This window comes from Lissotriton vulgaris, chromosome 6 (assembly GCF_964263255.1).
Source record: "Lissotriton vulgaris chromosome 6, aLisVul1.2, whole genome shotgun sequence".
NCBI lineage: Eukaryota > Metazoa > Chordata > Amphibia > Caudata > Salamandridae > Lissotriton > Lissotriton vulgaris.
In genome coordinates, this window is record NC_141694.1 from 1,861,445,536 (window position 1) to 1,861,589,714 (window position 144,179).

Below are 144,179 nucleotides of genomic sequence, written 5' to 3' on the forward strand. Positions count from 1 at the left end.
CTATGTGGGCTTGTGCTGTATTCACCTTATTTTATTATCTTACTTTACTTTACTTTACTTCAACACAAATTGATCCATGTATGTATCATTGTAGGTATCTTTTATGTATTTTTGTACCATGTATGTATCAATTGTATACATCATTGTTTGTACTTACTTTCTTTTCCTTTTCTTGCTCAATAAAAACGATTTGAACACACAAAAAAAAATATCAAATCTATTGCTTGTTGGAAACAGACTAGGTGTTGGAGCTGCCTCTAATGCATAGTTTCTAGGATCATGGATTCCAGAGTAAACAGGTGGTTGATAAAATACCCCAGTGGTAAGACATTGACACTATCATGATGGATCCTGACAGATCCTGCCTGCTTCAAAATGTGTCCCACTAACTCTGGGGAACTGAAACTCACTACCACACAATCTCCCTCCAATCTTTTCCTAGATCTTCCCACCCAAGTAACCCTTCTAACCATCTTAAATTTGCTGTATAACTGCTCACCTAACACTATTTTATTATTTAGATAATGGAGAGCCTTGTTCTTTAATGCTGACCAATGCTCCTCCTCAGTCTCTGGTATTTTGGGAACATTAGCCAGTTTGATGGAGAATGGGCATGCCTCGGGGGGAGATGGAGGGAGATATTCCTGGGAGAGTAATTGCCTGTCATCTGAAGCCTTCCAATAGGGCCCTTTGGGCCAGATCTTGCACCTAGGGTAGTATTGACAGGTGGGACCATCTGTTTGGGTGCTTGACTGTTATGGCCAGCAGAACAACCTCCCGTGTCCGAGGGCACTTGTACTATGACACTAGGAGGACATGCACTAATTGGTTGAGATTCTATGTTGTTAGTTGTATGTTGAATAGTAGTAAGCTTTTCTAAATTACCCACTCTTCGGTCTGGGGATTCTAATGTGTCCATTACTGGGAATATAAATGCTTTAAACATATCCTCAATATGCCCCAATATCTCTGGTCTGACAGCCACACTATAAGGATCAATATTAGGTGTCGGGGACTTACTACTTCCTAAGTTAGATGGACAACTACTCAGGGTATTTACAGTCTCTGTTTGGTTACCCAGCCCAGATGTGACATTTTTACGCCTTGACATTTTTGCTGGTTGACGACTCCTTTTGGGGCGCATTTTGCTTTCCTTTTTCCTATGGGGTCTTTAGATTTAGTCACAGTTGATGGAACACGGGAGTGGCTATGGCGTGGCACCCGTGATGAGGGGGGAAGAATCAGTTCAGGGGAATTAATTGAACCAGTCGTATCACCCACTGACCCCGGGCTATCCATTGCAGGCGGGACAGCTACCAGCGATGAATCAAATAAAGACGGGGACGCTAACGTAGGTGAGTCATGAACTAAAGCATGGACCGTCAAGTCCCTAGGTGGTTCCAGCGATAGCCTTTTCTCTGCGCGGTCAACCTGTTTAGGCAATTCAGATTCAGCCCGTTTCAGGTAGTCTTCCATTGTCTTTACTCCCCCCCTGGCTGCACCCCCTCTGCGAGTAAGCTTACTCATGATTATAAGTCAACAGTAATATACTAGCGATAGATTGACAAAACCGTGAATAATTATGAAGAGGGTGAATTTTATATACGATGGAAACCCGGTTACAGAGGAGCAGGGAGGCCGTATCAGCCAGTCAAGAAAAATATCTCCAAACAAGTCACCCTGCGAGTACCCCACCGTAGAGTGAACAGAATAGATGAATAAATCGCTTCTTTTCTGAGATTCCAATTGAAAAAAGGAGTCCAAAAAAGCCCCAACAGAGAACAACTATTATATCAAATATCGGTGGCTCCTCTGTACCAATATAAAGGGGAAAGGCAACCATAATAAGGTCTTGCTTCATTTTAATGGATGCTTACCATAATGAGACACTACTGTAAAAGAGGGTCTTGCCAACAATGAAGTCTTCAATCTGAAGATTTTGATGTAACCTTAGTCAAAAACGTCCTGAAGAAGGTGAAACCATTGTAACAACCACCGAAACGCCGCGTCGACTCTTGTCTTTTGACTTTTCATGACTATGTACACTGTATCATTTGTAAATCACAAAAGCATCGTTTTTATTGTTTTTAAAGTTTTTAATTTTAGAATGTAACCCTGTTGAAGGGAGGTACCTAATAAATTGCACTATATTTTCATATATATTTTAGTTTTATTTGTTTCTTCCTGTGCTACCCACTACCATGAAGGTTTAAATACTGCATAGAAACCCTAGCTTCCCTGAGAGTTCACCCCGAAATCTCAATACCATACTGCCCATATACATTAAATTCATTGGTCAAATTATATTGACCATTTAACATACAGGGTCTCCCCATATTTTCTTTGAATTTTATATACGCACAGTAGTAAGATTTGGTTATGTCTATGGGGTGATGTTAGTCAGCGATGTTGGGGGGGTGGCCCAGCCCAGCCTCCTCTGGCCTCGGATGGCCACAGGTGGCCCTGCCATTGTCCCAGGCTTCTCCTGGCGACGCCCGCGCGCGTCCTGTGACGCGGGAGTACTCGCGGTCTTTTGTGCGCCACTGGGCGCGTGGTGAAGTGGGCGTGTACCTCTGGGCTGATCGGCGGCCGCTCGCAAGGTCCAACAGCGGCGGCGGCGGGGGGAACCTAGCAGCAGACCATGGTGACCAGCAGGGTTTTAGGGAGAGTCCAGGTGAGTCTTTGCCTCAGGAAACAACAGCCAAAAAGGAGCCCGCTCCGCCGCAGTACTCGTGGTCTTTTGTGCGCCACTGGGCGCGTGGTGAAGTGGGCGTGTACCTCTGGGCTGATGGGAAATGTAGTTTCCCCCGCTCGGCGGCCGCTCACAAGGTCCAACAGCGGCGGGGGGAAACCTAGAAGCAGACCATGGTGACCAGCAGGGTTTTAGGGAGAGTCCCGGTGAGTCTTTGCCTCAGGAAACAACAGCCAAAAAGAAGCCCGCTCTGCCGCAGTACTCGCGGTCTTTTGTGCGCCACTGGGCGCGTGGTGAAGTGGGTGTGTACCTCTGGGCTGATGGGAAATGTAGTTTCCCCCGCTCGGCGGCCGCTCGCAAGGTCCAACAGCGGTGGCGGCGGGGGGAAACCTAGCTGCAGACCGTGGTGACCTGCAGGGTTTTAGGGAGAGTCCATGTGAGTCTTTGCCTCAGGAAACAATAGCCACTATATTTAGTGAGACACTATACATTGTTAAAGTCCTCCATCCAAATATTAATTTTTATATATCCACTCATACTTCAATGCAAATTGCAAATTGCTATATATATATAATGCATATTTAAATAACAAAGCAAACCACATTCACTGAATGATGTCATCAGTGATATCATCATTGATGTCATTTGAGATGTCATCAGTGATGTCACTGACCATGTCATGAATGATGTAATATGTGACATAATCAGCAGTGGATTGTGGATGCGCGAAATATAGTTAGTACAACTAACTATAGAGGAGCAATTTCAATGGTTTTGTATGAGTGAAATGTCCAGCTAACTATAACACCCCTAAAACGTATAGTTTTTTGAGTAAATTTCAAAGGTTTTTTTAAAGCTAATTCCTAATTATATAAGGCCTGAAACCTATGGTTTTTTCAGTGAATATATATATATTCACTGAAAAAACCATAGGTTATAGACCATATATAGTTAGGAATTAGCATTTACAAAACCTTAAAAATTCACTGAAAAAACCATAGGTTATAGACCATATATAGTTAGGGATTAGCATTTACAAAACCTTATTTTACTCACACAAAACCATTGAAATTCGCATATATAGTTAGTTGCACTAACTATATATCGCGCACCCGCAATCCACTGCTGATGATGTCACATATTACATCATTCATGACATGGTCAGTGACATCACTGATGACATCACTGATGACATCACCCAGTGACTGTATGTTGCTGTAAAGTTAAAATATGTTTTACATATTGAATAATGAGTGGATGTATAAGTGTCTGGATGAAGGATTTAGTAGGTGCATGACTGACTGTATGAGAGAGTGATTAAATGTGTCTCACTGAGTGCATGGGTTAGTGACTAAACTGTCTTAATTTGTGCATCATTATATATGTTGTTCTGTAAACTGCTGCATGTGTTGATCAGTAGCTATATGAGTAACTATATGGGTTATTGATTGGTTGCCCAAGTATTTGTATGGGAGAGTGAGTGTGTGTGTGGGTGGCTGGGAGATGTGTGACTCTGTGCATAGATGTGTGAACAGTTGATTCACTAGATGTATGGGTTCAAAACTGCATATGGAAACAGTTGTATGGGTGGTTGACTGTGTGCATGAGTGTATTGGTGAGTGAATGGATATCTCAGTGCTACATGTCAAAGTAAGTACATATGTAAAACACAGTACATGTGAGAGTTGACATATATAAATTACTGTGTATAAGAGCCAGTGAATGTGTGAGTGGCTGCATGGATCATTGAAAACTTGTATCAGTGATTGTATAAGAGAGTAAATATGTGTTAGAATATGTTTGAATAAGTAAGGTGTGTATAACTGTATAGTTGAGGAAATGGAGTTGTGATTGATTCTTTGCATGACTGACTAAGTGTATGAGTAACTCCATGGATAAGTGACAGTCTGTGAGTATCTGTTTACACTGAGTGTATCTAAGGTTATATTAGAGTCTGAAGAGGTTCATCGTATTATCACATGAATTATGTCATCAGTGATGTTGTCAGTGATGTCATTTGAGTTGTCATCAGTGATGTCATCAGTGATGTCACTGACCATGTCATGAATGATGTAATATGTGACATCATCAGCAGTGGATTGCGGGTGCGCGATATATAGTTAGTGCAACTAACTATATATGCGAATTTCAATGGTTTTGTGTGAGTAAAATAAGGTTTTGTAAATGCTAATCCCTAACTATATATGGTCTATAACCTATGTTTTTTTCAGTGAATTTTTAAGGTTTTGTAAATGCTAATTCCTAACTATATATGGTCTATAACCTATGGTTTATTCAGTGAATTTCAATGGTTTTTTAATAGCAAATATCAAAAGCTGTAAAATGTATTCTTATTTTAATGGAAAAATATATTTTATATGTTTTTAATATAATTTTTTTATGTATATATTTTATTTAATTATTTTTTTTGTTTCGCTACCGGTCGGCGCACCGGGTAGCTTCCCGTTAGCTCAATTTGGTTCCGCGACCCGGTCTGCGAACCGGAAAACGTTCCGTTAGCGCAACTGCCGCGTTAGAAAACAACATCGTGACGCGTCGCGTAAGCGCGACGTATCGCGTTGCTGCGTAATGCGTCTTATGACGCGTCGCGTTAGCGCACCCGGAAGCGTTCTGGAACGCGAACCGAGGCGCGAAGCGCAGCACCCCGGAAGCGCTCCGGGTGCGTAGCGGGACACGTAACGTAAGCGTAACAGGTCATGTGACTTGAAAATAACACTTTTTATTGGTTCATTTCACTTTTGGTTTCCTAATGATGTAAGGCTAGGTCATGTGACCTAAAAATAACACTTTTCATTGGTTTAGAACATTTTCTTTTCCCAAATGATGAAAGCCCCCTCCTTTTTTTCCCACTCTGACTTTCAACTTTGTGAGAGGAAGACCTATTTTGATTATTGAAAGATGGCTTCAATAGTAGCTGCAGCTGGTGGAAACCCACCACCACCACCACCTCCTAGGAAGGAAGGACCACCTCCCCAGTTCATTCCCAACCCTGAAGAAGAGGAGGAAGAAGAGGAGCGGGATGTACATGACAGAGCATTTTTGCCTGAACAGCCCCGGAAATCACACCGCAAGGACAATTTCATTAGGCAGTTTTTTACATTTCCTCAAGGCCAAAAAAAGGTGAATGCCCATCATGTTACATGCCTGATATGTAAAGAAGTTCTGTCCTGAGGCACAGATAAAAAGTATAGCTTTGGGAATTATACTATGCATCGCCACATGCAAAGGTGGCATCCAATAAATTACAGTGTGGCGGAGGTGCGTAACCTACGTGAAAACCCACCAACTCCTGTGGCCACTACCTCAACGCAGGAAAGTCTTTTGGGACCAGAGGCGAGGGAGATGGTCCCCACTATCCAAACTAATTTTGCACACATCAAGCTGGTGTGTATTTATTGTGGGGGATTGCTTTGTTACGGCGAGATGAGAGTAAACTTATGAACAGAGCATTTGAAAATCACAAGTGCTCAAAACGCCCCAAAAAGTGATTTTTCTTTTGCTTCTGTTGAGCTGTTTCTAATGCCTTTTTTTCGTTCTTCCCCCTGAAAAAAACCAAAAAAAATTGTTCAAAAAATAAAAATAAAATAAAAAATGTTCAGAAAAATAATTAAAAAAAAAAAACAACAAAAACAATAAAAAAAAGATCTTTTCAGAACTACCTCCCATTTATAAAAAATTGCTAAAATGTTTAGCACTCTTGCATTCTCTTTTTTTTTATTCGCTTCCTGGTTCGCGCCCCGGTACTCGAACCGGAAGCGAAACCAAAAAAAAAAATGAAAAAAAAATAGTGTATATAAGGGAAGGAGACAGAGAGAATAATGTTAAAAGAAAGACAGCTAGAGGGAGTATCACAGAAATACTGTATAATAGATATTTATACAAAGAAAAGTTGTAAGCGGGAAAAATTGAGAACAAGAAAATAGAAAAGGAAGTGAAAGAAAAAAAGAGTGTAGAAGAATAATACACAAGAATTACTTGGAGAATGTGAATGAATCTTCAAATTAAAAAGAAACAGAGTAAAGGATGTGGAATAAGAAGTAGGGATAGAACCGGACTAAAACAACAACCCTGAGGGAAGGTGTTAAAAAAAAGAGAGTGTTAGTAAATAGGATTAAAACAAGGTGTATCATAGTGAATAAGATAAAAAAATGAGGAATGACAGAGAGAAAAAACAGAAATAAGAAAAGAAGAAGTGATAGAAAAAGAATAATTGAAACAGCAAAGAAATGAAAATAAGGTACTGTTCATGAACTACAGAGAGAAAGCATAAAGAACAATTTGTAAAAGAGTGAAGAGACAGTGACAGTTTGTGTTAGAGAAACGGACTGAGTGAAAAGGAGTGAGGAACTGTGAGAACAGAGGGACTGAGAAAAGGAGTGGAAGGAGTAGAATAAGTAAGTAATAGAAAAGGAATGAGGGAAGTAGCAAAGGCAGGAAACTGAGGGTTAAAGAAATGAAGCAGTGGAACTAATAAAAGTTAAATGTGATAGAGATGTAACGGAATGAGTACTGAACACTTACCTTATAATTGTCGTTAACTTAGTCACTTGTTATTTTTATACTTTCAATCTGTGAAAGAAAGAACAAAAATTTAAAAATTGATAGAAGGTAGTAAAAGATGAGTGAGCATGAGACAAGATGAGTACATATTAACAATCACAATTCAAAGTACAGAATTAATTATACATATTAAATGGTTTATCTTTGCTGTTCTCAGAATATATCAAATTTCACTAAAAACAGTGAGTTGAAGGTATTCATCATATAACAGCGGGGAAAAAAAAACACAATCAAAATGATTGTGTTTAAAAAATCCCATATAATATAACTAATCAGAAATCAGAACTCCTCAAAAGTAACTTACTTTCCATGACGTCAAAGGATGTCCTATGAACTGCTTATACTCTGTTGTGCTGTTATTATTTTCTGCCCGCCACTTTCTGAAAGATAAGCTCCATCGTTTTAACAAAAATGTGACATACAAAGCAATTTAAAACAGCGCACTAAAATATATCAACACCTAGAATCATTATAGTCCAGTTACCTACCCTAAATTCTCACGTCTGAAAACAAGTCAAAAGGCAACATTGCTTCATAGTCAAATGGTAATCATTGCCGAAAGACCAGCCTTTTTTACATTTCAAATAAGCTGTGTGATACCCTGATGTTGTCAAAGGACCATCATATTATATAATAGCTGCAGTTACAAATGTCCTTCCTGAAATCGACGACTGTGTAGCCAAAACATTTTAAATTAAACTTGACAACTTATTTACATTCGGTTTATGTAGTTGGAATTGTAAAATGACATTTCACCCATAAGTTTCTATAAATAATGTGGACAGCATTGCAGACTTACATTATCTCTACTCCTTGTTTTCATCTGCTGCTTGAATTAGCTTATTAAAACAAACAGTTTTCGCTCTGTACTACACTTATCCACAAGGCTATATAGTGTAGGAGCCATTAGACCCTCTTGAAATTCCTCAGAACAAATCCCGAGATTCCTTCGCTAAAATTTTGGTTGTAAGAACCCAGGTAAGAATTTTTAAGGTGAAAAGACAGAATCATTGCAGAATGACCAGCCGTTTCCAGACTTCAAATAAGTTGTGTAATGTCCTGATGTTGTTGAAGGACCCTCATGATATATAATCGCTGCAGTTAGAAAAGTCCTTCCTGATATTGACAACTGAGAAGCCAGCACATTTTTAATTAAAGTTGTCAATTTTGTTCCATCAGGCCTACATCGTTGGAACATTAAAATGACATACTGGCCATATCTTCGTATAAATAATGTGGACAGCATTGCAGACTTACATTGGCTACACTCCATGTTTTGATCGGCTGCTTTTACTAGCTTATTAAAGGATACTGATTTACTGTCTGGCAAAGTTAAATATATAAATCTTTCTGAGTCTACACTAGTAGTATTTGATAGCGTACAATTCTCACAGTCATGCTGCCATTGATAAGAAAGGCCAAACAGATGATCTACATTTACACCTTCATCTTGCAATACATTAAGCATATACATTAAAAACTCCTGACAATCTTGCTGAATATTTTGAGAGAATTGTGTTTGACCTGAACATTTGTCTAACAGATTTCGAATTTCAGACACACTTTCTACTCTTGTTCTATCAGTGATACATTTCTCTAACACAGAATTCAACAAACAGCAAAAACCTTTGAATTGATCACAATCTGTTCTTTTAAAGTTTCTAGAGAAAAGACAACATTAACCACTACATTAGCATAGCAGTTGACACCAGAACTATTTTCAAATTGAAAACCAACAACATCTTCAACAGAATTCATTTTCTTTCTGCTTACAATTTTGGGTTCATCGACTTTTGGTCTTTTTGCTACAACCTCCCTACTATTAATGATATTTCTTCGTTTCCGGCCTACCACACGTTTCTGAAACAAAGGATATTGAGGGAAATGTGGCGCATACTCTCTTCTTAACCTATTGTATTCCTTAACACAATCTAGATCTGCACAAATGTTTGTGACATCACACTCAATCAAGTACAAACCCGATAAAGTTCTGACTCGTGACAAAGCTACATAAGCCATACCCTCTTTGAACACAGAACTGCCAATATTCACCAAAGCACTGTCTACATTTAAACCTTGTGATTTATGGATTGTCACCGCATATGCCAAGCAAACAGGAAATTGCTTACCAGGAACATTAAAGTCTTTTACAAGCAAAAACCTAGCTGTGCAACGACCAATTAGCTGTATTTCCTCAATGCCATCAAATTAAATTTTTTTAAATTCAATTCCATCTCTATTTCTGTATTTCTCAATATCAACAACATTACCCATTGATCCATTTACCAGACCTCTTTCAACATGTAAATTCCTTCTCAAAATGATACGGCAATTTAAGCACACATTCAGAGTCTTTTCAAAACCAGCAGTTTTAGATATAGTCTTCTCTAATGAATCCAATTTAGATTTCAAATTCTCAGACAAAATAATTGTTTCTCCCATATGCTCTATTCTGTCAATGGCTTCCAGTTTCACAATCTCTTTGTTTTCTAAATTCAACATTTTGTTGTTGAAAATGGAACATTCTGCAAGAGTTGGCATCAAACATATTCCAGATTTCTTCTCAGTAATTTTCTGAAAAATATTCTCTGGCCGAACGTCTTCTTCTGGATACAAATTTGACAGTAATCATGCATGTAAAGCTTCTTTCCCACGCTCAGTCACTTTCCCGATTCTAACATCTTGTAGAATATTCTTGTAATCTTCATCCTTCGCCTGACGCATATTTTCACGCAGCTCAGCATAATTGAAGTTTAACCATATGTTAACGTTGTCAATGCACCCTAGGCACTTCCTGGTATCTTCATGCGTAAGCAGTTTAAACACTGGTTGTCCTTTCACTGGTGTCAGCTGCAGAAGATCACCGAAAACAATGATGTGTTTGCCACCAAATAACACATCATACTCTGTTTTAAGAACTTCCTGCATTCTCAAATGCACAAAGGCAAGCATGACATTGGAAATCATGCTTACTTCGTCAATGATAAAAAGTTTCATCTTCTTCAGGACTCTAGATACTTCACAACAAGCATCTCCCGATAACTTGTGGTATTATAATTTGTTATCATGCTCCACTGGCAGCATCAGTAGCCGATGCAAAGTAATACCTTTAATGTTATGTGCTGCCAGTCCAGTTGGAGCGGTGACAACACAAGACAGCGATGACTTAGTCCTTTTCTGCAGATAACATGAAATTGCTTTAATGAGGAAACTTTTTCCAGTTCCTGCTTCTCCACTCACGTACAGTCAGACAGGCTTCAATGACGTACATGAGAACTCTTTCTTCTCATGACTTAATCCATGATCAATTTGGCTGGTAACTTCATCATATATTTTCCTCTGCTCAACGTTGAGTTGTCTTTCCAAATCTTCTAAGTTAACCGCATCCTCCTGAGCATGTGCCATGGCTCTTTCCACGTCAATCATGGCAGTGGCAGCTTCATTTTCGATAACTAGTCCTCCTAGTGGATCCTGACTCAATGAAACAGAACTCTGACTGTAATGAGAACTATCTCTAGCAATCTCAGCTGCAATTGTTGCTTCCTGCTCGATTTCTGCATTCAACATTTCTATATATTTTGGAAAAACAGGACATTCCATGGACTCCTTGGCTGCATTGAAAGAGTCTTCGTAACAGAGGAAATCTCCAAGCAGTTCCTCTTCTGCACGCCAAGGCTTGAAAAGTTGCAAAAGAGCTAAATAGAAAAACTCTTTTCTTTCTGGAGATTCGCAAACCAATTTGATGATTTACCAATAGACATTTTCTTTGCTTGACCAGACATCCTTCACTTCCAATTACAGCATACACTCCTTTATCAATATCTTCTTTGATGTTCCTCTTGAAAATGTAATTTCGTAGAACCTCATACAGACAAACATTCTCCAAGTGACTGCTTCTATTTGGATAATATGTATCCAACATGTTGGTCTTCAAAATATCTGTACTGCTTGGCTCCTTCTCCTCCAAATACTCAATTTCCTGTACAGGTTTCAGAACTTGATTACGCGTTGCAGCAAGACCAAGACTTGCCCAAATGATACTCCTAGATTTGGCATAGAGACTTGCTGAAGATAACCGGTCAGAACATTCATAAGCTCCGATTTCTCTCTGCGACAACATCTTCAGACTGAAACTGTACAACTTCTTACTGAGGCTCTTTTCATGGGAAATGTCCTCCCACATATCCTTGAGTTCTGTCTTTTCTTTTTTTGTGATGTAAGACGTCACATACCAAGCCACAGCCATACAGTTGTCAGCCACAAACTGTATATGCATGTTAGCATTCCACATGGACAAAATCACTGGGTTGTAGTGGTTGATGTTCTTGGACTCTTCGTTTCTTCTCAAATTGTATGTATTTTTGGGTGATTTCCTCGTCACATTATGTCGCAGTGAAGACATCAAATTGTTCACTCTTCCTTTAGATATCACCGATCGTGGAAATCCAAAACGACATTTTGTATAGTACTTGTTCTTGTTTCTGAATTTACGACGACAGTACTTTCCACAACGATGGCTTTGAAACCGTAAAACTTGTTCTCTTAGACTTTTGTCTTCCTTTGTCTTTGGAACAGCACATGTAGAATACTGTTCTATGAAATTCATCACTAAGTCATCCGGATCTGTTCCAAATGTGGGTGCATCTTTGATCCATAGCAGCATATGTATATGAGGATCACCTCTTGCTTGATACTCCTTTCTCCAGAAGAAATCCAACACCTCTCCAAGAGGTGGATTTTTCTTGTTCGTGATGAAAGACATCATAGCTTCAAATCTATGATTGAAGTACCTGCATACATTCACTGGATCCAAAGAGCACAGTTCTCCGGGTGTCTTGAATTCAATATTTTCAATGTTTCCATTTGCCTCTCGTAGAAATTCAAGTAAGTCTTCCCAGCCATACTCAGCACAGCTGAGAGTGAGGAACCATGTGGGAGTTCCTAAGTTCCTCAGCATACATTTTAAGTCACCATGACGACAGTACCAATACTGATTAGTACCACGCTGACATGCCATCAGATTAATCAGGTGAGAATCCAAAATACTGTCTTGCACATTGACTTTATCCATAAAGTCCCTTGCTGAGATATTTCGCAGTTGTACACCACTTTTCAGGATGTGGTTCACTGCATAAGACAGTCCAGACAGATCACTTTCAAACAGTAGATGAAACAAATAGGGAATGCATTGACGAAACCTAGGATCTTCTCCATACAATCGCAAAGTCCGGTATTCAGAAGCAGGAATTTGATCAGGTTGCTCATCATATCGTCCTTCTCGACCTGTGGGAAATAACTGTGGAAAACACCGAGCTTCCAAACTTTCCTCCCAAACACTAATGGGACTCCCTTTGGTTTGTTTCATTTGAAACAACTCAATAGCATTCCCCATGACTTCCTTGGAATGCAAAGGATGAACACTATAATGTTCATATATTTCTTCATTTTTAGAGACTTCTACTTTCTCAATTTGTCCAGCATGCAATTCGCGGTCTTCTTCTTCACTTACTTCCTCTTCTGCAACCCATACATTTTTGTAGTACTCATTGTTTTTTATCAAATACAATGTTGCCTTTTTGACTTTCCTAACATCCACTAAATCTTGCTAGATTTTCTTACTCATTGTCGGAACCCCATTAACTAGGATAACCAGAGGTTCCTCTTCCACTTTCTCTACTCCAATTGTATTAATGTTTTTCTTCAAATCTAAAGGCAAATAAACAACTCTTCCCTTTAATCCTCTCTGTAAATCTGATGGAGGCAATTTCCCTGTCTTTGGCTCCATTCGTACAATAGCCTGAAAGGGATGCACACTTTGAATCAAAATAGATTCACAAGTATTTAAATCCTTCAATTCAGAAGGAAGGTTAACCAATTCCAGAATATTATAAACCGCTCTAGCAGGCATCCGGTTTTGGTTTAATTTGTTAACATACATTGGTCCGATCCCAAATCAAAACAATTTTCTACCATCAAGTATGTGGCAAAATCCTTCCATTCACTATTGTTTTCCATTTCACTTTTTGCATATAAATCCACTAACTTAGTCTGATTCTTATAATAAGTCTGTCGACAACACACACAAGTGAAATTAGGCCTCCCACTTGATTTCACCTGAAATATGGAAATTTCCTTGTGAAACTTATCTATATTAGAAATCTGTACACTCTCTTCCGCATTACCTTCTTCTACTGGGTCAATTTCAACATTGTTCTCTTTACTAGCAAAGTAACAGAACTCAATTTCTTCACAAATATTCTTCACATGTAGTTCTGAACCATGCAAAAGAGCACTGCTCAATTGTTTAAGCATAATTGCTGGACTCTTAGCATAATACAACATTCTCACTAATTTCCTCACTTTATTATGATGCACTGCTAGCATCCTGAAATGATGAAAAACACTCTGGCATACTCTTCTGGAAAGACAAGCCAGTGAATGCCCATGCAAACCTGTTACTTCTCTCACTCTGCAAGGATCTAATTCTGGCAACAACTTCATTTTCTGTTTTAAACTTTTCTTATTAAATGTACGAACAAAATCACAAAGCAAATTGATGGAATCCTGTCGCACACTACAAATACTACTACACTTCCAGGTGTACACTGGACCCTTAGGACGTCTTCCTGAAACCTCATCACCTAACACCTCTTCTGCATCTGCAGACACAAGTTTTTCTTTTTCAACTGGACAACCATCTTTCACCTCATATGCTCGACCACTGGTGTCAACTGAATGCACCAAATCATTGTCCTGGAAGTAACTCTCCTCATTGAAAAATGCCTCACAACTTGAACTATGCATCCATTCTCCTGAGAAAACTTCACAAAAATTACTACGATTAATTACTCTCTTCCATCTACTATTTGATTTGAAATCATAAATTACCTTGTTTAGTTTCCTAATTCTATTGATTACCAAAATAAATAACTTTCGCTTAATTTCGAAAGCCTGATCAATAATTTTCTCTACATTTTTCTTTTTCTTATAAAATGCCACTTTCTGTTGGCCTTTCTTAATATTTTTTATCAAATTGACAATGATCCTGTTGCGGAACATTCGCCTACGAATGTCCCTGAACTGATTTTCCCTTCTACTGCCATGCACAGAGCTATCTCCTGCTCTAGCAGAAACTTTTTTGACGGGCCTTTCCTTTTCCTTTAAATTGTCTCTCTTCTTCTGCACTAAAACATGTTCTATAGTGGTATTTTTTGGCCGCAAATTCTTTTAAAAAATGATTTCATTTTCTTACCCGGAGCTTTTTTGGCGACTTGAAAAGATTTTATAGTAGAGGACTGCTGCAAATCTTTACCAAGGTGGAGTGTAAGTCGCTTTGCTTCTTTTTGTTTCCTCTGCCTTGAGGGCATTTTTAAATTTTTCAAAAGATCTTCAGTTAAATCTGTGGAATTTTTTAAAAAAAATTGTTATTAACCACTATAACCAAACAGTAAACTAATAACAGTAGGCAAACAATTAACACACTAGTTGTCAATTCTACCTACAGTAATTTAACAACATAGACAAATTTAAAAATCTCAAATAGTAGCACTGGAATGGAATGCTTCTACATATGACCTGTGCTCTGTTATATGTTAATATCACTAATTTTGAGACTCTATTTCACAGTTATATTAAAAACATTTAACACAGGGTGTTTTTGAAAACTTTTATATAATTTTAAATCAACATCTACAGATTGTTCCTCATCTAGAGATTGTTCCACATCTAGAGATTGTTCCTCATCTAGACATTGTTCCTCATATAGAAATTGTTCCACATCTAGAGATTGCTCCACATCAGACATTGTTGATGTTATTGTTATTAACTTAAAATTGCCAAGCACACATGAACGCATATTTACAAGGCCCTTGCACCAAGGGGAAGTGACTTAAAATTGCCCAGCACACATGGGGACGTATTTACAAGGCCCTTGCAACAGGGGGAAGTGACTTAAAATTGCCAAGCACACATGGGGGCATATTTACAAGGCCCTTGCACCAGGGGAAAGTGACTTAAAATTGCCAAGCAGACATGAGGGCGTATTTACAAGGCCCTTGCACCAGGGGGAAGTGACTTAAAATTGCCAAGCACACATGGGGGCGTATTTACAAGGCCCTTGCACCAAGGGAAAGTGACTTAAAATTGCCAAGCAGACATGAGGGCGTATTTACAACGCCCTTGCACCAGGGGGAAGTGAGTTAAAATTGCCAAGCACACATGAGGGCGTATTTACAAGGCCCTTGCACCAGGAGGAAGTGACTTGAAATGGCCAAGCACACATGAGGGCGTATTTACAAGGCCCTTGCACCAGGGGTAAGTGACTTAAAATTACCAAGCATACCTGAGGGCGTATTTACAAGGCCCTTGCACCAGCATAAGGTGTGGCCTATCCAGAGGTATGCTGGATTGTCTGGCAGCCATGGTAAAATCAAGAAATATCCAGGAGCAAAAAGGCACGTCTTGCAGTCACAAAAGTTTGTTTGAGGTGAGGCCTACTCAGGGTTGCAGATGAAATTTAGGCTTGTTGAAGAGTACAGAGGAGATAATACATGTGCAGGCCTACAGATGAAGTGAGTCATGTCCACTGCACTCTTGAACAAAGGACAGACCTCCTCTGTCTCCCCGGACAGGCCTAAACCTCATCTGCACAATGTGATTAGTAATGTTAGGAAACACAGGTGATGTAATTGAAAAACGTGCAAATATTTTTGCTCATTTCACAATCACATCACCTGTGTTTCCTCAGCTTAGGTATCTCATTGAGCAGATATAGTCTAGCATATCCAAGAGTACGCAGAAGGTGAGGACTGTATGCAGCAGTGCAATGAACATAATTCTCCTCCTTTGACAATTACAGAAGCCTCAGCATATCCATGCCCCCTAAACAGTCCTGAATGTATATCATTATTATCATAGTGGAAAGGGGCGACCAACTCGGTCCCCCCGAACTTATGGCAGAGTGCCTCGATCCCCCGGGAAGCCATTTTTGGGCGGGGGGCGCGTCTCGGCTGGTATGCCCGAAGCGGCGTAGCTGGGGCGCGCCCGTTCCCGCCCTAGAGTGGGCTGGCCTAGACACTGACGCAGCCAGCCACGCCCTCGGGGCAGGCAGGGGCGGGTATACGCCCTCCCTGAAGACGGATAAAGAGGGACGCAAGACCAGAAGACATCCTCTTGTTCTTGTGCCCTGAAGCTGCACCTCCTCGCTGCACGTGAGCTCGGGACAGAACGAAGAGCCAATTTTGAGCGTTTTAATCCTTCTTTTGTCTTCTAGATACTTCGTTTGAAAGATGCCCAAGAAAGGCGCGAAGAGAATGGCGACTGACCAGATGGTTCGGGTCCTCATGAAGGAGATGTCCGAAATAAAGAAGCGGTTGGCGGAGCGAGACGGGGAGGAGGGATCGGGGCGTCCACCGGCTGGAGGGAAGCCAAAGAGGCCGAGAAGGGGGCCAGCCGGGGGAGACGTCCCGGTCCCCAGTTCCCCGCTCGAGGCGCCAGCCCCGGTACCGGCCCCGGTACCGAAGGAAGGGAATCCGATTCCCGTCGTAGTGACCCCGACATCCACTGAGGATATGCCTCCTGAATTGGCGGCACAGTTAGCAGCGTGGTTGGGGGACAGTAGCGAGGGCGCCACGGCTGCCGAAGCGCAAGCACTGATGAAACAGTTGCGCGAGAAACGTGATACAGCCAAGGTACCCGCGCAGGCTGCGGTGATAGACAAGCCACGAGTGGCGGAAGCAGCTTTCGGTGCAGGTAAGCGGCCATTGCCGATTGCGAGGGATGAGTCAGCACCCTCTCGTAGAGAAAAATTGGGGCAACATGTTCCTTTGGCAATAAAGGAGAAGATTTGGGCGGGGGAATATGTAAACATTTTCTCCTTGCTTGTTGATCATTATGAGGTTGAAACTGTTAAGAGTCAAAAGGATCTGATGCATCCAAGTGTTTGGCGCGCAAAAATGGCCGCCTTTAAAGTAAATGAGAATATTGGTAACTGGGGCAATGCATGGGGAATTTTTACATCAATTTTGGGGGAACGTAGGCCTGAATTGCTCCCTGAGTTTCCAGTATATCAGTCACGAATTATGGGGTACTCGACATCGCACCAAGGTAACCAATGGTTCTGTTATGACAACCTTTTCAGGAAAGCGATGGAGCATAACAAAAGTTTAACCTGGGACTGTTATGATTCTTTGACATGGGATAAAATGAAAGAGTCAGGGATGTTGAAAATGCCGTTGGTGGGGAGTACTGTTGGTGAATCCTCCCGCCAATATGGGGGGACGCCCTTTCGGTCGGGTACGGGTACCGACGATTATCCGAGACCCGCCGGCAATGCAGGGAAGAAGGGTTTCTGTTTCAATTTCAACAAAGGTAAATGTACTAGGCCCCCGGGATCGTGTAAGTTCAAGCACGAATGTAGTAGTTGCGGAGCACCCCATCCTGAGTCATCGTGCAGAGCCAGAACGGGTGAGAATGGGGGTAGAGGAGGCGCCAAACAGGTCTAATGTAGTCCGAGGGGCGCCTTTACCAACCCCGATTGATACCTTGGCGATGATTCCCTGGCTCAGCGAATACCCAGATCGTACTTCTGCTGGGGTGCTGCGGAACGGTTTTTCATATGGTTTCCGCATCCCGGTGGGGGACTTTCAGGGTGTCGGGACGTGCAAAAATCAACTTTCCGTCTTGCAGCATACGGCTGTAGTGCAGGATAAGATCCGGAAAGAGGTTATCCGAGGTCGGGTTGCCGGCCCATTTAGTGTTCCCCCGGTACAAAATTTTGTCTGTTCTCCTTTAGGGGTGGTCCCCAAGAAGGGCCCAGGTGAGTTTAGATTGATCCACAATTTATCAGCTCCTCATGGCCTTTCTGTGAACGATGCAATTGATCCAGAGGTATGTTCGGTGCGGTACGCATCATTCGATGAGGCCGTAGCCATTTTAAATCGCTTGGGGCCCGGGACGCTGATGGCAAAATCAGATATCGAGTCAGCGTTCCGTTTGCTCCCGGTACACCCGGACGACCAACGTCTTCTGGGATTCACGTTTCAAGGTTCGTATTACATGGATAGGTGTATGCCGATGGGGTGCTCTATATCTTGTGCATATTTCGAGAAATTCAGTAGTTTTCTACAATGGGTTTACGCGAAGGAAACGGGTTTTCGAAATGTGATGCATTACCTTGATGACTTTCTGTTCCTTGGGGCCGCTGGGGATGACGAATGTGCTCGGGCCTTGACTGAATTTTGTGTATTAAGGGATCGATTTGGCGTGCCATTGGCACCAGGTAAAACTGTGGGTCCCTCGACTTGCCTCGAGTTTCTGGGGATCGAGTTGGACTCTAGGGAGGGTTGTTTTCGTTTACCAGCTGCCAAAGTGTCGAAATTCAGGGCAGCCCTGCAAATGTGTATAAATGCATCTAAAGTTACGCTGCATCAATTGCAGCAATTAGTGGGGAGGTTGAATTTTGCCCTGAGGGTGATCCCAATGGCCCGCCCCTTTTCCCGTTCAATTGCCCAGGCGATGGTCGGCCTAAACGAGGGTCATCATCGCACGAGACTATCGGCTGAGGTCCGCCAAGACATGCGTATTTGGTTAGCATTTTTGGCGGATTTCAATGGTCGAGTCGTCTGGAACAAACCAGCCTTGTCCTCTGAAGAGCTTGGTCTATGGACGGATTCAGCAGGAAGCATTGGCTTTGGCGCCATCTTCGGCACAAAATGGTCGGCACAAAGGTGGCCAACATGGTGGCATGAAGAGGGGCTGACGAGTAATATTGCTTTCCTTGAACTGTTTCCCATTTTGGTGGCCCTCAGAACCTGGCCCGATGGTTTCAAAAATCGCTCTGTCATATTTTGGTCTGACAATATGACCGTTGTAGAATGCATTAATAGTCAGGCAGCACGTTGTAAAATGATTTTAAGGCTGCTTAAAGAAATTGTCTTACTGTGTATGCAACTGAACGTGGTATTCAGAGCGAAGCACGTCCCAGGGGTGATGAATCAGGCAGCTGATGCACTGTCTCGTTTTCAAATGCAGGCTTTCTCGGGTTTCCTTCCCTCAGCGGACCCAGTGCCGGCACCCTTTCCCGAAGCTCTCTGGTCTCTCGGTGCCCCGAACTTCGTTACCTCGTGGGAGAGAGTTTAGCACCAAGGACGAGGAAGGCATACGAAGGGGCGTTTCGGGCCTATTTAGCCTTTTTGGGGACTGAGAGAGGGGGGCTTTGGGGGCATGAGGATTGGGTAGTGCATTTTCTGATGTCCTTGCGTAGGGCTGGGAAGTCGGTGGCTACAGCCCAGAGGCATCGTGCTGCCATTTCCTTTGTTGCCAGGGCTCATAATATCCAGGACCCGACAGCGTCGTTTGTGGTACAGAAAGCGCTGCGTGGGTGGCAACGCCTTGAGGGTCGCAGAGTAGATGAGAGGCGCCCGATAGGTCTGGATAGGTTGTCCCAGTTGCTGGCCACACTCCCCGCCACATGCTCGTCTCAGTTCGAGGCCTGTTTGTTCCGAGCTGCTTTTACGCTTGCATTTCACGGGGCGATGAGGATAAGTGAGCTGGTGGCAAGGAATAAACGGGATGTGGTGGGGGGTTTGTGCCAGGAACATGTTCAGATCCGGGGTGAGACGATGACTGTATCCTTTGTCAAGTCCAAAACCGATCAAGGTGGGGTAGGGGACTGCATAGTCATTCGCAGGATTCCAGGGTCCTCCATGTGTCCGGTAAAGTGTTTAGAAGACTACCTAGCACGAAGGGTGGCATCGGGGGGAGGGACATTGTTGAGACACGCGGACGCCACCCCACTGACGAAATTTCAGTTTCAGCGGGTGCTCGCGATGTCAATTACCGCAGCGGGCTTGGACCCGGGCGAGTTTGGGACCCATTCCTTTCGGATAGGGGCTGCCACTGAAGCTACAGCCAGGGGTCTCAATGTGGAGCAAGTGAAACGTGTGGGGCGCTGGTCCTCCAATTGTTATAAGAGGTATGTACGGTTGCACATGTTGTGAAGCTATGATAATGTACTCACGCTTCTTGTCTTTTGTTTGGTTTTCAGTTACGCAAGCCTTCGAGGCGGGGCGGACTATGCAGTCGACCCAACACCAGGCCAGCGGTCAGACATCACCGGCTGTGAGGAAAGAGGTGTGGGTCGTGGGCCACTCATACGTGAGGCGTGCCGCTGACGTATTCAAAGCAGGTGACATGATTCACGTAGCTGGGGAATACGGGTACAGGGTGTCCTTCTACGGAAGGGGCGGTCTCTGTATTGACCAGTTTCAGGCATTCTTTGAGGGTTTGTTAGGGCGGACGAGGTCACCGCCGTCTATAGTCATAGTACATTTAGGGGGCAATGATTTGGTCACCACCGGTAGATGACTTCTCCTAGAGGCAATGCTTTCCACTGTAAGTTGGTTGGCGAGGAAAGTTCCGGGGTGCATAATTGCGTGGTCTCATATGATCCCACGGAAAGTGTGGCGGGGGGCTGTTTCGATTCCTGCTTTGAACCGTTCTGTTAGAAAACTTAATAACAAAGTGAGTAGGTTGTTCCGTTCCAGGACATTGCATTCTATCTCGCATGGTTGTATTAATGATGACAGTATGTATCTAGGGGATGGTGTGCATTTGTCTCGGGTGGGGAATGAGTTACTCATAGGAGACTTCTTAGCATGGTTAAAAAACGTTGAAACATGACCTTTAGGTAGGAGTTTTTGTGGGGGTCCGGATAGCCGGTCAACTATCCGGCCTGTGGCGGTAAGGTCATGATCGGTGAGCACTAATTGGTAGATCCCTATGAGTGGGCGTCACCCAACACGGATGGGAGCGCTCGGGAGAGGTGGCCATTGGCCCCTCAATGGGGAGGCGGTCCCTTCTAAGGATGGGTCGCCGGAAGTAAAGGAAAAGGCGGTCAAGGCCCCTTCCTTTGTAGGAGGGGTTACAGCCCCCTCCTGGGGAATTTCCCGGGGCCAGTGACATCTGCGACGGCAGATGCGGTAAGTTGTGTGGGGTTGGGATAAGGTCTACGATACCTTCTAGATACCTCTCACGAGTATTCGAACGACCTTTAACTGGCGTCGAGTCTTTAGGTGCCCCCGTCAAGTCAAGGGAAATTGGTAGTAGTTGCACTTGAGGTACGCCTCCGTGCTGTCGCCCCTCCCAAGTGGGAGGGGTAAGTCGGGTTAGGGATCTTGACACCGGTTATGACCTTGCCGTTGGCCCTTAAACGTTAGGATGTACAATTTCAATATGTCAAGAAAATGTTTGTAGGATGCTAGTTCGGCTAGGAGAACCTCTGTATTAGAGAATCTGTTAAGGATAGCCAAACATCGTAATGTGGTAATGAAATTGTACATAACATGAAACGTTTAATGTTTTAATTTTGTTTTAATAAATACGGCCGGGATGGTCACTCCATCCCACTTCCAAAAACTTCAAGAACTGTTTCCGGTTTCCCTCCTTTTGGGGATTGTGTTGAGAGGGGGTGGCGGGTATCTCGGCCATATGACTATGAAACTCTAGCAGTACATATTGTGAAACCTAAATGACTTCAAGAAACGAGTTTTTAAACCGACAAACAAGCAGATTATTCTCCCATATTCATGTTGGGAAGTGAAATATTTATTTAAAAAAGCAGACCCCATGTTGTTCTTCTCATAAATGTGAAAAGTAGTTCTTTTTTTAAAAAAACGATTTTCTGGTCATAATTTGAAAACACAGCACAGCTCCTATGTACAAGCACACCCTAGCTGTCTTCCTTATTTTCTCCAAAAAGCATACTAATCTCTTTCTAAATTAAATGAATCTTTTCTCACCTTAGCACGATTTTTAAACACATCATGTAAGCAAATTAGTCTCCCAGATTCATGGGAGAAGTACCTTAAAATTGTCTAGCACACATAGGGGCGTATTTACAAGCCACATGCACCAGGGGAAAATGACTTAAATTTGCAAAGCACTCATGACGGTGTATTTACAAGGACCTTGCACCACCTTTAAAGTCACTTTTAAAATGGGGAAAATGACGTGAATGTGGCTCATAAGCCTTGTAAATATGCCCCCATGTTGACTATGTAACTCTTGCAGAACATATTGTAAAACCTAAATGACTTCAAGAAACAAGTTTTTAAACCAACAAACAAGCAAATTATTCTCCCATATTCATGTTGGGAAGTGAAATATTTATTTAAAAACCCCATGTTGTCCTTCTTATAAATGTGAAAAGCATTTCTTTTTTAAAAAAAAACGATTTTCTGGTCATAATTTGAAAACACAGCACAGCTCCTATGTACAAGCACACCCTGTCAGTACTAATACTTCACATTATCTATAATTATAATTTGTCAAATAAGCAAAATCTTTTTGGAAAAAATAATGAAAACACTTGACACAAAACAACATTTTAAATGCACAGCTGGCTTCCTTATTTTCTCCATTAACTATACTAGTCTCTATCTAAATTAAATGAATTTTTTCTCACCTTAGCAAATGCTTTTTGAATTTCAAAACAGTCTCAGACACACACCAATTTTTCTTTAGCAGAGCAAAGGGTATGCACTCCAGAGGCTGCAACCAACAAAGGCACAGACATGCTGTATTTCATCACACATATCTCTCATGTCACCCAATCAAAACTCTTCCCTCACTTTTTTCAAATCAACAGCCTTCCCCCCTCTGCCCTTTCTTGCCTTTTTCCATAGCAACTACCTCCTGAAAGACCTCTCATGTTTACAAGTTCACACAACAATGTTTCAAATGAACTCTGAACTCTCAGTACACCTGCTAATCCACTGCAATGTTTCTTAAAATCATTTTTTCTTAACCATTCAAATGACATCTTTCAAAGAACACATCCATGCACCCTAACTTTCTGTTTTCAGAAATGGAAATCCACCAATCACTGCTAGTGAATCATAAGCACTGAAACTCCACAGTTTTTTTCTTTACAAAATCCTACTGTTTCAACTGCCATTTCATTCCCACACTTCATCTGACTGCAGCAGAACCTCCTCTCACCATGTTTTCTGTCTGGATTCTTGGACATAGCTACATCCACTGGGCTCACAGGTATGCTGATAACAGAAATTTACACAACCTCAATTTACAAAATGTGGAAATCAAATGGATTGGCCAAAGAGGATTGAGATGTCACCAATTGATACCATTGGTGAAAACCTTTTTACATTTGCCAAACCCTGACCTCATAATAGTGCACTGTGGAGGAAATGATTTGGGCACTTTGACTGGGGTAGGTCTGGAAATGCTTTTAAAGGACACCTTTGAGCAATTGATGACACTTTTTCCTCAAACTGCCTTGGTATATTCCAATATATGCCAAAAACAGAAATGGAGGTGGTCCAATCAATTTTGTCCACAAATTGAGAAAGCGAGGAAGCATGTAAATAAGTCTGTTTCAGCTTATATGAGAGACCATGGAATGGGCTCCATCTACAACAATAACTTGCGTTACTACATGCAAGATATCTACAGAGGAGATGGTGTGCACTTCTCAGATGAGGGAAACAGAGTTTTCATACAAAATTTAAGACTGTGTATTGGTACCTCCTTATAAGTACCTAGAACTTACACATAACCCAAAAGCTCTTTTCAGAGCTACCTTAACTATAATTACTCTTTTAAAATTTCGAATGTACCTTTTTCACTAATTTTCACTTATGTTCGCTTCCCGGTTCGCTACCCGGTTCGCGTACCGGCACCTAACCGCGCGAAAAATTCAATGTTTTTTTTTTTTACATATATGAGCCTCCTCAGCCACCCTCAGAAAACCTACGGGGTCAGGATACGTCTCCCGTGCCCGCTTATACCCATTTCCCACATTGTTTTTCCTGCATCTTGGGATTAAATTCGACCGAAACACAAAATGGCGAACTCCCGTCATGCTACCGGTGAGCTACCAAGTTCGCGTACCGGGTAGCGCTTCTACCGCGAAAAATCAAATTTTTTATTTTTTTTATTTTTTGACCCACGGGACCCTTTAATAGCCCCCACATCATTCCTAGGGGGTCAGGAGGGGTCTACCTAGCCCCCTTTCATTAATTTCCCCCTTCGTTTTTCTCCACCTCTTGTCTCTCGATCCTACCGAGAGACAAGATTGCGGCCGTTCTGGACTGTTTAGAATGTTGACAGACACCGGAGAGCCAATCAGCTTCACTTCGCGAAGTTCCGTGATGCGTCAGGTACGCGAACCGGGGCGCTAACCGGAGCGCTGTCACAGATATATCTGTTTTTTAAAACATTAATTTCTCAAAATCCACTGGAGCACATATATTAAGACATAGCAAAGGCACGTCGGGCAAACCATATCTACAATTTTGCCAAGTTTCGTGTAAATCCATTCAGCCATTCGAGCTAAAAGTGATTCCAACCACCCTATAGAAAAATGAATGGGAAAACGCGTTTTGGGACCCCCCTTTTTTCTCAGCCCCCCCTTGACGAAACCCCTCCAAATTTTTAGGGGCTGCTCAGAAACAAAATGTGCCATTTTCCTGAAAGTTTCAGCCAATTCCGTCCACAAACGCCAAAGTTATTCGACATAGAATTTTCAGAAATCCCATAGGAAAAAAATCCTAACTATATATACCTACTGGCGACTGCCAGTAGGTAATATATATATATATATATATATATATATATATATATATATATATATACATACATATATATATATGTGTGTGTGTGTTTTCAGCATCTACATATCCCTAATCTAAGTGAAGAATACAGGAAACCCTATTGCTACAAAGCAGTAAATGATGTCAGCATCCCAATATCAGTAGAAGTACCTTAAGTAAAAGATCATGTATAGCCTCAACCCACACAATCAAAAGTCAGGAGAGATCCGCACCCCTCACAGTCTATAGGCATCTGTCTAGCTTCAAAATAAGTTCACTAATAGGAAACACACAGAAATTTTGAGACACAAGACCTCACATCATTATTTCCAATTCCCATGGAGATTCAAGGCACCTGGTATTATAATTTTATTTTCCAGTCTCCACTTCTGAGCTGTGCTTGAATTCCTCCCTTCAACAGTTATCGCCAAATGGTAGCACTTCCTTGTTCTCCTATTAAATTTCATTGACCTTGCAAGTTCTTCCTTGCCTCATTATCCTAAAACACTATGGGGGTCATTAGGATGGGGGACGGACCTGTGTCCGTCCCCCACCCCCGAGGCAGAGGGACTGTCCGCATGGGCAGCGGCGGTCCCTCCATGCAAATTAGGATGTGGCTGCCACCCTGGCGGTCACATCCCGTATCTTTAACCTTGCGGGGGGTGCTGCTTGAAGCAGCACCCGCCGCAAGGTTAAAAATGCATGTATTGCATTTACATGCATAAAGCGGCAGGCACCGCACGGTGCCTGCCGCTTTGTTCATGTAAATGCAGGGGGGTACCATAGGTCCCCCCATGTGCACCCCCCACCCCCTGACACCCTGGGGGCCCGCAAGGGGCCCCCAAACTGAAAAGACCACATGCTTTTCCACGGCGTAAAATCCACCGCTATCCTAATCGGCCCCAATGTTCCTTCACTAGCTAAGTATGTTTTGATCTGCACCTGCGAAAGAAGAAAATCATACAGAAAACAGCTTCCGCGTTCAATGTTACATGTCTCAACTATAAGCTTAAGTCCCGCAGTCACTTTAACTCAGTAGGTTTTTTCCGAATGACTGTAAATTGCATAGCAACCATATAATCCTGTAAATACATCAATAACATGCAAGGTTATTCATGTATATTGCACTTTTAATGGAAAGGGGCGACCACTCGGTCCCCCCGAACGTATGGCGGAGTGCCTCGATCCTCCCGGGAAGCCATTTTTTGGCGGGAGGCGCGTCTCGGCTGGTATGCCCGAAGCGGCGTAGCCGGGGCGCGCTTTTTCCCGCTCTAGAGTGGGCTGGCCTAGACACCGACGTAACCAGCCCCGCCCACGGGACGGGCAGGGGCGGGTTTACGCCCGCCCTGAAGACGGATAAAAAGAGACGCAAGACCAGAAGACGTCCTCTTGTTCTTGTGCTCCGAAGCTGCACCTTCTCGCTACACGTGAGCTCGGGACAGAACGAAGAGCCAATTTTGAGCGTTTTGATCTTTTTCTTTGTCTTCCAGATACTTCCTCGGAGAGATGCCGAAGAAGGTCCTGAAGAAAATGTCGACCGACCAGATGGTGCGGAACCTTTGCAAGGAAGTGTCCGAGATAAAGAAACGGTTGGCGGAGCGAGACGGGGAGGAGGGTTCGGGCCCGGCGCCGGCTGGGGGTAGACCTAAGAGACCGAAAAGGGTTCCAGCCGGTGGAGACGCCCCGGTTCCCTCCGCACCGCTCGAGGCGCCGACCCCAGTTCCAATGGAGGGAATTCCAATCCCCGTTGTCGTCACCCCGTCACCCAAGGATGACATGCCCCCCGAGCTGGCGGCACAGCTAGCGGCTTGGTTGGGGGATAGTAGTGATGGCGCCACGACTACCGAGGCACAGGCGCTGATAAAAGGGCTTCGTGAGAAGAGAGAGGCAGCTAGAGTGGCTGCGCCATTGGCGGGGATAGACAAGCCGCAAGCGGCAGAAGCTGCGTCCAGTTCAGGTAAGCGGCCATTGCCGATTGCAAGGGACGAGTCAGCACCCTCTCGTAGAGAGAGATTGGGACAACATGTGCCTTTAGCCATAAAGGAAAAGATCTGGGCAGGGGAATACGTGAATATTTTTTCATTGCTTGTTGACCATTATGATGTGGAGCATGTGAAAAGTCAGAAGGACTTAATGCATCCGAGTGTTTGGCGCGCAAAGATGGCCGCCTTTAAGGTAAATGAGAACATTGGCAATTGGGGCAATGCATGGGGTATTTTTACATCGATTTTGGGAGAACGTAAGCCCGAATTGCTCCCTGAGTTTCCCGTTTACCAATCACGGATTATGGGTTACTCGACAACGTATCAGGGTAACCATTGGTTTTGTTACGACAATCTGTTCAGGAAAGAAAAGGAACATAACAAGAGTTTGACTTGGGATTGTTACGATTCTATAACATGGGATAAGATGAAGGAGTCGGGGATGTTAAGAATGCCATTGGTCGGGAGCAATGTTGTTGACTACTCCCGCCAAAATGTGGGGACACCCTTTCGACCAAGTACGAGCACCGACGACCAGTCGAGGCCCGCGGGCAATACAGGGAGAAAGGGTTTCTGTTTTAATTTCAACAAAGGGAAGTGTACCAGGCCTCCGGGGTCGTGTAAATTCAAACACGAATGTAGTACGTGTGGATCATCCCATCCTGAGTCATCGTGCAGAGCCAGATCGAGTGAGAATGGGGGTAAAGGAGGCGCCAAACAGGTCTAAGCTGGGCCGAGGGGCGCCTTTACCAACCCCGATTGATACCCTGGCAATGATTCCCTGGCTCAGCAACTACCCGGATCGGACTTCTGCCGGGGTGCTGCGGAACGGTTTTACACATGGTTTCCGCATCCCGGTGGGGGACTTTCAGGGTGTAGGGATGTGCAAAAATCAACTTTCCGTTTTCCAACATACATCTGTAGTGCAGGAAAAAATCCAGAAAGAGGTTAGCCGGGGTCGGGTCGCCGGCCCGTTTAGTGTACCCCCGGTACCAGATTTCGTTTGTTCTCCGTTAGGGGTGGTCCCCAAGAAGGACCCAGGTGAGTTCCGTTTGATCCATAATCTGTCTGCTCCCCATGGGCTTTCGGTGAACGAAGCAATTGATCCAGAAGTTTGTTCGGTGCGATACGCATCGTTTGATGAGGCAGTAGCCATCTTGAATCGCCTGGGGCCCGGGACGCTGATGGCGAAATCAGACATCGAGTCAGCGTTCCGGTTGCTTCCGGTACACCCAGACGATCAGCGTCTACTAGGATTCGGGTTCCAGGGGTCATTCTACATGGATAGGTGTATGCCAATGGGATGCTCTATATCATGTGCTTACTTTGAGCAATTCAGTACTTTCCTGCAATGGGTGTTCACTACGAAAACGGGTTACCGAAATGTAATGCATTACCTTGACGACTTTTTGTTCCTTGGCCCCGCCGGAAATCCCGCATGTGCCCAGGCCTTAGCTGAATTCTGTGTGTTGATGGGTCAGTTTGGCGTACCATTGGCACCGGGTAAAACCATGGGTCCCACGACTTGCCTCGAGTTTTTGGGGATCGAGTTGGACTCAAGGGAGGGGTGTTTTCGTTTACCGGCTAGCAAAATCTTGAAATTCAGGGCAGCCCTCCAAGTATGTTTACATGTATCCAAGGTTACGCTACATCAGTTGCAACAACTAGTGGGAAAGTTGAACTTTGCCCTGAGGGTGATCCCAATGGCTCGCCCCTTTTCCCGCTCAATTGCTCAAGCGATGGTTGGCCTAAAAGAGGGTCATCATCGCACGAGGTTATCGGCCGAGGTTCGCCAGGACATGCGGATTTGGTTAGCATTTCTGGCGGACTTCAATGGCCGAGTCGTCTGGAACAAGCCAGCCGTGTCCTCCGAAGAGCTTGGGCTATGGACAGATTCGGCAGGAAGCATAGGCTTTGGCGCCATTTTCGGCACAAAATGGTCGGCACAAAGGTGGCCCCTATGGTGGCACGAAAAAGGGCTGACGAGTAATATTGCCTTCCTGGAACTTTTTCCCATTCTGGTGGCCCTGAGAACCTGGCCGGAAGGGTTCAGAGATCATTCTGTTGTGTTCTGGTCCGACAATATGACCGTGGTAGAATGCATCAATAGTCAGGCAGCCCGTTGTAAATTGATTTTGAGGCTGCTTAAGGAAATTGTCCTACTCTGTATGCAACTGAACGTGATATTCAGAGCTAAACATGTCCCAGGGGTGTTGAATCAGGCTGCTGATGCACTGTCTCGTTTTCACATGCAGGCTTTCTCGGGTTTCCTTCCTTCAGCGGACCCAGAGCCGGCACCCTTCCCCGAAGCTCTCTGGTCTCTCGGTGCCCCGAACTTCGTCACCTCGTGGGAGAGAGTCTAGCACCCAGGACAAGGAAGGCATATGAAGGGGCGTTTCAGGCCTATTTAGCCTTTTTAGGGGCAGAGAGAGGGGGACTGTGGGTTCAGGAAGAGTGGGTAGTACTTTTTCTGCTGTCCTTACGTAAGGCTGGGAAATCGGTGGCTACGGCCCAAAGGCATCGTGCCGCCATTTCCTTTGTTGCCAGGGCCCATGGCATCCTGGACCCCACAGCGTCTTTTACAGTACAGAAAGCGCTGCGTGGGTGGCAACGTCTTGAGGGTCGCAGAGTGGACATAAGACGACCGATAGGTTTTGATAGATTGTCCCAGTTACTGGCCACACTCCCTAGCACATGCTCGTCCCCTTTCGAGGCCTGTTTGTTCCGGACTGCATTTACGCTGGCATTTCACGGGGCTATGAGAGTTAGTGAGCTAGTTGCAAGGAACAAACAGGAGGTGTCGGGGGGCTTGTGCAGGGAACATGTTCAGATCAGGGGTGATGCGATGGTTGTCTCCTTTCTCAGGTCCAAGTCTGACCAAGATGGGAGGGGGGACTGCACGATCATTCGCAGGATTCCCGAGTCATCCATGTGTCCGGTACAGTGCTTAGAAGATTACCTAGCACGAAGGGTGGCATCATGGGGGGGGGACATTGTTGAGGCATATAGACGCCACCCCGCTGACGAGGTTTCAGTTTCAGCGGGTGCTTGCCATTCCTTTCGTATAGGGGCTGCCACTGAAGCTACAGCCAGGGGTCTTAATGTAGAACAAGTGAAACGTGTGGGGCGTTGGTCCTCCAATTGTTATAAGAGGTACGTGCGATTGCACATGTTGTGAAGCTGTAATCATGTACTCACGCTTCTTGTCTTTTGTTTGTTTTCAGTTGCGCAAGCCTGTGTGGCAGGGCGGACTGTGCAGTTGACCCAACACCAGACCAGCGGTCACACATCACCGGCTGAGAGAAAGGAGGTGTGGGTCGTAGGCCACTCATACGTGAGACGGGCCGCAGACGTATTCAAAGCAGGTGATATGATTCACGTACCTGGTGAATACGGGTACAGAGTGTCCTTCCACGGAAGGGGCGGTCTCTGTATTGACCAGTTTCAAGCATTCTTTGAGGGTTTGTTAGAGCGGATGAGGTCACCGCCGTCCATAGTCATAGTACATTTGGGGGGCAATGAATTAGTCACCACCGGTAGACGACTTCTCCTGGAAGCTATGCTTTCCACGGGGAGTTGGTTAGCAAGGAGAGTTCCGGGGTGTGTAATCGCGTGGTCTCATATGATCCCACGAAAAGTGTGGCGGGGAGCTATCTCGATCCCTGCTTTGAATCATTCCGTTAAAAAATTGAATAACAAAGTGAGTAGGTTGTTCCGTTCCAAGACATTGCATTCGATCTCACATAGTTGTATGAATGATGACAGTATGTATTTGAGGGATGGTGTGCATTTGTCAAGGGTGGGCAATGAGTTACTCATAGGAGACTTCCTAGCTTGGTTAAAATCGTTAAAACATGACCTTTAGGTAGGAGTTTTGTGGGGGGTCCGGATAGCCGGTCAACTATCCGGACCTGTGGCGGTAAGGTCATGATCGGTGAGCACTAATTGGTAGATCCCTATGAGTGGGCGTCACCCAACACGGATGGGAGCGCTCGGGGGAGGTGGCCATTGGCCCCTCAATGGGGAGGCGGTCCCGTCTAAGGGCGGGTCGCCGGAAGTCAAGGAAAGGCGGTCAAGGCCCCTTCCGGTGTAGGAGGGGTTACAGCCCCCTCCTGAGGAATTTCCCGGGGCCAGTGTCATCTGCGACGGCAGATGCGGTAAGTTGTGTGGGGTGGGGGGAGGTCCACGATACCTTCTAGATACCACACACAAGTATTCGAACGACCTTTAAATGGCGTCGAGTCTTAAGTGCCCCCGACAAGTCAAGGGAAATTGTTAGTAGCTGCACTTGAGGTAAGCCTCTGTGCTGTCGCCCTTCCCAAGTGGGAGGGGTAAGTCTGGTTAGGGATCTTGACACCGGTTATGACCTTGCCGTTGGCCCTTAAACGTTAGGATGTACAATTTCAATGTTTATAGAGAATGTTTTTGTAGGATGCTAGTTCGGCTAGGAGAACCTCTGTATTAGAGAATATGTTAAGATTAGCCAAACATCGCAATGTGATAATGAAATTGTACATAACATGAAACGTTTAATGTTTAATTTTTTGTTTTAATAAATACGGCCGCGGGAGGGTCACTCCCTCCCACATCCAAAAACTTGAAGAACTGTTTCCGGTTTCCCTCCTTTTGGGATCGTGTTGAGAGGGGGTGGCGGGTATCTCAGCCATATGGAAAGGGGCGACCACTCGGTCCCCCCGAACGTATGGCGGAGTGCCTCGATCCTCCCGGGAAGCCATTTTTTGGCGGGAGGCGCGTCTCGGCTGGTATGCCCGAAGCGGCGTAGCCGGGGCGCGCTTTTTCCCGCTCTAGAGTGGGCTGGCCTAGACACCGACGTAACCAGCCCCGCCCACGGGACGGGCAGGGGCGGGTTTACGCCCGCCCTGAAGACGGATAAAAAGAGACGCAAGACCAGAAGACGTCCTCTTGTTCTTGTGCTCCGAAGCTGCACCTTCTCGCTACACGTGAGCTCGGGACAGAACGAAGAGCCAATTTTGACCCACCCACCAGCCCCTGAGGACAGCAAGTTGTTGTGCAATAAAGTGAATTTTCTAAGTATGTTTTTGCTGTTTTCGTTTACAGGTTGTGAAAGTTTCAGTTTTTTTTTGTTTATCTTAATAAAGTATGGTGAATATCGTTTAGGTTGTTACGATTAAAATGACTTGATGTAGTGTTGCATTTTAAGCATACTCTTTTCGCTCGTAGCGACCAATGTTGTCATGGGTTCGAGTAAGAATCGTCGTATTTATGTTTTGGTAGGCGGTAAGGTCATGATCGGTGAGCACTAACTGGTAGATCCCTATGAGTGGGCGTCACCCAACACGGATGGGAGCGCTCGGGGGAGGTGGCCATTGGCCCCTCAATGGGGAGGCGGTCCCGTCTAAGGGCGGGTCGCCGGAAGTCAAGGAAAGGCGGTCAAGGCCCCTTCCGGTGTAGGAGGGGTTACAGCCCCCTCCTGAGGAATTTCCCGGGGCCAGTGTCATCTGCGACGGCAGATGCGGTAAGTTGTGTGGGGTGGGGGGAGGTCCACGATACCTTCTAGATACCACACACAAGTATTCGAACGACCTTTAAATGGCGTCGAGTCTTAAGTGCCCCCGACAAGTCAAGGGAAATTGTTAGTAGTTGCACTTGAGGTAAGCCTCTGTGCTGTCGCCCTTCCCAAGTGGGAGGGGTAAGTCTGGTTAGGGATCTTGACACCGGTTATGACCTTGCCGTTGGCCCTTAAACGTTAGGATGTACAATTTCAATGTTTATAGAGAATGTTTTTGTAGGATGCTAGTTCGGCTAGGAGAACCTCTGTATTAGAGAATATGTTAAGATTAGCCAAACATCGCAATGTGATAATGAAATTGTACATAACATGAAACGTTTAATGTTTAATTTTTTGTTTTAATAAATACGGCCGCGGGAGGGTCACTCCCTCCCACATCCAAAAACTTGAAGAACTGTTTCCGGTTTCCCTCCTTTTGGGATCGTGTTGAGAGGGGGTGGCGGGTATCTCAGCCATAATGTGGATACACTTTTAGTAATTGAAACAATAACTGGCCACATTGTAGGCATAACACCTACACACAAAAGTCATGCTTTTCAAACTCTTGTCAAATGCATTGCATTAATATGCATTTTAGCGCACACCGTGCAATCTTAGCCTGTAGATGAGAATTATTGACAATCCAGTTGACCCTAAAAGGAAAAAGGTTAAAAAAAACACAATCAAATTTTAAAACATGACATTACTGCACTTTCTGTACTAGTAGACTTATCACACACATTCATGAGGCCAAAGGTACACCCACACCCTCAATTGAGCTGCAGCCTGGTAAAATTTTTGAAGGCTGTGGGGGACAAAATGCCAGGTCCAGAATATTGAATTGACTTGGTTCCAACTTGTCTTGTAACACAAATCATACTTAATATCAAATACTGAGAGATAACTGAATGGCTGATATGATTTTAAAATTACTAGGAAAAGAACATAAATGTTCATACAATGATGGTTTTAAACATATGTGATTTTACATTGTGCTTCAATTTTTATGTTTTGTATTGCATTGCATTGGTTTTAATTAACTGTGCAAATAAATTACTTACAAATTACTTACACATATATGTGGCCTTATCAATACAAAATGGTGGAGCAAAATGATGCTACTACAATGCAAAGCAGCACTGCAACTTTGTTGCAGTGTTGTCTTAAGTCAAAGAAAAGAACACCTGGCCGCAATCAAACACAATCTTGTTAACTATCTGCCACTTGACCTCCTTTCAGTTTTTCCCACACACATATTCTACACACAGTAAAATGTTCTCACACATACACTCTCTCTCAAACACGCTCTCATCCACAATCATGCATACAATCATTTGTTAAACCATTTTTTCTTTCCCCAGTTGCCACCATAGGTCTCAAGTGTGCTGTATTTTTATTATACTATGTTATTCCCTATTAGTATAATGAAAACAGGCAGATAGCAAGGAATGCAGAACCCACAAGTTTTTTTGTCACTGATTTTGCTGACCTGGAGGCCAGGAGTTGCAAGGGGTAAGCTAGGAGTTGCAGATGTGGCCTCTGGCGACCCCTAAATGACACCTGTGTTCTGCCGGAGTGCATGGTGTGCACACTCTATGATGCATGGGTATTGTACTAGAAGAGTCCATTCCAGTACAAAAACATATGATTTAAAGTGTTTCCCCCTTAGTATGTGTGCAGTACAATACAGCACACATGCAAAGCGGGAAAGGTTAGAAGAAATACAAAGAAATACTATTTTGAGGCGGCATTACATTTTCATGAAAATTATTCTCTACCAGTATTTGTAAATAGGGATTGAAGTCAAACCCCATAGGTGCCATGGGTCACAGATGGCAAAGGAACAGGTTGAAGCAATCCTGTGCTGCCTTGATCACAATTTCAACCTTGCTGACTGCCTCAGTAAAGTGTCCTACAGATATAACTCCAATGGGGGACTCTTGGCAACATATGGATGTTATTTTAAGTAGCATTAGTTTCATCAGCAATCTTATCTATTGTTTGGGTAATCCCTGGCAAATTTCACAATCAAATCACTTGAGGCAGTTCTAAAAGTATGTCCTGTAGTCAAACATCTATTCTGTCTCTAATAACATGAGGAAAGAAAAATGAAAACTGGTTTGTCAAGGTGGTGATTTTTTAACGGTGTAGCCTGTGATAGGGGTGGGTTTAAAATATCATTGGCTGGTGTCCAGTCTGTCCTTGCCAGCGTCACCCTTCCCTCGTCTCAGCCCATGTTGTCCTATAAATCCTTGTGCCAGGAGCAGCAGGGGATCAGAGATTGCTGTCCACGTCATGATGAAGACTGCAGCCGCCATCTTGCTCCTGGCCGCCCTCCTTGGGCTCTGCATGTTGCCTGCGGTGGAGAGTGAGGACTATCCTTTAGGTGAGTGCACAGTGATTGGGCCTTCAAGTTTCTCAGGATCTAAATTCGAAATTCACCTGAAGGGTTAAGGTTATGTCTTTTTCTGGAAAATCACTGCAGAAATAAGTACATAGCATTGTATTGTGTAAGAGACACAGCAACAGTAAATCCTGTATTAAGTTGATCTTGGTAATGTGCTTTTTCATGTTTAGAGGGGGATGAGTTGGGAGAGCGAGTGTAAACTGTATACATTAATGTGCTCTGCATCAAGGGTGTAAAGTAGACCCCTGAGGTCGCTCTGAGAAAGGGGTGGAGGAGGTTCTCACCCTAAGGCCTTTTTATGTTGGTGGGGTGACAGATGCCAGATTCCAGGTGGGTGCTCATCACATTTTGTAGTGTTGTAAGGGAAGCCACTTCACTCTTTTATTCCACAGCAATGGTAGAGCAATGTATGAAATGTGACTTTGTCAGGGCAATGTAGTATTCAAGACCTCAGATCACAGATGCATGCAATGCCATAGTCTGTACTGCAACATACCAGCCAAGATTCCCAGGTCCTTTGTGACTAGCTAATCCACTCAGGGGTTTCTTTTGAAGAATCACCACACGTAGACAGATGAAGTATTTGTAGATTTATTGAATAGGGACCCCTAGGACACAGTTTCTCTTTCTTTCAAGAGCTAGTAACTGCCTCTCCGACAGAATCCTGAGGTAACCCAGCAATCACAAGGTTCCACATGTTTCATAACAAAACATATATACATATATGATGAATCAAGATACAACACATCTCCCTTCCCAAAATACAAGAATTGTTAAAGAAATGCATCTATGAACACACATAATAATTACATTTTTTTGGCATCACATGCAAACGTTCTGAACATCTTCTAATTGGCGAACTGGAAGCTTTGCTAGTCTGACCAAACCCTGTTACAACTTTGTCAGAACTTGATCCCTTATGAAACCCAGCAGACACCATAAGCTCAGTGTCAGAACATGGTGAAATCTTTCGGGTGTTCCACCAATTTCCATCTTCCAACTTCACACTATTACCCTTCACAAAAAACACCTTTTTTGGAGAAGACCACTTTGAACAACCCTTCCTGGATTTATCACCTACAAACACTCTCACAAACATTCCTTGAGTAAACACCGGTTTAGATTTGACAATATTTTTTTATGAGGATAACAATAGTCCTTTTGATACCTTTCAACTCTCTCGTGCAATTTTATCAAGATTCACTTCATGTTTACCAGCCCTATTCATCCAAGCTGGCACCCTTAAGAAGAGAAAAAGGTGTTTCTTTTGTTACTGAATGAGGAGTTGTGCGATATGACCACAACATGTCTCTGATATGTTGCCTCCACGACTCACCATTCATAAATGCTAACTGGACGCACTCTACTAACACTCTATTGAAGCGTTCTACAAGGCCATTACCCCTTGGGTGAAAAGGTGGAGTGGTACTGTGTTTTATGGCCCATTTGTCCAGGAAAGACTTACATTCTTGAGAAATAAATTGTGGCCCATTATCCGTGATAATTTCAGCTGGACACCCTTCTCTTCTAAGGATATCTTTACAAAAAGAAATCACGTTACTAGATTTGATCTCCTTCAGATAAGCAACTTCTGGCCAATTGGAAAAATAGTCGATCATGACTATGGCAAATTTCTCTAATCCACCCAATATATCAAAAGGTCCACAAATGTCTATAGCCAACCTCTCCCAGGGACCTTTGGGTAATGAAGATGAAACAATTTCTGTTTCCCTAGAGCCAAGAGTTTTATCACTACAAGCACATGCAATGCAATCATGAACAAAACGTTCAATTAGAATATCCATGCCTGGCCACCAGAAACTGTCTCTACACTTCCTTTTCAATGCTGACATGCCTCCATGTCCCTCATGCATGATTGATATTCAACAACCTTTCTCTTAAACTCACTGGTACAACCAATCTATTTCCTCTTCTAAGCAGATCATCCATAACATTCAATTCTGACCATATTAGTTTGAATGGCAACAGATCCTTGTGTGATTTCCATCCTTGTTCATCACACAATACATCTCCAACTTTACCTAAAACGTCATCCTCATCAAGAGCTTTTTTCCATTCCACTTGGCTAATGGCACTGCACACATCCTCCACTTCAGCAACCATCCAATCATTCTCCTTAAAATCCTGACCATCATCCAAAGGTAGTCTCGAAACACAATCTGCATTTACATTCTTGGCACCTGGAATATATTTTATATCAAAAGTATATTCCTGAAGGCAATACAACCATTTATCTTTTCTTGGAGTAGCTTTGCTAGCTCCTTTTGTGGAAAAAAGATCTAACAAGGGTTTATGATCAGTATGCAATTGAAAATGACTACCCCACACAAACATTTGAAAATATTGCACGCCCCACCAACAGGCTTCCTTTTTGATTGTAGACAATGTATGTTCTTGCCCCTTTAATGTGCGAGAAGCAAAAGCTACTACCCTTTCTATACCTTCATGTACCTGACTAAGCACAGCACCTAAACCATAGTTGCTGGCATCTGTGGAGACAATGATCTGGTTGGCAGGATCAAAAGGTTTCAATGTGACAGTATTGGCAATACATTTCTTAATAGAATCAAAGTTGTGTTCGCAAGCCTCTGCCCATTCAAATTTAACCTCTTTCTTCATTAGTTTCCTTAATTCATGTACTTTGTCAGAGAAATCGCGTACAAACTTAGAATAATACTCGGCAAGGCCAAGAAATGACCTTAACTGGTCCTTATCCTTTGGAGCAGGTGACTTTTTAATCGCCTCCACTAGATTTCGTTTAGGTTTGACACCATCACTGGACAAGGTGTGACCCAGATATTCTACCTCACGCATGCCAAATTTAAATTTTTCCATAGCTACAGTTAGACCGGCATCAGCTAGTTTCTTGAGAACCTTTTCTAAATTGTCGTCATGGTCAGATTCATTTTTTCCCTATACCAAAACATCATCTTGAAATACCACAACTTTATCTAAACCAGCTAGAATCGACTGCATCACTCTTTGGAATACAGCCGAGACTGACGCCAATCCGAAAGGCATGCGTATAAATTGAAAAGCCCCCTCAGGAGTAATGAAAGATGTAATGTGTTTAGAATCTTCATGCAATACGATTTTGTGGTATTCATTTGATAGATCCAAGGTAGTAAAATGTGTACCACCTTTCACAGTAGCCAACAGCTCACTAATCCGAGGAAGAGGATGACGATCTATCCAAATTTTATCATTCACATCTCTTAGATCGATGCACATCCTAATTTTGACATTGGGTTTTTTAGCCAAAACAATCGGACTTCACCAATCCGATGCTTCGATGGCTTCAATTACCCCTTCATTGCAGAGTCTGTGTAGCTCTTCTTTTAATTTGTCTCTTAGTACGAAGGGCACATTTCTAACTTTGTGCACTTTGGGAGCAGCATCCTCTTTAAGAATTATTTTTTGCTGAACAACTCGGGAAATTTAGTGCGCCATTTGGAGGTATTGCTAAGAGACATTGTTAGTACCTGTTGAGGATGATTTAGATTTAAAATTATATCAAGAGCTCTTTGATCCTTCCAGCTCAACAGAGACCTGCCTTTGTGGACTACATACAATTTTGCCATAGTTTTCCTATTACAAAAGAGCAATTCTGTTTTAATAAATCCAATAACAGGTAGTTTTACCCCACAATAGCCTTCTGGAATCACATCTGCAGATTGTAATTCCTCTAACTTACCTCCTAAACTTTCCCACGTGAACTTATCTATGATGGTAAATGGAGAGCAAGAGTCTGCCCAAACTTGAACATCTCTGTCCCTAATTTTGATATTACACTTTGGAGGACGATAACCCTCTTGTTTACTCACATCGCATTTGAGTACCTGTTCATATTCAATTATCATAACCTCAATGTCATCATCATCAATAGCTTCATTATTATATTCTATATCCTCTCCACGAGTAGAATTATTGTGATCAATCAGATTGACCGCACTTGGAGATGAAACTGAACCAAGTGTTTTGCACCATCTTGCAAAATGTCCTAGTTTATTTACATTTGTGACACCTTGTTTTGAGTGCTGGACAAAAATTTGCGTCAGCGGTGTGTTTTGGGCTCCCACACTTGAAACAATACTTGGATTTGGTCCAGAAAAATTCTTGTTTGTTATTAGTTGAGGATTTTTCAAATCCCTTCATGCACAGATTCATCATCTTTTTTAGGAACAGCATTACGTTCTTTTACATATCTTGAAGTATTTTACATTTTTTTTTCTTGCAACTGATAAAGTTTTATCCAAATTAGGATCTTTTAAATCAAGAAGTTTCTCTTGAATTTTAAGATTTGCCATCCTGTTAATTAATTGATCTCGAATTAGATAATCCCTCATGTTTTCAAAGTTACACGTTACAGCTAACATTCTTAAAATAGACACATATTGTTCAATGCTCTCCCCCGAGTTTTGAGCTCGTGAAAAGAACTTGTGTCTATGTATTGCTTTGCCCACTTGCGTAATCTGAACTTACGCACACCACATACTCACAGAGAAACTCCAACACTCCACTGGAGGTAAAAATGAGCTTTATTAATATTGTAGGCAAAGGCAATAAGTCACTGCAACTAAGAAAGTCTTAGGCACCGAGTGAAAGGCAATAAACAATGAATACACCACACTATATACATAAATATGAAACTGTGAATACAGGTATATAAACAGTTAATGTACAAAGCACCTCACCAGATTCATTTGCAGCACCGGAGACTTCAACATCCCTAGGCCAAGCACTGAACACCAGGTCGGGAACCCGCAGACCAGCAAGCTCAGGGAGTAATCTCTTCGGGCACCAAAGTTGTCCCGTGAGTGCGTCCACTCCAAGACTGAGTTCCTGAGCTCCACCCCACAGACCCCGCTTTTTATAGCTTAAATCAACCTGTTCGAGAAGCCTCTAGAAGGCGCTCTCGCCCATCTTTTCACAAGTGCTGGCCCTCATCTCTGCATCAGACCCACCCAGACAGACCTGGCCAGATTCTGTTTAGGCGGTGTCGAGGCAAAAGACATTCCTTTCCCACTCTCCGGCCTTGGAGACTGGCACGGCCATCCTCCCTCTGTTCTAGCGATAAGTATGGAATGCATGAAAACACTCTGAAGGTACAACATAACCTCACGAGGCATCCTCACGAGATGCCTTGCACCTGCTTGTACTGGTTTACGTTACGTGAATAACATGTTTATGTTACAGCTAAAGTGTAACTCCAGGTCAAGGCAGCTCAAGATGGAAGTGCGATGCAACCAAATGGAAGATCAGAGCATTGCATGGAATCGAGGTCAACATATGATTTAGCACGTTTAAAATGGCAAATGCAACAACATATGATTTAGCACATGTAAAAATGGCAAATGCAACACATTCCACCCCTTGACCTTCGATTCACACATCATACCCGATTGGTCTAAATACCATGGATCTGGGACGAAAAAGGGAGAGCACCCCTTGACCCTTGAACATCACCATTCACATATATCAAAAATAAAATCACTGAACTAAAGGCACAGCTATGACCGCATCTTTTAACTGCAAAATTGGAATTATTTCAAAGTAACTAGCAACTGAATATCATGATTGAAAAACAAAACTATCATTGGGGCACTGTATCTGGTAACTGTAAAAGCAGTATCAATGCATAATAACCAGCAACTAAATAAAATCTAACTGGAGATCTGATTGTCATTAAAACATTGCATGCCTCATTTAAAGGCAAAACCTTAAAAACGAAATTGTCAGAGTGAAGGATACAAGACTGTAGGCAATATTTGAAAGAGTAAAAACTGCATTACAGAATAAAAAACATAATCAATAACTCTCGTGTTAAAGTGACTACTCAAAAACATTGAATTCAAAGCAGATCATGAACTGGTTTTCTCTTTTTGTTCTTTTTAAACTTACTGCATTACTTAAAACAAAAACTCAGGTGAAATATCTCAAAATAATTCAGCTTGTGTCATTTGAACCTCTAATAATGAAACTGCAAATTCTACTGCCAAGGCAGCCAACTGTAGCTCAGAAAATATCTACTCCAATTGCAGCAAAGTGTCTTTACTGAAAAAAAAGTGTTCTTTTCTGTGAAAAAAGCAAAACAAAAAACACCATTGTCTCTTGTCAGGGTACACAAGCAGTTCTCCTGTGTGAAAGACACACAGCTCTCATGCTTTCAAAGTCAGCCTCACTTGAAGGGGACAGTTCCAATTGTAGCACACTCTGCTGATCCCTTCTTCGCTTAGAAAGAAGCAGTCCATCTATGTAGATGACAGCTCTCTGGCATCCATCTTCATCAGTATCCCCTCGACAAGGAAGAACCCCATCTGATCTGGTTCTCTATAGATCATCAGCTCCCGTCTGCCATCAGCCCCAGAACATCACCACCGTCCAGTCTGGCTCCAGGCTTGGGTGAGTTTGGGGGTCCACTCTCCAAAAAATAACAAGCTAAAATAATAAAAGGGGGGGGGTGAGGGCCCATGCATACAGGGAGGGCATCACTTGCACCCCGGTACCGCAATCTGAAACGATAAACAAGTATCACATGTCTTGCGAAAAACTTCAATTCAAAAACACATAATGTTCTTTTTACATCTCTCAAGGTCCCCTATTTTATTTCTGTCTGCAAAGCTCTCCTCTAGATCTGGGGAATAGTTCAAGAATACTACCTGCATTATATCCTCTAAATTTATTTGGGCAAAATCTGATTTTTTCTGTCACAGTCAGAGGGGCTGGGGAAATCCCTTCACACCCTTCTCACTCCTAGCTAGCAGACCCCCTCCCTTCGGAGATGTCCGCGTCCCAGGGCTGGCTCAATTTCAACCCTAACAGAGCCTGCTCTCTGCCTCGCAACCCTCCCTTCGAGGAGCTCACATTCCAAGAGCGAAGCGCCTGCCAATTTCTTTCTGCCCTGCCTACCTCCTCATAGGGAGGGGGCATGATGGTGATGAAGCCTGCACCTTTGCAAGCCACCCTCTCTTTCCCATTAAAGGAAGCTTCACAATCTGAAGAGTGGAATCCCCCCTCCTTTACACTGAGCTCTTCCGCGGACACAATTTGGGTGCTCGCCAAACATAACAAGCAGGGAAGACTCTGCTCCTGTACTCGCTTTTGAGCCCCGCCTTCACAAAATGCTCAGAGGCAGGCTGTGCTATCTTTTTCTTCACGATCAAAGCCTGTCAGTAGCCGGCCGTTCACAACCTAAAAGCTGTGGAATTTTCCCTTCTTAAATGGAACAGCAGGATGTTAAAAAACCCTTTCTTTCGTCTAAGACAAAAAACAGACTCAACCTGTTTTGACCTCCATCAACACCCTGCGTTCTCTTTTTAAAGCTTCACACTTCTAACTAATTCAAGCAAATTCTAAACTGTCATTTATCTATGAGACTATTGGTGAGTCAAATGCAAAGCATTGGCAACAGTAAAAGGTCACATACAAAGTCTCATGGTACTTCTGTAACATTATCTGGGGCAGCATCAGTTTATTGTCATAATCTAGGAATTCTCACATTTACGAAAACATTTTATTCTTGTGATTGATGTTACCAAATCTGTTTCTGTTTAATTCTGTTCTGCACAGACAACCTTCCCTGTCTAAATGGGCCATTTTATAACCAATGCAATCTCCCATAGGCAAATCACATTTTCTCTCATACTGTTCTGTCCAGTATCTTTTAGTGTGCACAAGCACAGATTCATGGGCATTTGTTCTGCATCTAAATTGAAAAGTCCCTTCACTTAACTGTAGCTAAAATGGGCACATTGCTTTTGGGTAATATCACAAAATACATTTTTAAACCTTTTAATTAACCAGTCATACACACTCTGCTGTTGTACACTTTCAAAAACATATGGGTACATTTCTCCTTTAAAGCACAGTTCATCATACACTGTTGGGTCTGATTTATTTCCACCACTGGTGATCATTAATTCTAAAACACGGGTCTTCTTATCTTTCCTTTCTGACTGAAAACCCTCTTCGGAAGAATTAATTAAAACAGCCTGTGCAATTGGCAACCTGACTAGATTTTCTGTAACATTTTTCACATGTAAATCATGCACGTTTAAGTCTGTTGTCAAAGGAATATTTTCACACTGGGCATCAATTAACATTTCCTTCAGCTCTTTTGGCAAATGCTCAAATTGTGGCTGCACGTTAAACAACACATTAAAAATACCCCCACTATCTCTATCTGAAATGTCATCCCACCTTTCAGGATTATATTCTGAGATGTTACATTCGCGTTGCAGCTGCGCACATTTTAAATGCATCTTTTACTGAACACTTTTAAAGGGATCCAGCCCTTTCTGCCTAACGTAAAAAAGCTATTCACAAGCCCTTTATACAAAACACATTTAAACACACAGCAATTCTCGTTCAACCAAACACAATTAGCTCACTCATGAGCCAGAACACCATATGGGCTACCCCCATGCAAATAAATCAACTGATATCTGAGAGTCTGCTTTCAATTACTAAAAAAACAATATTTTCCCCTTTTAAATCAACGTTCATATCCTGCCGACTACGCCAAAATGTATTGCTTTGTCCACTTGCGTAATCTGAACTTACGCACACCACTTACTCACAGAGAAACTCCAACACTCCACTGGAGGTAAAAATGAGCTTTATTAATATTGTAGGCAAAGGCAATAAGTCACTGCAACTAAGAAAGTCTTAGGCACCGAGTGAAAGGCAATAAACAATGAATACACCACACTATATACATAAATATGAAACTGTGAATACAGGTATATAAACAGTTAATGTACAAAGCACCTCACCAGATTCATTTGCAGCACCGGAGACTTCAACATCCCTAGGCCAAGCACTGAACACCAGGTCGGGAACCCGCAGACCGGCAAGCTCAGGGAGTAATCTCTTCGGGCACCAAAGTTGTCCCGTGAGTGCGTCCACTCCAAGACTGAGTTCCTGAGCTCCACCCCACAGACCCCGCTTTTTATAGCTTAAATCAACCTGTTCGAGAAGCCTCTAGAAGGCGCTCTCGCCCATCTTTTCACAAGTGCTGGCCCTCATCTCTGCATCAGACCCACCCAGACAGACCTGGCCAGATTCTGTTTAGGCGGTGTCGAGGCAAAAGACATTCCTTTCCCACTCTCCGGCCTTGGAGACTGGCACGGCCATCCTCCCTCTGTTCTAGCGATAAGTATGGAATGCATGAAAACACTCTGAAGGTACAACATAACCTCACGAGGCATCCTCACGAGATGCCTTGCACCTGCTTGTACTGGTTTACGTGAATAACATGTTTATGCTACTGCTAAAGTGTAACTCCAGGTCAAGGCAGCTCAAGATGGAAGTGCGATGCAACCAAATGGAAGATCAGAGCATTGCATGGAATCGAGGTCAACATATGATTTAGCACGTTTAAAATGGCAAATGCAACAACATATGATTTAGCACATGTAAAAATGGCAAATGCAACACAGTCTTTCAACTATGACACTCACTTTCTTGCCAAAATTTTCCTCCAACGCTTTTAAAGCAACTTCATACACATCAACATTAGTATCCCCTGTGTACTTACTGTCTACATTTGTATGAATTACAATGCTTTCCATCAAAGGTAAAGTTTTCAAAACATCTCTTCCTTCTAAGCCCAAAAATTGTTTTAGAATAGCTCATTTCCTTTTCGAGACATAGTCATCACCTCCAATAGCTTCAAGATAAGTTTCGAAAGTCTCTTTCCAATGTTCCCATAACATACACGGTTGACCGGGGTTCTGCAAGAAAAATGGTGGCGCTGGGATAACTTGAGAAGACATGCTCATTATAAAACAGATGTAAAATACTGTAATGTAATTTTCCTATGCAGAAATGATACAATTTTATTTTTAAAGTCACTCAAAAGGAGAGATGAAGTGTGCATCAAAATGTAACCTAATATTAGCCAGGTGTGCCTGCCACAGATGAACAGAAATACTTGAGTAGTGTAAACAGGTTTACACCCTATTCCCAAAAGACTTAACAGCTCTTTCGAGAAAATGGACATACAGTGAGCATGCCAAAAGTAAACTAGTACAGATTGAAAACCACCAGCTAAGCACACGTGGTTGGTAAAATAAAAAGAAAGCCAGTCTAAGAATAAATGTGGAAAATGACCCACTAGATGGCAGTATAATACCAAAGATCAAATTGCATATACCACACGAACTGCATGACAATTATGAAAGCATCAGAAATACATTTGACCAGCCGGGGTGAAAAGGGTGGGTGCTAAGTTGTGAAAAAATAAAAACTGTAATTTCAAAGGGAAAGTCAGTCAGCTGTGAAATTGTACCAAAAAGGGAAACCTTCTGAAGAAATGAAGCTCATTTGAAGTCTCGATCGATTTCCTTCTCCGAACCGTTCAAATGCAGCTCAGCTGAACCAAGTAATAATTTACTTGTCAGAGCACTCAGCTGTGAAGAGAAATTGACATGTTTTTTCCGTTAAGATAAGCTTTAGGCACGTTCATACGCAGCGTAGACAAGCGTTCAGTAGAATTCTATGGCAGGACAGGAGGCTTCAGATTATGCTTTCTCTATTTCTTTACTACCAACAGCAGCCAATAGGAATATAGTAAAGAAAAACAATAAACTACAACTCCCATGAGCCCCTAGGCAACCATAGAGAGTACATGCTATATAAGTCACCATAGAGGACAACACTTCCTCTTTCTTTGCTGCTTCGCAGCCAGTTAAGTGCTTTATTACGTTTCTTGTGTGACTTGCATGTGAATTTGCCTGTTACCTTGCTGTCCTGTTACAGTTGCTGTGCGCCGCTTGTCGCTTTGTACTTTCATTGCCGCTGCCGCTTTGTGCATGCGTGTTGTGCTACCGCTGGCGTTTTTTTCGGTGGTTTCAGGACGTTGTCTTGTTTTCCTGCGAGAGTGCGTGTTCGCCTCTCTGGACTTTCGGGCGCCTTGTGCCCGTGTCTGTGTTTTCGTGGAGTGGGACCGGAGCTCGGGGAGTCACGCGCGCGTGTCACGCGTCGCTCCTCTTCCGGGTCGCAGACACGCCACCGCGCATGCGCTATGGCGATTATTGACGCTCCGTGTTGACAGGAGCCCGGACACGCTACGAGGCGGCGTTTCTTCTTGCCTCTGCCCACTTGTCTGCCGGAGAGCTCCATTTGACGCCCTCTACCTCACGGAAGGTTTTGGGCTGTATAATCTTTAGAGGCGGTGCCTAGGGTGTCTGTTGTACGCAAGCTGGTCCCTCCACATTCTATTGTTGTTGTTTGGTCGAGTTCTTGCTCTACCTTTCTAGCTTGCGTGGGGCTGTCACCCCCCCTGACAGGGTCGCTTGGTGGTGACCTGACCTTTACCTTTTTGGGTCTTTTGTGGGCATATAGATACATTTCTATATATATATATTTTTTTTTTGCTTGTTTCCTCAGTGGTGTGCATTGTTTTTTTCAAGACCATGGCAGAATATGTCGACGCTGAGGAATACTGTTATGAGGAGGAACAGGAGGAATCGTTTGAGTACGATTTAGTTGATGCCCTTGACCAGGGCATTCAGCATTCTGTCAATACTGCGCTGGTTCGAGCCATTGGGCCGCTGAAGCGTCATTTGACCGACTATGCCCAGCAGCAGGGCTGGATTCCATCGTCTGTTTCCAAGCATTCCTCTAAGTCGCCCAGTAATCCTCACAGGTCAGACTTTGTGAAATTGGCCAAGTCTTTGTCTGCCCCTTCTAAAGTTTGTCACTCTCATCTTCCACCTCCTGACACGGAGGATACATCTTCTTCGTCATCTTCAGGTCCCTCTGGTCCCCCTCCTGCTAAGAAGTCCCGAAAGGAGCATTTTGTTGACGCCTCTTCCCATCCACCGGTCTTGACCTTTGAGCCTACGGATATCATACATCCTAATTCCAAAGTTTGGTGCCCTGCTCCAGAGGTCGCAGACTATATCCAAGCCCATATCCGTGATTCTTTCGATCAGGAGGTGCGTTCTCGGTTACGTTCCGAGTGCCCTCGTCCGGAGTTGGCGGATAAATTGGCAGACACTCCGGAGGTCGACCCCACGATTTTGACCTATCTTAGGAAATTTAATAAAGATCCAAAGAAGGGGATTGACCGTTCTTGGCGCCAGTGCCAAGACAAGTTGCTGGATCTTCTTGGTCCCCTGACGAAAATCCTGGATCTGGGGTATCAAGCCCAAGGGGAGGCATCTGGCATTGACCCCGATGTCCTTATTGGCTGGGCCCAACGGGCTATCTGTCTTCTGGGGAACGCAAACTGTGCACTTTCACCGGAGCGTAGGCGTTCCATCTTGCTGAAAATGGATCCGCGCTTGTCTGAGCTTGCTACATCTGAATCCGGTGCTCTGGCTCAAGGTCTACTATTTGGTCAGCCTTTTTTGAAGGAACTGACAAAATTTGTGGCAACCTTTAGTGGCCTGGACAAGGCGCAATCTTCCTTGCGCAGGGCGCTCCGCCCGGTTTTTGCCAAGGCCGGACGATCTGGGGGACGTTCGTTCGGCCGTGGTTCTGGTCAGCAACATGGCCAACAGTCCCACCAGGGTGGAGGCGGGCAGCGTCAGCAGCAACAACAGTCCTATTCCGGGTCTAAAACCACCTTCTACCCCTCCCGAAAAGGTCAAAGTCAAGGCAACAAGGGAGGCTACGGTGGAAGCCAAGGAGGACGACAGGATTACTCCTCTACAGGTGAGCCTGATTCCTTACGACAGTGTTGTTTTGGGGGGCAGGATTCAGTGTTTTCTAAAGAATTGGTGCTCGATCTCCAGCGATGCTTGGATATTGCAAACAGTTCTGGGGTACCACATCGAGTTCTACCACCCACCCCTTCAGGGTCCCGTCCCTTCTCCCCTTGTTTTTTCCCAACAAGATCGCGAGGTGATATCCAAGGAAATCGATTCTCTTCTTCTCAAAGGGGCCATTGTGCGAACGACCCTCCATCCACAGGGGTTCGTCAGCAATGTGTTTCTGGTGGAGAAGAAAGGGGGAGGGTCTCGCCTTGTACTCAACCTCAAAGAATTCAACAACGGGGTGGTCTATCGCCACTTCAAGATGGAGGGCATCCATCTTCTCAGGGATCTTCTTCGCAAGGGGGACTGGATGGTTCGCCTAGATTTGAAGGACGCTTACTTGTCCATTCCCATCTTTCCGCCTCATCGCCGTTTTCTGCAGTTCCAGTGGCTGGGGGACTGGTTCGAGTACACGGTTCTCCCGTTCGGTCTCTCGTCCGCCCCATGGTGCTTCACGAAGCTCCTGCGACCAGTCATGGAATCGCTGCGGGCGAGGGGGTGCGACTGATAGTGTATCTGGACGACATTCTTTTAATGGCTCAGTGCCCGCTGCAACTATGTTCCCATTTATCTTGGACAGTCGATCTTCTTCAGTCTCTCGGATTTCTAGTGAATCCGCAGAAGTCTCATTTACAACCCACTCAATCGATAGAGTTTCTGGGTTTCCTTGTGGACTCCGTCTCTTGCCAACTTCTTTTACCTGCCCAGAAAATCAGGTCTATCAAGAGGGAGTTGAAGTCACTGTTGTCTGCACCGAACGTATCGTTGCGGTCGATCGCTTGGGTTGTCGGGCTATTGGCCTCTTCCATTCAGGCGATCTTTCCGGATCCCCTGCATTATCGGGCCCTACAACGTCTCAAAATCCGACATTTGCAGAAGGGTCTTCGGTATTCCGATCTTGTTCCTCTGTCCCAGGATGCGAAATCAGAAATGATGTGGTGGCTCCATCACATGGACGCCTGGAATGGGAAAGCCCTGTTCGGTTCAACTCCGGACTTGGTTTTGGAATCGGATGCGAGTCTATGGGGCTGGGGAGCCCGTTGCGGGGACTTGACGACGGGCGGCCGTTGGTCTCAGGATGAATTAGCCCTTCATATCAACTGCCTGGAACTTCTGGCGGGATCGTTTGCGATCCGCAGCCTTGCTCCACAAGCCACCAGCTGTTGCATTTTGCTCCGCATGGACAATATCTCAGCGGTGCGATATGTGAACAAACTGGGGGGGACTCGGTCGAGGTTGTTAGTGGAAATTGCGAAGGATTTCTGGCATTTCTGCCTTCAGAGGAAGATCATTCTTATTGCAGAATATCTCCCGGGTTGCCAGAATCAAGTGGCAGACTGGAATTCTCGCCATCTGCTGGACTTCAGCGACTGGCGTCTTCACCCTCGGGTCTTTCGGTCCCTGTCTCGCCTTTGGGGTCGCCCTTGGATCGATCTCTTCGCCTCTCGCCTCAATGCTCAACTGCCCAGGTTTTACAGCTGGCGTCCGGATCCAGAGGCCCTGGCCACGGATGCCTTTCTACTGACTGGGCCTCCTCGGCTTTGCTATGCTTTTCCCCCGTTCGCGATGATTCCGCGAGTCTTGGCCCGGACGAAACAGTTTATGTCAGAGATCATTCTGATCACTCCTCTTTGGAGAGCTCAAGCGTGGTTTCCGGACCTTCTGGAGATGAGTTGCTCGACTCCATTCCTGCTTCCAACGAAGTGGAACTTTCTGTTGGATCCTCTGCTCCATCCACATCCTCTAATTCTGTCGGGCCAGCTCCGTCTGGTGGCGTGGCGTCTTTCGGGGAACGCTGGAAATTCTCTGGCTTATCTGGAGACGCTGAGAGATTTATCAATGAAGCTTGGGCCCCCAACACGTGCAAGCGTTATGCGTCAGCTTGGCGTCGGTGGTGTGATTGGTGTTCTGAACGGAATTTGGATCCCGCTTCAGCAGATGTCTCTCTAGTGGTTAATTTTCTTGCTTCCATCGCTTCGGCTGGTTCTGCTTACAGGACTGTCAATTCTTTTCGCTCCGCTCTCTCTGCGGGCCATGATTTGGTCGACGGGAAGCCTGTTGGGGAGCATCCTCTCATCTCTGCATTGCTGCGTGGTGTTCGGATGGCTAAACCGCCATGTCCGAAATATGTCGCTCTATGGGATGTCTCCGTTGTGTTACGTTTTCTGGAAGCTTGGCCTCCCAACGCTTCTCTGTCTCGTAAGCAGTTGTCTGCAAAATTGACAATGCTTTTATGCTTAATATCTTGTAAACGTGTTTCGGACGTCCGCGCGTTGGATCTCGCGGGTCGTTCTTTTTCCCCAAATGGAGTTACTTTTACGGTTTCTAGACGTAGCAAAACTAATCTGTCGACTGTCACTTACCCAGCGTTTCCTCACAATCCGCAATTGTGTGTGGTTCGCTGCTTAAAGGATTATGAGGTGAGTACTGCTCCTTTTCGTCAGGATATGTCTGGACAGTTATTGATTGCTTTGCAAAAGCCTTTTAAGCCTGTGGCGCCAGCTACTCTGGCTTGTTGGATGCGCTGGTTTATGTCTGAGGCAGGAATTGATGTCTCCATCTTTGGCGCTCATTCTGCGAGGGGTGCCATGGCCTCTCAGGCTTTTCATGTTGGTGTGAGTTTGCATGACATTGTGAAGACAGCTGATTGGTCTTCTGACACTGTGTTTAAGACCTTTTATTTCAAACCCATTGTGGATATTGCTTCTGTTGTGGTGGACCAGCTTTGAACAAGCATAATCTGAAGCCTCCTGTCCTGCCATAGAATTAAAAATTTGCAAACATTCGTGACAAGAATTTTCAAATCTATTAAGGACACGGAGGCGAGGATTATCCCACCCATTTGTATTCTACTGCATTGTTTATATTGCATATTTGATTTACTATGATCTGCATTGTTTTGCATTGATTTTTTCCCCACCCTATGTGATGCTACCTTCCAAGGTTTTGGGGATATGTGTTACGGCTCTGTTTTTCTTTCAGGTTCGGACCAGAAGTGATCTTTCATCTTGGTCTTTCCTGTACCGTTTCCCGCACCTTGGAGGCTGGATCTGCTGTGTTTCCTGATGCACCTTTGGCGCTTTTGAGGATTGCCTGTTCTCCTGTTGGACTTCTTTGCTGTTCTGCCTTCGGACTTTCCTTCTGGATGGTCGGCGGTACTTTCTTCAATTGACTTTTGACTGTTTATGGTTCCTGGACAAAGAAAGAGGAAGTGTTGTCCTCTATGGTGACTTATATAGCATGTACTCTCTATGGTTGCCTAGGGGCTCATGGGAGTTGTAGTTTATTGTTTTTCTTTACTATATTCCTATTGTCTGCTGTTGGTAGTAAAGAAATAAAGAAAGCATAATCCTCGCCTCCGTGTCCTTAATAGAATTGAAAATTCTTGTCACGAATGTTTGCAAATTTTTAATTCCAGAACAGCTCAGATGACTGGTGACGCAGATCTTTCACCGAATCCCTGTGCAGGATTCTACTGCGTCATCAGATACAGCAGGCAGCTCAAGGGTGAAGAGCCCCGGTTCCAACAGACTTTCACCGAGCGTTTCATGTGCTCAGCTGATCCCAATTAAACAGCCCTCTGAGATACAATTCCAAGCAACAACGTGGCACAAACAATAAACAGACACAAGCCCCTCCCTAAACCTCCTCACCAGATAGACCAAAGAATAACCAAAAGCCCAATCAGCCGTTGGAGAAGTGAAAATACTTCTCTTCCATAAACTCAGCCACTGGAGGAGGTAGTAGGGCATACAGTTAGACTTTTGCTGACGTTTTTCTTCCGTTTGTCAGACGATAGCAGTCTTTATTTCTGTGATAATCTTCTGACTTCTTGCGTCACAATAAATACCTTATCCAGGGGTCACTTGCTGTCAAACGATTTTCAATCTCTTGAAGTTTTATGTAAAACAGCAGGAAAATAAAGAGTTGTAGGTGTTCTTCGTAAAAATCCCATCCTCCGTCGCCAATTTTGAAGAATCACCACACGTAGACAGATGAAGTATTTGTAGATTTATTGAATCAAGGAAGGGACCACTAGGACACAGCTTCTCTTTCTTTCAAGAGCTAATAACTGCCTCTCCCACACAATCCTGAGGTAACCCAGCAACCACAAGGTTCCATATGTTTCATAACAAAACATATATACATATATGATGAATCAAGATACAACAGTTTCCTTTGTTTTCTGGGAGTTATAGTGTTGGTACCAGCGATCCAAAAAATCCCAGACTGAAATAGGGGAGATTGTAACCGAGACATGTATGCCCTTGTAGCGTTTTCAGCCGGCTGGAGACCTTCCATTTTTTTCTGGGGTTACCATTTCAGACTGGAGTCTAATTCAGACAGGGATCATCTGTTAATGTATAGAGTTCTTATTATGTTCTCTGCTATATTACCATGTTTTTTTTGTCACGCTATGTGTGCATCCTATTGCTGTTTTAGGCTTGCATACCTTTTGTGTTGGCAGATGTGTGTGGTGTTTATTGGGGCACGTGGTGTTCCCTGTGGTGCATTTTGCTGGATACAGTAGTAACTGGATACATCCAATGTACCAAATGCTGTTGCATGTACTATCATGATGAGAAAAGATATTCTGAACATGATGATAGCATGTATGCAAGGTGTTCTGGCTAATATGTCCTGTGGAAAGTCTTTCAAGTGAAACAAGTTCTGCCAGAATATGACTCACACAGAGATTGGACACTGTTCAGTAGCACCATTATATTAGCCATGAAAAAACACCAAAGTGGTTCATGTTTAGTCAGTGAGTGTCACCCTGTAGTTATTGTTGCATGTCCATTCACTGTCTCCTCTGACGCACTGCTAGGTGTGGAGGAAGGGGCTCTCTCTGGCTGTGACCCTGTAGTTATTGTTCCATGCTCATTGACTGTCACCTGTGACACACTGCTAGGTGTGGAGAAAGGTGCTATCTCCATGTGTGACCCTGTAGTTATTGTTGCATGCTAATTTACTGTCTCCTCTGATGCACTGCTAGGTGTGGAGGAAGGTGCTAAGTCTGAGCGTGACCCTGTGGTTATTGCTGCATGCCCAGTCACTCTCTCCTCTGACACACTGCTCGGTGTGGAGGAAGGTTCTATGTCTGAGTGTAACCCTGTGGTTATTGCTCTATGTCCATTCACTGTCTCCTCTGACACACTGCTAGGGATGGAGGAAGGGGCTATCTCTGACTGTGACCCTGTAGTTATTGTTCCATGTCCATTCACTGTCTCCTCTGACGCACTGCTAGGTGTGGAGGAAGGGGCTATCTCTGAGTGTGACCCTGTAGTTATTGTTCCATGTCCATTCACTGTCTCCTCTGACGCACTGCTAGGGATGGAGGAAGGGGCTATCTCTGAGTGTGACCCTGTAGTTATTGTTCCATGTCCATTCACTGTCTCCTCTGACGCAGTGCTAGGGATGGAGGAAGGTGCTATCTCTGAGTGTGACCCAGTAGGTATTGTTCCATGTCCATTCACTGTCTCCTCTGATGCACTGCTAGGGATGGAGGAAGGTGCTGTCTCTGAGTGTGACCCTGTAGTTATTGTTCCATGTCCATTCACTGTCTCCTCTGACGCACTGCTAGGTGTGGAGGAAGGTGCTGTCTCTGAGTGTGACCCTGTAGTTATTGTTGCAAGCCCACTCACTGTCTCCTCTGACACACTGCTAGGGATGGAGGAAGGGGCTATCTCTGAGTGTGACCCTGTAGTTATTGTTGCATGTCTATTCACTGTCTCCTCTGACACACTGCTAGGGATGGAGGAAGGGGCTATCTCTGAGTGTGACCCAGTAGTTATTGTTCCATGTCCATTCACTGTCTCCTCTGACACACTGCTAGGGATGGAGGAAGGGGCTATCTCTGAGTGTGACCCTGTAGTAAGCATGGGCGGAAAATCCGTTTCGCTCGCGGATTTTGCGGATTTTCGGTAAATTCGCAATCCGCGAGATTTGCGAATCTCCCGCAAAATCCGCAAATCCGCGAGCAGCGGATTTTGCTCGCACTGTTCGCACTGTTCGCGTGAGTTCGCGCCCCGCGAATAAGTGCAAAATTGCAGAAATACGATCTTAGCAAAACTGAAACTACTTACCAGGTTCAAAAGTTCAGGCTCATCATTAGTAGCCATTTCCTGTAGTGCTTCCTGAGGGGCCCCTCCAGAGTTCAGTTGCCAGTTGAAACTATTATGTGACCCTGCTCTGAACCTCAGAATAGTTACACATATGCCACAAAGGTCCCGAATTACAGCTAAGGGAGACAAGCAGGAGCCAGGCTGGAAGTTCAAATCCATTAATCAGCCCCTAATTCATTATTGTCAGTTGGGGCAGGGCAGGTGTTGTAACTAATTTTGCAACAATGAAAGCACTTAGCAAGTGCAAAAGATCACTAATCAGGAAGCACTAAGGAAGCAGGTGCCAGCTAAAAAAATATTCTGTGACACATTAATCAGCCCCAAATTAATTCAGGTCACTTGAGGCAGGGAAGGTGTGCTTGCGTTGCCACAATAATGTACACTGACTGGACAACCAGAGGGTGCTGTGATGAAACAGAGGGTGGCATGGGTGGGCCAGAGGGTGGCATGAGTAGTCAGAGAGTGGCAGTGGTGACAGAGAGTGGCAGTGATGAAGAACAGTGTCCCAAACAGGCTGGACACGTAGAAACAAGTTCGCGAAACTTGCGACCCGACAGGTAAGTTCGCAATTTGCGACATTGTACAAAACCCTTGCGAACTGGCAGAAACCCGCGCAAACACAAAAAAAAAAAAATCCGCAAATTCGCGAGAATTCGCGGATTTTGCGGATTGCGAGTTCGCAAATCCGCAAAATTCGCGAACGCGAGATTCGCAAAATTCGCCCATGCTTACCCTGTAGTTATTGATCCATGTCCATTCACTGTCTCCTCTGACGCACTGCTAGGTGTGGAGGAAGGTGCTATCTCTGAGTGTGACCCTGTAGTTATTGCTGCATGCCCAGTCACAGTCTCCTCTGACGCACTGCTAGGTGTGGAGGAAGGTGCTATCTCTGAGTGTGACCCTGTAGTTATTGTTGCATGCCCAGTCACAGTCTCCTCTGACACACTGCTAGGGATGGAGGAAGGGGCTATCTCTGAGTGTGACCCTGTAGTTATTGTTGCATGTCTATTCACTGTCTCCTCTGACACACTGCTAGGGATGGAGGAAGGGGCTATCTCTGAGTGTGACCCAGTAGTTATTGTTCCATGTCCATTCACTGTCTCCTCTGACACACTGCTAGGGATGGAGGAAGGGGCTATCTCTGAGTGTGACCCAGTAGTTATTGTTCCATGTCCATTCACTGTCTCCTCTGACACTCTGCTAGGGATGGAGGAAGGGGCTATCTCTGAGTGTGACCCAGTAGTTATTGATCCATGTCCATTCACTGTCTCCTCTGACGCACTGCTAGGTGTGGAGGAAGGTGCTATCTCTGAGTGTGACCCTGTAGTTATTGTTGCATGCCCAGTCACAGTCTCCTCTGACGCACTGCTAGGTGTGGTGGAAGGTGCTATCCCCGAGTGTGACCCTGTAGTTATTGCTCTATGTCCATTCACTGTCTCCTCTGACACACTGCTAGGGATGGAGGAAGGGGCTATCTCTGAGTGTGACCCAGTAGTTATTTTTCCATGTCCATTCACTGTCTCCTCTGACACACTGCTAGGGATGGAGGAAGGGGCTATCTCTGAGTGTGACCCAGTAGTTATTGTTCCATGTCCATTCACTGTCTCCTCTGACACACTGCTAGGGATGGAGGAAGGGGCTATCTCTGAGTGTGACCCAGTAGTTATTGATCCATGTCCATTCACTGTCTCCTCTGACACACTGCTAGGGATGGAGGATGGGGCTATCTCTGAGTGTGACCCAGTAGTTATTGTTTCATGTCCATTCACTGTCTCCTCTGACACACTGCTAGGGATGGAGGAAGGGGCTATCTCTGACTGTGACCCTGTAGTTATTGATCCATGTCCATTCACTGTCTCCTCTGACACACTGCTAGGGATGGAGGAAGGTGCTATCTCTGAGTGTGACCCAGTAGTTATTGATCCATGTCCATTCACTGTCTCCTCTGACACACTGCTAGGGATGGAGGAAGGGGCTATGTCTGTGTGTGACCCAGTAGTTATTGATCCATGTCCATTCACTGTCTCCTCTGACGCACTGCTAGGTGTGGAGGAAGGTGCTATCTCTGTGTGTGACCCTGTAGTTATTGTTGCATGCCCAGTCACAGTCTCCTCTGACACACTGCTAGGGATGGAGGAAGGGGCTATCTCTGAGTGTGACCCAGTAGTTATTTTTCCATGTCCATTCACTGTCTCCTCTGACACACTGCTAGGGATGGAGGAAGGGGCTATCTCTGAGTTTGACCCAGTAGTTATTGATCCATGTCCATTCACTGTCTCCTCTGACACACTGCTAGGGATGGAGGAAGGTGCTATCTCTGAGTGTGACCCAGTAGTTATTGATCCATGTCCATTCACTGTCTCCTCTGACACACTGCTAGGGATGGAGGAAGGTGCTATCTCTGAGTGTGACCCAGTAGTTATTGATCCATGTCCATTCACTGTCTCCTCTGACACACTGCTAGGGATGGAGGAAGGGGCTATCTCTGAGTGTGACCCAGTAGTTATTGATCCATGTCCATTCACTGTCTCCTCTGACACACTGCTAGGGATGGAGGAAGGTGCTATCTCTGAGTGTGACCCAGTAGTTATTGATCCATGTCCATTCACTGTCTCCTCTGACACTCTGCTAGGGATGGAGGAAGGTGCTATCTCTGAGTGTGACCCAGTAGTTATTGATCCATGTCCATTCACTGTCTCCTCTGACACACTGCTAGGGATGGAGGAAGGGGCTATCTCTGAGTGTGACCCAGTAGTTATTGATCCATGTCCATTCACTGTCTCCTCTGACACACTGCTAGGGATGGAGGAAGGTGCTATCTCTGAGTGTGACCCAGTAGTTATTGATCCATTTCCATTCACTGTCTCCTCTGACACACTGCTAGGGATGGAGGAAGGGGCTATGTCTGAGTGTGACCCAGTAGTTATTGATCCATGTCCATTCACTGTCTCCTCTGACACACTGCTAGGGATGGAGGAAGGGGCTATCTCTGAGTGTGACCCAGTAGTTATTGATCCATGTCCATTCACTGTCTCCTCTGACGTACTGCTAGGTGTAGAGGAAGGTGCTGGATTACTCAGTGTATCTTACGCCTCATGTTTGATTTCTATGTAGGAAACCCCTCTGACCTAAGGCGTTGTTAGGGTACTGAAGACCCTCCCTGCTCTTCTGAGGCAGCACATGCAGAGCCTAATGTAGGAGTGGTTTTACTTTCCTGAGCAGGCTAGAAACCTCCAAAATGTGAAGGGGTGCATTTGTTGTGGGTGTAGGGATCTGTAAAGGCAAAAGAGAATGTCTCATATTCTGCAAGGAATGTGGTCTGAAAATAGAAACAAAATGGAGGTTAATCCTATTCAGTTTTCGGAAATTCGATTGGACTAATTTAAGTCATTGAAATCCTGTGGTGCTAAAACAAGAAACTAGTTGAAGGATCCCTAAACAAAAGGCAATGTGTACAATACCTGTGCTGGATAAAAAGTATTGTGGTCTATTATGCAATTTAAAACTTATGTGAAACATGAAAGACTATTATCGAGGATGGAATTGAGAATAAAGCAGATACATTATAGCATTATCTCCCAATTTCAAGAAAACAACTTGTACTTTACATGAAGTATCACATCAAAATATTTTGTAAAAGGTACAGCACTATGGTGCAAGGGTGCCTCCGCCGGTGCATGGCAGCTGTTTGTGCGCCAGCGCAGGGGGAAGCAGAGAGATGCGACATGTAGTAAATATTTTGCATCCCTGTGCTTTAAAACTAACGCAACACAGCACAGCAAAATGACTTGCGGCACCCCGCTGCGTTAGTTTCTTATCGGTCTGTCCCTTAGTATTCTATTTCATCTCTAAATGAAACCAATATTGTCCATGAATAAAATGTTTGCATTATATCTGCAGAACTGTAACCCCCCTCACTCCATAGAGGACAGGTTGAGTCTGATCGTTTTCCCCAGCAATGAAGCTTCTGGGGAGTATTGTAAAGATTAAACAGTGAACTATAGAATGCTTCTCTATGGGCATTATTCCAAGTGTGCAAAAAAATGTGTCTTGCTGCCACTGTGTAACAGTATAACAAAGAGTGGTCCCAGTATTTATGTTATGTTATGTTAGCAATTTGTTGAGCGCAACAGCTGCCCCAGCAACGAGGCGTCCCGGCGCTAAGAACCAAAGCATAACCAACTGAGGAAAAGGGGGGAGGGGAAGGGGATTACAGAGGAGAAAAGAGGTGCGTTTTTACTGCGTTTTAGGTGCGTTTTAACATCAATAGTGTAAGTGGTCAAGACAAATTGTGAAACCGATACTTAAAACAAATCAAAACAGATTTTCAAAGTACAGTGTTATTTAATCAAACTAACATTGGTCACAGGTTATTCAAACAGAGAAAGGCATCAAGAACATTAGATACACAATTGGCGACATTTCAGTGCACAGGGGGTTAGGGGTGGGGAGGGCTGTGATTCAGGTGAGGTAGTGGGATGGAAGAGAGTGCAAATCACATTTAATGCAGGCACATATTGATGGTGTGCCAGAGGATTTTAATCAAAACCAACATAAGAGTAGAAGTACATAAGATATGTACTGTTATGCCATGTAGCATATAACTGCTCAGTAACTTGAGTACTGTAGGTGTAGACTGGCATTGGACAGACACTGTGTAACAAGTATTGGCAAAGTCAATAAAGTTCTGGCTTTGGCAGCTTGTCCAATGGTTTGTTATTTGAAACTACCTGCATATGCCAGAAAAACAAACACCATTTAGGCCCCGATTACGATGTCGGGAGGACCGGCGTCTGCCCGACACCATTGCAAATTGGAACTGCCCTACCATAGGTCGGCGGTTCCGAATGCACAATTTGGATGCCACAACCCTATGGATGGAAGGAAATATACATTTTTCAATGCCAGCTTGTGTGGTGGGCAGGAACTGCCCACAGCATTAGATGCCATTGAAAAGTTGATGTCGTTAAACATCCCTGCGCTGTGTGGCAAACACCATGCGGTGCCTGCCACATGGTGCAGGGACATTTAGGAAGACACCATAGGTGTCCCGCAGGGCACACACCGGAGGACCATGGGAAGTAACTTTCTGACAGCCTTTCCATGTCAGAAAAGTCAACAGGGAAAGGTAGTCAAAAAGCAACATCACAATCTGACGGCGGAGCTAAAGCTGGCTCTGCTGTCATTATGGAATTGTGAGTCTTTCTGATGCTCTGATGGGCTCAAGGAGCCTGTTGGAACAGCAGGGGATGATCCCTCCACACAATGCCTCACAACGTCGCATTGTAATGCAGCGGGTGGACCGCAGGGACAGATGTTGGGCGGACCAATAGAAGGACTAGGGTGAAGGAGATCAGGTGTAAGATGGTCAACTAGAATCTGGAAGACCAATAATAAAGTTTTATACATAGCAGGACCGGGGTGGAGAAGATCAAATGTAAGACGGCCAACCAGAATCTGGAAGACCAAGGGGGCCGTAAAGCTGTGGCTAGGAGGATCAGGAGCATAGTTTTCAGGCTCAGGTGACCTGAACAAGGAGATCCTGGACTAAGAGGGCAAGAGTCAATGGCTGCAGTATTGGTAAAACTAAGAGGACAAAGAATAAATCCATAAGGACCAGGTCAACCCAAACCACAAGTACAAAGACTAAGAGACCCTGCACACAAGAAGCCAGATAGACCCAAATGTGCAGTAGCAGGACTAGGATGCTCATAGTGAAGAGAACCAGGTCATGGTGACCAGGGCCTACAGGGCTGGAAAAGGAGCAGAGCCAGATGGCCCAAGACTGGGAGAACCATGAATGGCCAGGAAGGCTAAAAGCCAAAGTTTATGATAACGAGCAAATTAGGCCAAGAAGGATCAGGATGATCAGGACTGAGGTGCCCAAGACTAGGATGGTGGATGGAACAGATTAGTTGGAACTAAGCCCAGGAAAAATCTACCTACAAGGACCACGTCTAAGAGGATCAGGGGCAATGAGAACATAATCCTGAGCTCAAGAAGGGCTATGAAAAACAAAATGTTGAAGAACAATAGCCAGGAATACCAGGGAAGTAAGGCTAAGCATTTCAGGAAACAAAGGACTACAGGGAAACAAGAAGATCAAGCAAAGAGGATCATAACCTTGTGGACCAGGATCAGTAGGACCAGGGTGAGGAGCATTAGGACGAGGGACATCAGCACTGTGATGACCACACCCTAGGCATTCAAGATGCAGGAATAGGAACAAGATGACCAGGAAGAGGTGGAAAAGAATGGCCAGACCAAGGACAACCAGAGCCAGGAGAATCATGATCAGATGGTGCAGAAGCTAGGGGTGCGTAATAGAAAAACTCTGAGATTCCATTGAATTCCGGCAATAGGTCGAAAATATGCAGCTCACACTGCAATTTAGGACCTGTGGTGCGAGCAGCACTGAAAGTCAGAAAGAACAGCACCATGCGTTATTCAGCCCTTGAAGACTGGTTGCACTCTGGTAATCAGCCCTTGGAGACCAGTTGTACTCAGAAACATCGGAATCCAAGGAAAAGCACTGGAATGGATCACCTCGTTCCTCACCGGAAGAACCCAGAAAGTCCGCCTCCCACCATTCAAGTCAGAGGCCACTGAAGTCATCTGCGGCGTACCACAAGGATCTTCTCTCAGCCCCACCCTTTTCAACGTATACATGAGCCCACTCGCGGCCATCGCCCGCCAACACAACCTAAACATCATCTCCTACGCGGATGACACTCAACTGATCCTATCACTCACCAATGACCCTAGCACCGCCAAAACCAACCTACATGAAGGAATGAAAGAAGTAGCCGAATGGATGAAACACAGCCGTCTGAAACTGAACTCTGATAAAACAGAAGTCCTCATCTTAGGTTCCTCCCCCTCCGCATGGGATGACTCTTGGTGGCCAGAAGCCCTTGGAAAAGCACCCATCCCGACAGACCACGCACGGAACCTGGGCGTCATCCTGGATTCCTCACTTTCAATGAACAGACAAGTCAACGCCGTCTCCTCATCCTGCTTCAACATTCTTCGCATGCTCAAAAAAACATTTAGTTGGATCCCCACCGAAACTAGGAAAACGGTCACCCACGCACTGGTCACGAGCCGCCTGGACTACGGAAACACCCTATACGCCGGGACTACCGCTAAACTCCAGAAAAAACTCCAACGAATCCAAAACGCCTCTGCCAGGCTCATATTAGACATCCCGCGTAAAGAACATATCTCTGGTCACCTGAAAAACCTCCACTGGCTTCCCGTCAATAAGAGGATCACTTTCCGGCTCCTAACCCACGCACACAAAGCACTCTACGAAATCGGACCAGAATACCTCAACACTCGACTGTCCTTCTACACCCCCTCCCGCCAGCTTCGATCTTCCAACCAAGCCCTTGCCACTGTACCTCGCATCAACAAGACCACCATGGGAGGTAGATCCTTCTCCTACCTGGCAGCTAAAACCTGGAACTCTCTTCCCACTCACCTTTGCCTTACCCAGAACCACCTAACATTCAGAAAGCAACTCAAAACTTGGATATTTGACAAGTAACTCCCCACCCCTTCTCAAGCGCCTTGAGACCCTCCGGGTATGTAGTGCGCTATATAAATCCTTTGACTTGACTTGACTTGGTATTCTGCCCTTGAAGACTGATTGTACTCTGGCTTTCAGCCCTTGGAGACTGGTTGCATTCTAGGATTCAGCCATTGGAGTATAATCAACGTTGTAGTCTGATATTCAGCCTTGGAGACTGGCCTTCCAGTAATATTCAGAAGTTAGAAACTGGTTGTATTCTTGCATTCAGCCCTTGGAGACTGATTGTTGTTTGGTATTCACTATTCAATCCTTAGAGATGTGATGACATATGATATTCAACCCTTGGAGTATGACCAGTATTGTAGTTTGGTATTTAGCCCTAGGAGGCTGGTCGTACTTTGATATTCATTTCCTGGAGACTGGATTCACTCTGGAAATCAGCCCTTGGAGAGTGTATTTACTTTGATATTCAGTCATTAGAGACTGGCTGTACTTTGGTAATCAGCCCTTGGAGACTGACTGTACTCTGGTATTTAGGCCTTGGAGGCTGGTGGTTTTCTAGTATTCAGCCCTCGAGGTCTAGTTGTACTTTGGTATTCAGCTCTTTGAGACTGGATCTCAGCTGTTGGAGACTGTTCGTACTCAGGTATTCAGTCCTTTGAGTATGGTTGGTATTGTAGTCTGCTATTCAGACTTTGGAGACTGGTTGTACTGTGGTATTCATCACACAGCAACTGTTTGTACTCTGATATTCATCCCTTGGAGTATTGCCAGTATTGTAGTCTGGTATTTAGCCATAGGAGACTGGTTGTAGCCAGTTCTTGGAGACTGTACTGGATATTCAGTACTTGGAGACTGGTTGTAGCCTGGTATTCATCTCTTGGAGACTGGTTGTAGCCTGGTATTCAGCACTTGGAAACTGTTCATAGTCAAGTAATCAACCCTTGAAAACTGGTTGTACTCTGATATTCAGCCCATGGAGACTGTTTGTAGTCTGGTAATCAACCCATCAGGACTAGTTGTAGACTGGTACTCACCACTTGGAGACTGGCTGTACTCTGGTATTCAGTCCACAAAACAGTTTTTAGTGTGGTATTCATAACTTGGATACTGGTTTGGCTCTGGTATTCAGCCCTTGCAAACTGGTTGTACTCTGGTATTCAGCACTTGGAATCTTGCCTTCTTTTCTACTCTCTTGCTCTCATTATCTCTTCCCATCGTCTTCTGCTCACTCCCTCACGTTGTCTTCCATAGTCCCTCTACTCTGTGTCTCTCTCCTTTCACTCTCTAATCTCTCCACCTCCTTTCTATCACCTTCTTCTCCCCCTTGTACTGTCTCTATTTCTAATAAGTGCATTTCCTTAATGCAGCATCCAACCTAAGAGCATAAAAGGATATTTTAATGACTTTGCCACTCAAGACAGTTCAGTCCATGGAGTGTGCTTTCCAAATGATATATTTGTCAACTCACTGCATTCATAGGTTTCACCCGCTTTTTACTTTTATTCACCTGTTTTCTAAATAAATCTCTTCCATGGACTTTAATGGGGCCACCCATTCTTCACACCTATATCACCTTCCTAAACAGTGTTCTATTTCCAATTCCCTAAATGGGATCCCCCTCTTAAAGGCCTGACTTGACCTACATTTTTGAGAGGTTGACGGGTGTGAAAATAATTAGCTTAGCAAGGGTCAGAATCAGTGTGCAGGGACAGTTGCAGGAGAAGGTCTGCATTGATCCTTTGTGTTAGCAACAAGACTGTTTTCATACTACAACAATGGACTCTAAGGGATTGAAAGTGATAATGACTGTCTCTTTCCTTCAATTTTCAATCATGCTAAGACTATTTATTTTTAATATTTTCATTTTTTTTAATCTTTTCTCTGAAATTGTAACTTCTGCATATTGACTTCTCTTCCTCTATCGGAGAGTCTGGTGTTATGTGTCCTTATTCTCTGTGGAACTTCATGATGTATAATGAAATATTCTGATTTGTTTTTAAAAAAAAATCTGTGAAAATAAAAAAAAATAAAAAAAATGTTTTCATACAATTGGCCAACTATTACTGCACAGGTGGACCATTTGTTTGCGGTGAAATCTGGTGTTAGATTTGCAATTGGATCCTGTCACCCCTGATACAAACATTAGTCTCCCGATCAGATTTTTTTTCTCCTCCAATTAGCCAATTAACAAGTCGATCCGCAAAGTTGATCTGCAAAAATGAATTATACTAATTCTCTTCCAAGTCAAATAATTTTCTTTTTGGTAACTGTGAAGGATTGCAATTGCCCTTGTACCGAAAGGCAGAATATGTGTGATATTCAGTTTTGGGAAAGAACACTGCCTTCGTTGACTCCTCTAATTGGATAAATGTGTTCTTGTTACTCTTGCACTGGTACAGATCTTCATCCTTACCCAGGAATTTGTGGTTAGAATGTGGAAGGTAGAGAATGAGGTTGCTGGAATGCATCATGCGGATAATTTCCTCCAGAGGATCTATTAAATGTGACTCTAAAACCCAAGTATCAGGCAAGAAATTAGGTTCTCTGGTTGTTAGTTTTTTGCACCTTAAAGATGATTGCCATAATGTTGTCTAAACTATGGGATACCTTTGTAAAACCTGTTTGATATAGCATAAAAACGTCTGCTAAGGATCCGTTCTTCTAATAATAAACCATACCATACATCAGATGATCGCAAATGGCAATTCATCCACAAGGCAACCATTCCTGAAAGAGGAGGAGACATATTGCCGACCCGACAAAGACTGGAATGCTGATGGATAGAACATATCAACTCTATCATTCATGGGCTGAATACAGTTGAAAAATGGCTGTGTAGTTTTGTTGCCACTCTATCTAAGTGATTAGACAATCTGTCCTTGAGCTGTACCTCCATGAATTATACAATGAGATGTCATCCCCCTGAGTTGTCAACACACAATGATGCCTTTTTTGGATTGTCTTGATTATAATTACTGCACTGTTATTGCAATATTTACTTTATATGTATTATCGTATATATAATTTTAAACAGACATGGTCCCATCATTCTATCCTCCATACATCTATGTCGGCGGCCACACAGTGTGATTTGTAATTTTTTTTTCTTTTTTTGCTTGTTTATTATTATCATTATTGCTCCACAAGCAATCCCGTCACCAAATCACATACTGTCTGCTTGGGTCTTTACTTTATTGTCAACAATCCAAGGAGATAGAAAACATCCCCACGGGGTACTCATGAGTGTACTCCTCCACAAGTGATCTGAGAGCGGTACGGTACACGTGCGATCTTCCTATATCTCCAGTAATGCCTGCCACGCCCCATGACAAGAGGCCATGGGGTTGCGGCTCCAAGCTATAATTAGATACCGCAGCCGCGTGTTGCTCTCTGTGATTCTACGGAAGGAGGCTGACTTCGGCGGTCCTCCCGGAACAGATTCTATGACTCTATGACTTCCGATTATTAATAGGGCTTGCTACAGGTGTCGTGATTTGACGGTGATCGGGTTAGCGTTAAGCTTTGCTACACGTTCTTTTCCCTTATCTTGACTATAGTTGTTGGACGCCATTTTGTATGTATCGGCGGCCATTTTAGAGAATGCGTTGCCTCGTGGTCAGCATGCCCTTTTGTCCTTCCTCTGTACCACTGACCACTCGAGTTTGCCCAGCAACATGCTATTTTTAGTAATGGTCAAGCTCACACATGCGCAGTTCAGATTGACCAGTCATCCCTTAGGAATGTTCCGCCAAACTGACCAGTGGTGTTATAGCTCCTCCCATGAGTTGGCTGTGTTCCAAAAATGACCATATATGTACCTAAAACTCTGTAAATGTGTACCGCCTACCTTTTTATTACTGTAAAACTGTATAAAAGAAGGATTTGCACCGATGTTCGGTGTGATACTTCTTGCATTACCGAAGGGTGCTGTAGGAATGTACCACCACCCCATGGGGTCTTAATAAATTTGTCTTTTACATTTTCTAGTTTCCGTGCCAACAGTTCTTATGGTGTAGTGGGTATTCTGCGGAGTATGTAGGCCTGGAGAACCCAATACCACAAATTAGAGACCACGAAGGGACTCATCGGCGACTCGGATGCCCGAAGGAGAGGTCGTGACGAAGGATTGGAAACTTACCATGGACGCGTACGCTGCCTCTGAGTGACCCGAGTCTTGGCACCCACGGTGTTTTCTTCCTTTCCTTCTGATCTGACCTTCCAGGTGGCGCCGGTCCTCGACTGAGATCCTACTCGTTCGAGTTGTCGTACAGTGCCGATTTGGCTGATTCGATTATAGACCTTGGCAGTTGGAACCTGGATATCTGAGATTTTGGTAAGCTTGTGATTGGTAAGGTAGTCTGCGGACGCTTACTGTGGTTCTATGAATATGTTTTGAGTTAGCTAACATTTGATCCTATGATTTGAACTATATGTGTAGTGCACTTCACATAGGCAGGCATGTAGAGATATTTCTCTAACTTTGTTTGTGTTTGAGCGGCACATTTGTGTGAAGTATAGTAAGTGCCATTTTTGTGGTATCGCGTTTCCGTGATACTTTTTGAACATGCCTGTTTTAAGCACACTCCGAGGAATGTGCTGTCTTGGAAATGGTACCACTTATCGATTAAATGAATCCCAGCCGGCTCCCCCAGAGGGGACTCCCAATAGAGAGATGTATATAAAATTCGGCCTTCCCCCGATATTGTACAGTAAATTATGGAATAAATACACTAAATCTGATCCCGAGTTGCAATGGCCACTACATGGGTCGTTTGATTTACGAAAGGTTCAGTTTGTGGAGCAATGTTTGTTTCAGCGCAGGTCTAGACAAAATATGTTTGATTGTGTACGAATGTGGGAGAAAGCAGTACGTGAACGAATGAAACGTGAGATTGCCTTGGTGGAAAAAGAACAGCGCAAGGCTGCTCGAGATAAGGCTTTACAGCTGGAGGAGAAGGAGTTACAGGAGAAGAAAGAGAGGGAGGCTCGGGAACGTAATTTGCAAACGAGTGGTCAATTTCCTATTTGGCGTCCGCTTTATCCTGTCCTTACTAATGAAATTGATGATTTTTCATTATTAGATCGGTGCCAGCCTTCGTATGTTTCGCCTACGGCTCCGGACGTGGACTCAGACGATGGTGATTGAGGGAGTAAGAGTAAAATGTTAACTGCTAGTGAAGCTGCGGAGTTGCGCAGTTTTGCTCGCAAGCTTAATTTGAATAAACTAACTATGTCAGAGATTAACATTGAAAGAAATAAGTGGTCAGAGCGAGAGCAGTTGTATTTTTTAAGTGCTTTCGGAGATGAAGTGGTAGAACGATTTAGGAAATATTCAGATGATCTAGAGCCTAAGGATATATCAGTTCATCGTGAGAATAGGAGTAAAGGTTTTTTTGTTATTGCAGATGCGGATGGTTTTTTCCAACGGTTGGTCCAGCTACGGGATGAGGCGTCCAGATTGCGGGAAGCACAAAAAGCAGCAGAGGTGCCTGCGCCGGGGTCGACGGAGTCATCCAAACAGTGTTCTATGTTTGGAACAGATAAGAGTTCTAAAGTTCATGTTATGCCTATGCGTGAAGCCGCACCTTTGTATGTTCCCCCCAAAGGGCAAGGTACCAGTGATGATAAATTGTCCGGGGATGCAAAAGGGTATTTTATATATAATTGGGTGTACACGCCTTGGAATAGAGCAGATGTTATGGCATTGAAAAACGCTTTACCTGACCCACGTAAAAATCCAGCCGCATTTTATGAAGGAGTGGAGGGGGCTATTTCTTCCTGTGTTATGACACTAGTGGATATCGATCTTTTTTTTGGGTTAATACTGCCCCCTGATATGTGGAGAGCAATTCGTAAGTTTGATGACCAAACGATTTTAGGAGCGGATTGGAAAGCAATAGCTCAAGCTGATTTAGACAGGGAGCCTGCATGTAAGCCTTGCCAGTTAATACTAGATCTCCCAACAGCTATTTTGAATAAATTAAAAACGCTTGTTCCCCCTAAAAAGATTGATTGGACTATGTTAGCTTCTTGCAAACAGAAACAGGATGAGTCAGTATCTGACTTCTTTTCACGTTTCGAGGAAGCGTTTCATGATTACAGTGGGCAATTATTAACGGATGATACGGGTAGGCATTTGTTTGTCGATAAGTATGTGGCTAATCTCCTGCCAGAGATTGCAAAGCGGTTGAAAACTAGTGAAAGTTCCTGGACCACGGCGACCCCTGCGTCTTTGTTAACTATGGCTCAGTATTATGAGCGGCAGGAATTAGAGGCTAAAGAAGGTATCGATAAGAAAGCGAAAGAGTTGAAGACGAAGGTGATGTTGGCTCAGGTTCGTGCTACGCAGCCAAGAGGGAATGATAGAGGCAGGCGAGGAGGGTATGGTACGTCTTATGGTCGTACTGACATTGCTGAGGACCAATGTGCATATTGCAAAGAGTTTGGGCATTGGGCTGAAGATTGTCCGGTGCTTCATGAGCAACGTAGCCAGCGTGGTCGGGGAGGTGGAAGGATACGGAATAGTTATTCGGGAGCGAGAGGTGGAGCTAGTGATCGTGGTAGGTTTGAGGTGAGAGGTCGTGGTCAGGATGATGGTAATACTTTTGATCGACGGAATCAGTACCAGATATCGGAGGGTGAGAACGTGGAGTCTCAGGATTATGTACACGCATAGGATTGCGTAGGATGGGGTGTGGAATCGGTTGAAGTGCCAGTAGATCAAAGAGGTCCATATGTATCAGCGGGCGTTTTGGGTTCTACTGATCAGTTTTTGGTTGATACAGGAGCTACTCGCAGTGCTCTGTCTAAAAACTTGGTTCCAAGGGCTCCCCTGTCTGGCGAAACGATTACATGTATAGGGTTCGATGGCACACCCTCTCCAAGCCCACTGTCACAACCTCTTACATTTTGCATTGACAGATTCTTTGGTCTGTGCCCATTCTTATTGTCGCCTCATACCCCAGACAATATTATGGGCATAGATTTGCTTAAATATTTTCGAGCAACAATACGCTGCGCTCCTGAAGGAGTGCGGGTTATTTTGAATGACAATTATCCAGATGTAGAAAGACTATGTACCATGCAGGAAATTGAAGCACTAGCCTCTCTCCCACACACGTTATGGGCTACATCAGACACGGATGTGGGACAGATGCACATTCCGCCTATTAGAATAACTGTTAAGGAGGGAGTGTCTTTGCCACGTGTACCCCAGTACAAGATATCTAGAGAAGGTGAAATTGCCCTGACGCACATTGTTCAGGATTTGATTATTGCAGGAGTAGTGGAGGAAGTTTCCTAAAATGTTTGTAATAGCCCGATTCTTCCGATCCTAAAGAAAGACACTGACGACAAAGTCTATCGATTTATTATTGATTTGAGAGAAATAAACAAAATTGTAGTGCCCCAGTACCCGGTGGTGTCTGATATCACCACCTTACTTACATTGGTCCCCCCCTACTGCCACCACGTTTTCTGTAATTGACCTTAAAAATGCCTTCTTTTCCATTCCCATTCATCCCGATAGCAGATATCTATTTGGCTTTACGTTAAATAATAAATCGTATAGATTTTGTCGTGTTCCTCAAGGCTATACAGAAAGTCCTAGCATCTATAGCCAGGCCTTAAAAAGACAGCTTGATTCCTTTGATTTGCAGTCCGGAGTAGCTCTTATCCAGTATGTTGATGATATCTTACTGGCTGCAGACACATATGCACAGTGTGAGGAGAGCACTCTTGCTTTGCTCTCTTTTCTTGCTCAAAACAACCATAAAGTTTCTAGGAAAAAGTTACAATATTGTAGACCAAAGGTGACCTACCTCGGTCATCTTTTGTCTAAGGAGGGACGTGCACTGACATCTGATCGAATTCTAGATACACCAGTCCCCCGTACTCAGAGAGATGTGCGTGCCTTTATAGGCTTAACGTCCTTCTGTAGACAGTGGATAATGGGGTTTTCACACATTATAAAACCTTTGTTAGCGTTATTGTCCAAAACTACACCAATGCCTCTTGAATGGACAGATGAATGTCAGACTGCTTTTGAACAATTGAGACAAGCCCTTTGTTCTGCACCAGTGTTAGGTACACCAGATTACACAAAGATTTTCACGTTGTATGTGCACGAGAAAGATGGGTGCGCATTGTCGGTGTTAGTGCAGACACACGGGGATGAGCAGAGGCCCTGTGCATACTTTTCAGCAATACTTGATCCTGTGGCACAAGGTTTACCCGGGTGTTTCCGAGCAGTTGCAGCAACAGCAGTAGCTATACGGCAGAGTGAGGGAATAGTTTTGTCACACAAACTGTTGGTGTTAGTTCCTCATGCGGTAGATGCTTTGCTAAATCAGACGAAAACCCAGTATCTCACAAGTGCACGTTTAACAGGATATGAGCTTACACTGTTGGCACCACACATCACACTGAAGAGATGTGCTACCCTGAACCCTGCCACTTTATTGCCGTATCCGGTTGCTGAGGGCCAGGAGGAAGAACACCATGATTGTGTTTTCCTGACTGAAGAACAAACAAAGGGTCGTGTCGACTTACAGGATACGCCACTTCCAGATGTGGATGGGGAACTGTGGGTTGATGGATCGTGTTTAAGGCTGCCAGATGGCACAACTTCTGCAGCATATGCGATCACGACACTTAAGACAGTGGTAGAAACAGCGCGAATACCACAGAAATCGGCCCAAGCAGCAGAGTTAACAGCTTTGACAAGAGCCTGTGAATTGAGTGCTGGCCTATGTGTGAACATCTACACAGACAGCCGGTACGCCTTCGGAGTAGCGCATGACTTTGGCCTACTCTGGAGAGAGCGTGGGTTTTTGACTTCACATGGAGTACACATCATGCACGGAGAACTAGTGTGTGATCTTTTGAATGCGTTACTTTGTCCAAAGAAAGTGGCGATAATCAAATGCAGTGCACATAAAAAGGTCACTGATAAAGTGAGACAAGGTAACACTTTTGCAGACAGTATAGCAAGACAAACGGCTATGTTACGAAATGACTCGCCAATGTATGTGGTGAAATCACAGGCTGAGCGATGGCATGATGCTAGAGAGGAGATATTAGACATTCAGAAGTCAGCGTCTGAAGCTGAACTTGCAACCTGGGCAGCTGAGGGAGTGCTGGATGATGAGGGTTGTTGGCGAAGTAAAGATATGGAAAGATGGAAATTGCCTGCAGCGTACTTGCAGGCGATGGTCCAAATGACACATGGTTTGGCACATGTTTGAGTTCTTGCAATTACTCGATTGCTAATGCGAGTCTGGGAGCATCCTGAGATTGCCAATACGGCCAAGAGAGTAGTGCAGACCTGTCTGATATGTTTACAGCACAATCCTGCAAAAGGGACGCATACTCCAAAAGGAGGATTTGTTCCACCTACTGCACCGTTTGAAGTACTGCAAATGGATTACATCCAGCTTGAGCGTTGTAATAACCTGAAGTATGTCTTAGTGGTCGTGTGTGCTTTCAGTAAATGGATTGAGGCCTTCCCTACGAAAGATAATACAGCGTTGACAACAGCTAAGGTTTTGCTCAAGGAGTACTTCCCTCGATACGGCGTTTGTAAATTTTCGTGGAGCGATAATGGTCCTCATTTTGTTGGGAAAATTGTGGAATACGTGATGAAGGGATTGGGAATCCAGCAGAAATTTCATGCTGTGTTCCATCCTCAGTCAGCAGGTCTTGTTGAACGATATAATGCTACTCTGAAATTAAAGCTAGCAAAGATTGTGGCATCCACATCTTTGAAATGGCCAGATGCCCTCCCATTGGCATTACTATCTATCAGATCAGTGCCCCATTCCCGAACTGGCCTCACACCTTATGAAGTGGTGTTTGGAAGGCCAATGAATATATGGGGAGTTCCTAAGCCTCGATTGTTACATGATGTGCCTTGTATAATGATGAATGATTATTTGGCACGATTAACAAATTATTTACTTTCCATTCACCAACAGGTTCGAGAAGCACTCCCCGACAATTCCATTGGAGAGGCTCACAATCTTCGTCCTGGGGATCATGTCATGATCCGTTCTTTCGAGAGAACAAGCAGCCTGGAACCGAGGTGGCGTGGCCCCGAGCAGGTATTGCTCGCAACTCGAACGGCTGTGCGAGTTATCAACAGGAAGCGGTGGGTGCACTCTACTCACTGCCGCCGTGTCTCTCCGGATCTGGTGAGCCCAACTGTGCTGTATGATTATCGAGACATCCTGGACGAGGAGAAGAGCCCAGCTGTAACGTCGGCCGAATCGGAGGGAGCCTTCCTGGACCACACTGTTTCTGGAAGAGAAAGATACAACTTACGGCCACGATAAGCAGTTTTTTGTGCGAGACTGGTTGAGTTACCGCTCTGGGGTTTGTGAAACGGAAGCCGGGAATATCAAGGGGAGGGGGGGGATCTGTTCTGCCAAGTGTAGCGACACCCGTCTTGAATTTAGGAGAAGAAACCAACGGCTACCTCAGAGCTCAGCACTCATGTTTTTAGTTGTATTTTTGAGACATTTTGAACTTTGAACTATGGCATCTTCTGCAGTGCGAGACAAGAGAATTCTCTGTGCAGTACTATTTGTTTTGACAATTGTTGTGATAGCTGTCATAGCCTGGGTAGTAGAACTTGTGGTACCAGCACGGGAACATTTGTTACCAACTACCCCAATTCCATCTGAACATTTTCATTTTACTCTGCCTTATCATGAAGAGTGACACCGACAAACTTATTTGAACAATAGTTTTATTCAGATTCTGCATCACACCCACAATATGACTAACACTTCGAACTGTTGGGTATGTGGGATGTTGCCTGGACATCAAAAGAAAGGAGGCACACCGCTTATCCCACTCCCGTTTTCCCATAATGGCTCTTGTCATGCCTGGTATACACTCCTATTCACTTTGAGATGGCCAATGAAAGGGGGGCTGCTCTTTCGACTCAATAAGATATGTTACAATGATCGAGATGGCTATCCGCGAGCTGAAGGAACTAAGTTTGAATGGGAGGAGTATCGCCCCGACAACGTGTCGGCACCACGAGTTTATAACAACCAACGGAGTGTCAATATGTCTAGCTCACATGTAATTACTGTTATCGATACTAAAGCTGATCTCTGTGTTCGTAATAAAGGTACAATCCCAGTTGGCAGAAGTGAATGTAACACCACTCTTACCTTTGACACTCCAAATAGCATTTCATTTGTGGCCTCTCGAAATACGTATTTTATATGTGGAAATAAAGGCTATCATCGTCTCCCTATAGGATGGTTAGGAACATGGTATATATCTTTTGTATTACCCCCTGTGTTTATTGCCCCACCTATGTATCATAACAACTACATACTTTACCATGATTTTATATTGAATTGGGTAAAGAGAACATTAGTTCTTGAAGATATAGACCAAACGGACACTGCGTTGCAACAATATGTCGATTTTAATTTAGGTCTGTTTTCTTTTGTTGGAGCTGCTCTGAATAGTCGAAAAATATGATGGTTAACTCATGTTGTAGAAGCTGTTGCCAATGATACTGTCTTTGCGTTAGGAAATTTAACTGAGGAGCTTCAGATAACTAGAATTGTGACGCTCCAGAGCAGGATGGTGTTAGATGTAGTATTAGCTGACCGTGGAGGAGCATGCCGTATTATCGGAAGTAGTTGTTGCGTATATGTGCCAGATAACTCACCTTCTGTTTATGATGCTATATCTAAATTACATAAAATTGCTGCTGAGATACATCCTGATAATGGTACATGGACGTTTTCGGGGTGGTTTTGGTCAATACTTAGTACCTGGGGTTGGAAATTGCTGACGATTCTATGTGTAATAATTGGGATATTATTCTTTTTATGTCTTTGTATCCAGTGTGGCCCTGTATTATGCTCCATGTGCCTTTCTGCTTGTATTCCATCCAGACGAGCCTTTGCTAAACATGAACAAATGATTCATAAAGAAGTAGCACAAATTATGTCTATTGATATTGAAGATGAGTACCCCGACTATGTCCACTGTGAGGTAGCTTCAGCTAAACGCTAAAAGGGCCGTCTGTCGTAATTTGACGGTGATCGGGTTAGCGTTAAGCTTTGCTACACGTTCTTTTCCCTTATCTTGACTATAGTTGTTGGACGCCATTTTGTATGTATCGGCGGCCATTTTAGAGAATGTGATGTAAATAAATAATTTACTCTCTTAATTTCTATGCAGGTAGGTACTTAATCAATAATAACTCAGATCGGGTGAAAAAAGACAGAGTCCGTGGTGTTAGAGTTCTAAGGGTTTTATTCCTTAAAAAGGAATGGTCATGGCCAAGATATCATGTTCTGACCACCACACAGGGTGTCAGAAGGGATAGAGCGCGCTAACATTTTATTAACAGTACATAGCTTATATACTTATTGTACACCATTGAAAATAGTATAGAAGGCGTAACAGCTGAGAGAAGACAAGATAACAATATACACGTAGTACATGTGCGTAATCAAGAGGCGTGAACTAGAGGTGTGTTCTGGAAACGTCACTGATAGGTGTCACAAAGGGGTGGCACTAACAGAAAATGTGGCAATGTCAGCAGAAATCGGAAGCTTGGATGCGCGCGCAGCTGCATGACGTGTAATTGGAGGGGTGCAGGGGACTTGACATTTACACTGACGGAAAGAGACAGAAGTCTGGCATGTCAGATCAACTTGTGCTTCTATCATATCTGATATCTGATGTTTAGGAACTAAGCTATCTGGGCAGAAAGGTCTCTAGAGCAGAAGCTATTCTATACTTGCTGTGAGTGCGTGTATAAGCGCCTGGGTGTCTGTATGAGAAGCGTGGGGGCATGGGGCCTTCCATGGAAGCATGGCAACGAAGCTATGAATTACTTGCACAGAGACAGGTCGGCCCTTTAGCCCTGTAGCTGAGGAAGGATGTTTACTGAAGCTAGCAGGCAGGAATGTATTTTCGGGGAGGGAAACAGATAACTCGAAGGTTATAGTCAATCTTGGCAGGCAGCAGGCTGAGCCGAGCGCGAGGGGCCGCGCTGAAAGTAAGTCAGAGTTCACGAGTACAGGGGCTGCCTGGGCAGAGATTTCTCGGAGTCAGAAGCCAGAAAAGAGGCTCGGTGGCAGAGATTCAGGGCCTACTTCAGCCAGGGCTGGAAAACGTAGGAGTACACTACAAAAAGACGTTGGCATAGCATACTTAGGAACGGACCATTCGACCCATTCATGGTGGGTCTGAAAGAGGACATGTTAACGTTGGACGCAAATGTATTTGCGTCTTCATAGCTGGTACAGGAGGGAAGTTACATGCACTTTAACCTCGTACATGGAGTCGGTGGGGTACGCGCTAGGGAACATAACTTGACCATAAAATTTAGATTACCTCATTCCCTCCTTGTTCCCTACGGACCCTTCATGATATATCGATCCTCATGAATCGATCAGTCTGTTCTTGTAACATTATTCGTTCATCTTTCTTTCTTTGACGATTTGAGAGACAACTGGAATGTTCAATGCAGGAAGTGGCACACAGTCCACATATTGCCGGTCCACATTGTAGACACAGGCAGCAACTGAATACTATAACAAGGCCAATGCCTAGGAATGATAAGATCTTCCATCCCCAAGCTGTTAACGTTGTCCAGAACCAACCGGACCAAGTCCAGGTGCCTGGATTCTGATGTATCTGATTCGCAATTTTATGCAGACGGGTAATAGCTTGATAGACAGATGGTGCATTTTGTGGGATGAAAACGCAGCAACTTGACCCGATGACCTTACAGGCTCCACCTCTATCTGCCAAGATGACGTCAATAACAAGGCGATTTTGAAGGACAACAACCCGCATAGCAGATTGCTCCTCTGTTAAGTTACCTAAGGCAGAGGCAGTTTCATGTACTACTGCTTCAAGTGTTCTAGTTAATCTACGTATTAATTTACTGTTTTGGACAGGTCCTAGAAAGAAAAAGAATCCTTTATTGAAATCAGTGTACTGTTCCCATGCCGTTTCTGTGTAGTCGACAAGTGGAATATCTCTTTTGGGTCTATTCGGTACTAGATTCGTATTTCTATGGTAATCTGGGGGAGCTAGAAAAACAGGTGGCAGAAGGAATGCAATGTAACAGGTACCATCCCAATCTGGAGGCAAACGTATGTATGCGGTATGACCACAAACAAAATAGGAGTGACTGATAGCTTTGAAAGACGATTTACCATGATCACTGAATTCGACCACAGTAGTGCATTTACTATGACCTACGTGTACTGAACCTTTCTTGCTAACACATAATTCACCTGTGACTGGTAATACTAACATATGGGGCAGAACTGGAGCAGCCTCGGATTCAACAGTAAGGATCATAAGGCTAATTGTGTAATTACCTAATCCATATACTTCATTTTCTAGATCAGTTCCTATTCGAGTGGGAAGTCCCTCTTTATCAGGATAACAGACGTCGAGCAGGACTAAGTTCAAGTTTCCCCAAACCCAGCCCCCATCGAAAACAGCAATATCAGGATCTAAGGAATTAATTATTTTAAACCATGCCCCACAGGAGCCATTGTGAGTGAATGGGTACGGAAAGAGGGGCAGAGCTCCCTTGTAATTCTGGTAGGGAGGGAGTCGGCCACATATCCAGCAGTCGGTAGCATTGTTTGTCTGATGGGAGTGGTGTAACATACTAATGAATGTATTGTTGCGCAGCGCAAGTCTGTAAGAGAGTTCGTGTGCAGGAAGTTCACTAAAAGTGTGTTCAGCAGAGACATTGTAAACAGATTGTTCACGCCTGAAAATAGGCCAATATATAGGTAGCAGAATGCTGGCAATAATAATTAGAATACTTAGAAAAAACATTATTAACAACGTCACTATACAGTGACTACGCAGTGATTTACAGTATGTATTTCTTTTGACTTGTCTCTCTCTCTCTCTATCTCGATCTAGGGGATACATGTCAGAAACTATTTAACCGATTCACCTAGGGGAGGACTTAAACAATTAAACTGTCTGACTTGCTAGATCGGAGTTTCATACGATATTGTTCTTGGGGAGTCTTTTCTCGTTCAGACACTGTAAAGTCTTTTCTTTCAACACAGTCTTTGGTGGGGGTGGACGAGTCAGAGTCCTGTTTTAGTCCGTTTTTTAGTTCATTGCAAAGTTTGATGTGACTCGTGTGGACCCACCCCTTTCTCCCCTCTATCTTTACGGCGGTCCTCGTGGTGAGAAGAACGGTCTTCGGGGACTTCCAGCGGGGCTCCAGCGGACTTTTCCGGTCGAAATTCCGGACGAGTACCAGATCCCCAGGACGGACCTCGTGCTGCTTTACATCAGTGTTGTCAGGAAAAGCTGCGGCAACCTGTGAACGACATGATTGGAGTGCAGACATCAAGGAGGCAAGGTAATCTGTCAACATATTGCAATCAACATCAGTGATTTTCTTCGGAATGGGCGTCCCCCACATATTCGGTGGTCTGCCAAAGACCACTTCGTACGGGGATAGCCCTGATCTTGAATGGGCGACCATTCTCATGTAGAATAGTGCCACGGGCAGGGCGATTATCCAGTCGACCCCCTTTTCCTGACAGATCTTTGCAAGGCGAATTTTTAGTGTCTGATTATGCCTTTCTACAAGGCCTGCTGCTTCGGGATGTCGGACACAGTGGAACCTCCACTGATATCCTAGCAAAAGGGAAACCTGTTTCATCAACTCGGACGAGAATGGCTGTCCGTTATCTGAATACACGACACGGGGCAAACCGTACCGTGGGAAGAATTCACGAACCAACTGTCGGGCAGTGGTCGGAGCAGTGTAGTCTGGAACTGGGTATGCTTCGGTCCAACGGGACAGAGCACAGACAACTACGAGAACATATTTAAAACCTCGACAACTGTTCATCTGGATATAATCCATCTGGAGGACTTCAAAAGGGTGATCGGGAGGATGAAATCCACCTTGCTCTACAGGGACGCTTTTACCTGGATTGAACTGACAACAGATCATGCAAGTACGCACTTTCTGTTTTGCTGCTGCTCGTAAGTGTTTGTTGTGCCAGAGATTCTGTAAACTGTCTAACATCGCTTTCTCTCCTAGATGTGCCGGGCTATGTGCTGTATTTATCATGACTTGAACCATTGAGTCAGGGAGAAACCATATACATTTTTCCTTCGTTATCCAACCTTGATCTGTCTGAATCCCTCCTAGTTCAGTCCATTTCTTTATTTCATCTGGAGTAGCATGTGTCTGGATATCAATTACGTCTAGGGCGGGATCTCTAACTGTCATACACTTTGTCGGTACTATTGTCTTTGTCACATCATTAATCTGAGTGTGAGTCAGTGCTGTATGTTTTGCTGTCTGGTCTGCCAGGTCGTTACCCCGGGAAACAGAATCTGTAACCTTAGTATGTGCTTTACACTTCATGACTGATATGCCCGAGGGCAAATGTATTGCTTCTAACAGTGCTTGGATGAGGGGACCGTGTTGAATCTTGGCCCCATGAGAGGTCAGGAAACCTCGTTCTTGCCAGAGGACTCCGAAGTCGTGTACAACTCCGAAGGCATAACGGGAATCAGTGTATATGTTAACATTTCTGTTCTTGGCTAGAATACAAGCTCGGGTCAGAGCGATGAGCTCTGCTGCTTGAGCAGACAGTGTGTCAATACGATGTGCTTCTTTAACTTCAGTTTCAGTGGTCACGGCATACGCGGCCACTAATTCTCCTGTACTTGTTCTCATGCATGAACCGTCCACATAAAGTGTCAGGTCTGGATTTGTCAATGGAACATCTGTTAAATCTCGTCTAGGCTTTGTTACTGCATTAATGATTTCTATACAATCATGTGGGGCTGGATCTGTCATAACTGTTGGTAACAGTGTTGCGGGGTTCAGGATACTGCAGCGTCTGATTTCTATGTGTGGCTGGAATAGTGTTAATTCATAACCTGTCAGTCGTGCTATAGTCAAGTGTTGAGTCTGGGTTCTGTTTAACAAAACCTCTACAGAATGTGGTACTTGAACTGTTAACTGATGACCTAAAACAATTGAATCACTCTGTCGGATTGCTAATGCTGTTGCTGCTACTGACTTCAAGCACGCAGGGAGTGCCTGGGCTACTGAATCCAATGTACTTGAAAAGTAAGCGCAAGGCTTATGTGAACCTGCTTGATCTTGGGTGAGGACAGACAACGCTGTACCATCACGTTCTGTAACAAAAAGTGTAAACGGTTTGCTGTAACATGGTGTTGCTAAAACTGGTGCTTGACATAAGGCTTTCTTTAATTCTTCAAAAGCTTGTGTGTGTTCCTGAGTCCAAGGGAGGGCAGTCGAAGTCGCTGCCTCCTGTGTCGTTAACTGGATGAGTGGCTTGGCTAGAAATGCATACTGGGGAATCCATTGTCTGCAGTACGAGGTGAGGCCTATGAAGGCCCGCACTTCCTTTTGTGTCTGGGGTTGTGGCATATTTGCAATTAACTGAATGCGATCGGGAGTGAGCTGTCTCCCCACTTTGGACAGCAAGTGACCCAAGTACACAACTTGCTGAACACAGAATTGTAGCTTCGAAGGGGACACCTTGTGTCCCTTGTCGGCCAGAAAGTGTAAAACTGTCAGTGATGCTTTTTCACATTCGGGCTCACTTCGTGCGGTGATCAGCAGATCATCGACGTATTGCAGTAAAGCGGTGTTAACTGGCATTTGAATACAATCTAGTTGTCTTTTCAGTGCTTGACTATAGATGCTGGGGCTTTCTGTGAATCCTTGAGGTGCGCGTGAAAATTTGAAGCTGCGTCCATTTAAACTGAATCCGAAGAGATATTGGCTCTCTGGATCAATAGGCACGCTGAAGAAGGCGTTCTTGAGATCAATTACAGTAAAGAACGTTGCTTCTGAATCAATAGCAGTCAATAGAGAGGAGATATCGGGGACCACAGGATACTGTGGAATAATGCATTTATTCAATTCTCGAAGATCAATCACCAGCCGATATACTGGCGGTGCATTGGGATCAGTACGTTTAAGAATCGGAATGATGGGTGAATTACAGATATTGGAGTCGGTCTCGACGACCACTCCTTGGGCAATGAGCTCTTCAATGATTTTCAGTAAAGCCACTACAGCATCGGGTGGTAACTTGTATTGTCTGATTCTGGGTAATACAACACCTGCCTTGAGTGTAACGCGGTATGGTGTAATGTGCATACAGCCTACATCAGTTGGGCCTTTTGCCCACAAGTAATCTGGTACATTTTTCAATCTGACATCAAATTCACGCAGAACATAATGACCCTTGAAATCCCGCAGAAAGAGTCTAACTCCCTCCGGGGAACAGCATATTATAGCTCCTAGAGCCTTCAATGTTTTAATTCCTAACAGATTTTCTGGACATGATTTCGTGAGTAACAGGTCTGTAACACGTGATAATGGACCCACAGCCAGGGGAACTGGTTCTGATACCTCATTTACAATAGGCTGTCCTGAAAAACCAAGGGAAACATTTTGTGAGCCTGAGAGGGGTGCCCCTGGAACTTCATCATGGCTGATTGTAGTGCGACTTGCCCCTGTGTCAATTAAAAACTTTCTGTCTTTTCCCAATACTTGACTGTGTACATAAGGACCTTCTTGATCTACAGGAATCTCAATAAGAGGCAAGCCACCTTCCCTCTCTGGGCAGTTTCATGTATATCGGGAATATTCGGGGTAAGCGGACTGGGCATACTGGTACATCTGCTGTGAAACTTGCTGAGTTGCGGCAATGGGCTGTGGCTGTGGTACTGCTACGGTCTGTGCTGGAGTCGAAGAAGCATGCATAGGCTGTGTACTCTGTGTATTCTGTGAAGACTGATGCTGGTTATGGTCTTGTCTAGGCGGATGCGGTCTTTCTTTAGTTTTACCTGTCGCTATGTTATGTTTCAGGACTGGGCATTCGTGTACGTAGTGACCTGGCTGCTTGCAATAGTTACATGTCCCTTTAACGGGAGCTGCAGTGTGACTGGTCTGGGTCGTACCTTTTCTGTGACCGTCGGATGGGACCGTCTGAGCTACTAACATTTTCATTTTCGTGTCTTTCATACGTTTCTGTTCCTGATCTTGTTCTTCTCTAATTCTGTTCTGATGATATTGTAACATCTGTAACATCTGGGATGGCGTATTTGCTTGCCATGTACTCTCGACCTTGTACACACGGTTTTTAACTAACGGTAAGGAATTCTCGACTAACTTTGATACAAAAAGATGCGGGTATGACTCGCTACTTGGCTGGAGGCCACTATTGATAATAAAACATTTCTCGAATCTTGAATAGAAGTCACTAGTATCTTCATCATGTTTCTGTTTACAGGACGAGATGGCGTCCCAATCCTCCTTTCTAGTTGTCAATAATCTGGGCAGAACCTGTACTATCAAACCTGGTAATGCTTTAGTTTTGTCCCCAAGGCCTAACCCTGGAACCCGTTTTTTCTCTTCATCTTCTATTTCTGCCCAGGCAATCTTTGTGTCTCCCACCTCCCATTCCTTTTCCTTTAATTTCTCGAAGATACCCGTAGGCAATAATACCTTCAGCATTTTCATGATATCATCATATGTGTAGTCTCCCATTAGTAACATGTCTTTAAGCTCTCTATGGAAACCTGCAGGGTCTTTATCATGGCATGGTACTAGTTTCTTCATTTCTAACAGTTCTAATTTAGTCAGAGGCGTGTGTACATACACGCGTTTCAAAGTTTTATCCTCACCCATAACAGGGTGCACTTCTCGTAAGGGGTTCTGACTTTCAATACCACCCTCGCATTGCATGTGGTACATTTTCCTTTCTGGAGGTGGGGCGGGAACATATTCAGAGCTTACAAAGGTATCATATCTATGTCGCTGTTCTAGAATTATTTGAATTAATTTGGTGCTTAAACCTCTCCATCTATCCATAAGTAGTGCTTCTAGTGTTTCATGTAAGGGACCTGGATCAGAATAGTGCTTTCTGTATTTGATAAGAAGGTGCTGAATCATGTATACACCTGCTAACTTCTGTTCGTCGGGGGAGAGGTTCAGAAATGTCTGTGCTACTGTGTCATCATTATATATGTCTGTATTTTCGGCCCATGATACAGCTGATCGGGCTAGTTCTTGTTCATCCATAGAATTTAGTACATGGTACCCGACTCGATCTCGAAGCCTTTTATCAGTTTCCTGGAACTGATGCTCAGCAGAATTCGGATTTGTCAAGGCAGAGAAGAAAACTCTCTTGCTCTCTGGACGGATACCCTTCCTAAGGTAAGTTCCCTTACCTACATATGCTATGGTGCCTACATTTCTTTCGGATTCTTCCTGTTCTTCTTCCTCCTCGGAGGAAACCTTTTCTTTCTCTTTCTGGTGTGCTGCTATCACTGCTTTCCTGATCTTCTTGTACATAGAGGCTATGCAATTCTGTCTGTCATGTTTTCCTTCAGCTATATTTTGACCCCACTTGTTCAATGCATCTAATTCACTCTGATCTGTTCCGGGCCTGTCTCGTTCTCTTATTAGACAATTTATGAAAAATCGTAGTATCAGCGCTTGCATGTCAACTTTCTGTTTCTCCATGGCATCCTTAATACTGTCAGGGTCTTTCCCTGTCTGAACAAACTCATATATTCTGTCTAGACGCTCCTTCATTCCTACATAGCATAACAAGTTATCAGTAGCAGATCTTAACCGTAATGATGCCAATATCATTAAATCGTCCTTTCCGGGTACTGGATCATATCTGCAAACTGACATGTTTTCTTTTAATGCGTCAAGGCGGGATGAATTAGAGGAGTGGGGAGACCTGTACGTGAGAGGACTCTGCATACCTCTGAGATTGAATCTGTGAGTCGGTGGCGGGGTCTGAGGACCCGCGGTCGCACCTCCTGAAGCGGAAGCTTGTGCATTACCTCCCTGTGGAGTCTGTATCTGAACTTGAATTTGTCGTTTAGGTGGATCAGGCAAACGTGGTTTCGGTAGGTCAGTTTTGAGTACGGGAAGTGGTGGGGCTGGCGGAACAGGGGAGGTCTGTTGCGGTACCGGCGGAACGTGACCTGGGGGTGGAGTGCCACCCCCGTCCCTGTCAGTAGGCAGGGCACGAACAGGCAGATTGGTGTAAGCTGGTGCTACATCCTCTAAGTATGAATTTAGGAATATGTCTTTAGTAGTCTTGTGCATTACTTTAGTTGGAACTAATGGTGACGGCAAATTTTTCGGTATTTCTGAAATGGCGTCAGATGTACCCTCGGCCAAAAGATACATGTTGTTCACTTGGCTATTTCGGATGCGATCTATTTGTTCTGATTTTACTCGAATTCCTTCAATAACTAATTCGTTTTCTTGGGCCTTTTCTGATTCTTTAAGTCTGTCTTCTCTACGAAGTGCTCTTTCAGCACGTTTATGTGATTCCTTACGCCAAAATTCTATGGCGTCTTTCTGAGATTGTCTGGCTTTCTTTTTCCGTAATGCTTCTTCTACCTTTATGATGCACTCGGCATCCCATGTTCCGTTAACTGGCCATCGGTATCTTTCCTCTAGGTGCTTTGTATAATCGGTCCATAACTCTAGATACAATATGGCGTCTATGCCATGTTTGTTATACATGAAATTACCTGGAGTGTCCCTAGGGGGGATCGGAATTTCTTCCTCTAACATCCCTTTCCTAGTTCCTATCTGCTTTAACTTGTTGAAAAACGGCATTGTGCCTACTTGATACTGAAATGCTCGATCCTTGATACTTAATTCTGAATGTAACTAGTTATACAAGAAAACACAATAATGCACAAGAAAAACAGTCACATTCATACCACGACATTAATCACAAAAAACGTTTAAAACATAGATGACTACCCCACTATACTGGATGTACTGCTCAACAGTACAGATACACTGGTGTAACAGTGCAGAATTTCAGAATACTAGATATACTGCTAAACAGTACAGATACACTGCCTAAAAACAGTGCAGACCGGACTTGTGTACCCAAACCCGTCTAGATACGACCCAGCAACGGTACTCACCGGGAAGCACGGAAACAGAAGGCCTCGGAAAACTCGACTGGACTCGACTCGATACTTCGGAAAACTTCGGAAAACTTCGGAAAACTTCGGAAAACCTGGTGGGCCTCTTGACACCTCGGACCTTGCTTCTTTCGGCTAGGCTCTGGTCGGGATCCTCCGCACTCCTCACCGCCTCGTCTGGGCACTGATCGCAGTCTTCGTCACCTCCGTGGGTCAGAGGGAGATGCAGGAAATCCTGCCGGTACGCGTATGTTCCATCTAACTGATGGCAGGGGACAGAGCTTGCAATGCGCCAACCGGCGCGTGAGGTGGGGGAGGGGTCCCTATTCGGGCGCCAAAATGATGTAAATAAAAAATTTACTCTCTTAATTTCTATGCAGGTAGGTACTTAATCAATAATAACTCAGATCGGGTGAAAAAAGACAGAGTCCGTGGTGTTAGAGTTCTAAGGGTTTTATTCCTTAAAAAGGAATGGTCATGGCCAAGATATCATGTTCTGACCACCACACAGGGTGTCAGAAGGGATAGAGCGCGCTAACATTTTATTAACAGTACATAGCTTATATACTTATTGTACACCATTGAAAATAGTATAGAAGGCGTAACAGCTGAGAGAAGACAAGATAACAATATACACGTAGTACATGTGCGTAATCAAGAGGCGTGAACTAGAGGTGTGTTCTGGAAACGTCACTGATAGGTGTCACAAAGGGGTGGCACTAACAGAAAATGTGGCAATGTCAGCAGAAATCGGAAGCTTGGATGCGCGCGCAGCTGCATGACGTGTAATTGGAGGGGTGCAGGGGACTTGACATTTACACTGACGGAAAGAGACAGAAGTCTGGCATGTCAGATCAACTTGTGCTTCTATCATATCTGATATCTGATGTTTAGGAACTAAGCTATCTGGGCAGAAAGGTCTCTAGAGCAGAAGCTATTCTATACTTGCTGTGAGTGCGTGTATAAGCGCCTGGGTGTCTGTATGAGAAGCGTGGGGGCATGGAGCCTTCCATGGAAGCATGGCAACGAAGCTATGAATTACTTGCACAGAGACAGGTCGGCCCTTTAGCCCTGTAGCTGAGGAAGGATGTTTACTGAAGCTAGCAGGCAGGAATGTATTTTCGGGGAGGGAAACAGATAACTCGAAGGTTATAGTCAATCTTGGCAGGCAGCAGGCTGAGCCGAGCGCGAGGGGCCGCGCTGAAAGTAAGTCAGAGTTCACGAGTACAGGGGCTGCCTGGGCAGAGATTTCTCGGAGTCAGAAGCCAGAAAAGAGGCTCGGTGGCAGAGATTCAGGGCCTACTTCAGCCAGGGCTGGAAAACGTAGGAGTACACTACAAAAAGACGTTGGCATAGCATACTTAGGAACGGACCATTCGACCCATTCATGGTGGGTCTGAAAGAGGACATGTTAACGTTGGACGCAAATGTATTTGCGTCTTCATAGCTGGTACAGGAGGGAAGTTACATGCACTTTAACCTCGTACATGGAGTCGGTGGGGTACGCGCTAGGGAACATAACTTGACCATAAAATTTAGATTACCTCAAATCCGTTGCCTCGTGGTCAGCATGCCCTTTTGTCCTTCCTCTGTACCACTGACCACTCGAGTTTGCCCGGCAACAGGCTATTTTTAGTAATGGTCAAGCTCACACATGCTCAGTTCAGATTGACCAGTCATCCCTTAGGAATGTTCCGCCAAACTGACCAGTGGTGTTATAGCTCCTCCCATGAGTTGGCTGTGTTCCAAAAATGACCATATATGTACCTAAAACTCTGTAAATGTGTACCGCCTACCTTATTATTACTGTAAAACTGTATAAAAGAAGGATTTGCACCGATGTACGGTGTGATACTTCTTACATTACCGAAGGGTGCTGTAGGAATGTACCACCACCCCATGGGGTCTTAATAAATTTGTCTTTTACATTTTCTAGTTTCCGTGCCAACAGTTCTTATGGTGTAGTGGGTATTCTGCGGAGTATGTAAGCCTGGAGAACCCAATACCACACAGCGGCCTAAGCTACTGTATTTGCATGACAATTTCTCTGTTTCTCTGCTAATTTGGGTAAGCCCCTGGGACCTATTCTCTCTTGTTTCCTCGACAAAGCTGACAAAAAACTGGTAACAGGCGTCAATATGCCCTGCTTTTATAGGAAAGATTGGTGGTAGTGTTTCTCTAATGAAAGAGAAAACGTCTGCACATAATGTTAGTACATATCTCAACAAAGAATATTCTACGTGAAGTATAGTATACACAGTTATATCAGTGTCATCAAACGAGGTGCTCGTATGGCCTGGTATACACCCACCATCTGGGATGCCCCCTTCTAAAATCGTTGTTCAGGCCATATACAGAAGGTTATGTGCGGCAGATTCTCTTTACATTGCACATATAATGTTGTTGCAATGTAATTTTTAACATTTGAAAGTATCATATGTATTTTAAGATGGTAAATTTTGTTTTGCCTCATCATATCGGAAATCCAATTGTGAAAATTTTTGTGACTACCAGAATCAATTCACCTACCATAGAGAAACACGGGTTGTTTGACCAGAACACCTGAGATCGTGTCCCCACAAGAAATACTATTGGTAGGGCCTATTAAACAACAGGGTAAGAATATGTGGTGAAGTTGGTGTCTTGGGTTATATCCCAATCTTTTTCTAGCAGAGGATAAAGTATTTAATGACGATTAGTTGGTATCGTGGTTCGTGGATATAGAAATATATTTTATTGCAATGTAATTCTCCATCTGTTCATCCTATCTATATAGTATATGTTGGATATAATGTTTTGCCTCACTTTATAGGGAAACTGCCTAAAGGGTTCATGTAACCACCAGAACCATCCTTTTGTTACCGTTGGGAGACACGATTCGTCTGACCTTTTACCTTAGATCGCTTCTCCAGATATAATATTCTTGGTAGGTCTATTCTAACCTTTCGTTATGATATATGATGAATTTGGTGTTCTATACTCAATTTCTAAGCTGCTAGCTCAATTTGATGATAGCAGAAACATTGGTATTATCATCTATAGTATGAGTAAGAACTGTAGAATAATATCAGCTACTGTGGGCATAAATGTGTTATCGCAGAAATATTGGATTCAAGTGATGATTACTAGACATTGTCCAATGTGATTAATTATATCTGTCCATGTGATATTCTATGATATATTGTGATGCCTTTTATTGTGATTTTTAATTGTTTATAGATTTGAGATGTAAATATTTAGAATATACTTTATAATATTGATTATAGTTTTATTTTATGCTTCCAGCCTTGAAAAAGTCTCTATGAGACGAAACCCGTGTCGACGGTGTGAGCTGGAAATTTTTATATGACTATGAAAATAAAGAATTGGAAGTACAAAATTTGGTCTTTATCCTTAATTTGGAGTTTGCTGCTAACAAATTGAACTTTTTATAACAATGAGTGGGAACTAATCCAGAATATATGTTTTGGCTTCTTTGATTGATTGATCCACGATACTAGTTCAGGACATTCTATACTAATAGACTCAACATAATAAACTTTGAGAGTGCTGTATTTACCTGTTTCTCTTTTCGTCAATATGCCCTGCGACCTTTTCTCATTCTCGCCCAATTTCTTTTAATAGATATACATCTGTAACATGGATTGTCATGTTCTCGTCATATAACAGAAGTCTATTTCCACACTAACTTCGCAAGGACTGTCATCCCATTCCCCTCACAGGGGTTAGTCAAAGACCATTAAGGTCCTTTTCTTTTGCTCCTTCCTGCATCATAATAAGGCTCACATGTCATTTGTATCTCCTTCTCTCGACTAGTGCCCGGCTGGGCCCCTTGTGAGTAGCTTTCTCAGAATTCAATTCCTTGTGGTGTGCACTTTACACTCTGACAGTTAGTTCACATTTATTCAAGTACAACCATTAGTCAATTGACTACCATCTGTTTCCTTTAGGTATTTTTCTCCATTTTTAGCCCACTTAATTATCCCTTGATTATTTTTTTTGCAGGTGTCCTTCAATGCTAGGTCCTGAAGAGACCCCCTATTGATGGTAGGGTCGAAACACCATTGAAACATTTTGAAAACAAACCATTTCCCAGCCCCTACTGTTGTACTAGAAGGCTGTTACTAACCACTGAATATTTATGCTATGGTCGTATTTGTATTCTTGAAACCTATTTTATGTCACAAACTGTCACCCTTGATATGTAGGTTCTATATTCACTTGGGACACCAAGCATTTTCCTTAATTAACTTGATTATGTATTTACATAACTAGAAAATATTTGTGATTGTCTTGGTGTGTATAGTTTCTTTTTCTCTCTCTGACATCTCTCTACCCATAAATGTTGCCATTGAGCTAACTACTACCATATATTACACACATTGTCCGGAGGAACCACTGTTCCTTGTTATATAATAGATACCCAGGTTCCATGTGTGCAGGGTGTCCCTTGTTTTTCTGTACACGACATTACAAACTAAAGCCTTGTCATAGTAAAACACTATAAGAGAAACGCATAAATAGTCCTAAATTGATAGCGTTTGGTGGCAGTGATCAAGACTGACATTAATTTGATTAAATCATTATAGAAAAAACGCAAGCGTCAGAATACGATTATAGGTATACATTTAACATTTTGAAATATGGACATTTAAGCTATTTATACGTTTTTCTACTAGAGTGTGCAACCAAGCATAATTTCCTCTTTATTGAAAAACTCATGAGCTAAATGGAATGGCCATGATGGGGCCATCTGCTAGTGTATGGACAGCCCTGAGAGAGATGTTACTTGACTGCCCTGATGCAGGAGGGTTAATGGCAGAGACTATGAAACAAGGGTAGGGTATAAACGATTTTCTGGATAGAATGAGGGAATGATGGGGACAGGAGACAGGATATCCATGGACTGATACTGGCCCACAAGTCTCTTTCTAATACAATATTCTCAAAAAACGGGCTGCCCAACGAGATACAAAGCGGATTGTACAACATTGTTGGGTTAAAGACCAAACGCTGGTTGGAGATGCAAGCCCATATATTGCATTACCACAAATAGAAGCAAGAGAAGGATAGAGAAAAGCAGGAGCAAGCCAGCGAGACACTGCTAAATTGGTCGAACACATATTGCAAACTACCACCCTTGAGGGGGCTGCGATGGCTGGCAAGCATGCAAATAGAACCAGTCTTAAAGGGAGCTCCACCGCTAAACCCCAGAGGGTATAGCGGTAAAGGTCAAGGAGGTTGTCAGCCACCAGACTCTAGGGAATGTTACCATTGCCACAGATTGGGCCACCTAGCAGACAGGCGCCGGCTAAAAGCATACCATGAACAAAGATCGATGGGCCAGGCGCAGGCACCACAGCATCCTCTTCCATTAAACTAAGTCCAGGGAAACCTGAATGCAACTTACATTCAGCTGCAGGGAGGCTAGTCAGCCAACACACCACTGCAATAGGGAGCATATAGTTGGAAAAACATATGGCAAAAGCAACCCCAGATAGAGAGCTCGGCTCAAAAGGGAACAGTCCATATCCTGGGAATAGAGGGATAACTGTCAGTTGGGGTAATGGCTTCACACAAACACTGGGACCAAATGTAAAGTAAGATAAGCCCTTAGAGTAAATACCACACATTTATGTACATCCCAAATATTAACGGTACCAAAACCAAAAGAGGGACTATTGAGACAATGTAGGGGATACAAACTTTTACCCCTATCTGGGGATTCAAGGCTGCTGTATGTTTTCTGTTGGTCGGGTATCCTCACTAAAAATCTCCATTAAGGGTGTGTGCCGGAGCCAAGGCCCCGCTCTGTAACTGATTCCCCAGGGCAGGTTTGGCTGGGCAAATTCTGGGATGAGGGCAACCTGATGAGGGGGCAGGGCAGCTCCCAGACACAAACTTAAAATCAGGCATCCAGGTCCGCACATCCAAAAGCAATGGAGATGGGTTCCGAGTCAAAAAGTCAAAAAGTCCCCATTCTCAGGCATCCGTCCTGGGACCAAAGTTCCTTCATGGTGTGAAGCCCCTTACAGTGCATCCAAAAAACTAGAAACCTCTGACCAAATGTAGCCCCCCTTTCAATTCTAAAAAAAACTGTCCTCAAGTGTTGGAATCCAGGTTTCCCTGATTCTTGAGATAATGACATTTTCAAAACCTCTGCAGCACACGCACAAGAACCAAAAGGTTGTGAGGCGCCCGTATGGCGCAGAGTCAGTCAGGAGTTTTGCCAGACTGACCAGATGTCCCAGAATCACAAGGCAAGTTTTTTGAAGACAAAATTGAGGGGATATATAAGAAAATCATGCAAGTCGCAGGCTCACCAAAGAATGAAGTCTCTAAAACCCCCCTTACTACGACTCCTGGGAATACTCTCAATGTAATTCCAGAAATAACCTTGCAGCAACTGGAAACACTCATTAACAAGATGAAGACCGGTTCCCCTAACGACTTGATCCCTGCTAAATTGATCCCTTCCTTGACAGAATCTTTAGGCCCATCCATCCATAAGATAATAAATCTTCCCTTTGCCGAAGGAAAACTCCCACAACAATGGAAAGAAGCGGTTGTGAACCCTATTCGTAAAAACACCACTCTACCCTGGTCAGAGCTCTCCAACCTTCGCCCCATTTCCCTCCTCCCTTTCATTAGCAAACTGGCTGAGAAACACGCTAACACCATCATTTCCAGCTTTATCGAGGCGACAGGGGGCCTGGACCAATCACAATCTGGGTTCAGGCCCAACCACAGCACTGAATCAGCCCTCCTCTCGGTGACTGATAAGATCAAAATGTCACAGTACAGAGGGGGTTCCATGATTCTAGTGCTGTTGGACCTGTCTGCGGCCTTCGATACCGTGTCCCATAACATCCTTCTCAGCCGTCTGCAGGGAGTGGGGATAGGAGGCCGAGCACTATCCTGGCTGGAGAGTTTCCTTTCCGGGAGGTCTCAATCTATCAGCCTTGGCCCCTATAGTTCCATCTCGACGGTGCTCACGAAAGGAGTGCCACAGGGCTCTTGCCTTAGCCCCACATTGTTTAATGTTTATGTGGCCCCCCTTGCTGAGATTGTACGAAAATATGGGTTCACACCTGTCTCCTACGCTGACGACACCCAGCTCCTCTACCCTTTCAGCTCACTTGGCCATAAAGTCAAGGAAAACTTTGCTGAGGGTATGAGGGCAGTGTCACATTGGATGGCTGCAAACTGCCTCCAATGCAATGTCACAAAAACAGAGATTATGCTCTTCGGCAAAGCAAATCTTCTGTGGTCTCCCGACTGGTGGCCGCTGGACCTAGGTCCAGTTCCAACGTCAAAGCCACATGTCAAAAACTTAGGGGTAAAAATTGATCAAAACCTAACCCTTAAGGAGCACACTAACCATATCGTAGGATTGTGCTTCCACACCATCGGCCTCTTAAGACGAGTCTTCCCGTACCTCCCTGATACCTACAGGAAGACCCTCGTACAAGCCCTGGTTACTAGCCGCCTGGACTACTGCAACGCCCTGCTGACACTTGCTAATGCAGATGCAGTGGGACGTTTGCAGGTAGTCCAGAACACGGCGGCTAGACTGGTCATGAGTGCACCACCCAGGACTCCATCCAAGCCCCTGTTGGAAGAGCTGCATTGGCTTCCCGTGCGGCAGCGAATCAGTTTTAAAATATGTTGCACGGTTCACAAAATCCTATATGGAGATAGTCCCAAATATCTCTCCCAATCACTGGAGCTATATAAACCCTGTCGGTCACTTCGCTCCTGCAACCAAGCTCTCTTGAAACCACCTGTCACAAAAAAATCTAGACAGGGAGATCGAGCATTTTCCTCAATCGGCCCCGCTCTATGGAACAAACTCCCCACTGATCTGAGACTGACCACTAACCATCTGTCCTTCAGAAAATCCTTAAAAACTCTACTATTCCGAGAAGCATTCCCACCGCAATAATCACCCACACCGCATCTGCAAATGTAATGCTTAGCCTTGGAAGAGCAAAGCGCGGAGATACCCTTACAGGATTGATTCCTGCGCGATATAAGAAATTAAAATAAAAAAAAAATAATAATAAATAAACAAGAGCTGGTCCAGACATCTTCTCTAGGTAAAGTTTGTGGAGGGTTCTGGGTCTCAGCACCAGGCTTCCCACTTTCTATGATCCCAACAGTGTTTTCTTTTCATTCCTTCAGGTTTTCCAAATCTCCAAAGTTTGGATGCAGTGCCATATCTCCCTGAAACAGCAACAGGAGCATGTTCACTTGTTAGAAGCCTTAGCCACAAGTCAGGAACTGCAGATCTGAGGGGATCCGAGGTAGAGGGATGTGCTTGGGACGCAAATACACGATCCAGGGAAAGCTGTAAGCCCCAACCTCGAACACTACAACACAACAAGATCAGTAGTCCATGGGAGCCACAGAACAACTTTTGGACCCCTTCCGCCTCATGATAAGTAAGATAGCTCATCGCACGAGATCTAGGGAAGTACCCAAACAATAACAAAAGGGGCCCAAAGTTAGCCTAAAAAAAGTCTCTAGAGAACGGGTGGAGTCAAGACATCAGGTACATCAGAGAATGGAGAGAATTACACACATGTGATCTTGGAGCATGTTGCAGCCACCATCAACACCTATATACCAGCACACCCCTCCTTGCACAGTCCCATGCACATGTAGGTTGAAAGCATCCCACATCAATGGCACCTCGTTGACACAACAGTAGAGACAGGGTCTCAGAAAACTGGCGGCGCCCATAAAACCCTAAGATAAAACTGATAGAATCCATTCCTATGATCACAGGTCTACAAGACCACTCAACATCACTTCACACTAATCCAAGCACCTAGTTAGGAGCGGAGGAAAAGGGGAGAGGGGCTCTATGACTCATACAGTCATGGTATGTGGCTTCCTGATGGTACCAAGAAAGAGCGGGGATGGACACCTATGATACGCCTATTTACAGAGGTGTTTGAGGAATAGATGTGCCTGTGGTGCAGGCTCACCACAGGCACATCTGTGGTGCCTGTGGTGCCTGTGGAGGGGAGGTGCGCATGGAGGTTTCAGTCTACAGTCTGAAAGGAATGATAACCCTCAAAAGGAAAGTTGCATAGAATGAGAACAGAGCACATCAAATATGTAACTGACAGGTTACCCAACCAGAATTATAAATTCAACCAATTAAGTGAAACAATTGGTGCACTGCAAAGCTGCAAAATCAAACAGATCCAGTGTCAGGGGCTGAACAGATATGTATCAATCGAGGACAAAGCACATCAAATATGGGGGCGACTTAGTGACAAACCTGAATTAAAAAATCTCTCTAATTACGGAAATAACACAGTTTAGAAATCAGGGCGCTGCACTGGCAACGCACCCCTATATTATGGGCAGAGCACACATTCAAATAAAGCCCATGTGCACATAGTACTGAAGGTGATCTATTGCTAAAAGGACTTACCCAGAGATGTAATGTAACTAATCACAGTGTCAGACTGCAACCATTTATATGGAGGAACAAAGTTTAGAAAGCTGGCCCTCTATGACAGTTGCCTGAAAACGTGATACAATGCTCACAGTAAAGTAAGTCAAAATCATGACTGTCCATGTCCATGGACTCGACAATTCTCGCTCCGGTGCCTACTCGTTTCACGGGTTCACACTCTGCGACTCTGGGCAGTAGCTTGCTTAATCTCCACTACGGCCCCTCGCGGCGGGATGCCTGGCTTTCACCTTGCGGATACCTTGCCGGGGTTATCTCACAGGGGAATACCAGGACGGGTTCCCTAAGCAAGCGCTTAGAAACCGCTCGGTGATTTGCGCTATATAAATTCCTGTACATTTACATTTACATTTACATTTACATGACTCGTACCCAAGGTCAATGTGGATGCTGACCAGTTTGAGCTGGGTCTGCCCAATACAGGCAATATCATCCAGGAGCGCGCATGCGGCACGGCTTGTTAAAAAGCTCCTGGAGGGATTAAAAAATGAATACTTCCCAATAAGAATGGTTTCAATTGCACATCTATCTGGTAGTTTCGGAAATATAATGTAATAAATCAAAACAATGTAGGTTGTAGCCCCTTAAGCTTGGGTCTACAAAGGAAATAGAAAAAAGTATTCTCTGGTAAAAAGAATTGTAAGAATCAGATGTGGACTCTGGCATTGGGGGAGACACTGGTGTGGCACCTAGGCCCAATGTAGAAACCACATGATCAATGTAAAACCCTTTACGCTAATGGATCGCAGTCCAGCTGAATCTGGCGGCTCAGTGGACTGATGCGTCCATTGCAGCGGCCTGTGTTTGACAGTGGTCACAGGTTCAAACCTCAGTAGGTCCACTCAACCTTTCATCTATCCGAGGTCGATTAAATGAGTACCATTGAGTTGGGCAACAATAAACATCTTTTATTCAGCACCAAGATACCTGCACTTTATAGATACACTTGTTATGTTTGTTGAATAGGAAACAATGGGAGGATTTTACATTTAAAGGATCCTTAAAGGGTGGGTAGAAATTGGCCGTATAAATATATTCAGTACGATGTGAGGCAAAAATAACTCCGTTGTATACCTTTTCCCTGCAGTTTGTACAAAAAATATCCTACATTCACTCATCATGAAAATGTTTTTTTTACAGATATGAAACAATGAAGATAGTAAGTTCAATGCAAGGCCGCTTGTCTCCAGTCTTCAGCGCCCATGGGCCATATAGTTCACTTTCTCCACTTGATTTCTACAATTATGTGCTGTATTTGTGTAAAATATTCCTCAAGAGGCACTCCGGCAATCCACATTTGGTCCTGCTCCGGTGCTGTAAGATATTGAGAAATAATCTATATATGTAAAAACGAAAGTATGTCTGTCTGTCTGTTTGTCCTTTATGCATTACTACACCATTCATCCGATCTCCTTGAAACTTTAGGAAGTTGTTGAGTACACTCCTGCGAAGGTTTCTGTCAAAAGATTTTTTTAAATCGGCCCCCAAGGGCGCTCATAATCTTTTGAATACTGAAATAGACAGCGAATTTGCGAGCATTGTTGACATTTATGACCCCCAAATGGAAATCGATTGGTCAATCTACATCAGAAGCACCAAAGAAAAAGGGATTACGAGCTTCAGAAACAGACGAGAAACGGAAAGCAAGATTAGAAGCTGTTCGAATACAAACTGCTCAAGCCCATAATTCTCAAACGAACAAGCAACGAGAATCAAGATTGGAAGCCAATCGAGTACGCACTGCTCAAGCCCATTCTTCTCAAACGAACAAGCAACAAGAATCAAGATTGGAAACAGATCGATTACACACTGCTCAAGCCTGCTCGAATGAAACAGGAGAACAACGAGAATCAAGATTGGAAGCCAATCGAGGACGCACTGCTAAAGCCACACTTAGAAATGTTTTCAAAAATAAAATGAATAGGTTTCAATAACAATGACGCAATGTAAATTTAATGTTATCATAACGAGTTTCCTTGAATTTCCTTTCTTCTGAGATCGCAGCAAAGCGCGACGGGTAAGCTAGTATTAAAAAATGTACAAAACAAATGCAAAATTGCACCTGGCAATACTGCCTAAATTAGCCAGGCCCAATACGCTGAGACACTGCCATATTAAAGTTATCAGAGGTAAATAAAACTATGAACTCCGCGTTTAACTTGGTCTTCACCTTTTAAACAGACTTCTTTTCCCAAATGAATGGGTGTTTTGAAAAATGCTCTTCTTCTCTACACAAATGTTATGAATTCTAAGAAAGATCGCTGTCAGATTATGAATACATTTGTAAATTAGAAGGTAAGGGATGAACTTTCACAAATGGGAATGTAGACCTGAATGGGAGGATGAATTAGGAGAACTTACACAAGATAAGAAATTGTTACAGTCTTAGAAGTTGCTCTTTGAATTATATCCTGTTCCTATGAAAAGACGAGTAGTGAATGCATTCCCATGGGTGCATCTGAAGCTGATAGTTCGACAGAAGAACCTACATGAAGTTGAAACAATATTTGTGTCTGTCTATAGTAGTATATGTTCCTGAAGTAAGTCACCATCTCACTCTCATTCCCCCATCCATTCTCATCTCACTTCACGCTGCTCTGAGACTTTCCCAAGTTTCTTTGACCTCTCTTCATGAGAAGTTCCTTACTTATTGAGCTAACTTTTGATAAAGAAGCTTCATGCTTTATGATCTCTCTGGATGCCAGAACTCTTTTTGGGTCTCTGGTCTAACACCTTTTTTCGCTTCTCATTATTCTAATAGGGATATTTCCTTTATGGAATGTGCTTAATGCATGGTATTATGATTTATTGATTACCTATTTTTTGTTATGGATTTCTGACAATATTGGTGAATGAGATTAATACTATTTGAATTGTTACTTCAATAAAGATGATGTGATAAAAATTAAACCCTTTAACTCATACTAAACTCTCTTTATTGAGTGATATAGTTTAGAAATTGTGATAATTTAAATGTGATGTACAGCTCCTTATTATTCTCTAAAACAACGACAAAGATCCATCGACCTAAGACAAAATGAGGCAGCAGGATTAACCCTGATGATGGTAAGCCGAACCTCTGATTTAGGCAATCGCTGCTCCAGCTGTAGTGTATACCTACAATCAGGAGTGGGAAACCTGAGCCGCCATGGAACTGGGAGCTGACGGCTTTTGTAGAAGGATGAGATAGGGATGATGTGGCATCAGTCAAGACGAGGCCTCTACAATGTTGATGAGGTCCTTAAAATCCCACCTGCCAATGAGCACGGAGGAGGAAGAGGGTGTGCTTCCTGGAAGCCCATCCCAGCGATCAACATATGTTGATCCAACACTCACAGCTATAGCGCTGTCCAGTGATGGTGAACTCAGAAGAAATGAGATACATATAGGATTTATCCTATAAAATGCATCTGGCACATCAGAGCTAAATCCAGGGGTAGTCTCTGTGATTAAATCAGCCTCACAGCGTGGGACAATGATGCTTCCTCCAGATGGTTACACTTACATCACAGTGTTGAATGCCAGATACCTGATGCTCCCCCTTTGGCCTTCAGGGTACCTTAATCCACTGCTTCAGACCATATTTGGGGTCTCTTGTTACTTCCTGGCTAGAATGGCAAGACTGATTTTCATATAGCTTGGTCCAAACTAAGACGGCATTGTGTGTAAAATAATGATGGACTATGTGGCCACAAGTAATTACCATCGGCTGAGAATAATCCATTACTTTTTGTATACTTCAGTTTGCCAGCATGTTTAAGGTATGTAAGCGTGCCCTCTGCTCACAAGCTTTGCTGTTGTTCAGGTCCACACACAGACAGCGTATGCGTTGAGGCCAGAGGGACTTTGCATGAAGTTCATCAAGCATTCTGATGTATTTACATATTCTACGCACTCCTGATTACATTTGAAAATTAAAATTAAGTATTCCAGGCAAGTCAGAAGTCTCTAACATATTTTGTATAGTAAGGGAAATGGCCCGATATTCCAGTAAAGTTATGATAGTTCCTGTAACATAGGAAAGTAGGGATGTAGGCCTCACAGAATACTAGCTGATTAGTTGCTCAGAATCTCTGATGGGCACTGGCCAGTCAAGATAGAGCCTGGCAGGGAGGACACTGGGACATGGTTTGGTTACACAAATATACTCTACCAAGTAGATTGTATGGTGGTCAAATACCCAGAACATTACTCGAGGTATGGGACTCGATAGCGACTAATGGGGAAATGACCATGTTCCCATCTCCACTGACCCTGTTCCATGACAATCTGGATTGCGTCCTGGCACACAACAAGCCCAGAATTAAAGCATGGAGAGGAGGTGAAAGTAGGGTTATAGCAGTCCTACTGGAAAAAAAATATCTCACACATCCTTTGAGGAAAGTAAACAAATGTATGGTATGGAGGAACAAGGGCGGATATTACCAGATTAGACACTGGATACAACACACTCTGAGCAAAGCAGTAATGATACAACTGGGTTTGATAAATTAATCACCATCTTCTTGGGCAGCAAAGGATGGATGTTTTATACATACAAGCTGGTCAGCAGCCCACAAGGCCATCAGAAGTGGAGATACAAGAAAGAATGATGCATATGCTAGGGATAGAAATGTGCTATGAGATATTGCAACAACAGTGGAGGGAAGCAACAACATGCAATGAATCAGTGGCACACAGTATCTATGACAAAAATTATGACACCATATAAAATAAACAGGATGTTGCCAGGAAGTGTGGAGAACCGGGCCTTATGGGCCTGGCGACGCAGGGCATGCCTTAAATCCCTGAGTTCACCTGCCTTGTCGAACAGAGATACGAGACACTCTGTTGAGCATAGAAAGCCAGGTTTATTAGCTGCAGCCAAGCACAGTTATCCCAGAAGTTACATACAAGGTAGGTTCTTAGGAGACTGCCACTTTAATCCGTGGCGCACAATGTTTTATAGCAAACATATTTACAAAGTGTACTCCCTACACATACAAAACAAGCCAATAAGAAAAGTTGGAAAACAAGCTATCAGGTGTCTCAAATACTCTCTTAATTTCTATGCAGGTAAGTACTTAATCAATAATAACTCAATCGAAATGAAGGAAAACAGAGTCCGTGGTGTAAGAGTTTCTAAGGGTTTTATTCCTCATAAAGGAATCAGGATATCATGTTCTGACCACCACACAGGGTGTCAGAAGGGATAGATGAGCGCGCTGTCGTTTATTGACAATACATAGCTTATATACTTGATTTACATCATAATGTTCAATGTAAGAGGCGTAACAGCTGAGAGAAGACAAGATAACAGTATACACGTGGTGCTAGTACATCATCAAGAGGCGTAAACTAGGCGTGAACTAGGGCGTGTGCTAGAAAACGTCACTGATAGGTGACGCAAGTGGGTGGCACCAAGGGGTGGTGCTAACAGAATGTTGCAATGTCAGCAGAAATCGGAAGCTTGGATGCGCGCGCAGCTGCATGACGTGTGATAGACGGGGTGCAGGGGACTTGACATTTACACTGACGGAAAGAGACAGAAGTCTGGCATGTCAGATCAACTTGTGCTTTTATCATATCTGATATCTGATGTTTTAGGAACTAAGCTATCTGGGCAGAAAGGTCTCTGGAGCAGAAGCTATTCTATACTTGCTGTGAGTGCGTGTATAAGCGCCTGAGTGTCTGTATGAGAAACGTGGGGGCATGGGGCCTTCCATGGAAGCATGGCAACAGAGGCTATGAATTACTTGCATAAAGACAGGTCGGCCCTTTAGCCCTGTAGCTGAGGAAGGATGTTTACTGAAGCTAGCAGGCTGGAATGTATCTTCGGGGAGGAAAACAGATAACTCGAAGGTTATAGTCAATCTTGGCAGGCAGCAGGCTGAGCTGAGCACGGAGGGCCGCGCTAGAAGTAAGTCAGAGTTCACGGGTACGGGGGCTGCTTGGGCAGAGGCCCTCGCAGTCAGAAGCCAGAGAAGAGGCTCGGTGGCAGAGATTCAGGGCCTACTTTCAGCCAGGCTGAAAAACGTAGGAGTACACTTCAAAAAGACGTTGGCATAGCATACTTAGGAACGGACCATCAAACCCATTCATGGTGGGTCCGAAAGAGGACAAGTTAACGTTGGACGCAAATGTATTTGCGTCTTCATAGCTGGTACAGGAGGGAAGTTACATGCACTTTTAACTCGTACATGGAGTCGGTGGGGTACTCGCTAGGGAACACAACATGACCATAAAATTTATATTACCTCATTCCCTCCTTGTTCCCTACGGACCCTTCATGATATATCGATCCTCATAAATCGATCGGTTTGTTCTTGTAACATTATATGTTCGTCTTTCTTTCTTTGACTGTTTGAGAGGCAACTGGAATGCTCATTGCAGGATGTGGCACACAGTCCACATATCGCTGGCCCACACTGCAGGCACAGGCAACAACTGAATACTATAACAAGGCCAATGCCTAGGAAGGATAAGATCTTCCATCCCCAAGCTGTTAACGTAGTCCAGAACCAACCGGACCAAGTCCAGGTGCCTGGATTCTGATGTATCTGATTTGCAATTTTATGTAAACGGGTGATAGCTTGATAGACAGATGGTGCGTTTTGTGGAATGAAAACACAGCAACTTGACCCGATGACCTTACAGGCTCCACCTCTATCTGCCAAGATGACGTCAATCACAAGACGATTTTGAAGGACAACAGTCCGTATAGCAGACTGCTCCTCTGTTAAGTTACCTAGAGCGGAGGCAGTTTCGTTCACTACTGCTTCAAGTGTTCTCGTTAATCTGCGTATTAATTTACTGTTTTGGACAGGCCCTAGGAAGAAAAAGAATCCTTTATTGAAATCAGTGTACTGTTCCCATGCCGTTTCTGTGTAGTCGACAAGGGGAATATCTCTTCTGGGTCTATTCGGTGCTAGATTCGTGTTTCTATGGTAATCAGGGGGAGCTAGAAAAACAGGTGGCAGAAGGAAGGCAATGTAACAGGTACCATCCCAATCTGGAGGCAAACGTATGTATGCGGTATGACCACAAACAAAATAGGAATGACTGGTAGCTTTAAAAGACGATTTACCATGGTCACTGAACTCGACCACAGTAGTGCATTTACTATGACCTACGTGTACTGAACCTTTCTTGCTAACACATAATTCACCCGTGACTGGTAGTACTAACATATGGGGCAGAACTGGAGCAGTTTCAGATTCAACAGTGAGGATCATAAGGCTGATTGTGTAATTACCTAATCCATATACTTCATTTTCTAGATCAGTTCCTATTCGAGTGGGAAGTCCTTCTTTATCAGGATAACAGACATTGAGCAGGACTAAGTTCAAGTTTCCCCAAACCCAGCCCCCATCGAAAACAGCAATATCAGGATCTAAAGAATTAATTATTTTAAACCATGCTCCACAGGAGCCATTGTGAGTGAATGGGTACGGAAAGAGAGGCAGAGCTCCCTTGTAATTCTGGTAGGGAGGGAGTCGGCCACATATCCAACAGTCTGTAGCATTATTTGTCTGATGGGAATGGTGTAACATACTAATGAATGTATTGTTGCGCAGCGCAAGTCTGTAAGATAGTTCATGTGCGGGAAGTTCACTAAAAGTGTGTTCAGCAGAGACATTGTAAGCAGATTGTTCACGCCTGGAAATAGGCCAGTACATAGGAAGCAGAATGCTGGCAATAATAATTAGAATACTCAGAATAAACATGATTATTAGTGTCACTATGCAGTGACTACGAAGTGATTTGCAATATGTTCTTCTCTTTTCCTCTCTCTCTCTAACTCGATCTAGGGGATACATGTCAGAAACTATTTAACCGATTCACCTAGGGGAGGACTTAAACAATTAAACTGTCTGACTTGCTAGATCGAAGCTTCATACGGTAAAGTTCTTGAGGAGTCTTTTCTCTCTTAGGCACAGTAACGTCTTGTGCTTCGACACAGTCTTTGGTGGGGGTGGACGAGTCAGAGTCCTGGTTCAGTCCGTTTTTTAGTTCATTGCATAGTTTGATGTGACTCGTGTGGACCCACCCCTTTCTCCCCTCGATTTTCACGGCGGTCCTGGTGGTAAGCAGAACGGTCTTTGGAGACTTCCAGCGGGGCTCCAGCGGACTTTTCCGGTCGAAATTCCGGACGACTACCAGGTCACCTGGACGGACCTCATGCGCCTTTACATCGGTGTTGTCAGGGAAGGCTGCGGCAACCTGTGAACGACATGATTGGAGTGCAGACATCAAGGAGGCAAGGTAATCTGTCAACATGTTACAATCAATATCAGTGATCTTTTTCGGAACGGGCGTCCCCCACATATTCGGCGGTCTGCCAAAGACCACTTCGTACGGGGATAGCCCTGATCTTGAGTGGGCGACCATTCTCATGTAGAATAGTGCCACGGGCAGGGCGACTATCCAGTCGACCCCTTTTTCCTGACAGATCTTGGCAAGACGGATTTTTAGTGTCTGATTATGCCTTTCTACAAGGCCAGCTGCTTCGGGATGTCGGACACAGTGGAACCTCCACTGATATCCTAGCAAGAGGGAAACTTGTTTCATCAGCTCGGATGAGAACGGCTGTCCGTTATCTGAGTACACGACACGGGGCAAACCGTACCGTGGGAAGAATTCACGAACCAACTGTCTGGCAGTGGTCGGAGCAGTGTAGTCTGGGACTGGGTATGCTTCGGTCCAGCGGGACAGAGCACAAACAATTACAAGGACATACTTAAATCCTCTACAGCTATTCATCTGGATATAATCCATCTGGAGGACTTCAAAAGGGTGATCGGGAGGATGGAATCCACCTTGCTCAACAGGGACACTTTTACCTGGATTGAACTGACAACAGATCATGCAAGTACGCACTTTCTGTTTTGCTGCTGCTCGTAAGTGTTTGTTGTACCAGAGATTCTGTAAACTGTCTAACATGGCTTTCTCTCCAAGATGGGCAGGACTATGTGCTGTATTTATCATGACCTGAACCATTGAGTCGGGGAGAAACCATATAGATTTTCCCTTCGTCACCCAACCTTGATCTGTCTGAATCCCTCCTAGTTCAGTCCATTTCTTTATCTCCTCTGGAGTAGCATGTGTCTGGATATCAATTACATCTAGGGTGGGATCTCTAACTGCCATACACTGGGTCTGGACTATTGTCTTTGTCACATCAGTAGTCTGGGTGTGAGTCAGTGCTGTATGTTTTGCTGTCTGGTCTGCCAGGTCGTTACCCTGGGAAACAGAATCTGTGACTTTAGTATGTGCCTTACACTTCATGACTGATATGCCCGAGGGCAAATGTATTGCTTCTAACAGTGCTTGAATGAGGGGGCCATGTTGGATCTTGGCCCCATGGGAAGTCAGAAAACCTCGTTCTTGCCAGAGGACTCCGAAGTCGTGCACAACTCCGAAGGCATAGCGGGAATCTGTGTATATGTTAACATTTCTGTTCTTGGCTAGAATACAGGCTCGAGTCAGAGCGATGAGCTCTGCTGCTTGAGCAGACAGTGTGTCAATACGATGTGTTTCTTTAATTTCAGTTTCAGTGGTCACGGCGTACGCGGCCACTAATTCTCCTGTACTTGTTCTCATGCATGAACCATCCACATAAAGTGTCAGGTCTGGATTTGTCAATGGGACATCTGTTAAGTCTCGTCTAGGCTTAGTTACTGCATTAATTATTTCTATACAATCATGCGGAGCTGGATCTGTCATAACTGTAGGTAACAGTGTTGCTGGGTTCAGGATGCTGCAACGTCTGATTTCTATGTGTGGCTGGAATAGTGTTAATTCATAACCTGTCAGTCGTGCTATAGTTAAGTGTTGAGTCTGGGTTCTGTTTAACAAAACCTCTACAGAATGTGGTACTTGAACTGTTAACTGATGACCTAAAACAATTGAATCACTCTGTCTTATTGCTAACGCTGTTGCTGCTACTGACTTTAAGCACGCAGGGAGTGCTTGAGCTACTGAATCCAATGTACTAGAAAAATAAGCACAAGGCTTATGTGAACCTGCTTGGTCTTGAGTGAGGACAGACAACGCTGTGCCATCACGTTCTGTAACAAAAAGTGTAAACGGTTTGCTGTAACATGGTGTCGCTAAAACTGGTGCTTGGCATAAAACTTTCTTTAATTCTTCAAAAGCTTGTGTGTGTTCCTGAGTCCAAGGGAGGACAGTCGAAGTCGCTGCCTCCTGTGTCGTTAACTGGATGAGTGGTTTAGCTAGAAATGCATACTGGGGAATCCATTGTCTGCAGTACGAGGTGAGGCCTATGAAGGCCCGTACTTCCTTTTGTGTCTTGGGTTGCGGCATGTTCACAATTAACTGAATGCGATCGGGAGTGAGCTGTCTCCCCACTTTGGACAGTAAGTGACCCAAGTACACAACTTGCTGAGCGCAGAATTGTAGCTTCGAAGGAGACACCTTGTGTCCCTTGTCAGCCAGGAAATGTAAAACTGTCAGTGATGCTTTTTCACATTCGGGCTCACTTCGTGCGGTGATCAGCAGATCATCGACGTATTGTAGTAAAGCGGTGTTAACTGGCATTTGAATACAATCTAGTTGTCTTTTCAGTGCTTGACTATAGATGCTGGGGCTTTCTGTAAATCCTTGAGGTGCGCGCGAAAATTTGAAACTGCGTCCATTTAAACAGAATCCGAAGAGATATTGGCTCTCGGGATCAATAGGCACGCTGAAGAAGGCGTTCTTGAGATCAATTACAGTAAAGAACGTTGCTTCTGAATCAATAGCAGTCAATAGAGATGATATATCGGGGACCACAGGATACTGTGGGATAATGCATTTATTCAATTCTCGAAGATCAATCACCAGCCGATATACTGGCGGTGCATTGGGATCAGTACGTTTAAGAATCGGGATGATGGGTGAATTACAAATATTGGAGTCGGTTTCGACGACCACTCCTTGGGCAATGAGCTCTTCAATGATTTTCAGTAAAGCCGTTACAGCATCGGGTGGTAACTTGTATTGTCTGATTCTGGGTAATACAACACCTGCCTTGAGGGTAACGCGGTATGGTGTAATGTGCATACATCCTACATCAGTTGGGCCTTTTGCCCACAAGTAATCAGGTACATTTTTCAATCTGACATCAAACTCACGAAGGACGTAATGACCCTTGAAATCCCGCAGAAAGAGTCTAACTCCCTCCGGGGAGCAGCATATTATAGCTCCTAGAGCCTTCAGTGTTTTAATTCCTAACAGATTTTCCGGACATGATTTTGTTAATAACAGGTCTGTAACGCGTGATAATGGACCCACAGCCAGGGGGACTGGTTCTGATACTTCATTTACAATAGGCTGTCCTGAAAATCCAAGGGAAACATTTTGTGAGCCTGAGAGGGGTGCCCCTGGAACTTCGTCATGACTTATTGTAGTGCGACTTGCCCCTGTGTCAATTAAAAACTTTCTATCTTTCCCCAATACTTGACTGTGTACATAAGGACCTTCTTGATCTACAGGAATCTCGATAAGAGGCAAGCCACCTTCCCTCTCTAGGCTGTTTCATGTATATCGGGAATATTCGGGGTAAGCAGACTGGGCATACTGGTACATCTGTTGTGAGACTTGCTGAGTTGCAGCAATGGGCTGTGGCTGCGGTACTGCTACGGTCTGTGCTGTCTGTGCAGATGCATGCATGGGCTGTGTATTCTGTGTAGACTGATGCTGGTTATGGTCTTGTCTAGGCGGATGCGGTCTTTCTTTAGTTTTACCTGTCGCTATGTTATGTTTCAGAACTGCACATTCGTGTACGTAGTGACCTGGCTGCTTGCAATAATTGCATGTCCCTTTAACAGGAGCTGCAGCGTGACTTGTCTGGGTCGTACCTTTCCTGTGACTGTCGGATGGAACCGTCTGGGCTACTAACATTTTCATTTTCGTGTCTTTCATGCGCTTCTGTTCCTGATCTTGTTCTTCCCTAATTCTATTCTGGTGATATTGTAACATTTGTAACATCTGGGATGGCGTATTTGCTTGCCATGTACTCTCGACTTTATACACTCTATTTTTAACTAACGGTAGGGAATTCTCGACTAACTTTGATACGAAAAGATGTGGGTACGACTCGCTACTTGGCTGGAGGCCACTATTGATAATAAAACATTTCTCGAACCTTGAATAAAAGTCGCTAGTATCTTCATCATGTTTCTGTTTACAGGACGAGATTGCATCCCAATCCTCCTTTCTAGTTGTCAATAATCTGGGCAGGACCTGTACTATTAAACCTGGTAATGCTTTAGTTTTGTCCCCAAGGCCTAACCCTGGAACCCGTTTCTTTTCTTCATCTTCTATTTCTGCCCAGGCAATCTTTGTGTCTCCCACCTCCCATTCCTTTTCCTTTAATTTCTCGAATATTCCCGTAGGCAATAATACTTTCAACATTTTCATGATATCATCATATGTGTAGTCCCCCATTAATAACATGTCTTTAAGCTCTCTATGGAAACCTGCAGGGTCTTTATCATGGCATGGTACTAATTTCTTCATTTCTAACAGTTCTAATTTAGTCAGAGGCGTGTGTACATACACGCGTTTCAAAATTTTATCCTCACCCATAACAGGGTGCACTTCCCGTAAGGGGTTCTGACTTTCAATACCACTCCCGCACTGCATATGGTACATTTTCCTTTCTGGAGGTGGGGCGGGGACATATTCAGGACTTACAAAGGTATCATATCTGCGTCGTTGTTCTAGAATTATTTGAACTAATTTAGTGCTTAGGCCTCTCCATCTATCCATCAGTAGTGCTTCTAGTGTCTCATGTAAGGGACCTGGATCGGAATAGTGTTTTCTGTACTTAATGAGAAGGTGCTGAATCATATATACCCCTGCTAATTTCTGTTCGTCGGGGGAGAGGTTCAGAAATGTCTGTGCTACGGTGTCATCATTATATATGTCTGCATTTTCGGCCCATGATACCGCTGATCGGGCTAATTCTTGTTCATCCATAGAATTGAGTACATGGTACCCCACTCGATCTCGAAGCCGTTTATCAGTTTCCTGGAACTGATGCTCAGCAGAATTCGGATTCGTTAAGGCAGAGAAGAAAACTCTCTTGCTTTCCGGACGGACACCTTTCCTAAGGTAGTTTCCCCTACCTACATATGCTATAGTACTTGTAGTTGGTTCTGGTTCTTCAGATTCTTCTTCCTCCTCGGAGGGAGCCTTTTCTTTCTCTTTCTCGTGTACTGCTATCACTGCTTTCTTAATCTTTTTATACATGGCCTCTATGCAATTTTGTCTGTCATGTTTTCCATCGGCTATATTTTGACCCCACTTGTTCAATGCATCTAATTCACTCTGCTCTGTTCCGGGCCTGTCTCGTTCTCTTATTAGACAATTTATGAAAAATCGTAGTATCAGTGCTTGCATGTTAACTTTCTGTTTCTCCAGGGCATCCTTAATACTGTCGGGGTCCTTTCCCGTTTGAACAAACTCATATATTCTATCTAGGCGCTCCTTCATTCCTGCATAACATAACAAACTATCAGTAGCAGATCTTAACCGTAAAGACGCTAATACCATTAAGTCGTCCTGTCCAGGTTCTGGATCATATCTACAAACTGACATATTTTCTTTTAGTGCATCAAGACGGGATGAATTAGAAGAACGGGGGGATCTGTGCGTAAGAGGACTCTGCAGACCTCTGAGGTTTAATCTGTGAGTCGGTGGCGGGGTCTGGAGACCCGCGGTCGCACCTCCCGAAACGGAAGCTTGGGCATTATCTCTGTGTGTAGTCAGTATCTGAATTTGTCTTTTAGTAGGATCTGATTGAAGTGGTTTCGGTAAATCAGTTTTAGGTGAGGGAAGTGGCGGAGCTGGCGGAACGGAACTAGTCTTTTTCGGTGTCGGCTGAGAGTGATCTTGGGGGGCAGTACCACCATCCCTGTCAGTAGGCAGGGCACGAACAGGCAGATTGGTGTAAGCTGGCGCTACATCTTCGAGATATGAATTTAGGAATATGTCTTTAGTAGTCTTATGCATTACTTTAGTTGGAACTAATGGTGACGGCAAATTTTCCGGTATTTCTGAAATGGCGTCAGGGGTACCATCGGCCAAAAGATACATGTTGTTCACTTTGCCATTTTGGATACGATCTATTTGTTCTACTTTTACTCGAATTCCCTCAGTAACTAATTCGTTTTCTTGGGCCTTTTCTGATTCTTTAAGCCTGTCTTCTCTACGGAGTGCTCTATCAGCACGCTTACGTGATTCCTTACGCCAAAATTCTATGGCGTCTTTCTGAGATTGTCTAGCTTTCTTTTTCCGTAATATTTCTTCTACCTTTATGATGCACTCGGCATCCCATGTTCCGTTAACTGGCCATCGGTATCTTTCCTCTAAGTGCTTGGTATAATCGGTCCATAACTCTAGATACAGGATGGCGTCTATGCCATGTTTATTGTACATAAAATTGCCTGGAGTGTCCCTAGGGGGGATTGGAATCTCTTCCTCTAACATCCCTTTCCTAGTTCCTATCTGCTTTAATTTGTTGAAAAACGGCATTGTGCCTACTTGATACTGCAATTCTTGATCCTTGATACTTAATGTCAACTGTAACTATTTATACAAAAAGACACAATAATGCACAAAAACAATCACATTCATACCACGACATTAATTACATGAAACATTTAAAGACATAGCTAACTTCCCCTTACTCTGAATGTACCGCTCAACGATACAGATACACTGCTGTAACAGTGCAGAAATTCGGAATACTTTATATACTGCTAAACAGTACAGATACACTGCCTAAAAACAGTGCAGACCGGACTTGCGTACCCAAACCCGTCTAGATACGACCCAGCAATGGTACTCACCGGGAAGCACGGAAAACAGAAGGCCTCGGAAAACTCGACTGGACTCGACTCGGAACTTCGGAAAACTTCGGAAGACTTCGGAAAACTTCGGAAAACTGGTGGGCCTCTTCACACCTCGGACCTTGCTTCCTTCGGCTGGGCTCTGGTCGGGATCCTCCGCACTCCTCACCGCCTCGTCTGGGCACTGATCGCAGTCTTCGTCACCTCCGTGTGTCAGAGGGGGATGCAGGAAATCCTGCCAGTACACGTGTTGTCCGTCTAACTGATGGCAGGGGACACGGATTGCAACGCACCTTCCGGCGCGTGAGGTGGGGGAGGGGTCCCTGTTCGGGCGCCAAAATGATGTAAATAATTAATTTACTCTCTTAATTTCTATGCAGGTAAGTACTTAATCAATAATAACTCAATCGAAATGAAGGAAAACAGAGTCCGTGGTGTAAGAGTTTCTAAGGGTTTTATTCCTCATAAAGGAATCAGGATATCATGTTCTGACCACCACACAGGGTGTCAGAAGGGATAGATGAGCGCGCTGTCGTTTATTGACAATACATAGCTTATATACTTGATTTACATCATAATGTTCAATGTAAGAGGCGTAACAGCTGAGAGAAGACAAGATAACAGTATACACGTGGTGCTAGTACATCATCAAGAGGCGTAAACTAGGCGTGAACTAGGGCGTGTGCTAGAAAACGTCACTGATAGGTGACGCAAGTGGGTGGCACCAAGGGGTGGTGCTAACAGAATGTTGCAATGTCAGCAGAAATCGGAAGCTTGGATGCGCGCGCAGCTGCATGACGTGTGATAGACGGGGTGCAGGGGACTTGACATTTACACTGACGGAAAGAGACAGAAGTCTGGCATGTCAGATCAACTTGTGCTTTTATCATATCTGATATCTGATGTTTTAGGAACTAAGCTATCTGGGCAGAAAGGTCTCTAGAGCAGAAGCTATTCTATACTTGCTGTGAGTGCGTGTATAAGCGCCTGAGTGTCTGTATGAGAAACGTGGGGGCATGGGGCCTTCCATGGAAGCATGGCAACAGAGGCTATGAATTACTTGCATAAAGACAGGTCGGCCCTTTAGCCCTGTAGCTGAGGAAGGATGTTTACTGAAGCTAGCAGGCTGGAATGTATCTTCGGGGAGGAAAACAGATAACTCGAAGGTTATAGTCAATCTTGGCAGGCAGCAGGCTGAGCTGAGCACGGAGGGCCGCGCTAGAAGTAAGTCAGAGTTCACGGGTACGGGGGCTGCTTGGGCAGAGGCCCTCGCAGTCAGAAGCCAGAGAAGAGGCTCGGTGGCAGAGATTCAGGGCCTACTTTCAGCCAGGCTGAAAAACGTAGGAGTACACTTCAAAAAGACGTTGGCATAGCATACTTAGGAACGGACCATCAAACCCATTCATGGTGGGTCCGAAAGAGGACAAGTTAACGTTGGACGCAAATGTATTTGCGTCTTCATAGCTGGTACAGGAGGGAAGTTACATGCACTTTTAACTCGTACATGGAGTCGGTGGGGTACTCGCTAGGGAACACAACATGACCATAAAATTTATATTACCTCACCCTCTCTCAGACCCCGTGTGTTACCCCTCCCAACAAATTAATCAGTGGTAGTACCAACAATCCAATTTGCAGGTAGCAGGACGTATTTGTGTGCCTCAAAGGATAGTTGTGTAACAAGAGAATACAAGGAGAGAATAGCGAAGGCCAGTCGGATAAGATAATGTAAGGAAAGAATAGGAGAAGGCAAACAGTCAGTCGAGACAGGGATCAATCAACCCAGACATGGATTAGCAAACTCGGCCAGACCCTGACATCGGTTTCGTAAACAAAGGCAGGGGGTTACTCTTTAACAGAAGAGACACGTAGCAGCTGAGAAAAGCAAAAACACTCCGTTCGCCGTGCTGCCTGAGTGAGGGCAACACAAAATGGCGACGAGACACAAAATGGCGGCTAAATACGGGACGAAGTCAGAAACCGAAGGACCTCAAGTGCATGTTGGAGGGGATGCAACGCTGAGGGAGGGCAGAAACACCATTGATGCAATTGACCTAAGATACAAATATACAGGAAATTAGTCCTGGAAACCATTAAACTTGTGATCAGGTTCTCAATTTCAAGAGACCATGCTGCTAGTATTAGGAATGAGGAAAAAGACGGGGAAGGGAGGAGTTGGAAACTGCTGTCCAAATTATGGGAAACAATGTTCGAGGAGAGGCTATCCACACACATAATAAAAGAGAGAGACGTTTGTTCCAGGGTGGCAACCAATTCTAGATTCAGTGGGTTGAGACTGCAAAGAAGAAAAATGCCCAACTAGGCTTTAGACATTACACCTGTCTGAATAACTACTTACAGACAGACAACTACAGCATGCACAAAGATAAAAGCGAAAGGATCCTATGTTGATCAAAATAACTATGATCGCCAAAAAGGGAGTGCAGGGAAGAATTAGAGGTGTTGGAAGAATATTTAATAATTAATTCAAAAGTGAAAATATTTGCACAGGACATCTGGTATCATTCGAGATAATGTACAAGTGAGGAGTGGGGACTACTCTTGCAGCTGAAAGGAATAAGTTGCAAATGTAATGTTGAGTCGACCGTGTACATGATATTGACAACCAAAAGTATAGACAAAAACGTGCTGGTGGGTGAGACCTTCCATGCATATAATATTTTAAGGTTATGTTGTAACGTATGAGAGGAGTGTGTCTAATTGAGACTGTGATGAGTGGCTGTTGTGATATCCACATCTCTTTACTTGCTACATTGTCATTTCAGCAGGGTAGGTATAATTGCTTCTCTTGGCCTAAGGAATTCTGTCTGCTTTAACTACTGAACATCTATGTAGGAGGACATCATGAAGTTCTCATGTGTCATTCACAGATATTGTTTCTGCTGGTGATCAAGTTGCATCATTAACTCATTTGATTTTCTGCATATTTTGTTTTCTAGACAAGGCTGGTTTCTGCCCTACACTAATATACACTTGCAAGGTCCAGCCTCCCCTCGTACCTTGCAACAGTGACAGAGACTGTGGTGGGGCCCTGAAGTGCTGCCGGAGGCTAAGTGGCTTCAGGTGTGCTGAACCTAACAAAGGTACACTACGAGTGCATGCCTGCCTAGGAACAGTGCATGGAATCACTGCTCAGACACTATTATGGCTTGTTGATAATGTAATGTTTTGATGTGCACCCCATAGAGATCTGTTTTCAGCTGTAGATCATGTTTGAAATCCTCGCCCTTGGGCAGAACTTTCCTTGGAATCCTGCTTCTAGTGTGTTGTCTCAGCTGGCAGGGAAATGTTTCTCCCAAGGAAGGGCAGTATTCATTCTACACTGCATGGAGAAGGCCGTGGGGCAGTCTAATCTGTGCCTCCATCAAACTTCCTAATCCTCCCAAAGACTTGGTTTGTTTGTGGGCATTTTCATTGACTTTTTACACAGAAGTGGATTAAGGTGCTAGAGTCTTAAATTCAAAGTTGAGATAAGCTGCTACTGTGCATTGCTGGTGATAAGCTACCCAGGGAAGCATCCCATCTTGTGCAGTGCAGTGTTACATGGTAGATTTATGAGGTGAACAACAAATACTTCCAAGAAACCATGATGAAACTACTGCATAGGTTTCAAGGTCAGAAACCCATGGACTATTCCAGATGACAGCCAAGCTGAAGTGGTTGTAACTCTTTGGGACTAGATTAGGCCTGGGTGGTAAATTCTGTTCCGTTCGCGGAATTTGGGTAATTTCACGTTCCGCGGAGAACGCAAAATTGTGCAAAATTCTGTGAGATATTTCCCCCCGAGCACGCAAACAGCGATTGCAAACAGTAAAAAAGCATTGCGAACAAGCAATTCCACGTGTTCGCGGAATTTCTGCGTGTTCGCAGAGATTTTTAACCGTTTCGTGGAGATTTGCGTAACGCGATTCCGCAAATTCCGCCCACCCCTAGACTAGATCTTCACTTTGAGTGCTATTAGATTTGTCTTTGCACAGGGCACTATTCATAACTTCCAGTATCTCCATGCGCACTGCACATACCTATGATCCTCGTTATTGAGGAACAATGCAATCAGTTGTCACCATCTACTGTGGGCGGGAGTACACTTAGAGGGGCATGTTCATACACTGAATTTTGTATCACATTTAGTAGTGCCACAATAGTACTACCAAAGAACTACAAAAACCTTAAAAGTGTAAATCTCCACCTCTGATATGTTTTCTATGTGGAGAACCTTACATATGTAAGTTTACTACTTAGGGGCTGATTATGATCTCGCTAGGAAGGCCTCCAGAAGGGTTCCGGAACGAGCAAATCCGATTCAGAGCCTGTGTTTCCAACCGAATCTTCCCCCATTCCGAATGACGAAGTACGATGTTAAGATCTCGTCCACGGCGACTGATTCATTTCCGAAACCGATCCTGTCAGTCCGACTTGTTCGCTGCCGAATCGTGCAGCGCAATTCAGCTGGCTTCCGAAAGTGCAAGTATGATGCATGATTCGGACAGCTTTATCAACTCGGTCTCAACAAGACAAAACAGCTGAGGGAATCGGACTTTGGGGGGCTGCAGCAGGTCCCCTTTCCCCCGGGACCCTCTGAATCAGTCCAGTGAGAGTACCCATGGGTCCTCCCCTTCCATGCATGCACAGTGTGGTGGACACCATGAGGTGCCCACCAGAGGGTGTATGCTTTTCCCTAGCCTCCCCTTTTTGCTATATTAGCCTGCATACTCGTTCAGTATACAGACTCCAATAGTGCTCAATGGGCGTCCGAGAGAACCAAGTCCGTCACCATACGGGTGCATCGGAATCAGTCGCTCGAACTCGTGGGGTAAAATTTGCTCGGAAAGCTCTCTGCTTCCGAGTCATACAGAGGTCCTTCCTAGCGAGATCGTAATTGGCTCCATAGCAGAAAATGTGGATGGGACCAGGGTGAATGGCTGCAAAGAAAGGCATAATTACTACTAAATAGTACGTGATTAGGAAGGAGTAAAGACGGGTGTAGGGAGACTAAGGGATGTGGGTTAAGGAGGGACAAGAACCCATCCACAAAAGATGAAACCTAATGCTATTCACAACCTGGTCTTCTAAAGTTACTACAAATTGAATGGGACCGACATTCAGAGTTGCATTAGGTCCAGGACCAGACATGAACAAGCATTGGTACTGCAACACTGGTACTACAACACACTTGCATAAAAAATAATAGAGGTCAGGACTTACATTTTAACCTCCTAGGTAATATTGCTGAATTAAATGTAATCTCCCAATATATAAACGAACTAAAAATTGTCCTGTCTCATTTCTGTTTTCATGTTGAAAGTGGTGTTAAACCCGTTGAATTTTTGCATATTTTATGAAATTCACTTGTGCATTAAAATCCATCAAATGTTTATTCTAAATTATTATTCCTTACATTCAATTTATCAATCTATTCATCAGTCAGGCCTCAGTTTTGTTTCCCTCTGATTGTATTACTTAATGTAGGAGCTATGCCTTTATGCAGGCATTCGACCTTTAGAATAAAAGGATGAATATAATGATGCGTCTTAAATAAAGCTTTTAAAATATTACAATATTTATTGTCTTTAGTTCATCAAATCCATTACACTTTGGTTCATTTTGAATTCCATCTTCCTTTGCTTATGCAGGAGCAGCCGGCCACCTTTAAGGGGAATTGATCTTTAGAAAACATTGATTAATAATAACTCAATGAAAACTCAATGAATGAATCATAACTCAATTTACAACTATTTGATAAGCCAGCGAGGGTGATATGTTCTTGCTGTCCAACAGAATGTTTGTGCAGCTTACACATCTGCCATTTTAGATTATTTCATCAACCGGTTTCCAAATAACAAACTATTTCATGCTGTTCTCATTATTCAAAGATGGGATGCTTTATCATGTTGCAAGTGTTCTATTCCTACTAACCCATTACAAGCTTTTACATATGAAGAATTTCCATTGGGATTCTATGTATGTGTAGCAAGTGCACATATAGTGATTTGTGTCTCACTCACTATTCCTCTTTGTTTACAGTATCCCCCTTGATTGCCTGAATCCAGCCTCCCAAGGAGCCCATACTCCCAGCATCTGAAGGATTTTGTTCCCAACTGTTCTTTACCTTCACCACTGCAATACGAGCATCAACGTTTGTCCTTTTAACAAAGGCTTCTTGGGATATTGAGGGCGGCTCTACACTTCTCTTCGCTTGCACTGCTTCACAGCTTGGAACTCTGAAAGGATAATGCTTCATTTAGTATCACATATGTTCAATTGCCTCACTGAATCACATGTATGTAGCAGACCTTCAAGGCTAATTATTCCATGTTATGCAAACATTCAATTGTGTATCAAAGTCCATCCATTTTTTATTCTAAATTGTGATTCTTTAACATGAAGAGAGTTTGAGTTTTCTAGTCACTCCTCAAACTATTAATCAACCAAGCTTGGTCTTGTTTCTGTCTATATTACTTAATGTAGAAGCTATGCTTTTATGCAGGTGATCATTTGTGAAATAAAAGGATGAAAATAGTGATGCATCGTAAATAAAGCTCTTAAAAGATTACAATAAGTGTTTATTTATGTATTTGTTTATTTATTTGTTTTATGTATTGTCTTTAGTTAGTCCAACTATTTATTCTTTGATTCACTTTAAATCCCATCTTCCTTAGTTCATGTAACAGTAGCTGGCCACCTTGCAGGAGAACTGATCTTTTGAAAACATGGATTTAACTCAATGAGCAACTTTTTGATAAACAGTGAGGATGATTTTTTCTGGCTGTCCAGTGGAGTGTTTGTGCAGATGACATGGCCGCGATGTTGATTTCTTTATCAAGTGGTATCTTTTACCCACTACTCTGACCATCAACATGGTATAAAGGATTGACTTGTTACCAACTGCTGTGGCTCATTGGTGGAAGCTGCAAAACTTAGATTGCACGTGACGGACATGGCTGACAATGGTCTGTCACAGTAGCAGTGCCTCCAGGTGTATTTTGAAATGTAACACCCACAATGTTACTGGGCCAAAGCCTTATGTGGGGTATTTCCCGCTAGACTTTTGAACACCAAAGTGCTTCAAGGTTTAAGGTTTTCTAACAATCTTGTATCCACAATCCTGAAACTGAGAAAGCAGCTGAGATAAATACACCTGGCAGTCGTTCCGGAGATCACTCCAGTGAGAGAATTAGGACATTGTTACATTTCCACGCTACATCTCCTTCCAATAATTTGTCCTTTATTCCTACCATTTTTTCTGTACTTTTTCATTCACCCCCCCATCTTTAGTATTCTGTCCATCTCCCATTCTTTATTTTTATCTCCATGCATTATCCATTCATCATCTTCTTTGCTCTACATCCATTCTTCTTCCATTGACATGTCTTTCCTTCTTGCCTTTATGGGGCCATGTAATGCAATACCAGGTCCAATAGCAGACTCATCACTGTCCTCAAGATCCGCATTCACAGATAGAGGTGGGAAAAACAGCACATTCATACATCTGAGCTGTGGGTCTGGCTTGACTGCAGCGGCTAGATTCAGAAGCTGAGCAATGACAATATTTGACATATAACTTCTCCTTCCGAACCTTGTTAACCTTCTTCTCTTTCTCAGCCTTGGCTTTCCAGAGTGCCAATTGAAAGTTCAGGGTCTCAGTCAAACTTTTTTTTTAAACCATTCTAATTTTTGATCGTGCTCAGTAGTCAACATTTCAGTTACATGTTCTTAGATCGCATTTATACGTTACATACATTCCACTTGAGCACGTTCAATTAGGCAAATACATTGGAGGGTCATCCATGGCCCCACTCCCATGCCTTTTCCTTCTTCAGTTTACCACTACATGTCTCTATATGCTCGCTAGTGTCCCCAGACTTTTTCCTATTTCCATGGGCACCCTCAGCCTAAGTAAATTGTATGCTGTGCTTGTTGACACAGTGGAGGTCATAGATCCAGTTTGCTAGATATTTCCTTTAACGATGACATTCAGGCCAACTTAAGCCATAGTCTCATATAGGTTGGCCAGGTCTGTTCAGTCAATATCTGCAATGGGAATAATTTTGGGTCAGTTGATCCCCACAATTTCCGCCATTATTTTCCTGACATCTTGCCAATATGTTTGCATCACTGGGCAGCCCCACAGCAGATGAGAGAAGAATCCCTCCTGTCCACATCGTCTGTGGCACTGAGCAGTTACAGTGTGTCCCATACGATATATTGTGGGTCGGGGGTAGTATACCCTATGTAGGATCTTTAATTGAATTAGTCAGAACCTGGCACGATTGCTACCTCCCTGTATGGCTGCTGCCCGCTCTCCGCCATCTAACTGTCCTGGTCGTTTACGCAGTGGACTCTCAGTGCCCTAAAGGATCAGGTGAGTTATTAAGGATTTTCTTGTATATAATTGAAATAGCTTTGGCAGTATTTGGTTCTGCCAATAGTCTGTGTTCCAGAGGGGAGGATTCCGGGAGGTATGACTTCTCGTGAACGTAGCTCTTGAGGGGATGGCCCAATTGAAGATCTCTCAGCCATTCTATGTGTCCCAGTTCATACTTTTGCTGCATAACTGCTAATGAGATATAGGCTTGGCCTCTCCATACATCTCCCAGCTTCTCTAACCCCAGTATTTTCCATTTACTAAAATTGTGTAGTGTGCCCACCCTGTGGAGCTGTTTGCTGTCCCAAAGGGGGGGTCATCTCTGTCAGCTTCCTCTCCCAACCCAGATGTTTGGTGGCTGCATGCCATGCTACTACTACAGTGTGAGTATGTGTTGGGAGGTCTTTAACCCTTTCTTTGGCATAGAAGAGAGACAAGTATCCTCTAGGTCCCATAACCTCTCTATCAACCCGATAGGCTGTTTTCGCCCTGTTGCCAAGCACAAAGTTGACGTCTGGCACTACTGGTACCCCCTTGTAGACTCCTTTTTCTAATTTTCGTAGGGCTATCTGTGGAGTGCCCCCACACCAGATTAGGATTCTCAACTCATCATTGGAAGAATGAGTCTGGAAGCTCCCAGGGGGTATTTTTGCATCACATATAATTATCGAGGGAGGGTCATCATTTTAAAGAGGGCAGCCCAGCCCATTAATATGAGTGGAAGTGTTTTCCAACGTTTGGTGTTTGCACCAAATCGGATAAGCTGTTTTTCAGCATTTATATGGTAAAATGCTTGTGGATTTCTAGTTATGTTGATTCCTGAGTATTTGAAGCCTTCAACCTCGACGGGTATCACACATCACTTTGTGAGTAGTGGGGTGCCTCCTGCCAGGGGGAGGAGTAACGATTTGACACAATTTATACAATATCGTTACTAATCCGCTTAGATAGAAATTATTTGGGCATCATCTGCGTCAAGAGCTATGCCCTCTTCCCATTCCTCCCCTAGTGATATCTCCCAAATCAGCGGGTCCCGCCATACCGATGCTGCAAGGGACTGAGGACTGAGGGCTGAGGACTACAGGACTACTGAGGACTACCGAGATTGCCGCTCTGTGAGACGCCGAGACCAAAGCTCTTACCCCGCTCTTTCCCTGCTCTTCCACAGGGCAAAGAAGGCGGCGGCGGGGAGCGGGCAGAAGCGAGCGAACAAGCACTGCAAGGGCAGCGAGGGAGCAGCGACGGGTCGCGGTCTGCAGAGACGGGAGAGAAGCGGCGGCAGAGGATGCCAGAGGTAGAGGACGAAAAACGGCGCACAGCAACGAGAGAGGGGTCCAGAGGAAGGCAGAGGGTAAGCGTTCTCAGTTTGCTTCTGCTGCGAGATTCTTTCCTCAGTCTTACCTCTGGCCCAGCCTCTAGCTATGCTGCAAGGTGTTCTAGGGCTAGGGTAAAGAGTAGAGGGGACAGCAGGCAGCCCTGTCTGGTTCCCTTTTGCCGTGTAAATATTTGTGAGACTGTTGAGTTGACTCTCACCCTTGAGAGTGGTTGGCAATATGGGTGTTTTACCCATCAAATAAAATGGGGCCCGAATGGTCCAGCACCATAAATGGATAGTTCCATTCTCTGCTATTGAATGGCATTTAAGCGTCTAATGATAGGAGGGAAGGCTGATCTGGCCAATAGGCAGAGGTTGTGTGCAGGACCCCAAATAGTCAGTGCAGGTTAAGCCTTGCACTTCTGTGAGGCATGAATCCTGAATGATATGGGTGTATGAGTAATGTGATGACAGCTACTAGGCCTGTAGAGAGGGCTTTGGCTAGTACTTTTGCTTCGTAGTTTATCAAAGACATTGGCCGATATGACCCACATTTTTCAGAGGCTTATGGATTACTACAATTACTGCCACTCTTTGGTCAAGCGAAAGGACCCCTTCAATTGTGGCCTCTATATACATTGTGATTAGATGTTCTGCTGTTTTGTCAAGCATTGATTTAAATAATTTGACCTGCAGACCTTCCGGTCCTACCGCCTTCCTGGATTGTAGTGCGCATGTCGCGGCTTTAAGCCCCTCTACTGATAAGTCGCTATTCAGCATTTCACTATTGGTCTTGGATAGTGTTGGCATTCGTATGTCTCTAAGAAAGTCTTTGCATTCGTCCTCGGTGTTTGCTGATGGGGAGGAGTATAGTGACTCATCATATCTAGCGAAGGCTTCCACAATTTCCTTACCCATCTTGTGTTTTTGGCTGGTGTCATCTATTATTCTGGGGACTCACATACTTTCAGTTATTTTTTTATCTAACCATGCTAGTAGTTTGTTCACCTTATCTCCTACATCATATAATTTATGTTGCATGGCCCACTGTAGAGTTCTAGCTCTGTCCTCCATTAATTCACTCAACTCCTTTTCCTTTATTCGTAGTTTATGTCTTATATCTGTGTAGTCCACCCCGCTCTCTCTCATTTGGCCTTCGAGGGTTGACACTTCCATCTCCAGAACCAAACATTTTACTTTTGTTGTCTTTTTTTATCACTCCTATGTGTTCCTAAGCTTGGCCTCTAATCACAGTTTTGAACGCTTCCCAGAGCATTACCTTCGAGTCGACGGAACCTATATTTTCTTCAAAGAATTGCTTTGCCCCTTTCCTAGAAGCCGCTTTGAATATTCTGTCTTTAAGATGCCATGGATCAATTTTAGGGGGGGTGTAGTCTTTCTAGGGCCTTCTAAAACTACTTCCACTGTAGAGTGATATGACCCCCCTTGAGCTATGTTTGCTGCCCTGTAGACATCTCCTAGATTATTGGCCTGGTGGAGAATATAATAAAGTCTGGAAAGGCTCCAGTGGGATGCCAAGATATGTGTGTACTGTGGAATTCCAGGGTGCTGGTGTCTCCATACATCGCTAAGTCCCATGGTTCGGATGAACACACCCAAAGGGCCTAGTCGTCTCTCTCTGCAGCCGTACCTCTCAGAGTGTCTAGTTCCCCTGAGATAATGTTGTTCATGTCTCCACCTACTATTATTTAACTCTCAGGGAATTCTAGCAACAGGGGACGCAGCAAATCACATGCGGTGGCTTGTAGGCCTGGAGGGGCATATACTGAGCATAGGTTTAGAATCTTACCCTCCTATAGTCAGCTTACCATACATATCTTCCTAATGGGTCAGACGATTGCTTTGCTCGAGTGAATATAAATGCTGATCTACATAGTATTCCAACCCCCTGGACCCTGAGGTGTAACCAGCGTGAACAAGCAGTGTGTATCCGTATCTATTCAATACCTTACATTGGGTACCTAGGAGGTGGGTCTCCTGAATCAGGATTATGCCAAATGTCTACTTTCTAATGAATCATAGCACCATTGTTCATTTGAGTTTCTGTTAACATTCTAGGACTTCATTTTTATAGACCTTTGTGGGATTTCTGAGGATGTTGTATGTTAGATGGATTGTTGGCTTGGCTAGTATTGTAACTTCTCTGCATCTTTCTCTGAGCACTGGTCTGAACTATATTAACTCTACAAGTACTTATCTGTAACCCAAAACTATTTCCCCCTTCCCCCCTCCATGCAACCCTCCTAAATAAGTTGGACATGCCCAACTCGTCAACCCACAGAGTGCCTGTTGCCCATATACTTCACTGTCTCAACACAGAGTAAAGGGGTGTCTCACCCGCAAGCGCATGTTACTGAGGCTACATTGTAATTGTAACCCTTTTTTCAACTTCAGATTTTCAGAATCTCTTGTTATCAAATTCCGAGTAAGCTTATCTTAATACGATAGTCTAGTCTAGAAAATGTGCTGATTGTAAATGTATATATGCAATGGGGGGCAAGGAGGAGTATCGAGTCGAAATGGGTCACTTTAAAAATGATTTAGATTTATTGTGTGAAAAGTACATTTCAGATTTGATTTTGTTAGTAGGAGATTTTAACCAAAAACTTAATCCTAAGTGGCAGGACCTCATGTATCTGCATTTTTTAGAATCTTATGATATAATTCAAGCAAAGTTTCCAGAAAGTCTGTGTACAATGAATGACGTAAGCTTGGGGAATTACCTAGCGAATAAATGTCTCTTTTGTTTGAACGGTAGGTACCCACAAGATCGTCCGGCAAAAAAAACCTTTAAACAAGGTACACAAAATTGCCCCATAGATTATGTCTTTATCCCAGCATGGAACTTTGATATATTAAAGGGCTTTATGGTTAACCATATAGAAGAAAGTGACCACAATATTCTAGAAGTGGAACTGGCATTTTCCCATCAATTCATTGCTGAAAAAGTAATTATACCACAGATGGACTATCCCAGACGCATCACAACACGGTTAACTGAAGAAAATATAGAGAAATTAACCAGGCTCCAACATAAAATCGTTCTAGGATGCACAGTTGGTCTAGATCTGGCCTGGTACATTGAAAAATTAAACCAAGTGGTACAAAGTATCAAGGTCGAACTTAGAACAGACGTAAAGAACACCAAGAGTATACAAACCACCCAAGTTAGGAAGGGAAACTGGTATAATATAGCCTGTTTAAAGAAGAAAAGAGAACTAAGGCGAGAACAGCGCAGTCTGCGTAAAAAATGTGATAAATCTAGAGCTGAACATCTTGTAAAATTAAAGAAAGAGTATACCATGCTTCTTGATAGCACAAGAAGAGCCCATAAGGATAACTGTTGGAAGAAATTGCTGAAGGTAATAGAATCCAAGAATATACGTTTATTCTGGAATCTAGTTCGCTAAGCAACAGAAGCCTCACCTGGGTCAATGATTTGTGTGGTAGAAGAGGGTGCCTGGGTGAATTATTTGAAAGAGCTATGCCCTCTGGGAGGTGAATCTGAAGAGGAAGTACAAAGGGACTGGAGTGGCCTAGTAGATGACCTAAAACCAGACTTCTCAGAAAGAAATGTACTTGAAACAATCAAAACTTTAAATTTAACAAGAGCCTCCGGCCCAGATAACCTGCCTGCCCTGATAATTAAGACACGGACATCTTGGTGGGCCAAATTCTTCTCCCAAATGTTCTTAGTAATCCTAGAATCAGGGATAGTTCCAAGTAGCTGGAAGGGTGCGATAATTCGGCCGATCCATAAAAAAGGGGACGTCAACGCACCAAGGAACTATAGATTAATCAACCTACTCGATATAGGAGAAAAAATATTTGAGAACATTTTATTAGGTAGGCTAAAGACTTGGGCAGAGGAGAGAGCAATTATCCCAGTGGAACAGGGCGGCTTCAAGGAAGGCCATTCTACAATAGACCACTGCTTTGCCCTATGGGCGTTGCCCCGGAAGTCAATAGAACAAAATGGGAAGTTGCAATGCTGTTTTGTTGACTTTCGGGCCGCGTTTGACTCTGTGGATCGGAACAAACTCTGGGAGGATTTGATAGGATACGGAATTCCGGCTGGTATGTTGATGATCTTGAAAGATCTCCACAGAGGGAATTGGGCCCAGGTTATTAGAGATCCGCATGGGTCACTAATCCAGAAGATATTGATAGGGAATGGCCTTAGACAGACGTGCGTTCTGGCACCCCTGTTATTCTCAATCTTTCTGGCATATCTCCCTGCGACACTTGAAGTAGAAAGAAGTGCAAGCCCTAGAATGAGCGGGAACAAAGTGCCTTGCCTATTATAAACCAAGGTCTTATGTTTTGGAAAGAGCAAGAAGAATTTTAATTGGTTTTTGGGTAATAACAAATTAGAGGCAGTTAACCCCTTGCCCGCGGCCGGAATTCCGCTCCTGTGCGGCACATTCCGATCGCGGGCGTGGTCATGACGGCTGGGCTCCGTCATCAGCACACGAGCACTGTGTGCCATGACGGCTCCCAGTCGTCATCAGCATGGAAGGGGTTAAGGAGTATAGATATCTAGGCCTCTGGTTCGACAGTGCACTAAATTGGCGCACCCATTTGGAGGCGCAAAGAGCCAAAGCTTTTTCATCCACATGTGGGTTGAAAAAGTTTAATAAAGAATATGGCGACATGACTCATAAACCAATGATAAAGGCATTTGGTGCAATGACCCCCCCCCAAGTATTGTATGGCGCAGAGGTGTTATACCTGAGCGGTAAACATGAGTGGGACCAGGAAGAGGGAAAAGTCTTAAAAATGTTATTGTCCTTACCAAACTGTACTATGGTTCAAGCAATAAGAATGGAGCTTGGGCTAACTTCATGGAGTGTACAATCTCAAATGGCCCTGGTAAGATTCTGGAAGCGCCAAGACCCAGGAGTGACACTAAAGGTCTCACAGTGGTGTAGGGATGAGATCCTAATAAGTAATCTTGCCTGGGCAAAGGATGTGAACAAAACTCTCCAGAAAGTAACTGGGCGCCTTAATGTGGAATTCTCTCAGGACGCCTTGATAGCCGAGTTTACTAAGAAAACTCTTAGGGAACAAGGCCAGTCGCTCTGCAGGGCACAGGACCAAGATTATATGTCAGAGAAAAAAATCGGTCCAGTGGTTAAAAAAGTCATGGGTTAATGATGGCTGGTTCCCGTATTTGGACATTCTGCCCAATCGAGTGCTGAGATATGAAATTCCTAGGACTCGGGTTGGGGTTAACCCATGGAAGATAGATGGAAAATTAAAATCGGCACTGATTGGCCCAGAAGGTAATTGTAACTGTGGGCGTGGACTAAATCATGATATGCCACAAATTTTACTTGATTGCTTATTTGTACATGATATAAGGAAAATGTTTTATGTCTGATATTTCTATCACATAAGATAACTTCACGTGCCCAGGCGATATGTTTACTTACCGATATGCCCACGTTAGAAATTGCAATTGGATTGGGTACATTTTTGAAGATTTTAAAAGAATATGGAAGGGTGATTTCGAAAGAGGGGCACTGATTTTAAATTGTTTTAAAGTTTTATAAAATGAAAATATTCTTCTTATCTTTTTAGTGATTTTGCAATTTCTGTAAAATAGGGCGTATTTAGGTGTGGGCGGAAAATCCGTTCCGCTCGCGGATTTTGCGGATTTTCGGGAAATCCGCAATCCGCGAGATTTGCGAATTTCCCGCAAAATCCGCAGATCCGCGAGCAGCGGATTTTGCTCGCACTGCTCGCACTGTTCGCGTGAGTTCGCGCCCCGCGAATAAGGGCAAAATTGCAGAAATACGATCTTGGCAAAACTGAAAGTAACTACTTACCAGGTTCAAAAGTTCAGGCACATCATTAGTAGCCATTTCCTGTAGTGCTTCCTGAGGGGCCCCTCCAGAGTTCAGTTGCCAGTTGAAACTATTATGTGACCCTGCTCTGAACCTCAGAATAGTTACACATATGCCACAAAGGTCCTGAATTACAGCTAAGGGAGACAAGCAGGAGCCAGGCTGGAAGTTAAAATCCATTAATCAGCCCCTAATTCATTATTGTCAGTTGGGGCAGGGCAGGTGTTGTAACTAATTTTGCAACAATGAAAGCACTTAGCAAGTGCAAAAGATCACTAATCAGGGCGCACTAAGGAAGCAGGTGCCAGCTAAAAAAATATTCTGTGACACATTAATCAGCCCCAAATTAATTCAGGTCACTTGAGGCAGGGAAGGTGTGCTTTGCTTTGCCGAAAATAATGTACACTGGACAACCAGAGGGTGTAGTGATGAAACAGAGGGTGGCATGGGTGGGCCAGAGGGTGGCATGAGTAGTCAGAGAGTGGCAGTGGTGACAGAGAGTGGCAGTGATGAAGAAGAGTGTCCCAAACAGGCTGGACACGTAGAAACAACAAGTTTGCAAAACTTGCGACCTGACAGGTAAGTTCGCAAATTGCGAAATTGTAAAAACCCTCGCGAACTGGCAGAAACACGGGCGAACACAAAAAAAAAAAATCCGCAAATTCGCGGGAATTCGCGGATTTTGCGGATTGCGAATCCGCAAATCCGCAAAATTCGCGGATTGCCAATCCGCAAAATCCGCTCATGCTTAGGCGTATTGTATGTAGTGTTTCTGAGGGCGTCACCCTCTTTTAATTTACTTTTAACAAGTACTGAATTTTACCTATTTAAGATGTAGTAGAATTTTGTCTGTCCGTACTTTTTGAGCCTAATTGCATGTGTACTGTACTGTTTAAAAGACCAAGGTCTAAATAAACAAGTTTCTCTCTCTCTCTAGTCGTTCGCCCCATTTCAGTTCATCTCTTGTGAGAGTCCCTCAATATTCAGCTTGCTGCATCCCATGGGACATTTGGGTCCCCACCCATGGCCCCATGTTTGGTTATTCGTTCTCTATTTTTTTGTCCTTGGTCTAGGTTATTCAGGCCCGGCTTTGATCCTCCTCCTCTGATACTGTTTCCAGTATTCTGCCACTCAAGTCATTCCCAAACCTCATCTGGCTTGATAAAGTGGCAAGTCTTACCATGTACAATGATTCTGAGTTTGGCTGGAAAGAGCATCATGTACTTTAGTCCCCTCTCGCGGAGTTCTCTCTTCGCTGCTTCGAAGCTCCTACCTTGTCGCTGCAGAGTGAAGTCTGAAAAAACCGAATTTGGGGTTTTCAAATTGAATCTCTCCTGTGGATCTGGCTGCTATGAGGATGATGTTGCAGTCTCAATAGTTAAAGATTTTTGCAACTATTGTCCTGGGGGAGTCCCTGGTTTAGGCGGCAGGATCGGTGCTCGATGTGCTCTCTCAATTGAGAAGAACTTGGACAGTCTCTTGGGTTGCAGTTTGTTCACTATGAAATCTTCCAAGAAGAGCCCTACGCTGGGGCCCTTCCCGCCCTCTGAAACCCCCACAACTCTAATGTTGTTCCTTCTTGCTCTGCCCTCTAGGTCTTTGAGTATGATTGCAATCATTGTAGTTTGGTGGGTTAGTTTTGTATATGAGTTTCTAATCGAGTTGTCCTTGATTGGTGCTGAGCGATTTGTGTTTCAGCAGTTGTGACTTTCTCTCTGAGTTTTGATAAGTCTGTTCAGATTAAATTAACATGAACCATCATTGTGTCTATTTACGGTTCTAGAGTGTCTTTCAAGTCACTTATAGTAGCCATTATAGCACTCAATGAGGGTTCCACAGTTCCCATTCCTCCCTCCGCTTGCAAGGGTTTTGGGATTGCATATAGTCATTTTACTTACTGTGTCAAAGTCTGTCCTTTAGGTTTCACCATTGTGCTCTTAGAGGCTTGTGATTTGTTGACTTCCTCTTCCACTATACCATGCATTGTTGTTGAGCAAACTGGCTATTGGGGTGGTGCATTAGTGGGTGAGATGATCCCCTCCTTTTATGTCTCTAGCACCCGCCGTGGCCCCTCAACCCCAACACTCACATTCCGCCTCCAGGCCTCCACACTTGTTGGTGTTCATGGGTTGAGTTTCTTATGTTGTGTGCCTCACCAATATCACCTCCTCTTTTTGCTATTTGGTAAGCCTCAGGCCGGCAGTCTCATCTCACTGAGTGGATAGTGCTTATTATCCTGTATTCTGGTCCTCTGGGCCTTGTCAAATCTTATATTGGCGACTGGGTCCTGTTTTCCAACAGTCATTCTCTGGGGTGCTTGGTAAGTGGCCTCACACATGGGACATGAGGCCCACGCACTTTGCAGGAGGTCTCAGGGTAGTGGTCAATTTCAACCTGGAGTGCCGGTGGCTCTTGATTCGTCACAGACCCGTCATGTTTCCTTAGGCCGTGGTTGGGGGGTCAGGGAGGAAAGGTAACTTCATGGAGTGTACTGGATCCTTGTCTGACAGGCCCTGGTTCTCCAATGTCTCTGCTGCATCCAGTGCTCAAAGATGATGTCCATTCTCCCCAACTCAGCAAGTCTAGGCCCCATGGGATGAGTTGGGCATTCTGTCTGCGTCACCCCCACAGGATATCAGGGCATGAGTCCTGTTGCACCTACTATTATCTCTCTGTGTTTCCCAGTCTCTGCCTCTGCACTTTCGCGGGCCCAACACCACTACAGTACATCCACCTTTGAGGGCTTTCTAGGTTCCGGATATGGATCTAGGTGTTTTGGCTCACCTCTATTGGAAGGAGAGGGAGGGGCCCTTGCTGTATGTTCTGGGGCCTCGGTGGGAACTGCTCCTGCTCTTTTTCAGATTTCAGGCCGTGGGCCATCTCAGACCCCGCTGTTGCCTCTGGCGGGTTCTCGAGGCTCTTCTCTGTAGCCCACCCGGGACTCACCGAGGGTGGCATCTGTCTGGCTGGGTTTAGTTTCCAGGATTGCAGGAGCTCCGGTCCGCACTTCTTTCCTCGGCCTTGTGGTTAAATGTATCTGATGTTAGGGGCTTTTGTTACTCATCTCTGATGTCTGAGATTCCATTGGATTCTGTATGGTTGGAAGGATTACTTTCCGCTGCATAGTGAGCTCAGCTAGGATTGGCCATTTCTGCTCGCGCATAACCCACGCCCTCCTTCTGAGTCAGACTTAACCCGCTATGGGTAATAACTCCTGGAGTTGATGACATTGTTACCCTGAAATTTGAGAGGGCTTAGGTGAGAGTTCACACAATGCATTGAAATCAAATGTTGGACATGTTCAGGGTGGGTTTGAGGAAACCATATGCTGAGTGGCAAGGGAGAGCCTGACAACACAGTACACAGTACTCTCCCTATGGGTTCATAACAGGATATTTGCTAACAACAAATTACCAAAGATTCTTTCCTTCCACCAAAACTTTAACAGATCTTTAACAAAACCTATAAGGATGTCACTATATTCCAACTTCTCTCCTACCACAGATGCCTTAACTGATCTATGGACAAGGCAACAAGATGTGCTTCTTGCAACAATGTATATACCATTGTACTGAGCAGAAAATGCACTTTTTGAGTTGAACTTATTCTGTTCAAGACATTTAGATCTGGATTTTTAATATCTCATACCGATTGCTACCAATTGTCTGATTCTGTCATGGCGCTACAGTTTTCCAGTCATGTAAGTTGACATCATTCACCATTAGTGTCCAATGGTCCATCCTACTATGGCTCTCAATATTGGGTCAAGTACCACCATTCCACACTTGGCTCAGGGTGGAGAGGCTTAGTCGTCACAGGCTGGGAAGTAGTGTGAGAGGCAAGTGCTACGATCTTAACAGACAACCAACAGAAACAATAATATATTTTCTAGCCCAGTGCTTATCTTTTCTGTAAAACACATGTTCTTTACTCTCACAGAAGAAGTATACACTTCACAATTAGATATCAAAGCCCCACAGGGTTGCATTCTAAGTGCTGTTCAGCATTGAGGTGCCACATCCCCCCTCTTCCCAATATCTTTTCACTGTCCTAGTAAAATAGGGGTCCTATAGATAAAGTCCTCCAACCACAACAGTTTTAAGCAAGAAATAGGCACAGTCACAGATGCTGATGGTGTTAAATACACTCAATAATCAAAAGAGCAACGTAGTTTAATTGTTTGTTACCATTTCACCAAAGAATAAAGACTCAGACTTGGATGAGGTTTGGGATCCTGCTCTCTTGGCAGATGTTACTCTTATGCGAGGTCTGGGGCCGTAGCTCAGGAAAGTGTGGATGGATTAATTGAGGCAGATTGGAGTGGCAATGCTTGTCTTCTTCAGCAGCGACCCTCCTGGCTAGTTGCATTCAGGTTCACAGATTCAGCAGTTGTGACCTTCTGGATGAGTCTCTTGGGCAGTTGCCGCCTTTGTGAAAAACAGGGCTTCTTGTTTCAGTGGGAATAGAGATTTTACTTTTAACATTGGCAATGACCGCACCAGTTTCCTGAGCCCGAGGGCACTGCAGGGTGACACAGGGACACTTTATGTGGTAAAAGCGTAAGACAGACTTCACTGGAACTGAATGGAGAGACAACGACCCCTTCTGAGTACTGCTCACTCCTGGTTTCACTCTCGGGGAAAGTCAGCTTTCTCTGGGTGATCCTCAGGGCTTCATCTCCTGGTGAGTCCCTCCTCATGCAGGGCAATGCACACTCGTTCCCTCTCTCATCAGGTAGGCTTGTTGGTACTTCAGGCAGACCCTCAGCTCACCAGATGAAAGTGCAGGCTTCAAGCAATGTTCCTTCACCTTACATTACAGAGCACTGACTGTCTGTTATAAACCAGATCTGGCTGCACAGTGAATCTTTGAGTACTCTTGGGATAACTCTCTTCCTTGGTGAAGAGGACAGTGGAACTGAAACACATAGAGTGATTATTTAAAACCTATTTCTCAAATATGGATTATGATCTACAGTCTAAGGGTTCAGAATCAGTTTGGGTTGGGTGCAATTCAAATTCTATTTCAGGCTACTCTTCAGATATAGTCTTTTGCATAGTGATGAATATCAATGCATGTAGCATTGGGGCTTGCTTGATTTGATTTGATTTGAATAAACTTTATAAAGAGCAATAAATGCCCATAATCATCAAGGTGCTGTATTCAAGGTGATCCAAACAACTCACATATGCACGAAGAATCAACCTATTAAGTGAACAACCAGGTCTTGAAAGATTTTCTGAAAAGAGAATTCATATAAATACTAGTCAGGTGATGAGGGAGAGAGTTCCACAGTCTATCTGCAGTGGATGAGAAAGCTCTGCATCACCCATCTCTTTTTCCGTACTCTGGGCATGGTAACTAATTCAGTTGGGCTGAGCACAGATTTCATCTAGGCCAATACCAATGGAACATTGCCTTGATTCCTTCTGGGCTCGTCTGCTGGAGGGCCTTGTGTACAATACAGAGGGCCTTGAACATAATACACTTTTTTATAGGCAGCTAATGTAGATCAAATAGTCCTTTGGGCACCGATTGCTTTTTAGAAACATTGAGGATGATCCTAGCCAGCATATTCTGCATTAGCTGAAGTTTCAAACAATCAATCAATCAGGGGATTGTAGAGCACACTACTCGCCCATAAGGGTCTCAATGTGCTGGTGGGTTTCCGGCAGCTCCAAGGAGTTCCAAAGAGCCAGGTCTTGATGGCTTCTCTGAAGTATTGGAGAGTGGGGCTTCATTGATGCTAAGGGGGAGTTTGTTACAGGTATTAGTCACGATGTAGGAAATGGATCTGCCCCATCAGGGGTAAAACAAAGGCCCAACAGCCCCCTTGATGTGGGGGGGCCATGAGGTACAGGGGGCCATCACAACACTGCACTAAGGACTGAGAGCTACAGATTAAATCCAGAGGAGGGGCTCCTCAGTGTACCTTGCAGGGGTGTCCCTTCAACTTTCGTTATGCCACTGTGTCCCATTTCTGGCTCCGTGGATGCTGGGGATCTTAGCGAGGGCTAGGTTAACAGGGCAGAGGTTTCTCCTGGGGACGTGGAAGGAGATTCACCAACGACCCCGCCACCGCCAGAACCAGCCTACACGAAGGGATGAAAGACGTTGCCGAGTGGATGAAGAACAGCCGCCTGAAACTGAACTCAGACAAGACGGAAGTCCTCATCCTGGGATCATCGCCGTCCACCTGGGATGACTCCTGGTGGCCCCCGGCCCTGGGCACCACTCCCAAGCCAACGGACCACACACGTAACCTGGGCTTCATCCTGGACTCCTCCCTCTCGATGACCAAACAAGTCAACGCCATCTCATCCTCGTGCTTCAACAGCCTGCGCATGCTCTGACCGATCTTCCAGTGGATCCCCACCGAAACCAGGAAGACGGTCACCCTGGCACACGTCACCAGCTGACTGGACTACAGAAACACCCTCTACGCCGGAACCACAGCCAAACTTCAGAAAAGACTCCAACGCATCCAGAACGCCTCCGCACGACTCGTCCTGGACATCCCCCGACACAGCCACATCTCCTGCCACCTGAGAGACCAGCACTGGCTCCCCGTCAGCAAGAGGATCACGTCCAGACTCCTCACCCATGCACACAAGGCTCTCCACGACCTGGGCCCCAAGTACCTCAACTACCGCCTGACCTTCTACTCTCCCACCCGCCAGCAATGATCGACCAGCCTTGCCCTCGTCGCCGTTCCATGCATCCGCAGAGCCACCACCGGAGGAAGATCCTTCTCCTACCTGGCAGCCAAGACATGGAACTCCCTCCCCATCCACCTCCGGCTAACCCAGGACCATCTCTCCTTCAGGAAGCAACTCAAGACCTGGCTTTTTGAGCATTAACAGACCCTTCTCCCCCAGCGCCTTAAGACCCCTCCGGGTGAGTAGCGCGCTATACAAATGTTATGATTGATTGATTAACTGAGATATTGGGATACGGTGTTGTGGATGGCGTTGTGGGTGTGAGTGAGCAGCTTGAAAGTAACTCTTTTCAACAGGGAGCCAGTGGATGTCCTAGAGGTGCTGGGTGATGTATTAGTGTTGTGGTATACTGAGGATGAGTCTGGCTGCTGTATTCTGGAAGGTTTGAAGTTTGCAGAGGAGTGATTTGTTGATGCCGCCGTAAAGAGCTTTTCCGTAGTCCAGTCTGCTGGTGATGAGTGCGTGGGTGACGGTCTTCCTGGAGTCGGGGGAGATCCATTTGAAGGTCTTGCAAAGTATGCAAAGGGTGTTGAAGCATGTGGAATACACAGCGTTGATCTGTCCGTTCATGGTGAGGGAGGAATCGAGTATGATGCTAAGGTTACGGGTGTGGTCTGTGTTGGTTGGAGGTTTTCTGAGGGTGGGGGGCCACCAGGTGTCGTCCCACATGGCGGGGTGGATCCTAGGATGAGGATTACTGTTTTATCTGAGTTGAGCTTCAGGTAGCTGCTGCTCATCCAGGATGCAACACCCTTCATTCCTTTCTTGAAGCTGTGCCTGGCGTTGTCGGGTTACTTGGTGAGGGAGAAGATGAGCTGGGTGTCGTCAGAGTAGGATACTATGCTGAGTCCATGTTTTCTGACAATGGTTGCAAAGGAGGCCATGTAGATCTTAAAGAGCGTGGTGCTGAGGGAGGAACCTTGGGGAACTCAGCATCTGATCTCTGTGGGGTCTGAGAGGAAGAGTGGGACTCTTACTCTTTGTGTCCTTCCGGAGAGGAAAGAGCGGATCCAGGCTAAACCAGTTCCCTGTATGCTGGCATTGTAGAGTGTGGTGTCTAGGCTGCGGTGGTAGACGGTGTCGAAGGCTGCTGGGAGGCCTAGTTGAATGAGTTATGCAGTGCGGCCTTGATCAAGAAGAATGCGGCTGTCATCAGTGGCGGCTAGGAGGGTGCTCTCTGTGCTGTGGTTGCTGCGGAATATGGATTGAGATGAGTCGAAGATATTGTTAGTTTTATGAAGTGCGTTAGCTGGTTGTTGACGATTTTCTCGATGACTTTGGCAGCGAAAGGGATGATAGAGATGGGCCTATAGTTCTTGAGTTCTGTCGGGTCTGCGAATGACTTCTTGTGGAGGGGTTTGACTTTGGCGTATTTCTAGTCACCAGGGAATGTACCAGTTTCGAGTGTGCAGTGGATTGTTCTTCATAGTTCTGTTGCGATGGCGGAGGCGGTCATGTGAGGCAGGCAGGGGTCAGTGGTTGCTCCCGAATGGATGCTCTTCATAGTCTTTGTGTGGTGTCTTCTGTGGTGACGGGGGTCCAGTTGAGGAGGGACTGCTGGGTGTCGTAGTTGGGGCATGGTATTTGGTTGATGCATTGGGCTTGGTCACTGAAGTTGTCATAGAGTGTCCTGATCTTGTGGTGGAATAAGGAGCTGAGTTTGCTGCAGAGGTTCTGGAATGGAGATATGTCGCTAGTTTTGCTGTGGGGAATAGTGAGTTCTTGTATGTTCTTGTGTAGAGTTCTTTGGAGTTGTGGGATTTGGAGACGGTAATGTACTGAATTAATTTTCTCTTTGTAGATGTGATGAGTTGGTGGTGAGCCTTGGCGGTTGGCCCTGTATGCTGTGCATGCTTCCAGGGTTCTGCTGTTTCTCCATGATTTCTCCAGTCATCAGCACAAGCACTTGGATTCTCTGAGGTCTGTGGTGAACAAGGTGGCTTTTGTGCTGTGTCGTCTGTCAGAGTTCTGGGGTGGGCAAGCGTGTTGGTGCAGTCAGTAAACCCTTGGTGGAGGTCTTTGGCTGCAGTGTTGGTGTCTGCCATGGTAGGGGGAGGGGTGTGGCTGAGGGTAGAGGTGAGGTGCTCTTCGGTGATCTTGCTCCAGTTTCTGCATGGGAGGCATGGTGTAGGCTTGTGTGCAGTGGGTTTCGAGAATGAGAAGTGGATGCAATGGTGGTCTGTCTAGAAAGGTTCCATGGTGTGACTGAAGCGAATGTTGTTTCCTCCAGCGAAAATGGAGTTGAGTGTGTGACCCGCCATGTGGGTGGGGATGGAGACAAGTTGCCTCAGTCCAATGCTGGCGAGGTTCTCTAGGAGGGCGGTGGAGTTGGGGTTGCTGAGGCTGTCTAGGTGAAAGTTGAGGTCTCCAAGCAGTATGTAGTCTGTGGAGGGAAGGGCGAGGGATGCAATGTAGTCTGTGATTCTGTTGGTGAATGGGGAGCGAGGTCCCAGAGTCTGTAGGCGAGTGTTTCTTGAAGTGTCGTTCTGGGGTTGGGTGGATCTGGAAACCAGTCTCCACTGATCGACGACTGCTCCAGCCCACGACACGCAGCTCAGGAAGTACAAAACAAAGAGCAAGCCCCAAAGCAGGCATGCTCTGGCCGAACAATAACCAAGACAAAGCCAATAAATGTAATACTCACATCAATGATCAAGGGAGTGTAAATCCAGCCAAAGGACGCATTTAGTCTCACTCATCTACCTGGAACAACAGCATTAGTCATGGAACAACCACAGCCAACACAACCACCAAGAACCATGCAGCAGGAAGCACAGGTCACGCTTCTTCATCCCATGTCATAAGGCTATTACAGGCAATTCCAACTCTTGCTGGCCTGAGATCAACTGACTTACTCGCTATAGAGTTAATCTGTTATGCAAACCCTTCAATGCCAGAAGCCACTAAGGCCACATGGAAATCAACTGAAATCGCCAAGACATTTTTGGAAGAACAGTGTATCTTTCAAGCCTGGGGCATTGACATCATCCCATACTAAAAACCTGGATACCTATTACCCCTTTTAGCCAGTAATACAAGTCCGGCACCTACAAAACCATATGGAGGCACAAATTCTGTGCTTAAAGGGGAGCTGGGAAGATCTCCACAACAGAGGGACAACGCGCTGGTGAACCGACAAGAAAAAGCTTGGGCAGCCGATCTTCACAGAGGGGGCCAATCGTCCGGACCATAACCACCTATGCTGAGGAGTATTGACTTTTCACGCAGACAAAGGTGGCACAAAAGCTAAGGACACCCCACTCCGTCTATGCTCGTGGAACATTAACGGTCTATCTACAAAAACTGAGGATCTGGAATTCCTGCAATATGTCAAGGCGTTTGACAAAATCATGCTGCAGGAAACTTGGCTCATCAACCTGCCATACACAACAAAGGTACAAAGTTCCCCAGGGAATAGACAAGATAGTGTGTGTGTGTGTGTGGAGGAGGAGAGCAAAGACAGGGAACAGGGTGTTCCCTTGTTGGAACTAGAAGACCTCACACACCCAGTGAGCTAGATGTCATGGTCCATCATTAGCATCCTGCTCCTCGTCAGACTGGCACTGCAATGTCTGCCGGGCGCCTAATAGGCGCTCTTTGTCGGAGTTCTTTTGATCCAGCCAATGGTTGAGTGCGTGTGAGGGGTCAAGTGAAATTGTAGTCGTGAGGGAGTGGTGGTTTAAAAGAAGGTGGGTCAGTCCACAAGGACCTTTATTCACATGACTGACTCCCTTGATTAAAAGAGTGAGAGGGGAGATAGGATCTGTAAGTTGCACAGCGGACTACCTCAACCCTCTGATTAGGTCAACATGTTTCTTGCCCAACTGGCAATTCTTCAGGACCTCAGGTGCTCAGTACTACACAGTGATAAAAAAGAAGGAAAGATAAAAAATACAGCCTCGCTGGGTCAGTAAGGGGGCAGGCCAGGAGGTCCTGCTCTAGTGTGGTGACCCTAGGGGAGTCCCTAATGGGCCCCGCAGTCAGTCAGTCAGAATATCTTTATTCAGCTTATTTAAAAGCCATACAAAGAGGGGAAAAAGATAAAAAACATTTCATACAAGGTTTTTCCTTTTTACACAAGAAACATTAGATATAAATGACAAGTTTAAAAAAATATTACAAACAATTAAAAAGTGTTACATTCAAACATAGACATAAATGATAAAACATTTACTCTAAGACCAATCTTGACAGACAGCTTTCACCCTTGAAGCGGCTACCAGAAAATTAGCTATGCAAAAAGTAATGTGGGGATTGGGGAGTAATTGTAGAAAGAGCAGAGCCGGTCTCACTTGAGTGAAGTCGGCCTCTTTAGGAATAGGCAACAGATATTTTTTCCTTGGCTCTGAGTACAACTCGCAAAACATGACAAAATGCATTGTATCTGGTACAGAAAACTGGTTGCAGCTACAGGGCAGGGCTAGTTCAGGCTTCTGCCAGTTATTAAAAGAGCCTAAATAAAAATGTAACAAATTAAATCTGAATTTGGTTAAAAGGAACCTATGGAAGGGGATTGTGACGAAACCAAGATAGGGTGCTAGTGATAACGAGTTAACAAGTAAACAGTGATCCCTCACTGCCGGTTTTACCAGTTCGCTTTCTTCGCGGCATGCTTCCTTCCTTCCCATAAAGGACTTTTTCACAAAGTCAATGTCTTGAGTCCTAATATTCTCAGGGGAGGTAAAAAGCTCCGGGCGTCCTAGGTCTGAAAATGCCCTGGCCAAATAAGCCAGCCAAGGAATCTTGTTGGATTTATCCAGGGACAGAACGTCAGACATGATCTTGTGATTTAATGGGAGTTCTTCATTCGTCCACATTTTTAGCCAAAAAATCAAGGGGGCCATACTCAGCATATCAGACAGAAAATGTAGGCCCACTACTTTATGAATGGAATAGGTTGGGGTCGACTGGGGTACAGAAAGCAGGGTTCTGATAAATCTATTCTCTGCTCTCTGAATTGGTTCCACATTTACATAACCCCACAATGCGGAACCATATAATGCAATAGCCACGGATTTACTCTTGTAAATTTTTAACAGGGCTTCCATAGGCCTAGCCCCTAGCCTACCAGCAAAGCCCAAGAGTGCAGATGATGATCTAATAACAGCCAGCCTCTTGGCTCTTACCTGCGGACCCCAGGTCCCTTTCTGGTCAAACAGTACGCCTAAGTAGGGAAATGTAGATACCCTAGAAACCGTGTCCCCCCTGCATGTGAATGTTTTACTTCTCTTCTTACGACACTCTTGACCCACCACCATTGTGTGTGACTTGGTTACGTTTATCTTAAGATCCAGTTGCTCCATAAACGAACCAAAGGCATTCAGGAGGTGCTTGAGGCCAACACCCGTGCGAGCGATCAGCACGGCGTCGTCCGCATATAGGAGCGCCGGGATCTTAGCCGCTCCTACACGCGGGACGTCGGCTTCCTGCCCACCTAGGTGTGCGCCCAGACCATTGATGTAGATGGTGAAGAGCAAGGGGGCTAAAATGCAGCCCTGCCGCACCCCCCTTAATGATCTAAAGAGGGGGGTACACCTACCCTCGTTCGTTACGCGTACACTTGAGAAGAGTTCTTGGTGCAGGGTGGCTATAAAGGTAACTAATGCCTCATCAATACCCATCTCCAACAGAATGGCCCACAACTTTGTCCTATTGACCAGGTCAAATGCCGAGGAGAGATCCATGAATGCAAGATACAAGGACCCCTCCTTGGCCACAGTATATTTGGAGATGAGCAAATGTAAGTTGGCGCACTGTTCGATAGTCCCCTTTCTTTCCCTAAAACCATATTGGATTTCAGACAACCCACCACAGCTCTCGACGTTCTCCCTCAGCCTGGATAAAAGAACTCTACCTAAGATTTTTACTGATGAGTCCAGAAGGGATATAGGCCTATAGCAGCCTGGATCATCCCGCTGGCCTTTTTTAAAGATAGGGACAATGGTAGAGGTGTCCCATGAGGCAGGTGCTGAGTTACCATTGACTGCGTTGAACACGTTTGCCAAAACTTCAGCCCACAATTTTGGTGAATACATAAAAAAGTCGGCAGGAACTCCGTCACGACCAGGTGCCTTATGCTTTGTGGTGGCCAAAATTGCTTTTTCTACTTCATGTTGGTTAAAAAGGATGGGGCGGGTGGCTGAGATTGTCGACGAGACACCTTTAGTCGCTTCGTCAGTATCCCCGTAGACGTTTTTAAAATGAGACAGCCATTTTTCGTCAGGAATAACGCAGTCCATAGATTCGTTATTGTCATCTGAGAAAAAGGGCTGTTTGATAATCTCCCAAAATTTTACACTATCCTTCAGGACTGCCACCGAAAGAAGACTATCCCATGCTTCTTGTTTAATGATGTCCTTTCGTTTTTTTATGGCTAACTTGTAAATTTTCCTAAATCTGGTAATCTCATCTTTTACCCTAGGAGTATTTTTTAGGGCTGCCAGCAATAGTCTATGTGCTTTAGAGCATGCTGAGTCAAACCAGCGCTTATTTCCGGGGGTTCCTTTTTTTGTCTTTGCTAGAAGATCCTGTGACACCTGCCTACATATTGCCTCAAATGCCTTTACAATTTCTTGGCCCTGGGCACAGGGGTTTTGACAAATTTCGACCTGGTCCTTGATCTTTAGGAAATTTTCGGCATAAAATGTTTCCGGTACCACCTTTGCCCATTTCATATGCCTACCCTGGTCAGAAGTCCTCAGTGGGTGGGCAGGCCTTACTATCGTTGGGGATGTCCCCATATGACCTCCCCACGCCACTTCAAGTACTACCGGATTATGGTCGCTAAAATGTGATTGTGCCGTACGGTAAGCAATAACCCGGTTTAAAATACCTGGGGATACGAAGATGTAATCTATAATTGTACCTTGAGGGATGCCAGTGAAAGTTGGCAATCTGGTGCCACCATCTGGTTCATGCAAGTCAAAGTAGGCAAGAAAATCTTCCAGCTCCTCTCCCTCTGTGTTATGTTCGAAATGAGGTCCCTCTAGTCCATCATCCCCTTCATTGCTACTTCTCCTACAGATTAAGTTACATGGATGGATATTAAAATAGCCTAATAAAATATATTCTATGTCATACTTGGTATTCTGGCTGACCAATTTTAAAATGCTATCTAAGTCAATGATATTACAATCTCTATGGTCACTATTCCCTGAGTTGTAAAAGTTTATATAAATGGTCCTGCTAGTGTTATTAGTCACTCTTTCTACCATCAGAATGTTGGGGGAGTCGGTGCTAATCTGCCTACAACTTCCCTTCAGGTCTAAGGAGAACAAGATTAAAAGGCCTCCCTTAGCCCTCCCCATACGACTGGGAACAGCTGCTTTAGTGAAACTGGTAAACCCATCCCACCAAAGATTGGCGGAAGTGTCCCAGGTTTCCTGGAGGGCAATAATATGGTGGCCTAAAACAAAGCTTGACCATGCCTTATCCTGTCGCTTACCGTTTAGCCCTGCTATGTTCCAGCTTATCAACTTACAGGAGTCTATGGGTGTCCTAGGTTCTGAATACCGCACCAATACCCCTTCAGCCTCTCGTGATAATTGGATTCCTTCGTTAGGTCCCACTTTCGGAAGGCTCTGTAGGTTATCACTGGCAGGGCTCTGGATCGTACTGTGCTCTGACAAATTTAGTATGGGGAGATGATCATATCTAGATGTAGCTTGGTCTTTCTGCCCTATCTGAGGGATGGACTCACTGGGATCTAAACCATTAATACGTAGGCTGGTCTGATCTAATTGCTGATCTATAGCATCATTTCCCAAGTTAGTGACCTCCATATGTCAGTCGCAGTCATTTAAATTGGACAAGACTCCATACCTATTCCCTGTTCCAAATCCCCAGTCAAAAGGGGTGGCCGCCTGACCCCATCCATTTATTGTTGTATTCCACATGGGCTGTGGGGTATTAGGGCGCATCAGAAACTGTTCATTTCCCGGCCTAGCCATAAACCCAATTCCCTGGCCTCTATTATCATATCCCGGGGTGCTTGGTCCCCACCTATTTATATTGGGCCAATTTAGCCCAGGTGTTCTGGCGATTGGCCCAATCGGAAAATTGCATTGCCCTGTCCCACGGCTAGTCATAGGGTGGAAACGGTCGTTGTTATATCTGGGTCTAGTTTCCCCTCCCCAGTGAGTAACTCTTGCATTCCTTCTAGGCCTGGGGATGTTAGAAGAGGTCGCAATCTGATTCTCATTATAAAAGAATTTCAGGGTAAGGGTGATTATGGAACCGCTTCTTCGTTGAGGTGGAAAGATGTTAGCAAGAATGTTTGGAGTACTTCTGCGCTAGCAAAATTTAATACTACGCAGTCCCCTTTAAACTTCTTTGGCTTATTCCCGATCCATGGAACCCTCCTTGTCATGACAATTTCCCCTGCTAGCTGGTCAACACCCTGGTATGCCATATGCATATTGTTAGTGAGCAAATATAGAGCTTTATCTTTTAGTCCTTGAGTGGATTCTTTTTGCCCGTGTGATAGGACAGGGACGTTCGCCAATACCAGAACTACTGGTGAGGCTTCCATGATAAATTGTGATGAATCATCCCCTAAATGCAATGGTGCTGGCACAACAGGTGGTAAAGTGGTGGACTCTCTTGTTACATCCTGGCTGGGCGCAGGTGGTGGTAACTGCCCTACCGGGATAGGCTGTAGTTGGCCTTCCGTAGGGCCTGTGTCTACGCCCGTGTCCTCCTCCGCTATGGCTACTGGTTTGATAACATGAGTGGCTAAGTTCTCCAGACCATTAACCAGCTTACTTTGCGCCCCACCCATCTTTTTCACTTCTGCTGTTAATTTGTCTATCTTCCCAATAAGTGGCTTGATGATGGTCTTAATTTCCATATCTATCATATCCGAGATCCTATTAAATAGGTCATCGTCAATGATTTGTCTAAGCTCGTCAGCATCATCGCGCTCCACGTTTTTCCCTTTGTGTCTAGGTGGTGTGGTAAACTTTTTCCTTCCTGACTGTTTCCCCCCGGGTTTAGCTTGTGATTTTCTACAAGTTCTCACAGGCCGTGTGACGGGCAACGAGGGTGAGGGAACTTCCACTGCGATATCTTGCTGTTGCTCGGAGTCAGACACAGCATTTGTTGACAAGTCAACTAACAGATCAGAGTTTTCATCATCATTGCCAATGTCTTGAGTATTAATGTCGGATACGTGAGTTGGGGGATCTAGTGATGGTGTCATAGACGTTTGTGTGTTGGGAACAGGGCTCGGTGGGAGCAAAATTGGTGATTGGCTCAAACCTAGGGATTCCCTTCTTTCATTATTTATTTTTTTGACCACTTGGACTAAAAAGGAGTCTAAGGTATTAAGGGGTTCTGAGGTTACAGGGGCCAGTTTTCTAGGCATATTTACAATAGAGTAAAGATGCTATCAGGAGTCAAGGACGGCAATCAAGTGAATAAATAAATGAGGACAAGTCGCAATACTAACAAAACAGGGGAAAAACAATACCATATAGCGATAAGCAGATTCTTACTCCAATCAATTCAAGGACCAAATACAGTTACAAATAAGGGCTGGGGTCCAAATATGAGACAACCTCTCAAAACAACCTGTATTAAGTCCATATAGACCTCTAGTGGGTCACCCGTAGAACAAAATTATTCAGCAAGGTCCTACTTGAATTCATATAAGCAAGATCTAATCCTTTTCTGTAACAATAACCCCTCCTACTAGTCCGTGTTCCTGGGTGATTCAGTGAGGGCTCGGAAAAACCCTCTTTCAACTGACCCCCGTCTGGTAACCGGAAAAAGAATAGAGGATATGAGTCACTGGTAGGACCAAACGAACAGTTCAGTGACAATAAATAACAATAGACCACGAGGATTTCCTCATACAGTACAGTACCTTAGCTGGTCCACAAAGAAAATGTCAGTAAGGTGGCCCAGCCCGGCCTCCCTCGGCCCCTGACGGCCACAGGCGGTCCCGCCCTTGTCCCGGGCTTCTCCCGGCGCACTCCCGCGCGCTCCCGTGCAGCGGAAAAAGCTGCTCCTAATAAGAGAGGGAGGTGTTCAAGGGGCGGGGCAACCAGGGAGAGCGTCCAGGTGCAGGCGATGATGGCAGCGCAGGGACTCCAGGGCAATGGAGTCCCTGTCCCTCACCTGGCGCTCGCAGCCCTGTTTGTTTCAATTCGAGCCCGCAGTATCCGGGAAGAAGGTCAATCCTTGCCACAGCGATGCGCCCTGGCACACGGGCGAAGCGGGACCCGCGGAGCGGGTTCCGCGAGGTCTGATGTTTGGAAAGTACAGCATTAGCAGGAAGGACGGCACGCAAAGGGAACTCGCACTCAGCAATCTGCAAATGTCCCCCACTGGACCAAGAGCTGGGAGGCGCCTTTCAGCGGTGCTCAAGGGGCGGGGCAACCAGGGAGAGCGTCCAGGTGCAGGTGATGATGGCAGCGCAGGGACTCCTGGGCAATGGAGTCCCTGTCCCTCACCTGGCACTCGCAGCCCTGTTTGTTTAAATTCTAGCCCGCAGGATCCGGGAAGAAGGTCAGTCCTTGCCACAGCGATGCGCCCTGGCACACGGGTGAAGCGGGACCCATGGAGCGGGTTCCGCGAGGTCTGATGTTTGGAAAGTACAGCCTTAGCAGGAAGGACGGCACGCAAAGGGAACTCGCACTCAGCAATCTGCAAATGTCCCCCCCCCGCAGTCTGTTCCCGTGGGGCAGCACGATAAGGTACGGCACCTCTAGTGCATGCAGCCAGAGCTCGCAAACCTACCCACACGCGTGGCGCTCCGAACCTTCGTCACATACAAGGTTTAATGTGCTTCGCCACATCAGCCACAAAGGGAGGCAAATTTGGACATTGCTCTGAGGGGCTGGCAATTAATGTATCCATGACAAGCATAACATTGTCTGTGCTTGTGGGCTCTACTTCAGCAGCTATCATAGTAGTCAAGCTCACAATCTCCCTCCAGGGCGCTCAAACAGAGGTGGTTTTAGTCAACTCATACATTCACCCAAAACAAAAAGCAAAAGATTCAAGAAGACTAACTGAACAAATAACAAAGTAAGATGGAAATCTCAAATAATACCCTGTCTGGGGACTTAAACCAATACCTCTTTGGCATACAAGGGGGGTAGGGAGGTTTGCATCCAATCCTCAATCTACAACATCCCGATCCAATGTACACCAACACATGGAAGCAAGAGCAGTAAAAAAGCCATATCCTGGTAGACTTAGGACACCTAAATATCAGAGCTCTCAATTGTAGATTTCCCGACGAAGACTCACCTCCTGTTCCATCATACAATTCTTCCACAACAAGCTCCATACTAGAATATACGTTTGTAAGCCTCTTACTGTTTCCACACATCTTGGGGTTCAGAATGGGGGACTAGGGGGAGCGACCACTGTCAACAAGAAATGCTACTATTAGCCACTGGAGCTAACCCCATCAAGCGAGAACTAGCCCTGGGTCCAATCTACACCACAAATTTAAGGAGGATCCAATTCACAGCATCCAACGCATAGTCCCTACCGGGAGCAGCAATTGAACTTTTCGAGTCGCATGCAATAGGCTCAAATGACATAATATCCCAATGGGAATACATTACTGCCACATTACTACAATGTCAGGTCGCCCCCTCAACTAAAAAAGATCATTCATAGGTCTCGAGCAGGAGAAACAGGAACCCAAAAGCACAACAAGACCTCCTTAAGCTTCTCAAAAAATCAATAAAAAGCACATGTTGAGAAGACACCCAGGGACCTCAAGCATCCGTTTACTTTTGAGGAATCAAAGCACCTCACTCAAAAAACTGAAATGAGAAATCCATAAAGAGCAAGAAGATGTAACTTGGGCAAACCGTCTACATGACATGAATCATAATGATAACGCCTGCTTCTGGAAAGCGGTGAACAACATAATCCACCCTCACTAGGAGGGAATTTCATCACATATCTCAGAAGAAATCTGGGTTGACTTCTTATTTAACCATTTTAACTACCAAATGGGAGGCGCCTACATTCCAGAAAATAATAGATGGTCAATAGATAAACACTTGGGAATGGGGCACTTTGAGACGACAGGGTCGAACACACCAGACACAGACAGAACACCGGCCTGTGAGGCCAGCGATCTACTGCTACTCTCAATGGAAAAACAGATCGCAAAAAGGAGAAAAGAAGGGACCCCGGACTGAATGGCATTCCACAGGCACTGTTCAAAGCTAAGGCGGCTGACTGGGCGGTCATCCTGCAACCTCTTTTCCTGGAAGTCAGGCTACTAAGCAGACTACCAGAATCATGGAAAGGCACAACAATTTCTCTGATTCCCAAGAAAGGTGACAAGGCCCAGCCAAGCGAACACTGTCTGGTAGCACTAATTGACAATGAAGCAAAATACTTCGCAGGCACTGTCCTAAAGGATTTCACAGGCTGGGCAGAGGATAATGAGATAATTACGCTGAGACAGGATTTCGCAAAACAGTAGGTACAACAACAAACCTCCTCGCAATCTCCCTATTCAACAATTCCCCCAAGACTGCTTACCTCCCACTTCATCTATGATTTATCGATTTCAGTGCTGCATTTGATAACCATGAGAGGGACAGACTGTGGGGGAAGCTCACAGGCTGGGGAATCCCATAGGCTATTCTAAACATCCTGGTACTTCTCCACACAGACACCTGGGTTTATGTGAAACTCGGCGGCGGGACTCACCTCTCTTTAAAGGTCCTTACAACTAAAGGTCTGAAGCAGGGTTGCGTGCTCGCACCCACCCTGTTCAAACTATTTATGGCTGACCTTCTGCAAGCTCTTAACACCTGCAATTCACATGCACCTCAACTAGGAAGCAAGGAAGGAAACGGTTGGTCATATAAATATCGATGAAAAATATCACAAATAACTGACAGGGCCTACACTGAGCCCACTCCCGAAGGTAGTACAAGCCAAATTACTCCCCACAATAACATATGGCAGTGAAGCAATGTAGGGGAGAGACGCCAACTTACTGGAAAGCACACTTGTTAAAGCATATAGAACCATGTTCTGCCTCCTGTCCTGTACTTCTCCAGCTTAAATACGGCTTGAGTTCGACTTATTAAAACAATCCCTAGCTAGACACGGAAATTACATTATCTCCTGGAACAAGATCAGAACATCCACCTAAAACTCCTTAAGCCAACTGCTATGGCAAAAACCCCAGCACAGGGAAACTACCTGCACAAGAAGTTACCTATAGGAATCTCTGGAAACTACCAGACTCTCCCAGCTCTGGAACACACCACCTAACTTTCAAACAATTGGTCTTGAAGTGAGTAAAACATCTCTCATTGGTGGAGGACAAGGCAACATTCTCAGCCAGATCTCAAGTCTGGAAGAATCTAAACTCCTATAAAAAACACCTGCACCTCAAAAATATTTCAATCAGGGTTATCCTAAACCAATAAAAATAAAATTCCTATGTCACAGATTGGGCATTCTTCCATGTACTCGGCACCTTTTAACCTAGTTGAGAGCATCGACCCAAAGCACTTTCAGGCGGTGCGATATGGAACAAGAAGACCTTCTGCACTTAATCTTCACATGCAAGGAGCAGCAGCAAGACAGGTCACAGCTGTCAAGGACCCCTTTCAAGCAGAAAGGAATCTCCATCAGGAGGCAAGCGGTGAGCGGTGCTCACGAATCGGAAAACCTTCTGATTTATTCGTGTACGCAACGTTTACAGTTTCCAGTGCGACTCGCTTTTGCAATGACCATCAACAAAGCACAAGGACAATCGCTGCAAGTGTGTGGACTAGATTTGGAGAATCTGTGCTTTTCACATGGACAACTGTATGTGGCCAGCTCATGCGTCGGAAAACCTTCTGATTTATTTTTGTACGCACCAGATGGAAAAACAAAAAAAAACGTTTATCCACAAGCACTCGAATAAATACCAGAATTAAAACAAAACTTTAAAATGTTTTCCATTTTAAAATGAATAAGTTTCAATAAAAATGACACAATGTACATTTTGTAACAAGTTTTCTTAAATTTCCTTTCGTCTGAGATCGCAGCAACACGTGACGGGTAAGCTAGTTTCTAATAAACTGACAATCCATCATCAGCAATGTCAGTAATAAACTGCTGGTGTAGCCAATGGCTCGCAAGCTGGCTGCTGCAAGATGAAAAGAGCACCTTAATAATGTATAAAACTTTAGCTGGTGCCAAATCTATTAGGTGTCACTGCCAAACATGTATGCACTGTACGGCACCTTACTACTTGTTCTTGTAATGTATCCAATGACTGCACTGCATTTTAAAGCCTGCACTGCACTTTACTGCGCGAATATTGATGC

General features: G+C 44.5%; 1 protein-coding gene and 1 long non-coding RNA gene across 2 annotated transcripts; one reads left to right on the top strand and one right to left on the bottom strand.

The window, feature by feature from the left end:
• The first annotated feature begins 34,692 nt into the window (after positions 1-34,692).
• LOC147709674 (WAP four-disulfide core domain protein 12-like) lies at positions 34,693-113,645 on the top strand. The gene is made up of 3 exons (XM_086925531.1): positions 34,693-34,783; positions 110,541-110,684; positions 113,626-113,645. Exons 1-3 carry the CDS (start codon positions 34,693-34,695, stop codon positions 113,643-113,645), a joined length of 255 nt encoding a protein of 84 aa, XP_086781657.1.
• LOC147709675 (uncharacterized) lies at positions 39,346-43,840 on the bottom strand. Its single transcript, XR_015296715.1, has 2 exons — positions 43,600-43,840; positions 39,346-41,337 (listed from the first exon to the last, which is right to left on the bottom strand). It is a non-coding gene; the product is annotated as an uncharacterized LOC147709675 (long non-coding RNA).
• Positions 113,646-144,179: the final 30,534 nt, after the last annotated feature.

Bases quoted from the DNA above. Each gene is read 5' to 3' on its own strand.
- LOC147709674 (XM_086925531.1), top strand. From the start codon at position 34,693: ATGATGAAGACTGCAGCCGCCATCTTGCTCCTGGCCGCCCTCCTTGGG. The intron at 34,784-110,540 runs GTGAGTGCACAG...TTTGTTTTCTAG, and splicing joins GAGTGAGGACTATCCTTTAG to ACAAGGCTGGTTTCTGCCCT. The intron at 110,685-113,625 runs GTACACTACGAG...CTTTGTTTACAG, and splicing joins GTGTGCTGAACCTAACAAAG to TATCCCCCTTGATTGCCTGA.